Genomic DNA, 116,329 nt, shown 5'->3' on the forward strand with positions numbered 1-116,329 from the left:
GCTATTTCCCCCTGTCCTGTCTGTTGTTCCCTGGGAGCAGAGCCCGACCCTCCTGGCTGTCCCCTCCTGTCAGGGAGTTGTGCAGAGCCAGAAGATCCCCTGAGCCTTCTTTTCTCCAGCCTGAGCCCTTTTCCAGCTCCCTCCGCTGCTTTATTTTCCACTCCCAGAGAGCTGATGGTCTCCAAGGGTTTAGCCATGCCAAGAACCCCCAAACAGGGATTTAAGGACATGAATAAGGGATGTCCCTGGAAGCTGCTTTTGTTGTTCGGTGATATTCCTCTCCCAGTCCCTCAGAAAAGGAATCACTGGGGGCTCTCTGTGGGTGTGTGGGCAGTGAGGGGACACCCTCTGAGGGGACAGCACCGTGTGTGTGGTGCTGCTGGAGCCCCCATGGCCCCTCTCCACTGCGACCTGTTGACACCGGGGATGGGGATGGGACCAGTCCGTGAGGGGAGGATGAGGTGAGGATTCAAGTGAGGGTGAGTGTGAAGATGACGGCAAAGGTGAGGTGAGGATGAGGGTGAGGATGACAGTGGGGGTGAAGTGGCGGGAAGGCTGAGGAAGAGGGTGAGCCTGAGGGTGCGGATGAGGTGACGGTGAGGGTGGGGGTGAGGCTGAGCGCGGAGCTGCCGCGGGGGCAGCGGCGGTGTGCGGGGCCCGGCCCGGCCCGGCCCGCGGAGCCGAGCCGAGCCGAGCGGAGCTGTCCTTCAGCACCTCGGCAGCGCGGGCCGGGCCGCGGCCGTGCCGGTGCCGGCGGAGCGGAGGCAGCGCGCAGGCGCAGCGCTCGCGGCTCCTCAAGGTGTTGGCGGCGCGGCCGAAGATGGCGACAGACTGAGGGCGATGGGGCCGGGCGGCGGCGGCGGCGGGCGCGGCGCGGCCCCGGCACCGCGCCGGGGCAAGCGGAAAGCCGAGTGAGGGCGGCCGGGGCATGCCTGGGGCCGGGAGCGGGGCCGGGGCGGGCGGCGGCGGCGGGGCGCGGCGGGGGCGGCGCGGGCATGGCGGCGGCGGCGGCGCGGGGCAGGTGACAGCGGCGGCAGCGCGGCGCTGCCCGCCCGCCGCCCGCGCGCCCCCGGCATGATCCGCGGCGCCTGGATGTCCCCCCGCGGGGGCGCCGCCGGCGGGGCCGTGTGCTGCGCGCCGCGCCGCAGCGACAAGCCGGTGGCCGACCCCGAGCGGGCGCAGAAATGGCGCCTGTCGCTCGCCTCGCTCCTCTTCTTCACCGTGCTCCTCTCCGACCATCTGTGGCTCTGCGCCGGGGCCAAGCTGCGGGCGCGGGAGCGGCCGCGGGGCCGCGGGCCGCGGGCGCTGCTGGCGGCCGAGCCGGCGGGCGGCGGCGGCGGCGGTGGCGGCGGCAGCTGCGAGGCCCTGCTGGGCAACCTGAGCCGCGGCCCCGGCGGGCCCTGCCCCGCCGCCCGCGGGGACCTGGACTCGGCGTGCGCCCGGCTGCTCGCCCCGCAGCGCCCGCGGGCCCCCGGAGCGCCGCTGCGCTCGCCCCCCGCCGCCGCCGCTGCCGCCGCCGCCGCGCCCTTCTTCGCCTCGCCCTCCTCCAAAAGGACCTTCCTGCAGGCTTACTTCAGGAACTTCAACCTCTCCTTTTGTGATACTTACACGATCTGGGACCTGCTGCGGGAGATGGCCGGCCCCGACGGCCTGGACTGCAGCCTGGACAACCTGATGGTGGACCTGGTGGTGGCGGCGGCCGGGGCGCTGGGAGGGGAGGCCTGTAGCAGCTGCGTCCAGGCGTACCAGCGGCTGGACCAACACGCTCAGGAAAAATACGAGGAGTTCGACCTCTTGCTGGAGAAGTACTTGCAGTCGGAAGAGTACTCGGTCAGATCCTGCCTGACGGACTGCAAGGTACGAGGGGGCGTCCCGGGTGAGCTGGGCCACCGAGGGCTTGGTGCTGTAAGGGTACCATGGTCCCCCTGCTCTCACACCTGCCTGTCTCTCTCTGCTCCCCAGACCTCTCCTGGCAGTGGTGGTGGGACAGGTCTGGAGCCCTTGGGAAGGTTGGGACAGGGTGGTGGGATAGAGAAGGCAAAGCAGGACTTGGCCTGAATGAGCACTTTCACATCCCTTCACACTTGTGCACACCCAGGCGGCTCCTGACATCCCATTCCCAGCACCCTGCTCCCAACAACTCAGTCTGAGCACCCAGCTCATGAAACCCCACTCCCAACACCCCAATTCTGACACTGCATCCCCAACACCCCTCTCCTGACACCCAGTCCTGACATGCCACCTCAGTCCACTCGACGCCCCAATCCCTGCCAGCCTCACCCAGACCACTTTCCATATGCACCCCTGAGGTGGAGTCCCTCACCTTTGTCTCAGACCTACTGCTGCTCCTGGGACAGCCCAGGCTTCTGCCTGGCTGTCATTAGACCAGTGGTGACCTGAGATGAACCATGGTGCCAGGGTCCCTTCCCTGTATGCAGCAGCAGTTTTCCAGCTCTTACACCCTTTCTGCCCAGAGAGCTGGCCCAGGGGTGCTGGGATGTGCCTCCCACTTTGGTGTTCCCCCTAGTGTCACTGACTGCCCCCAGCCCTGGGGCACAGTCCCTGTTCTGAAAGCTGATGGGTTGGTTGTGTCTCTCAGCATCAATGGGATCAAGGCTTAGGTTGGAGCCATCTCCTCTCCCAGATGAGAGTTGTGGTTGGATCTCCATTGCACCCCAGTGTGGTTCTGCTGGGTGCTCTGTTCTTACAAACCCGTGGTGCCTCCAGTTTCCACCTGCTCCAGGCTGCCTGGCTCACCTGTGCACCCTCCAGACATCACCTCTGGGAAGTGCAATGGTCTCCAGAATTAAACCTGCTTCCCTTTCCTGGAGCTGTGTCTTGGGGTGTGTGACAGCATTGTCCCCACAGGGATGGTGGCAGAGCTTCCTCCCTGGGTTGGCTGCTCCTCTTCTGGGACAGGAGTTTTGAGGGACACTTGGAGTTGCAGGGCAGCTCTTGAAGTGATGTTCATGCCCTGGGAAAATGCAGGGGCAGCACCAAGAGCAGCACTGGGACACTGAGGTGTTGTCTTTCACCAAGGGGACATTGATGAGGTCCTGGCCACTACTGCAAGGGTTGCTTTTGTGAGAAGCTGGGTTTGAGCAGGACCTTGTGCTTGTGTTCTGGGCCTAGGCCAAGGCAGCTAATTACAGTCTGCTTCCCAAATTCTCCCTGTGGTTTCCAAGGGATGTAGTATTCTGCCTGCTCTGAGTAGTTTGGTCCTGCTGCTCCACTCCCACAGGGAGTTTGGTGCTGTCCATTGTGCTGCTCCTGCTTCCAGGGGCCCAGCAGGGTCAGGATCTCCCTGTGCCATGTCTGGTGGAGCATAAACATTCTAACTTCAGGTTTAGCTTCCATCTCTGTTTGGAGACCCAGAGAAAAAAGCTAAAGAGGTGAGAAAATAATCATTATGTTGGGACTCCAAAGTATATAGAAACAGAGCTGTGCTTCAATGAGTCTCCATTAAGCATCCCTGGATTTAATGTTCTTTGCTGGGAGAGCAGGAAATGTGCTGGGGAGATGCAGAGCTGGAGGTAGTGGCAGGACGCATCCCTCTGAACTGGTTCTGTCTTGTGTCAGTGCATCCTCAGAGCATCTGTGAGCTCCAGCCTTGCATTCCACAGGCAGCACTTGGGAAGCAACAGGAGGCAGGAGCAGCAGGGACAACCTGTGCACACTCCCCTGGGCCACCCACTGGGAAATTCCCATGGGAGTGCTCCCACCAGAGCCCTCACAGCTCCCATCCTTTTGGTTGCTCCTGAAAATCAGCCTCCTTTGCTTAAGGCCGTTTACTCCATATTTATGTGTCTTACTCCAGCTTTTCACATCCATGAGACCCAGCTTTTCCCTCTCAGTGGCTATTCCCCATCTGTGAATTGAAGCTAATGCCAGACCCTTCCAGCACTGTGGTGATGAGTGAGTTTTGGCCTGATCTCGAGTCCTCTGGACTTGAGCAGGGACTGCAGTTACTCATTGCCTTGGAAAAATGTGGCTGGCGGGATTTTTGAAGCAGGTTGAGTTTGTAAATCCCATCCAGGTGCTGGATAATACCTGTTTGTGAGGCTGGCAGAGCTATTGCTTGGTGGTGATAACATCTGAGAGCAAACAACAGGAAAACAGGAGAGGAGTGGGGGAAAACAGAGTGGAATGTGCAGCTCGGCCAGCGTGAGAGCTCCTGCAGAGCCCTCACAGCAGGATTCTGGCTGCAGGAGCTCTGGAGCTGGAGAAACAGGATTTAAATGATATTTCTGGGACATGGGACTGTGGGAGCAGGGCTGTGCATGGAGCATTAGTGCTGCTTCCCATTCACATCCCTGCCCTGCTGCAACAGCAGCTGGAAAATTGAAGATGAGGAAGCACAGCAGCTCCAGCTCACCTGCACAGCCTCCCTCTGCAGAGCCAGGGATCCCTCTGGAATTTGGTGCCAAAGAAATGTGGCTCAGTAGACAGCTCACAGGGAGCTCTGTGGCAGCCAAACCACTCCAGTGATTTTGGCTCTTTATTTCACCTGATTTCAAACAACAGCAACACCAAATCCAAACTGGAGCTGCCAGTTCCTTCCTGTGGCAGCAGGTTTCACCACCAGCTAAAAATTTGGAAGCTTGTGAGTGTTGTGGATTGGTTTAGGAGGACATATAAGTCTCTGTTAATAAATCATCTGGAGAGCTGCCCTCAGGTTTGGGGAGAAAAGGCAGGTGCTGTCAGGAAGGGAAACAGCATCCTAGGCATCCCAACCCCAGATCTGTCTGTGCCTGAAGACGGGGGAAGACTGGACCAAAGTCTCCCTGGGAGACAGGAATCCCATGAAATGGTGAGGTCTGTGTGTAATTCAGCTGCTGAGATTACTCAGTGCTGTAATACTCTCCCTTTTAATTTTCTGCTTGGGGATCATTCCTGGGCAGATCCCACTTTCTGTACATGTTCTTTTTCCCATGCAGCACCATCAACTTCCAGATCACTCCCTGGAAATGTTTTATCTGTTACTCTTACAACTAACCCCAGAAATCCCTGTGGTTGAGAGACAGTAAATCATGAGAATGCACTTCTGGGATTTATTGTTTGCATTTCCCATTTGGTGGGATTTTGGGGGCTCCCACAGGGATGCTTATGGACAGGGGCACCAGCATCCTGTGGACAGGAGGAAGAGGGAAGTGGGTCCACAAGGTCCATCCATCTTTTCAAATACATTTCACCTCATGCTATGAGGATGTGCCTGCCAGCTGCTGGGTGATGCTGCTAGGCAGGGATAATGTGGATAAAAGGTGGAAAACACTGATTTTTTTCTGAACATAAGAGGGGAAAGTCATTAACTGAGCCAGGAGCAGCTGCTGGCCACCTCCATCTCGCCTGTTGCTGTGTGACTTGTACCCTTTGTTACTGCAAGACACAATGAACTTGGTGCTCTGAGCAGTTGTGGGGACACTTTGGAGCATCTTCCAAAGGGGCTTGAGGAGGTCACAGCCTGGGGATGTGGATATTGGACTCGAATATCCATCAGGAAATGTGGGGTGACAGCAGCATTCAAACTGTGAGCCCAGGCTTTGCAGGACTTAGTGCAGGAGGAAATCACTGTCCCTCCAAAGCAATGCCTTTTGTTTGTGCCTTTTCCCCATCTTTCCAGGCAGGAAAAGAGCAATGTTGCTCCAGCTCAGACACAGATGAGAGCTTTGCTCGTGCCAAGGCTGAGCTCTGCGTGCTGGCTCCCGCCCCAACAGCTCCCAAAAGTGCCCCCTCCCACCAGTCCTGGGGCAAATCAAGATCTATGGGACAAAGCCTGTGGAATTAAGGAGTCATTAGGCTGCAAGAAACAAAGCTGTGCTGAGAGAAGGGCTGACAGGCAGGAGGGGGCTGGCAGCAGAGCTGGGCAGGCTGGGCTGGACAGGACCTGTAGCATCTCAGATGTGATTAGATTATCAGGATTCTCTGCGTGGCTGTGGGATCTGGTTCTGCACCTCTGGTTTCCCTGGCACCCCTGGCAGGGCAGGATTTCACTCCCGAGGTTTTGATGGTGTTTCTGTGTGGCTGGTGTGCAGTGATGTGAGAAATGGAGGCTGTTCCTGCTCTGGCATCACCCCTGGCACAGCCCACATGGAGCAGGGAGCAAATCCCCAGTGCCCAGGTTCAGCATCCTCTGGGGTCCTGTTTTCTGGCTCTTGTTTAGCCAGGAATAGCATCAGCAATCAGCATCCCTCCAGAGCATCCCTCCCTGTGGAACATCCTCTGGAAACCCAAGGCTGCTGGCACCAGCAATTTTGGGAACACTGTATCTTGGGGTTACCCCAGTGGCAGGGACACCTCTTGGGGGAACCAAAGCAGCATTTTACATTCACAAAAGTAGTTAAAGTTGAGGAGGTTTGGGCAAGGCTTATCCAAAATGCTGCTGAACCTCGTGCACTCCGGCTCTGAGCCTGGATGTCTCCTTGCATCGAGGGAGGGTCACTTGGAAACCACAGCAAAAGTGATTTCACCAAAACCTTGTGCTTTTTCTAAGGAGTTATTTTAGCAGTGAGGCTTCCAGAGGATCCATGCATGGGTGACTGCAAAGTTGCACCCTGGACCTGATCCCCTGTGGAGCTTTTGGTGCACAAGTGTCACATTTGTGCACCACACACCTGTGTCAGCTACAGAGCTTCTCCTCCAGAACCAGCCTGGCCAGTGAGGTATTTCATGAGGTGAAAAAAGGTTCCAGAGTGTGAATTCCAAAGCAATTCCAGCAGATCAGTGCAGTCATTTGGCAGCTTGAGCAGGAGCACAGGCATGAGCTTAGCCGAGTGTGTGGCTCCATATTCCCCACCCATTCCATGGGAGCAAAGGGAATTTTTTGCAGCCCCACAAAAATGTGATTCAGTTGTATAAAGCATTTGGGCCAAAGGACCATGGTGGGTTTGGTCTGCAGGTGCTGTGGCTGCAGCCTCTGGCACAGCCCAATTCCAGTGCCTTGTGTCTGGTACCTTGAAAACTGAGGTCAAGGCTTGGAAAACAGGAGAAACAAAAACTGAACTGATGGAAGGAGTTTGCCCTGTGGAATAAAAGATGTAGAGGTGTCAGGAATGCACCAGGTACCCTGAGAACTGGGAGGGCTGCAAGCCAGGCAGGAGTAAGTCCTGAGTTTTGCTTGGGGTTGAGACATCTCAAGCTGCCTGGGAGTGTGTGGTGGGCTGGAGGCTGAACCACACAGGTGCTGTGGGGTGAAGCAGCCTGGGGTGGGGTCAGGGTGTGAATGGGAGGGATTTATGGGGGGATTGGGTGGTGTTTGGCTGCCTCTTTTGTGCTGGTTGCCTGTCAGTCCTTGTCTCCCTGTCCTGTGTCTGTCAGTGGTGCTGTGGGGACAATCCACAGGTTTCCCAAGGCAGCAGCAGGTCTCCATGGAGCAACAGGCAGGCCAGCAAATGGTGCAGGGACAGCAAGGGAGGGTGGCATCTGTCTCCATCAAAGTGTCACCAGTAGCTCCAAGTGCCACAGGCTCCGTGTGTTCCTGGCTGTGCCTGCTGCCGTCAGTGCCAGATGCAAGCCCAGGTTCTCCATGTGTGCCCATCCCTGGGAGCATGGCAGGCACAGGGGCTTCACCAGCAGGGTGGGACGAGCTCCTCAGAGATGTCACCTCAGCAGCTGGAGGTGGAAAGTATCCAGCTGCTCTGTGTGGTGCAGGAAGGCTCTGGGAGTCAGGAGCTCAGCAGCATGTGCAGTGATATCAGCAAAATGAGATCTGGGAAAACAACACAGCCCCCAGCCCCCTTGCTGTGCACATCCATTGTCACAGCCTGCATGTGGTCCTCCAGATCAGGGCTGTCTTGCCACGCTGCTTTTCCTACCAGGCAGTGATCTGTGCTCCCCATGGGCAGAGGGATCTGCTGGTGCCATGCTGACTCCAGCCCTGTGTGCTTCCCAGGGAGAGGAGGCAGCACCTCCCACACCAGCACTGGGAGGTGGGAGAGGATGCACAGGGTGTCTGCTTGAGCCCACCTGGACCTGCCCTCACAGGGGCTTCACCTGCTCCCTGCCTGAGGCCAGGATTCTTTCCCATCAGGAAAGGAGCCGTTCGTGCCCAGCAGGGATCACACATGGCCTGGCCTGACCCCGGTGCTGGGCAGTGCCAAGGATCACACAGAGGGTTTGTCAAAATATCCCACAGCCCCAGGCCTGTCCCTAGGGATGCTCCACGGGCTTTTCCTGTGCTGCAGGCTCCAGAGCTGCCCTCCCTACAGGGTGGGAGGGGCAGGCAGCAGCGGCAGGATGTGCTTGGCTGCCGGGGGCTATTCCTGCTGTCACCGGGATTAGGTGACATTAGGATGCGGCTCATGCCTGGCTCCACGCAGGAGCTCAGCTCTGCTGTCCTTTGAAGGGCAATGACTCAGGGACAGCAAATCTGTGAATGAGACAGGGAGGCTGCCTGGGCAAGAAGTAGCCATCTGTCCACGCTGCTCCAGCCCCGTTCCCGTGGGCAGAGCTGGCAGCTGCCTGCCCAGAATGGCTCAGCTCGCCTTCTTCAGCCTTGTTCCTCTTCCCAGCTCCTGCCTTTTCCCTGGGGCCTCTCTCCCAGCTGTGCACCTGGGGTGTCACAGGAAGAGCAGTGCTGGCAGCATTGGCTCCTCCAGATGCCTCCAACGTGGCCACTGTGTTAAAAAAGCAGCATGAAATGGCCTCACCTGGCAAGGATTTGGTTTTCCAGAGCGCTGCCTGTGCCAGCATCCTGCTGTTCCTGGTCCTGGCTGGAGAAGGAAATGCCACCTGCCCTGCTCATCCTCTTGGGAGTAACAGATACACGTGTTTGGCATCTTGGCTGGAATCTTATCCCTGCACGGCAGCTCTGCAGCGCTGCTGCTGGGTGGAGGCTGCGCATGGACGGGAGAGCCAAGGTAGAGCTGGAGAGGGGGCCTGGAAGTGGCTGGGATGGGGGTTTTCCTGGTGAGGGCTGTGCCAGCACCTGGGTTGGCTCAGATCAGGGAGCCTGGAGCACCCTGTGCCTGCAGGCACCAGTCCCAAGCGTTCCCCACTGCTGGTGGTTACAGAGGGAGAGGAGGCAAGTGTATTTTCTTAGAATTTTCTGAACAGACACAGTTTGGAAAGCACTGGCAGGACAGGAGCTGCATTTCTGCCTTTAGTGTAATGAGTTCTACCTGCTTCAGACCTGGGCATCTCTCTGACCTGCTGTTGATCTTCATTGTTGTATTCCTTGGAGCTGGTTGTCTTCGGTGTCATTTTCCATGGAGCTGGATGTGGAGAGGAGGAATCCACAGGGGTCTCTGCCTGTGTGTGCAGGGAGCAGTGTTTTTCTGGCATGCTGTCATCATTCCTTGCTCTCCCATTCAAATGAGACTGTCAGGAAGCACCAGGAGCTCTGGGGTGGCAGCGTGGCTGGAGCATGGTCCTGGGACTGCTCTCCAGACACCCTTTGCTCATGGGAATGCAGGGAAGCATTTTCACTCTGCAGAGCATAAAGAGGGACAGGGACAGCCCCAGTCTGTCCTAGGCTTGCTCCAGGGGAGAGCAGCAGGACTGGGGCTTCCCTGCAGTAGAGCATCCCTTGGGATTCGCTGCCTGAGGAGTGATGCCAGCCAGGAGCTGCCTGCTGCTCACCATGGAGACTCAGAGTTATCCTGGGGCTTTCCTCCCCTGGAAGGGAGAGGGAGATTTCTGCAAGTGGTGTTCAGCCAGAGGCTGCAGCTCTCAGGTCTGACATGAGCCATGGCCTGTTGTGTGTCTCCAGCAGCAGGAGCTGCCAGGAATGCTGATAAGCATCTCAAAAACATCTTTGCTTGTATTTAAGGGACCTGTGGGCACAAGCTGAGGTGGCTGCAAGGCCCAGCATGAGCATGGAAAACTGTGCACTTCCCTGTGACCATGGAAGGTGCTCAGGAGCCAGGATGCTCCTGTCTCCCTGCTGTTTGCTGCATGAGGGAGCAGGGATGGGCCAGATCCTGCTTGCCCATCTCCATGGAGTGCACAAGGATGACATGAGGGACCAGGTTCCTCCTGCTGCCTTTTACCCTGTCCCATGGCCCTGTCCCATTCCCACTCAGGCCAAGGGGGACCTCACAGGATACTCTGCAAGGGAGTCCTGGCACAGTACAGGATTGGGCCCTTCCATAGTCACAGGGAAGTGCACAGTTTTCCACTCACACCACCCTGAGAACAATGTTCCAACCTCACCACTTCCTTGGAAGGGGGATGAGCAGAGAAACTTCTCCCTCACCCCCATCCCTGGTGGGTAATTTATGGCTCGTGGCACTGAAGTGTCTCGCCTTTATTTTTTTATATCCTATCTAATATAACAGGATGTTCTCATTAGCTGTATAAATGTTTAATCCATTTTTGAATCCTGCTAAGCCCCTGGCTGCAGCAGGATCTAATGGGAGTGAATTCCTCAAGCCATCCTAATGGATTGCAAGGACCTCACTTTCCCTCTGTCCCCAACTTCATCGTGTTCAGCTTTAGTTTTGCAGAGGTCTTTAATTACTTTTTAAGTCATTGGGCTGGTAGGATGGGCTGGTGTCTGACCCACTGGGGGCTGGCAGGTGAGGGACTGTACAGGATGGAGCTGCTGGAGTGAGTCCTGAGGAGGCCAGGGAGCTGCTCCAAGGGCTGGAGCCCCTCTGGAGCCAGGCTGAGGGTGCTGGGGGTGTTCACCTGGAGAAGAGGAGGCTCCAGGGAGACCTTAGAGCCTCTTCTAGTTCTTAAAGGGGCTCCAGGAGAGCTGTAGAGGGACTTGGGACAAGGGCCTGGAGGGACAGAACCCAGGGAATTGCTTCCCACTGCCAGAGGATAGATGGGAAACTGGGAAGAACTTTCCTCAGAGTGGGGTCCTGAAACTGGAGGCTTGGTCTCCCCTCTTCCACCTTGGGGCCATGTGGTGTCCCAAGGACAGAGCCCTCCAGATGCCAATGAGAGCTGCTGTCTCCCTGGCCACCAGCTGTTTGTCCCTGTCTCCTGGTGTCCACACTCTTCCTACACAAACCTCCACACTCCATCTGGCCTTGCCTTCCTGACAAGCTGCTCTTCTCTTCTCTTCTCTTCTCTTCTCTTCTCTTCTCTTCTCTTCTCTTCTCTTCTCTTCTCTTCTCTTCTCTTCTCTTCTCTTCTCTTCTCTTCTCTTCTCTTCTCTTCTCTTCTCTTCTCTTCTCTTCTCTTCTCTTCTCTTCTCTTCTCTTCTCTTCTCTTCTCTTCTCTTCTCTTCTCTTCTCTTCTCTTCTCTTCTCTTCTCTTCTCTTCTCTTCTCTTCTCTTCTCTTCTCTTCTCTTCTCTTCTCTTCTCTTCTCTTCTCTTCTCTTCTCCCCAGCCAAGACCCTTTTTGAAAGGGGAGAACAGAGCAGCAGTGTGGATTAACTGCAGCCTGGGAATGCTGGTCCCTCACAGTGCTCCAGGCTGGGATTTTGGGACAAGGACTGACTGGGGTCTGGCAGCAGTGCCCACGGGCAGCCCACCATGGCTGGGCCACCCTGTCCCAGACACTGCCAGGGGACACAGCCAGGATGTGAGGAGGGGGCACTGAACAGGGGGGTGACAGGAGGAATGTCAGTGAGCAGAGCACTGTGATCCTGTGCTCACCCCCTTGGAGGGAGGATGCAGCTCCCCTGAGGTGGAGTTTGATAATGAAATGGAAATATTCCATGGGGATTGGGATGTTTTGTAGCAGTGATCTGGGATCAGGAGCCTCCTGCAAGGGGCTGGGGGCTGTAGGAGTGGTGGGGAAGGGCTGGGTGGCAAACAGAGGGTAACCTCCAGTCAGATCCCAGCCTGCACTGGGAAAAGTGGGAGCTGTGGTGGGGGGGAAGGGCTGCAGACAGTGCTGGGCAGGGACATGGAGCAACCTGTGACATGCATGGAGACAGGCACTGGCTGTGGGAAGCAGGAGGGCCTGGCAGTGGTCACTGCCTTCCTGTTCATCCAGCTGTGCCATTAATTACTGTGATTAATCAATAGGCACAGGCACATGGCCATGTTGGGGTGCCATGTGCTCTGTCCCCTCAGCACAGGAGCTGCCAGAGGTGTCCAAAACAGCTCCACGAGCTCTGCTCTTCCAGGGAATGTTCCTGCTTTGGTACAACCACGAGCACAGGCTCTTCCTCCTGGGCTGGTTCAAGGGCAGTGTGGCATCTGCTGGGATGGGACCAGCCTTTTCCCTGGGCTGTGCACACAGCAGCCCTCGGGCCATGAGCACATGAGCAAAGCCAGGAGGCTGTGACTGTGTGTCTGTCCCCTGAGAGCATTCCCAGGGCTGGCAGCTGGCACTGCCACCTCCCAGCCATCACCTGTGGGTGCTGGGGGGTGTGTGTGTCATTGCAGAATCAGTTTAGGATGCTGGTTCTCCCATCCTTTCCCACTCCAGTCCTTCCCAGGGCATGTGTTGAGCTGCCTGATATCGTGACAGAGTGGGACAGTTGTTACCTGAGCCCTAAGTTTGTCAGGCGTGTGGGGATCACACCTTAAAGCTATTTGCTCTTAGTTTTGACCAATGAGCATCTGGGGTGTTGTGTGTCTCAGACTGGGTTTGAATGGCTTGGAGGTGAAAATTTGGGGCTTTTTCCTCTAAAAGGAGGAGTGTTTAGACTGTCTCTTTAATCCAAGAACTGGGAATTAAAGCTAAAATGCTTTACTTTTAAAATGAAAACTAAAAGTTTTAAACTTTAAAACTATCAGCTGCTTCATGAGGTGATTGAGTGGTGAGTGAGTAGCTCTTCCAGGTAATTTGGGAGTGACTTCATCACTCAGGTCAAAGGGATATGGACTGGTCCTGTGGGATGTAGGTGGGAAGCCACAGTTTGGGAGCACAGGGGACATTCCACTGCCCAGGACCTTCCCTGAGGATGAGCCTGCTCAGTGCCAGACCTGGACCTCCATGTGCCCAGAATGACACACAACAAGCAGAATGCAAACTGATGTCATGGTTGGGATGGCTGGGGGAGAACTTCTGGGAAAACCAACCCTGGAGAGGGGTGGGCTGCAGGAGAGCCTGGAATGGACACATGCCAGCCAGCTCAGCAGCTCCATGTGGAATTCCAGTGGTGTTGGAGGAGCACCCACACCATTGGGGTTCCCAGCAGTGCTGTTCCTGCAGCCTGTGTGCATCCATCCCCATTCCATCCCCATCCATGTCCCAGGCATTCCTGCTGGCAGCCCCATCCCTCTGTGCCCTCTGGAGCTGGGTACAATGGGCACAGGCTCCCCTGGTTGGGAAACGGAGGAGCTGTGGCTCCAGGGCTGTCATCACCAGGAAAAAGGCAACTTTATATTAAAAATGAAGGAAAAACAATACAAATCTTATAATCCTGTCCAGTTGTTGGGGTTTAGGGTTGGGTTGGTGTTTTTCTCCCCCCTCTCCTAACCCAGAGCATGTGAATGTGTCAAGGCAGGGATAACAGCTCCAGAACTATCAAAGGAACCAAAAATCAGCTGTTGCAGAGATGATGTTGGAACAGCCCATAGCAAGGATAATTTTTTAAAAAGTCTAAAAAAAGCTGGTTTAAAGCTCCACATTGTTACTGTCTGAGTTAATTGAATACAGGGGTAATTGGACATTGCAGATGTGTTTGTGACTCCTCCTGACTGGCCCTGGACTTCAGTATTCCCTTAATCCTCTGCCATCCAAGGGGGCTTTTCTCTCCCCCCCAGCCTGTCCTGCTTCCCTCACTGCATCCTGATGTGCCAGAGCTTGGAGAGCTGCCTGAGCAGCTCATTAGCAGTGCTCATTTCCCTGTGTCCAAGATTAATGAGGCACAGCCACTCCAGATGCTCCTCTCAGGCCAGGATGGAAATGTGAGTCCCAGGAGCTGCTCTGAGAGAGGAGGGGGCTGCTCCAGGCTGGCAGGGACAGGCAGGGATTTTTCTTCCTATCCCTGCAGGGAGCTGGGTGTGCCCAGTGAGAAGAGGGAAAAGAGGGGAGTCATGATGGCAGAGCCCAACTTCCAGAGTGATCCTCACCTCTGGTCCAAGCACACTCCTAGGTTTCCTTCTGGGGTCATTTTGTAGGGGAAAGCTCCTTATTTCCCTCTCTGCCTTCCAGCCTTCATCTCCCCCTTCCAGAGAAGTAGATTTTGGGCTGGGGATGCTGCCCCAACCCCTGCCTCTAATTAAGGAGAAGGGTTTGCTACATTTGTGCCATTAGTAGGATTTTCCTTGGGGAAACTTCCTGAGCATTGATTCCTGTTCAAATGGGAAAACACCACTTGTGTGAATTACAGCTGGCATTCCCAGTGGGCATCCAAAGTATCCCAAGCACTGCATCCTCTGCAGTGGTGGTGCATGCTCAGAATTCTGCTCCATTCCTGCTCCTGGGTTCTCCCAAAGTGTAGCTGGGATCGTTCCACAGGCAATGACAATGTTTCCAACCTACTGGACTGGCCTTGAAGTGGCCAAATTTGTGCAGAAATCCTAAGGGCACAGAAAGACTTTGGAAAAGCTGTTTGGTGGGGAATGCTGTCCTGACAGGAGACAGAGGGAATAGTGCAGGCAGGGAAGAGCTCCCATTTGGCACAGAATTCCCTGTGAAAGCACCATCCCTCTGACTGCTGCTTCCAGATCCCACTGGAAGTGTGAGCAGACAGGGAGCTGAATTCACTATTGGAAATCCAATTCATTTTGGGCTTTTTTAATGTCTTTTATGATGAGGTTTTTCATCCCACCTGCAGAATTCCAATGTGGACAGATAGCCTGTCTTCCTCCTTCCATATAAATTGGATGTCTGAAGTTGGCTCCTTTCCTAGGCAGCCAAATTCCATGTGCTTTCTCAGAGCCACACAGCCAGTCCTCCAGAGCTAAAAATGCAGGAAGAGGGCACCAAACTGAGCTATTTTGGAGTTGAGGTCACTTATATTTACTTGGCCAGGCTGGAGATCTGCCAAAAGCCAAACCAGAAAGGCAGGAACACTGATTGCAACCCAACCCGCTTCCTGAAGAATCCAGAGAGGGCAAGGATGGAAACCAGGCAGCTTTCCTAGCTGATCTAAGCAGGGAATAAATTTCTTCCTGTCCTAAATTCTGACATGTCCATTTTAACAGCAGAACTAAGGAAGGGTGGGGGGTAAGTTTGGAGATACCAAAACCTTGAGCATCTCAGGGAATTTGCTCCTTGTCTGTGACATGGATCTCTGTGGGTGAGTGACAGGAGGACACTGGAATCTCCTGGAGATGCTCCTGTGTCTCAGCTTGCTCCCAGTGGGGTGGGAGAGCTCTGTTGGACAGGTCTTGCATGTCTCTGTTTTTGAGTACACACAGGAGTTTCCATCCTGCAGAGCTGCAGGAATTCCTGCTGCAGCACCTGGAGGATCTGTCCCAAGGGAATGGCAAGGGCTGGCTGGGGTCAGTGCTTTCCTCAGGGAAGGCAGGTACTTTGGAAAGGGAAGGAAGAATGGAAGGCAGCCAGGGAATCTTGATTCAGGTTCTGGATGAGTGCTCCAGCTCTGCCCTCCCTGGTGGTATCACCAACTCTTTGCAGTGTCTCCTTCCATAATTTCATTAAATTCATGGAATGTCCCTGTGTGTGACCCCAACCCTCTGCCAGACTTCCCTGATGGGAATCATCACAAACATTTTAGGGGGAACGTGTGGATCCATGCAGAGCCAGCTCTGTTTCCACATGGAAGCAGAATGAATGCAAATTCCTGTAGATTTCAAATTCCTGTAGAATTCCTACAAAGCTCTGGGAAATCTGTTCTGGCTGCCTTTCCCTCCCAAATCTGGAGCTGGGACAGCTCAGGTGACACCCACAATCGTGTGCTGGAGCACTCAGTGTACTCTCCATGCCAGGCTGCATGTGAGCCCAGGTGGGAGCTGGGATGTGACTGGGATCTGGGAAGCAGCGTGGGAGACAGTCAGAGCTGGGAAGAAGATTGGCAGGAAATGGGAGTGAGTAAATCAGCCGAGCTTGCCTGAGTTGTGACTAAAGGGGGAGCGTGAGACATCTGCAAATATTAGAGATGTGTAAACACAGAGCAGGGAGAGGGAATGGTAGAGGGAATGATTGAAGGGAGTGAACTTTTGGATGGAAAAATATAGGTCAAGTATGAAGGAAAACTTGTAGGCAGCGAAATAAGTGCTGTAAAACAACCTCCTTGGGAAACACGAGGAAGTCCCACTGATGGAGATGTTTATCCTAAGGCAGAGGAGGGCTGAAATAGAGGCTGAGCTGGAGGGATGGATTCAGAGTGTCCATCCCACATGGGGCTGGGCACACCAGTGATGTCCATCCAGCTCTTTGGATGTTCATAATTCCCCTTTAAACTACAGGCTGGTTGTGGTTTACTTAATCCATCTGGATTTTAATCCTGAAAACTTCATGGCTTTGGGGGGAACTCACCCACCTGACTTCAGCCAGTTCAAATTCAAGCAGATCATTCACACCAAAATGTGTCCAAAATCCTGGATGGTCATCAGGGGAAGGAGAAGCTTGTCCAGCCCCTCGCTGCCAGATGCTCCAAGGATCGGGGTGTTCTCAGGAAACCCTCTCCTTGTTGTTCTAAAAGCAGCCCAAATAATTAAGGTAATTAATAAGGCCTCTCTCTGTTTTGCTCTAGATTACACTGGAGTGTGTCTGGAGTGTATGGAAACAACAGCATCATGTCCAGGCAGGGATTTGTTGAGTCCTCAGGCTGGAATAAGGATGTCTGGAATAAGGAAGTCTGGATAAATCCTGGGCAGTCAGTGGGTGCTTTGGAGCCCTGGTGCTGTGTCCTATCAGTGCCAGGTGTCACTGTCCCCTGAGCTCTGTCCTCATCCTTTACATCCTGTTGAGGTTCCATAGCAGCAGTGACAGGTCCTGCTTTCCCAAAGGAGAAAAACACATGGTGCTTGCAGAGGGCCAGAGATGCAAATCCAGACATCAACACTTTCCTGCTTGTGTCCTCACACTCTGGAGCCATTCCACTCTGTCCCAGTAATTAATATCCAGCAGGACAAGGAGAACAACACCTGCATTCCCATATCCCAGGGGAAAGCCCTGGCCTGAGTACTAGGGACTGCTCCAAAACATTCACTCCATAAATTGTGTCCTGGTGCCCATTGAACTTTCTGGGATAAAAGTTGCACCAAAGCTAACACAATTCTGTGAAAATTCTGGATTTCATGATTTGGCATTTTCCAGGAAAAAAAAAACAAACTAAAGTAACTTGCCAAGAATTTCCCAACCAACTTTAATCCTAAGACACCACCGTGGTCCAAACAAAGGAAACATGGTGAAACAAAGAAGTGATGGGTTTAAAGCTTCCAAAAAATGAAAATGCAGCTGGAAGGAGGAGCACAGGGTTTCTCTAAGCATGCTGAGGAGGGAAACTCATTCCCTTTGAATCACAGGGAGCCCTTTCTAGCTGGTTTCAAAGGAAATTGGATGTGGTCATGGAATGACCATGGTGCTGTCACTTGTACCCACATGAATTCATGGATGAGCTGGAAGTGCCACGGGTTCCTTGCAGCCTGAGGAATGATGCACACCAGGAGAAATGGGAGCTCTACTTCCCTCTGCTACAGCCAGTGGAGACAAACATCTTCCCCTGTGCCCGATGCTGGGGAGATAAGGGAAATTTGGGAATATGGTTGTAAGTGAGGCCATATGCCCAGCTGTGGGCACATGGAGGCTGGAAGGGAAGAGGGAATCCCAGGACTGGACAGGCTGGAGAGGCAGGGAATGTGGCACAGGCTGCAATCACAGCTGAGCCCCCAGGGTGCTCTTCCTTCTGGAAATGTTGCCAAGCACAGCCTGAAGTATCAGAAAGGTGAACAGAGCACATGAAGACATCTGTATTACTGGTACATCCCAGTGCCAGAACATCCATGAAAAATGAACAAGTTTGCCCTAGACCAAAAGAAATGGCACAGCAGAAGTTCCAGATGTCAGGGAATTGGGAATCTCTCCAGGACCTATTGGGAAGATGAAGAAAGTGTTATTTGGTGGCAGAGAGGGACAGGCTTCTGTCCAGCAGCTTTTCCAGTAGGAAATGTCCAGTTAAGATCAGCCCGTGATGTGTTTTGCTGTGCCATGTCCAGAGCTGATGGAGGCCAAGGTGAGAGCAGTGGGATGTCTTGGGGGCGAGGAGGATGCTCTGGGACAGGTGATAAGCAGCATTTGGATTTTTGTGTGACTGAGCTCTTGGGTCACTGATGTTGGCAGAATCTGTCACAGTGCCTGTGTCTGTAGGGGACATTATTCCATGTGGTAGTTAGCTTTATTTTTGTGGTGGATTTAGCTGGATAGACGAGTTCCACCATTGTTCCACTCCAGCGGGTTGTTTGAATCCATCAGCTGTTCAACAAATGACTCCAGCACACATTTCCCACAAGAGCTGGGAGCTCTCCCATCCCCTTTCACACTGCCATGCTCCAGCTCTCCCAGTGCTTGGGAGTGACGTGTCCCTCTCCATGCTTTCCCCCAGGCTGTCTACAAGGCGTGGCTGTGCTCCGAGTACTTCAACGTGACCCAGCAGCAGTGCCGGCAGCGGATCCCATGCAAGCAATACTGCCTGGAGGTGCAGACCAGGTGCCCCTTTGTGTTACCGGACAATGACGAGCTGATCTATGGAGGTTTGCCTGGCTTCATCTGTACGGGTAAGGAGGGCCGGGCTCACAGCGGGCACGGGGGTGGTGGTGAGCCCTGGGGAGTTTCCAAGCCACTTCCCGGGTTTGGGAGGCTGGTCGGGGCGGAGTGGGTGTGGAAACGTTGCTTGATGCCGAAATGTGGCCATCCCAAGGGTATGGGATAAGGAGTAAATGGGGATACAGCAACGTCTCAGCCCAGGAGGTGTGAGTCCTACCTCTGACTGAAAGCATGGAAGGAGCTGCAGGTGATGGATTAAAGCAGGTGGGGATGTTGAACCGCTGTGAGCAGGATTTGGGGAGCGCTGAGCTCGCCTTGCTGGTGTGTGCAGGCTCACAGATGCACTGGGGCCAGTCCCAGGGGGTGTCTGGGGGTCCTGGTTCTCAGGTGTGCCAGTCCCACAGCTGGTGGGCACCAGGGCTCATCCTCAGTGTCCCGCTGACCCCTCCTCCTGCTTCCTTCCTTCCCGCAGGGCTGCTGGAGAACCAGCTGCCCAATGAGGAGGCCAAGTGCTGCGAGGTGCAATGGGACTCCTGCGAGCACCCCCCAGACAGCAACGAGGACACATCCCCCAAATCCACGGCCTCAGAGTCGCTCCATTTCCACCGCCACGACCCCCACCTCCATCACCAGAGGCAGAACCACTACCACCTCTACCACCACCACCACCACCAGTACCACCAGTACCACCAGCCCCGCTCCCCGTCCTTGCTGCCGGTCTCTGCGGGGTCTCGCCTCAGCAGCAGCAGGATCAGACTGTGCGTGCTGGTCCTGATGCTCCTCCACACCATGGTGTCCTTCTCGAGCGTGCACGGCGGCGGCGCCGGGGGGCTCGGCCTGGAGACCCCGCCCGCCCTGGAGGAGAGCGTGGCACGGGACGAGTGACACAGAGGGCAGAGCCGACCTCCAAGGAGAACGCCAGATCTTTTTCCATAAGGGGGGCACATGCTATTCCTCCAATGGGAGGCACGGGATTGGGGGTGGCTCACACGCACCCCCGCACATCCCCCAAGAGCTGCTCGCGCGGGGCATCCCCGTGGTGAAGAGTCTCTAACGCGCACAGGGCTGCGGCACCCGGCGCCAGAAGGGTTCGGGCAGGGGCAGCATTCCCGGCCCCGCAGGAACGGCACGGGGGCGGGGGGACCGAGGGGAGGGGTCCCTTGGGTGGAAGGGTGTCCCCATGGGACTGCTGACTGTCCCCCGGCTGCTGCCGCGAGTGCCTTGGGCGCCCGCGCCTCCCCCGCCCGCGCCCTGCCGAGGTTTGACGGTCGGCCCAGCCCAGCCCAGCCCAGCCCAGCCCTCGTTCCTTTTCTCCTGGCTCTGTGAATCCCGAGGGAGCAGTTGGAGGGGCAGCAGCTCCCGGCACAGCCGGGCCCACTCCTGTCCCAGGGAAAAGCCACCGGCTCGGGTGGGGCGCAGTGTCCCCAGCGCGGCGCTGCCTCGCTGCTGGCGTTTGGGGACAGGAGTGGCACGGCTGTGACACTGCACTGTGGTACCACTCGGGGTTGGTCTCACTGCATCCCAACCTGCTCCTCCAGCCTGGCCTTTCCTGCTCCTCTATGCGAGGAGGAGGAGAGGGAGGAGGCACGGAGCAGGAGGGATGTCCCCAGCATTCCCACATCCCACTCTGCCAAGTGTCCTGATGATTTGGTGTAACCTTTTTCGTTGTCCTCCCTGGCTGGTGGGACTGGTCTCAGTGAGGAGCTGGGGAGATGTGACTCCAGCAGCACACAGGCTGTGAGGGAGAGGGTTCCCACGTGGCAGCAGTTGGATGCAGGGAATCCCAAAGGCATCCTTCCATGCTTCCCAGCTACAAATCATTGACTGCATGGCAGGAGGACTGGGCAAACAGGCTGGAGAAATCTGGCTTGAAGGGAGAGTCTCCCACACAAAGAGGCACTAATAAAGCCCAGCTAGGGAGGAGCATTTTTGTGAATAGTTTCAATCCATGGATGCCCCCAGATCCGGAAATTTCTGGGAGCCCAGCTGGACTTGGCCGGGCAAGGTGCTGGCTGGTGCAGCCTCATTTGGCTCACTTGGGGTGGTTTTTTAACCTGAGCTCAGCATATCCAGGGATTCAGCCCCAAATAAACATCAGATCCCTAGGATCTGATCCCCAGGTCATTTCCTAGGAAACTCCAAATTCTCCACACCCACCCACCAGAACTGTTCCCAGCATGGACACTGTGAGGTGGTGCCTCCAGGCTGGGCACCAGGGGCTGTAATTTGTCCTGGGTGTGGGCAGGGAAGGAGGAGAGGGTGTTTTAGCACAAGGTCACGAGTTGGGTGTGAATCCACTCCCTGCTCCCAGAGGGACTGGGATGGTCCCTCTGTTTCCAGGCTGTGTCTTGACAGGAACCTACAGGAGAGCCCTGCGTGGGTCACTGCAGGAGATGGGGATGGAGCAGGAGGAGTGTCCTGCTGCATCCCAGATTGATCCCAGATCCCTGTGAGGGTGCAAGAAGTCCCAGAGTTGACCTGTAGGAGTTTTGTGTTTTCTGGTCTGTTGAGGTGAAGCAAAACCAAGCAGAGCCCCATGAGTAGAGCCCCATGAGCAAAGCTACTTCCTGCCCGGCTGGAAGAAGGAAGTACTGGGCATCTCGTGGGAAGCACAGGTTTCCTGACATTTCCAGCCCATTTCCAGACCAAAGAGGCTCTGAGAAGCAGCTGAATGTTTGATTCCTGCTTTGACTTGAATCTCAGAGCTTTGGGATGATGTTTACACACAAAGTCCTGCAGAGATGAGGCCTGTGATCCCATTGTCCCGTGGTTTTCGGGGTGAGAGAGGTGGTGCTCATGGAAGATGGAGAGCGTTTCCTGAGCAATTCCCTTGCTGCTGCCACCCAAAAAGTAGGATGTCTTTCATTTGACCATTCCTCATGATATCCATATAATTTCAGCCTAGTTTACACCAGTCAGAACAGTTGGGCATGGAGCAGTTCTGCAGAGCAGGATCCAATCCCATGGTTTTCTGTGAGCAGTGGGTTGTGGAGCTGCTCTGACCAGGAGCAAAAGCTCCCAGGCAGGCCAGGGGAGGGAGCACAGCCCCATCCCTGCCTCCAGACAGCTGGATACTGAAGGAAATTAGATTTCTCCTGTACTGCCAAGAGTTAAGCTAATTCCAGGCGCCTATCTCAGAGATAGACTGTGTCCAATCTTGGAGCGACTCATCAGGAGAGAGAAGAGTGTCCCAAGGTCAGCAAGTGGCTCTGAGTCATTGGCCCTGTTCATTGTGTCATGTGTGACACTGAGCAGTGTTGGTGGGCATGGGTTGGCCCAGCCTCAGTCTCTGCAGCACATCCAGATCCAGCACCATCCTGAGGGATGTGTGTCCTTCTCCCTGTCCCAAAACATCATCTCCCTGTGCCCTGGCATCAGGCCAGGCTTGGGGGTGGTGATGGGTGGTGTGGGATTCCCAGAGAAGTTGTGGAAGCATCCCAAGGCCAGGTTGTACAGGGCTTGCAGCAAGCTGGTCCAGTAGGAGGTATCCCTGCCCATGGCAGAGGGTGAAACAGAATGAACTTTAAGATCCCTTTAACCTAAACCATTCCATGATTTCCACAGAGCAGCAGGAGTGATATCCACCAACCCAAGTCATCAGGGGGTGCTGGCAGGGATTTGCGGTGAGAAACAGTTTCACCTTCCCTATCACCAGCTGGAAGCTTCCCTGGGGAGGTCAGGAGTGCATGTTACATCCCAGTGAATCGGGAAGTGAAGCCAGTTCAGAACTGGGCTGGTTTGGGTGGCTTCTGGGGAGGTTTGAGCCCCATCCTCTGGGAGTGAGGAGGCCCCCAGGGCAGGAGACCCCTGCATTTTCCAGGCCATGGCTCCCAGGGGCTGTTCCCAGGGGGATGAGGTGGCAGAAGGAGCACATGGGATGCGGATCTGCTCTGGGAGCGTGGGATAGGCTTTACCTGCTGCAAGTGGGAAGAAAGTGCTGAGTCTTCCCAGAGCAAGGCTTTGGAAGGAGATCTTTCCTTTAGCAAGTCTGGGCTGCTGTCAATAAGTTCTGTGGTTTTAGGGCACCATATGCTGCATTCAACACTTTGCCAATCTCCTTAAACGGATCCAGACAGGGCTGTTCCCAGAGCAGGAGCAGCTGGAAGCGGTGTATGGAGCAGTCCATCACCAGGAGTTGGATAAAATTCCTGCCTTTGGTCTGACATTACAACCTCCTAATCCTCCATCCCCAAGTGCTCTGGATTTGCTCTCTGAGAGAACAGCCCTACAAGCAGACGGTGACATTGTCTCAACACCACTGGCATTATTTTTATTACAAAGTGGAGGGAATGTGCCTGGAAAAGGAGAGAGTGTGCTTGGATAAAGAAGGAATGTGCCTGGATAAGGAGGGGAAGGACTTCCTTACCTGTGTGCCCAAGGATGCTTTACCCCAAGCCAGAGCAGGGCCCTTTGCAATCCCAAATGCTTTCCACATTCCCAAAGCCACCTTGGAAGACACAAGCTCTAAATGATTTATCCTACCAGGACTTAAACCCAAGGGGCTTTGTCCTTTTTATCCAAAGATCTTATCTCTTCTCCTTAAAGAAGATGCCCCATGTTGAGATTAATATGTAAAACTCAACTTTTCCTTCAGTGGACAAACTTCTTTTTGCTCTGAGAAAGTTCCCAGTGAGAAGCAGTGATTCCTCCCTGGTCAGGGGGTTTCTCATCCCCAGGGAAGTGAGGGATGATGATGTCTCCACAAGCTCCAGGTGTGGGCAAGAGAGAAGGAGCAAAGGGAGCCGGGTCCAGCGTTATTCCCGGGTTTTGCACTTTCATGTAGCTGCCAGTTGTACAAATTAATTAAAAATAACTGAAGAAAAATCCCAAAGAAAGGCCCCGCTTCCTCTGGGGAACATTAATCATTAGCTGAGTCTTTTTCTTATGAAAATACAGATCCATGGTAGCCCCAGGCAGAAGATTCCCAGGGAGAGCCCTCACCATTCGTGCTCAGAGTTAGGGAAATCGCTTTGAAAGCATCTGACAACTAAAGCAGAACATGTTGAGTAACTTGGCAACACTGGGAAAACATCTGGAACTGGTTTTTCTTCAACACATTTTGCTTTGCTTCAAGAGGAGATGTCAGGGCAGTTCATTCACTGCCACTCAGGGCCGCAGGCGGGGCCAGGAGATGCTCGGATGCCGCCTGGAGGAAGGCAATAAAGGGAAAATCCCTGGTATCTGCTGCTCCTGGGCAGGATCCTGTGAGGCCAGGCCATGGAGTGCTGAGTCTGCAGGTGCCTCCTGGTCTCTGGTGGCACCAAACTTGCTGGTTTGGGATGGGTTGTTGAGTTTGCCTGGAAATGCTGTGGCTGCCCCATTCCTGGGAGTGTCCAAGGCCAGGTTGGACAGGGCTTGGAGCAACCTGGGCTAGTGGAAAGTGTCCCTGCCTGTGCCAGGGGATAGAAGTGGATAGTCTTGAAGGCCCCTTCCAACCCAAACCACTCTGGCATTCCATGATTTCCACAGAGCCAAAGCGAGTGAGGTCCCATTGCCCAGGTTACTCTCATCTTGTGTCTAATCCCAATCCCATTCCTGCTGCCATCTGGGAAAAGAGTGCCTGTAGGGCTTGGTGGAGACAAAGTAAGGACAGAAACATTCCTTATTCTGCCAGAAAATGACGAGGCAGTGTACTAGTTTGAAAGCAAACCAGCAGGAGATTCCAGTCAGAACTACAATTTAATAGGAAAATTCAAGGCAGTAGGACAGAAACACTGGCTTAGACTGACAGAGAATACAACCTGCCACCCTGGTGGTCAGGGTGGTGGTAGCAGTGCCATTAAACAGGGGCTGCAGTCCTGTTGGAGTGAGGGATGTGGTTCTGTTGAAGCAGTGATGCTGTAGAAAGATCTGGTTCTTCTCTGGAGGTCCAGTGGTGGTTTTGGAGCTCTGAGAACCTGGTGGTGCTCCTGTGGTGTTCCAAGCCCAATTATATCCAGGTAGAATTGTTCAGTTCCTGTCCTCAGGACAGGGGAGCTCACAATGAGATGATGTAATTTTCTGAGTCATTCTATGAGACCCTTCCTGAACACACGTCCCTTGCTCCTCCTCCTCTTCCTCTGGGCATCTCCCACACTAGTGCTGGATGCCTTGGTGGTTGTGGAAGCAGCACTTGTTGTTGTACCTTTTTTAGTGCCAGTCACAAACTCAATCTTTGTACATTCTTTCTTGGCCTTCTTCCATTTGTTCATTTCAATCTTCTGGGCTTTAGCTAGTGCCTCATAATATGAATCCTCTGACCAGCTATGAGGATCAAACATGTCCTTTGGGTAATTTGTACCAAATTCATCAATGGAACAAAACTGGATCAGCTTTTTGTAGATGCTGGGGTTGCGAAATGCCTTTTTCTTCTGGATGATGCTGTTCATATCCATGCCCTCTTTCATTTTCCTCTCATACAGCTTCTCAATTTTATCCTGCAGTTGGTTAGAACATCTGCCAGGAGGTTCAGGAGGGATTTTGATCTCATCTGGAGACATATTCTGCACTCTGTCTGAAAAAGAGGCAACCAGTTCCTGAGGATCTCTTTCCTCCACTTCTCGGGATTCCTTTAGGTCACCAGCCTCAGGTTTTTCAGTCTGTGAACCTCCATCTGACTGCCTGCTGTTCCCACCACCCTCCTCTTCCTCATCCCCATCCAGGCAGGCAAAGCCACCCTCCTCTCCAGGTGACACCAGGCCCCCTTTCTGCCCCGTGGCTGCCCCAGGGGACACTTTGTCCTCGCTGTCCGACTCCAGCTCCGAGTCCTGGCCGTAAGCCGCCAGCAAGGAGAGAGCGCTGCTGTGCTGCACCCCTGCCATCTTCACCTGCAGTGCCCTGCTCCCAGCACCAAAAGTGGCCTGGCCTGAGGGCCAAACAGCAGGAGGTTCCAGTCAGAGCTGCAATATAATAGGAAAATTCAAGGCAGTAGGACGGAGAGTGAGAATACAACCTGATGCCCTGTCAGGGTGGTGGTAGCAGTGCCACTAGATGCAGTCCTGTTGGAGTGAGGGATGTGGTTCTGTCGAAGCAGTGATGCTGTAGAAAGATCTGGTTCTTCTCCGGAGGTCCAGTGGTGGTTTTGTAGCTCTACTCCTCTTGGAATCCAGTGGTGTTCCTGTGGTGTTCCAAGCCTGGTTATATCCAGGTAGGACTGTTCGGTTCCTCCCCGGGGTGGAGCATCTCACAATGGGGTGCTGAGCCATTGTGGGGGGCGCTGATGGCCCTTTAGTGCAGATGGCTCCCACGGAGTGGCTGCTGCTTCCCCGGAGGAGTTATCAGGGCTGAGTCATGGAGAAGATAAAGAACCCTGCCCCACCTACCTTTTGTTTACTTCTTACATTGTAACCCAGGACAAGCAGGGAATTCTGTGTATCAGCTTTTTGTGCTTCCCTGAGGTTTTCCATCCCTGGGGCTTAAATCTCCCTTAAAATAGGCTGGAAAAGTTGGGAAGGGCCATGTCTGGTGTTCAGCTTGGATGTTAAGGGTCTCCTTCACCCCAAAGTTAGTTCCTGGGCATCCCAGCTGGAGGTACCACCATCATACAACCCCAAAATCATCCCCTCTCCCACAGAAGGAACCTCCTGGATCACAGCAGCCCTGGAGCTGCCCAGCTCCCCCTCCATGAGTCCATTTTATTCCAGGAATGGAAAGATTTTCGCAGCTCCTTTTGGGTGTTCTTGGTCCAGCTGGCTCTTTGGGTAACCTCCCAGCCCTGAATGTCTCTGTGAGGAAGGAGGAAGGAAGCAGAGGGAATGCTGTGATGGGGGATGGACCATTTTTAATTTAGGATCATAAAAAAATAAGGAATAATTAATTTTTAAAGTTGTTGGGGTTTTATCAAAGCTCTCAGCCCCTTTCAGCCTGGGCAGGAGATGGGTGAGTTCCTGAGCCCAGTCCCTCCACCCTTTCCTGCTCCACATCTCCAGGACTTGTGTTCCAGGCAGGCCAGGAGTGGTTTCCAGCTTTTTTAGCACTTCAGGATGATCCTTTTTCAGCCCAGAAAGTCGACAACTCTGCTTGTTGTAAACTGAAAAAAAAACCCAAGAATTAAGTTTGGCTTATGAAATTTGGGGTTGGTTTTACCATTTTTAAATGTATTTGGGAACTGGACATGCCTGAGTTGCAAAACAAAAAGACAAAAAGAGCCAGACAGTGATTTTTTTTAATTTTGAAACTTGTCAAAACAAGCCAGATTGATCATTATGACCAATTTTTTAATTTTTTTTTTTTCCAAATTGAGAAATGCATCCAGAACAGTCCTTTCCCACAAAAACCTTTCATTTTCCAAAAAGAAAATGAGGCTGTAAGGAAAATTAATCCACAAACAACAGAGGTTTATGTCCAAAAAGGAGACAGAGGAGTCCTTTTTGCTTTATTCGAATAAAGGGAGAGGCCATGGGGCATTCCCCTGGGATCTCTCGAATTTTTGGAGGACGAAGCCTCCCTTTTTATCCTAATTTCCCGGCCGCTTTTCCCTCTCTCTTTCCCCATTGGCTGAGGTACTCGAGAGGCACAGACTTCCCGGAACGCCTGACACCTGACATTCCCCTCTAATGTATAACCCTCCCTTTTAATTTTTAATTCTTGTAGAATTCATAGTTTCCCCCCCTGTTGCTTCTTTCATCTTCTGTTACCCAATTTCACTTACCAGCAAACCTGCAGTTTGTAAAGGCAAATCTCTTTTTCCATTCACCAATCAGTGTAATCCCTCCCATTGTTTCTTTTATCTCTAGGTGCTAACTTTATCTACCAACAGATTTACAATTTATTTGTAAAGACAAATGTAACATTCCTCTCAATCCCTCCTCTTTTATTTTTAGTAATTGTCTTTACAAACTTTAGCTATCATTGTCTTAATTTCTTGTTTTTGTGTCTTTTTTGGTTTTGCAATGACATCATTTTCTGTCCTTTCATAGCCATCTCTGGAAAGGACGTACAGCCCAAGGCCTCCCTCCCCTGGCAAGTTTCTTTGTAATTTTGTTATTGGTTTTAGCACAAGTCAAACAACCCTCAATAGCTCCTTTTGCCAAGGCAAAAAGACCCACAGCAGCATACATTTTTAGGAAGACTTCTGCCAGCCCTCGAGAGCCCCAATGACTCCATGAAGTTGTTTTAACAATTGCAAGGCCAGAGCTTTTGGGATCCACTGCCTCTCATCCCTTGTAAACCAATTATTTCCTCTTTCTTCTGCCCACTTTTTAAATTATCTTAAGTTCCTCAGGTGGGAAAGACAGTTTGTCCGACAGCGGTGCAGTTACTGGGAGTAAGGGGAGGATTTTGGAGATTTCTGGCAACAATGCGGCTTTCCGAGCTTCTTTATCAGCCAATCGGTTTCTTATTGCCGCCTCTGAGTACCCTGCCTGATGCCCCTTAATGTGGATTATTGCCACCCTTTTTGGTAAATTCACCACCTCTAATAGGTGAGAGACTAAGTTCTCATGGGCTAACATCTTTTCCCTACAATTTAATAAACCTCGTTCTTCCCACAGTTTCCCAAATGCGTGTATCACTCCATATGCATATTTAGAATTAGTAAAAACATTCACTGTCTTATCCCGGTGTAACTCACAGCTCTGATCAGCGCATACAGCTCAGCTGTCTGGGCTGACCAGGTGGGGGTAACCTCCCCCCTTCCTTTAATTGTTTCCCATTCACGATAGAGTATCCTGTAAAACGCTTCCCATTTATCACTCTTGACCCATCAATGAACACATTCTCTCCCTCAGGCCAGGGAGTTTCTCTCAAATCTTCCCTAGCTCTAGTTTGAAGATCTATAACCTGGATACAATCATGGCTTTCCTCCTGTCTCCCCCTTTCTACAGGGCCATTTAAACAGGAGGCTGGATTAAAATTTTCCCCATTTTTAAATTCTAAATCTTCCTGTTCCATTAAACAAGATTCATACTGTAATAATCGAGCGCTCGTCATCCACTTAGAGGCTCTCTCAGTTAACAAAGCTTTAATCTGATGTGAAACCTTTACGATCAGATACCCTCCCCTTGTCAGCTTTCTTGCCTCAGCCACCATCAGAGCTGTGGCTGCACAGTTCTGCAGACAACGGGACCAGCCTCTGGCCACTGGGTCTAACAACTTAGAGAAATAGGCGACAGGTCTTCGTGTCCCTCCATGTTCTTGTACCAAAATTCCTTTAGCATGTCCCAGTTTAACATCCACATGTAGTTGAAATTCTTTTTCTGCATCTGGAAGAGCTAAGACTGGGGCATTAACTAATTTGTCTTTTAATTTTCTGAAGCTTTGCTCTGCTTCCGGTGTCCATACCACGACATTAGGATTGTTTTGGGTTAAGAAGTTATATAAAGGTCTAGCTACAACAGAAAAATACTGATCCAGGCTCTACAGTACCCCACCAACCCTAAAAATTGCCGTAGCTCCTTTTCAGTTTGGGGAAATGGCATTTGCAAAATCCCTTTTATTCTTTCTGGATCAATACACCGTAACCCCTCAGTCAGAATGTGTCCCAAATATTTGACCTTTTTTCTGCTAACTGAGCTTTCTTTCTGGGCACCTAAGCCTTTTTATTTTTTTTTTTTTTTTTAAGGAAATTAAGCAGTTTTACAGTAGCCTCTTTAACCACCTTTTCTTGCTCTCCCGATAACAGCAAATTATCTACATATTGCAACAGCTTAACTCCTGAGGGTGGAGTAAACTCTCTTAACATTTTCTGCAAAGCTTGTCCAAACAAAACCGGTGACTCTGTATTTCCCTGGGGAAGGACTGTCCATATCAACTGTTGTTTTATCATCTTCCCTCCTTCCTCCTGTTCCCATTTAAAGGCAAAATACTGTTTACTATCTTCTGTAATCGGACACCTCCAGAAAGCATCCTTCAAATCCAGTACAGAATAATACCGATGTGAAGAAGGGATCTGATTTAGGATTGTATATGGATCCGGAACTGTGGGATGCCTGGGTTTGACAATTTCAGTTATTATTCTTAAATTTTGCACCATTTTATATGTTCCATCTGGTTTCTTAACCGGCAGGATAGGGGTATTATAAGGAGACATACATGGCTCCAAAAGACCTGCTTTTAGCAGGGACTCAATAACAGGCTGTAACCCCTTCTTTCCCTCCCTTGAAATAGGATATTGCTTTTTAGACACCACTTGTCCCGGTTGTTTTAAAGTAATTTGGAGAGGTTCTATATCTAGTTTTCCATATTTCCCTGGGGCTGCCCACACTTCCGGATTTATTTCAGTATAAGCTTTCTCAGATATTTTACACAAAAATACTACAGTTTTGGACTCCGTGTCACTTCTTACACTACTAATTTGCATTCCCATTCTAGCCATCTGATCTCTTCCCAGTAAATTACAATCACAATTAAGAACAGGAATTCATGCAGTTCAAACCTGTCCCCCACATCGATTAACAGTGGTTGAATAAAATACACTCGCTCATCCTTTCCGCTCACTTCTTGAATAACGACAGATCTTTTTTGACAATTTTCTCCCCCTGGGTATAAAATTTAAGGTGGATCGAGAGGCCCCTGCGTCTACCAAAAAAAACCCACACCTCCTCTTTATTCGGACTCACCTTGAAAGTTATCAAGGGCTCCTGAATGGTGGGTCCTTGATATAACAGGAGCGCCTGACACCCCTAACAATCCATTTCCATTATCCTCTGGACTTCCTCCTCCTGAGGGTCCAGCTGTTTCTGCGGACACTCATTTTTCCAATGCCCTTCTGTCCTGCAGATAGCACACTGGTTCCTTCCCAGCCGCGGTTTGGGTTGGCTTTCCCCTGCCGAAGAGGGGATGCCTCTGCCACTTCCCTGTGGCCGACCCCGTCCCCTCTGTCCCGGGGGACCCCTTGGACCCTGCGGTTTATTCCTCCGGGGCTGCAAAAACTCTGCCATTATCTTTGCCTTAGCCTTTGCCTTTTCCTCATCCCTTCTCACATATATCTGCTGTGCTTTTCTAACCAATTCTTCCAGAGGCTTATTTTGCCACTTTTCATCTTTTTGTACTCCTTTTCTTATATTAGGCCAAGCCTTAGTAACAAATTGCACTTTCAGCAATGTGTCAAAGGCTGGCCCCTCAGGATCCATCCCCCCATGTTTCCTCAAGGCATCCCTAATCCTCTCCAACCAATGAGAGGGACTTTCCTGTTTCTCCTGTTCTAACGACATAGCCTTAGCTACGTTGTTAGTTTTGGGAGCAGCTGACTTGATTGCCCTGATTAGATAAGCACGGTAATCACGGAGGCGAGCCAGACTAGCCTGGTTATTTGGGTCCCACTGGGGGTCGGCACCATCCACCGTAGGTGCATTGGGTACAGCCCCCCACAAAACCATTCGTCTCTCCGATGACCCAAACAAAACTCTCAAAAGAAAATCCCAATCCTTCCATGTATAATCCGCATTTCCCAAATATTCCTTTATTTTTGTTCTCCTTTTCTTTATCACACACCGTATACCAGAGCCTGTGCCTGTCCTGTCGCAGTCCAAACACTTCTCCCCCACCGGTGCTCCCAGCGAGCACAGCCGGCAGCATCACGGGGGCCAGCGGACACTGCCGGCCCTCCCCGGGGGTGGCGGGGTCAGGCACAGCCCGGCACAGAGCCCCGGCTGCCCCACAGCCCCCAGCCCGTGTTCTCGGTCCCGCAGCTCCGTGCCCGGCCCTGCCGCTCATTGCCTCACCCATATCTATCACACACTCATCTTCAATCCTGTTCTAACGCACAAACACTCTCCATCCACCCGCCGCTGTCGAGACCCTCTCTCGACTCCCGTTTTTGCCCCTCAGGCCATGGACTATCGAGTCCCCTTCTCGATTTCCCTTATTGCCCCCCCAGGGCATCTATATAACATGGCCTTAATAAGCCCCTTTGACAACTTATACTCTGGCCACACAAAATAACAATATTTTACCATAATTTTCATAGTTACCTCTGAGTGAATACACAATCTGTCCCAAGACCCCAGCACTTTCCCCAAGGGACTCTCCGGGGACCCTTTCCCGCCTTCACCCTTCCAACCCTCCATGGGTGTCCTGTTTCACCTGTGCTGCCCTCCATGGGCGCCCTCCCAGGTTTGCTCCCCGAGGATCCCATTTTACTCACCGGTGAGATTTTCACTGGTCCTTCCCTGCGGACTCTTCACAGACCCCTGGTCCGCCACTCGTCTGTCTCCTGGACAGTCTCGGGAACCCAATCGATCGCCCGGGGCCAGCCGGCACCCAGGGGAGCTGATCACCGAACTGGGTGAGGCGCCTTCAGCTCCACCGCTGCCTGCTGCCCCCGACGGTGGAAATATCCCAGATAGAGCCCCCAAATTGTAAGGAAAATTAATCCACAAACAACAGAGGTTTATGTCCAAAAAGGAGACAGAGGAGTCCTTTTTGCTTTATTCGAATAAAGGGAGAGGCCATGGGGCATTCCCCTGGGATCTCTCCAATTTTTGGAGGACGCAGCCTCCCTTTTTATCCCGATTTCCCGGCCGCTTTTCCCTCTCCCTTTCCCCATTGGCTGAGGTACTCGAGAGGCACAGACTTCCCGGAACGCCTGACACCTGACATTCTCCTCTAATGGACAGCCCTCCCTTTTAAGTTTTAATTCTTGTAGAATTCATAGTTTCCCCCCATGTTGCTTCTTTCATCTTCTGTTACCCAATTACATTTACCAGCAAACCTGCAGTTTGTAAAGGCAAATCTCTTTTTCCACTCACCAATCAGTGTAATCCCTCCCATTGTTTCTTTTATCTCTAGGTGCTAACTTTATCTACCAACAGATTTACAATTTATTTGTAAAGACAAATGTAACATTCCTCTCAATGCAAAAAAAGATAAAATAAAATAAAATACCAATCACACTTTTTCTGCTCGCACAGTTGGAACGGGCAGCAGTGGATTGGGAGAGAATAGCAATTTGTAAGGAATTCCAACCAGCTCTCCTTAAAATAGCATCCAGCCAGTTTCTCCAGGGCAGGAGGCTGGGTGGCTCCGTGGTGGGAACAGGCTGGAGTGAATCCTGTAACACCTTGGGAATGCAGGGACACCTTCCCCGTGGGAATCAGAGATGCTGATGCCTGGGAGGAATTCCTGGGGATCCCCAGCCAGCGCTCTGATGGAGGTTTGAGTTGGTTTTTTCTTCCAGCCCAAACTGAATGCAGCTCCTCTGAGCCTCCTGTTTGGACACAGCCTCAGGATGCCTTCAAAAGGGAAACGTCTGAGCACGGGGGTGGAAATTGGAGCAAATTCCATGTGCTGGTCCTTGAGGGAGCCAACGCTGTGTTCAGGAGGAGACCCAACCCCTCGTGTCCGAGCTGGGGCTCCCTGCCTTGTGCTGGTGTCCCAGGGCTTTGGGGACCTGTGGGGACCTCGGGGGGACCCGACCCCTGCAGTGCCCAGGCTGCTGCTGCCCGAACCCTTCTCAAGTGCTTGTGCCGTGTGGATGTGACAGAGCCCGACCCCACCGAGGTCCTTGAACAGTGCGTGGTGGTGAAACACAAACCAACATTGCTGAAGTCAAAGTATCCTTTCTAATCCCCCGGCCCGGTTTCTCTTTCTTTCCAGCTTTTCCTCCTCCGCCTCCTGGACCCTCCCTCTGTTCCCACCCCCCTTCTGTTTCTCTTTCTCCCTTCTGTCATAAGAAAGTGACTGTGTCCTCGAGGGGACAGTTTTCTTATGCCATTTTATACACTGTGCTTCATGTTTAGAACTTTTTTGCACTAGTTCCTATTACATTTATTTTCCAAACTGGTTTGACAAAAAACAAACAAAAAAAACCCAACAAAAACACAATCCCATGCTATAATTCAGTTGTATTAAAATATTATCCTACTACTCTCTGTGTTCAATAGTCTCTGTACCTGTAATGCTTTCAGTTCTGTTGTATTTTGGGGCCGAGGTTTTCTCTGCTCCTTGTTTAACCCAGTAAAGAAATAAAATGTTAAGAATTGATGATAACTCCTCCCTGTCTCTGCTGTGTCATTGGGGCCACCCGGGTCCCACAGGGACGGGCTCCCCCCAGAACCTGCTCTAAACCCCAGCCACTGTCCCATGGGGGTTGTTTTCCTGCCAAATCCAATCCCAACTGGAGGCCAGAGAGGCGGGATGGAGGGACAATAACCCTGCCTTAACTGAATTTGATTTCGTAACCTTTCTTTATATTCTTTTGTTTCTTGCTTTCACATTTCTTGCCACGGGGCTCACCTCAGAACAATAGGGGCGAAGGCTGTCACCAAGAGATTCATCAGACAATAATGACTCAACCAGGGTATCCAAATTTTGCCCAGCTGAAGTCCACACCCACACATAATCTGGAATTAATTCCTCTGGACAACAGAGCTCGGCATGGAACAGAGCGAGGACACCGCGCTCCAAATTGGGCGCTGCGTGCCAGGCTGGGAAAGGCCACGGGATAAACTCTGCAGTTCCACTCTGGCCATCCCCATCCCGAGCTGGAAACACTCTCTTTGGAAAGAAAACCAGGGAAAGGGGAAGAAATTGCATGGGGGTGGAAATAAATGTTTAAAAAAAACAGATTGGTGCAGGAGGCAAATGGGAGAGGCACCGGCTGTGCTGGAGAGCCAAGGCACAGAGTGGGGGGTGCAGGAGGGGGAATTTGGGGGGCTGGTGGGTCACAGTGAGAGGGGCTGGGGTGATAGTGAGGGGCTGCACATCCCCAGTGTGGGCAGCAGGAAGGGGGGATTCTGTCCCTCTGCCTGCTCAGGTGAGACCCCACCTGCAGAGCTGCCTCAGACTCTGGAACCCCAAAATCAGAAGGACCTGGAGCTGCTGGGGTGAGTCCCAGGGAGGCCACAGAGCTGCTCTGAGGGCTGGAGCCCCTCTGGGGCCAGGCTGGGAGAGCTGAGGGTGCTCATCTGGAGAAGAGGAGGCTCCAGGGAGTTCTCAGAGCCCCTTCCAGTGCCCAGAGGGGCTCCAGGAGAGCTGGAGAGGGATTTGGGACAAGGGATGGAGGGACAGGACACAGGGAATGGCTTCCCACTGCCAGAGGGCAGGGTGAGATGGGAAATTGGGAAGGAATTCCTGGCTGTGAGAGTGAGGAGACCCTGGCAGAGATTGCCCAGAGATGATGGAAGAGGTGTTTGACCCTCCAGACAGCAAAGCACCCACTGGAGCCTGTCCCCAGCGAGCCTCAGGTGTCCCAGGGTGTCCTGATGACCAATTCCAGAGTGATTCCTCCTGGGTGTGCCCTAAACTGCCCCAGTTTGAGAGCTCTGGGCTTTAGGAACTGCACAAAAGGGTCCTGAAAGTGTCTAGGCTGGTGAGCAGTGCTGGGATGCAGCATCACCCTTTTCAGGAGAGTGTTTGGTTGGTTTTTTTTTCCTTTGGGATTGCTGCTGGTAGGATGTGTCCTGGCAATCCTGGTGCCACCTCTCATTCCCACCAACCTCCTGGCTGCCTGTGGAGCTGTGGTGCCACTCCTGAGCTCCCAGGGAAGAGTTTTTTTGGTGGCCACGTGGTGCCCAAACTGCTGCAGCAGCTGCAAATCCACCCAGGAACGTGCTGATTCCCCAGGATTTGATTAGCAGGGGTTTGAGTTAAGTGGATGTGAATTTTCATGGCTATAGGGCTGTGCACATCAAAGCTGGGAGGCTGCATGGGGCCAGGGAGAAGTTTCTCAGCTGTAAATTTGCCTCGTGACTCCATAAAAACTGTGATGGGCAGCATGGAAAGAATTCTGCTGGAAAGAGCCTGGAAAATGCTGCACCCCCCAGAAAAAAAACACAAAGGGCTTTTTGCAGCCCCAAATCAAAGTCCAGGCCTGGGAATGTTCTGAGGTGTGAGATTGGACTCTCCAGATGCTGAAATCCTGGGTGGGGTCTGGGTTTTGAACCTCAGCCCTTCTGCATGTGGATTAGGAATTCCTCTTTTATGTCTTTATTTATAGTTTAATAGATGGCACACCAGCTCCTGCTTTCTGGGTTATCAGGAAGGAAAAAAATCATTTTCAAATGGGTATTTCTGAACCATTTCAGAGCTCCTGCAGCTTCTCCATCCTCCCTGAGCATAGGAGAACTTGGGATTCATGGAAATCAAGAAACAGGGTTCTAAAACATGCTTGTTTTTCACACCAACACTTGACTGTGAGGCATTAAGAACTCTGAAGAGAGGATTCCTGTTCTCAGAAATGCAGATTCAGGGTGTTTTCCACCTACCTGGAAACCCCAGGATGATTTTAGGCCTTTCCAAGTCTGGACATTCTGGATGCATTCCAGCTGGAGCTCCTGATGTTGGTGAGTTCAGCATTTATTTTTCTGGGATCAATCAGGTTTTTTTGGGTGTGTTTATGGCTTTTGTGACTTGACAATGTGATGCCACCTCAGCCAACTGATGAAAATCCTGGAGTGAGGAGTTGATGTTATTAATGATCATCATTTTCCACATTTTTTGCCTGAAGGACTCCTTTGTTCTCTTCTTTTTGTCTCAAAATCTGTGTTAAGTAACAGCTTACAATTAATTTTTCATTCCAGCCCCCTTTGCCCCAGCAGAGCCTGGAGGGGCTGGGGAAGGTGGGTCTATATGGATTTCCATGGATGCTGTGAGCCAGATGGGTTTTACTGGGTGATTTCTTTCTCCCTTGTCCTGCTTTTCCTGGTTTCTCCTTTGGATCATGGCCTTGCATCTGCTTTGGTACCTGAGGAAGATCAAGGTTTCACTGATGTGTTTTCCCCACTGAAAAATCCTTGTCTTTATTAATTCAACTTTAATTGCAGTGAAGAGAAGCCCTTGATGGGAAAGAGCTGGGGAGGATTGGGTTTGGTGCCTCCACCTCCCTCTGGTTTCCTGCTCACCCTTCTCACTCAAACTCTCACCTTTCCAAGGGCTCTGCTCTCTGTGGCCAGGAACAGGACCCAAAGAACAGCTGGAGCTGTCAGGGCAGGCTCAGGTTGGATTTTGGGGAAAGGTTTTTCCCCCAGAGAGTTCTGGGCACTGAAAGGGCTCCCCAGGGAATGGGTACAGCCCCAAGGCTGCCAGAGCTCCAGGAGTGTTTGGAAACCCTCCCAGGAACAAGGTGGGATTGTTGGGGTGTCTGTGCAGGGCCAGGGCTTGGTCTGGATGATCCTGTGGGTCCCTTCCAGCTCAGGAAATCCTGGGATTCTGTGACTCTTCTTCCAGTCTCAGCATCTTCCTACTACCCTCTTCCCTCCCTCAGCTGTGTTGCTTGACTGTTTCTCCAAAACTTGTTGAGTTTGGGTTTTGTTTTGATAGAATTACTTGGATTGGGGTCTCTGGGTCATTTCTACCTCACTCCTGTTCCTTTCAGAATGGGTTCTGCCTCCCCCAAACCCTTCTCCCACAGCTTGGAGCCCAGCCCAGGTGAACAGCCAGCCCCAGGTAAAACCCAGCACAGGCTTGGAGCAAAGCCTCGCTGCCAGGAGATCCCCTGACATGTTTGCACTCATAAACTTGTCAACATTTGGCTTTTTTTTGTCCCTCTTGGGGGCAATTGCTGCTGTTGCTCACCCCACGTCAGCTCCCGAGCGGTGCTAAAACCCCTGCTGGGGGCCAGGCTCCGGTGGGAGCTGTCACTTCCTCGGGGTCAGGGAGCCAAAGGAACCTCTGCTCCACAAACTGTGAGTTTTTCATAAAAGCCTTTCTAATTTGTACCAAAGAGACTCCAGCACACCCTTGGGACTGGTAAAAATAATAATAGTTTGAGTGGTGGAAGACTGTGAATTTGAAACAGAAGGTTGTGAGATCGACGAGAATTACCCGAAACATCAATGTTGGACATCAATTAATGTAATTTAGATATACAATGAGATAGCAGAGATTCCCACAAAGAACTGTCAGCTCTTACCTCTTCAGATCTCGGTGAGACAAAGCAGATGTTTCCATCCATTGATCCAGGGGAATCAGCCCTTCCATCCGACAGAGCGTTGCCTCCAATCGCACGGGAACGATTCCTCACCAAAATTACAGGGTTTGCTATTTTTCAATCGTTTTTTTTTATTCATTCTGAGATGAAATGCACATGTTCCTATCAGCAGGTTTAGCTTAGGAATGCTGCATTCCCAAAGCCAGGAGTCTTCTCATAGAGGTGAAGGCAAATGGTACTCGGAGCTGGAGTGGAAAGGTCCCTCTGTAACACCCAATTTAATCTTCACTATTCCATCCCCAACAAATGGCTCCTGCCCCTTCCCAAATCCCCTCAGCCAGGCTCACATGGAGTGCTTTATCCTGCCTTGATCTCACATGGGCTCTGCAGAGGAAATTGCTGCTTTAGGGCTGTGTTCTGGAGGATATTCTGTCTGAGCCTTGTGATCTTTCTCCTCACTTAAATCCACAAGTGCTGGCACGCTGGGAAGAACAAACACGTGGGGTTTTCCTTGCCTGGTTATTGCTGTCATCTCACATTAACAATCCCAAGGCTGGAAATCGCTGAAATCCCGGGTCACCTGGAAACTAAGCCCTGGATGTGGGGTCCTGTAGCTGGATCAGGGCCTGGGCTTGCAGTTTCCAATCACTGTGAGCAGAAAAAGACACTTCCATATGTTCTCCTTATGAGTGTTCCTGCTTTGATATGAATTCCTAGGATTTACCCTTTTTAAAGCCAGGGCTCCAGTTCTTAATGCTGGGCTCGCCCTGCCTTACACGAAATACTTGAAAGTTTGAGTTCAGGCCAGAGCTGAGCTTTGGAAAAGGGCCTGGAGTGATGGGAAAAGGGGGAATGGCTTCAACCTGACAGAGGGCAGAGTTAGATCAAATTTTGGGAAGAAATTCTTCCCTGGCACAGGGTGCCCAGAGAAGCTGTGGCTGTCCCTGGGTCCCTGGCAGTGTCCAAGGCCAGGTTGGATGGGGTTTGGAACAACCTGGACTGGTGGAAGGTGTCCCTGCCCATGGGATGGGGTAAGTTTTAAGGTCCCTTCCCACCCAAATCATCCTGGGATTCTAAACTGGGATTGGAACTGAGGCCCTGCTCCATCTGCAAAGGATTTGGGGCACTTTGTATTCATCTCTCTTAAGGCAAAAATTGCATCTTTAGGCTCAAATCATTATCTGCAGAATTTACATCCCTAAGGAGAGAGAAACAAAATCCAAAGAGGCTGAAATGGGCACATGAGCCACAAGCCTGGGGCAGGGTATTTCCAGGAGCTCTCCTGTCAGAATTCCCCCTGCCTGGAGAAGACACAAATGGTGACACTAAGGTTCCAGTTTCCTATGCCCACAATCTGGTGTTAATCCCATTTACTTCTGGCAGTGGGAAGCCATTCCCTGTGTCCTTGTTCCTCTCCATTTCTCCTGGAGCCCCTTTAGGCACTGGAAGGGGCTCTCAGGGTGTGGCAAAGCTGCTGCAAACCCTTGTGCTGTGACAGCAGTCGTGGTTTAGGTGGGGAGGGCTCTGCTTGGTGGGATCCCACCTGGACAGGGTGTGGATTTGTGGGGTGGCACCTTTTCCCCAAGTAGCCCCAAATCCAGAGCTGTGCTCCTGGAAAAGCACAGAATAAAGTTGAGATCATTGAGCCCAACTTAGGACCCAACAAGACCATGGCACCAGGAAGGCTGGAGAAATTGGAGAGAAAAAAAAACCCCAAGGGGCAGGGAGAGGAATCCCCTCCCTGTGGGGCTCAGCATTAGGGTGCAGCTCCCTCCTTCCCCTCTCCTCCTTTCCCCTGCCTTTTGGTGAGTGATCCAAGGGGCAGAGCAGGCTGTGGGCTCCCTGGCAGAGCATCTTTCATGTATCACGTCTGCTCCTCCAGGCACAGATCGTATCCTCTTTCCCTGGCACCAGCACAGCCCAGAAGTGGCACCCCCAGGACAATGCCTTGGCCAGCTCCAGCCCTGACCCGGGATGTGGGAGCCAAAGGGTCGGGATGAGGGGGCCAGGAGGCACTGGGGAGGTTGAATAAAGTGGTGTGGAATATCATTGTTCCAGCCAGGATGAGTAAGAGCACAGCTGAGCCTGGTGACCGACGGCACTGCCACCATGCCGGGGGAGCCAGGGGCTCGGAGACGGCTGCACAGTCGAAAATCGAGACAATGAGTCTATAAAAGTTTAAGAACTGAATAGATCCCGAGCATTTGGTTCTCATTATCACCAAATAACATATAAATAAACATACAACAGAACCAAGAGCAGCATCTTCCTCACCCCCCCTGCAAGAAGTTGTGTTTAGGCTGAGCTTGGCTTCCTTGGCCAAACCTCCTCCCTCGTGCTCTGGGATGGAATCACAGGGCTGCCAGGCCTCATCTTCCTCCAAAACAGAGCAAAGCCTGACCCATGCAGGAAAATGAGGTGTCAGTGTGCTGCTGGTCCTTAAAAGTCAGCAGTGCAGGGGGAAATGTGAAAATAAGCCCAGCAAGAGTCAGTACAGCTGGGTTTTTTCCTTGTTATAAAAAGTTCATCCCACCTTCCACTAGCCCAGGTTGCTCCAAGCTCCATCCATCCTGGCCTTGGACACTTCCAGGGATGGGGCAGCCACAGCTTCTCTGAGCAACTTAATTTGAGAATTCATGGAGTGAGATAAGAGGAGGAGATGAATGATCAGACACCACGATGTCCTGACAGGGAAAATCTTGGAAGGATTGGCAGAATTAGGAAAAAAACCATGGATGTAATTCCTCAGTACATCTTGCTCTTCTAAGATGAACAAATTGCTGAATCCCTGCCCCTATGGGAGCAGCTGGACACAAATAATTACCTTTCCTGCATGGGCAGAGCTCACAGTTACTGAAAAAACAGCCTTAGGCAAAGAAAATTTTGTGGAACATCTTAGATGTCACTGAGGAAGAGGAATTGAGATTGCAGTGCTGGATGGAGGCTCCATAAAATCAGGATTCTCCTTCCTAAGGGCTTGTAAACGCCCGTGGATGTGCTGTTGGAGTGCCAGGATTTCAGGTTTTAGGAGACTTTATTGTGCTCATGTTGTTGAGAACATCACTGAGAGAGCAAGGGATGGCTTTCCTCAAAAGAAAAGTCAGGAATTCCAAAGCTTTTAGGTCACACATGTTAAACTCGACTCTGCAGCCGCTGCAGGAATTGCAGCTGCTGCCAAAATGTAAATGGGAAATGGGCTCAAAGCTGCTTTACATGGCTCAAAGGTTCCCTGATGTGTGGAATTCACATGGAGAGGGGCACTCAGACCTGCCACAGAGTGCTCTGTGCTGGGCAGAGCTGTCCCCACTCCAAAGGGAAGGGAGTTCTCCTAAGCTGCAGCAGCTTCCTCCCACCTGTGGTTAAATCCTGCTGAGATGGGAAGGCGGTGCTGGAAAAAACCCAGAGAGTTTGGGAAGCAAGAGAAAAAGTCATTCCAGACATGTCATCTGTCCTCCTGCTCTTTATTTTCCAGAGCATCAGGGATCCCTGTCCCTTCTGCACCTTCCCCACCCTCTGGCCCCTTCTTCTCCTGGACCAGGACCTTGGAGCACAAAAAACAACTTAAACCTGTGAGGTTCTTCATCCATGTAATGAAGTTTTTTAGGGGTGGCAGAGGAAGGGGAGGGAATGCTCAGAACAAGAGGAGTTAAAATAAAATCCTGGGGAAACTGCAGCCATGGGCTGTGGGGCTTGACTGGTCCAGGTATGAGGATCCCACTTATTAGTTATGTTTTAATTCCATCATCACATGGGATTCTTTTTTAATTAGTGGGATGCTGGTCAGCTCTGGGAGGCAGAAATCCCTCAGTCTGAGGATTTGGCCTAAATCCCTGATGAGATCTAGGCAGGAATAGAGAGCTCACATCTTGCCCCTGACCCAGCCCCAGGCTGGCCTGACTCTAAAATTCTCCTTCAAAGTAACCTAAACGACTGTGGAAAATGGGATGAGGCTGCTGCAGGTGTGAGTAGGTGCATGTAGGATTGGGGTTGGGATTTTCATCTTGAAAAACAGGATTTTGGTAGTGCAGGAGTTGGTCTTGATGATCCTTCCAACTCAGGATATTCTGTGATTCTATGAGAACCAGTAACAACACTAAGCACTCAAATAATTATAAATGTTCCTAAAATAATTGCAGAGTTTTGAACAGAGGGTTTATTTGTGTTTATTTGCTTTTTGCTCCTCAATTGTTGGGGTTGGCAGCGCTTGATGCTTCCAGTTTTGCTCTTCCCAAATATTAGGGAAACATTTCTTTCTTAAATGAAAACAGAGACTCTCATGGAATTTCATGTCTATGACACAGGACATATAGGAAAAAAACTCTACTGCAGGAAAACAAGGCCAGGAAGGGCTGGAAAAGGTTGTGCCCCTCCCCAAAGGCAGGACAAGGCCACCATGGGATTCTTTATGGCTGTGATCTATGGGATGAAGACCCCACAAATTCTCAGACTATGTGTTCCAGGACTTGCTGGGGTTTCTCCTGGAAGGGACAGCCTCGTGGGAAACTCAGCCTCCCCCAAGGTCTGGGAGCACAGACCTGGCTCGGGACCACCCAGCTCTGGGAGCCCACCCAGGATTCTCAGCAGGATCATCCAGGGATGGACCCTTGGTTCTGGCCCTTCTGCAGATCTGGGATGGCTCTGACATCTCCCAGCACTGCTGACCTGCTCTGCTTTTTGTGATCCCCCAAACCCAGCTGGAATCCTCCTCTGCAGTGCCACCACCTCTGCTGCCACTATTTAATCCCTGTTTTCCTTTCAATTTTCTAAATCACATCCTGTTCTCTACAGGCCACCTCTCGAGTTTGTTCAGAACATTTCTAATTTCTCAGTTCACTTTTTCTGGCAGCCTGTGAGCATCACAGCACCTTATTAATCTCATTATCCCTCTTGTTACCAATTAAACCCCCTGATTGGGAATAGAACCAGCAAAGGCTTTGCCAGCTCCTTTCAGTGAGCTTTAAGGTCCTTCCAAACCAAACCAGGTGTGATTCGATTCCATGGCTCCCTCTCCCTGGTTCACCCTTTCCCAGGCTGTTTTCCAGCTTCCATCAGTTCCCAGCAGTGACAATCAGCCTTTAAAAAGCCGGAGAAGGCAGCGACAGCTCCCCCAAAACACTCACACCCCCCGGGCACCCCGTGTCCCCGGCAGGGCGGTGACAACGCTGCCCACGCCCGGGGATCGGTGGCATTTGGTGGCTGCTCCCAGGAATCCTCCACGGGCTGCGGGGACAGTGACTGGCGGGACTGGGACACCGGGAGCGGGAACATCCATACCGGGATTGGGACCGGGATGGGGCTGCCGAGTGGGACTGGGACTGGGACGGGAAGCAGGACTGGGGTCTCCTGCACCGAACTGGGCATGGCCCCATGCAACACCGTGCCTGCCTGCACCGGGACAGGGATCAGGACTGGGACTGGGACTATCCATACTGGGACTAGGGTAGGGATGGGGGTGTCAGTCGGGACTGGGACTGGGATGGGAAGCAGGACTGGGCCCTTTCACCGCGCCTGCCTGTGCGGAGACAGGGACAGGGACTGGGACAGGGACCAGGGCTGGGACCATTAATACCGGGATTGGGATAGGGATGGGGATATCGACCGGGACTGGGCCCTCCTGTACCGCACTGGGCGCGGCCCCACACATCACTGCATCTGCCCGTATCGGGACAGGGACCGGGACAGGGAGAGGGACAGGGATCGGGATCGGGATCGGGATGGGGATCGGGCCCTTAACAGGGCGCGGCTCTAACCCTTCTGACCCCCCGCCCATTAATTTGCATATCCCCGCCCATCACCCGCCGCCGCCCAGGCCCCGCCCCTCCCCGCCAGGCCCCGCCCCCGGCGGACGCTGAGGCGGCGCTGTCGCGGCCGAGCCCCGCCCCTCCCCGCCCGGCCCCGCCCCTCAGCGGCGCGGCCCCGCCCCCCGGGCTGGGCCCCGCCCCCTGGCGGGGCGCTGGCGGCCCGGCCGCGCAGCCCGCGGTGCCCGGCGCGCCCCGGGAGCAGCAGCGCTGGGGCCGCTCCGCGCCGCTCCGCCCGAGCGCACCATGGGCGCGGAGCGCAGGGCGGCGGCGCCGGCTCCCCGCGGCTGCGCCTGCGGCGGCGGCGGCGGCAGCTGGCGGCTCTTCCTCGGTTTCTTCGCGCTGTCGCTGGCGCTGCACGTCCTGACGCTGGGCTGTTACCTGGAGCTGCGCTCCGAGCTCCGCCGCGACCGCGGCCCGCAGCCCGCGGCCCCGCCGCGCCGGGACGGGACGGCGGCGGCGCCCGGAGCGCCGGGCGGGGGCCGCCCGCAGCGCGCGGCCGAGGGCGCGGAGCGGCGCCAGCAGGTGGGTCCGGCCGGGGGCGGGGGCTCCGCGGGGGCTCCGCGCCGCTCGGGGCCGTCCCCGCTCCATCCCCGCGCTCGGTGCCGCGCCCCGGAACGGCCCCTCCGGGAGTTTGCTGGGAAGAGGGGGGAAAGCCCCGAACTCGCGGTGCGGGGATGAAGTGCGGGGGGAGCTCGTCTGGGCTGGGGGTGACGGGCTGCGGGGCCGCCTGTGTTCCACCTGCTGCTCGCCGTCTCCGTGTCGCGACAGACCCGCCGTGTGTCCCGACAGCACAGCCTTGGCTGGGAGCAGCGGCTCTGCCCCGGCCCTTGCGGGGTCCCCCCGGGAGCGGGGTGCTGCTGCCGGGGAGCCCCGCACGGCTCGGTCCCGGTCCCGGTCCCGCACGGCCTCCCCTCGCTCCCCTCCCTCCTCCTGCGCTGCCTTCGTGATTCCACTTCTCCCCCAGCCCAGGTGCATCATCCTTTGGGTGATGCCTCGCTGTGCCCCCCGCAGCAGCTCCTCAGCCCGTGCGGGACAGGTGGGCAGCAGGGTTGTCCCCGCCGCTGTCCCCAGCCCCTGGCGGGGGTCGCCTGTCCCGAGAGCTTGTGGGAGAGCCGGAGCGGAGCTGGGGCCTCCGCTCGCAAACTTAGCTCATATTTTCCAGGCACGAAATTTCGCTGCGAGCAGGATAAGCTGGAGGAAGGAGTTTCCTCCCCTCCGAGCCTCCCGAGCGGATGGCCCGCTCCCCCGAGGTGCCGGGCGGCTTTGCCGCGGAGTCGCAGCGGGGTTTCGGGGGAGATGCCAAGCCCTGCCTCGGCACCCCGGCGGCCCTCAGTGCTGCTTATCAGTGTGTGGGGGGGAGAAGGACAGAAATAGCTTTGATAAAGCGGCGAGTTTGGAACTCTTCCTGCCACTTGGCAGCGGGAGCCGTTCCGCCGCGCCGGCCTCGGCTGCCCCCGGGAAAGCCGGGCTTGCGCTTCCTCCGCTGCCTGGATCCCGCTGCTTCCCGTCAGAAATGCGAGCCCAGCGTTGAGCCGGAGGGAAGCCGAGCCCTCCCGGGTCACCGCTCTGCGCTCTCCCCTCCAGCAGTGTCAACACAGAGCGGTTTGATGTCGTGCTGGGATTCCTGGGTTGCCCTGGAATAGCGCGCGGCTGGAGTGCCTGTCGTGTTATCCTGCTGGATCTGTTTAGTCTTTCGAGCTCTTCTTTCCAGCGAGCGTATAATGAAATACCAGGGCAAATACTTGAGGCATTCATAAATTACAGCGTTAGATAATTTGTCTCTGGATGCGGACGGAGCTCCGAGCGTCGCTCGCTGCAGCTGACGGACTCCAGATAAGGTAACGCTAATTATTTATTTCTTTATTCTCCATCTGGCCTGTCAGGCTCGAGATGAAATATTCTTTGGGGCACACTGAAGCGGTTGGGTTGGAGAGAAGGGTTGCTGGTAGTGGGGACGTGAGGAAGGAAGGCTGAGTGTCCCGAGCTGCTCCGCTTGGGAACGGTGACAACGCGAGATTAATGGGATTTGTCGTGGTGCTGCTCACCCGTTTGTCACTGATTTTTCCTCCTTGAGTCGATGTGCAGCTTAAAACAAGCACTTTGGGTGTGCTGGGATGCTGTGAGTGCATCCCTTCAGCGATTAAAGCAGCGAAATGAGGGGTTTGCAAACAGCTTTATTTAGAAAGTTGTTGTCCAGCTTTGGGGTACATATGGGGTTCCCGGCAGCTCTTCCAAACTGTGCTGCTGGTAAACCGAAAGTGTGATCCCATATGTGTGATGCTTGCATAAATTAGGCTGGAATGACTAAATAATTAATTAAGGAGATGTGATCAATGACATTGCTCTCCTGAGGACCATGGTCAGAGTCCAGGCTCATTTCAGGGGGACCACAGTGCTGTGAGCCCCCAGATCTTCGGCTGCTGAGGTGTCCTCAGTGAAGAGGCCGAGTGCTGCGTGTCTTGTGATTGTACAAATCCATTTAAACCCAAAAGATACTCCCCTTTCTGACCCTTATTTATTTATTTTTAAATTATTTTATTTCCCCCGCGTCCTGACCTGAGGCAGGAGGAAGAGGAGTGCAGGGGGAAGGATGGGGAGTGATGGTCAGCGCCGAGATTTTGGCTAAAACCTTACCTGGCTGCATGCCAGAAATGACCTCATGACAGGAGAGAGATTTGGCAGCTCGATAACACCCTGCTTCTCTATCTCACAGGGTATCCAAATATGTAACTCATTTGGGATAGAAGGGCAGATTTTCATGGCAGAGGTTGAGGCATTGTAGTTGCACATCTTTGTCCCAGAACCCGCCGGGTGTTGCATCACCACGCTGGCTGCGAGATGAGTTTGTTAGAGCTGCTTTAATTCATTGACTCTTCAGTGGCTCCGAGGTGTGAGGGAGGGTTTGGGGAGCACTGGAGCCTTGGCTGGTGGTATAAAATCCAAATAATCCCTCTGGATGGGTGTGCTGTGCAATGGGAGGGGGGGTTCTGCCAGGTGGGCTCTGCTTGCTGAAATCCACATCAGGGCAGTGTGCCCCTTTAGAGGATTTTGTGCCTAAATTAAATCGTATTTTGCTGTCAAAATATCATGCTCACAATATTTGAGCTGTGCCTTTTTCTCCAACCAAATCCGTGTCATGCCACTTTTCTGCCAAAACTCGTTTTTAGTCTGATGCTGGATGAAATGTGTGCCCTGAGAATGTCCCAAGATGGGGATAAAAGCTTCCAAAGCCTGGCAATAGGGATCAAATGGCATCAGTTTTGTCAAACTGATTGTGGAGATGCTTGCAGCTGGTGGGGGGAGGGAGGGGAGGTGCTGAGTCATCAAAAAAAAATGTGCTGAGCAGCAGTTTGCTTCCTGGCATTTCACCTTCCGGGTGCCAAGGTGTCTGATCTCAGTCTTCACTTCTCACCTTTCCAACAAGGGATGTTCCCACTTTGGAGCAGTGCCCACATTGGCATTCCTGGCCTTGGCATTGCTTTGATAGAATCATGGAATAGTTTGGGCTGGACTGGACCTTGAAGCTCATTCAGTGCCATGGGCAGGGACACCTTCCACTACTGCAGGTGCTCCAAGCTCTGTCCAGCCTGGCCTTGGACACTTCCAGGGATCCAGGGACACCCTGTGCCATGGCCTCACCACCCTCAAAGAGAGGAATTTCTTCCTTTCTTTCCCTTACCAGTGTGAAATTTGTTATTTTCCCCTTTTTTGGTCATTTCTGGCTCTGGAGTGAGAGGCAGCTCTTGGTGTGATTGGCACAAAGGCTCTAAAGGTGTCAGAGCTGCTCCAGAGGCTTCTCCCCCCTGAGCATACCTGTAGCTCATCCATGCATCTTCATCCCCATCCCAGCTGAAACCTGCCCAGCGTGCTGAAAGCTTTGGGCAGAGCTCCTGCTGGAAATGCTTCAGCAGCCTCAGCACAGATTCTCTGGGCTCAGAAAATCCCTGCTCAGGGCCTGTGTGTTGGGATTTCACAGCTCTGATCCCAGGCTGGGGAAAGTGCAGAGGGAAGATGTGCCCCCACTGTGGGTTTTCCCTCAAATGCAAATTTGTGGTGCTGGCTGTGGCTGGAAGAAGCTCTCAGAGGGTAATAAAGGGAGCCCACAGAGCTCTGTGGCAAATGTCAGGCTCTGGTTACCTTCATTCACAACTCAAATCTCATATTCCTGCTGCTGTGCCTATGGATATTCCATACAAAATCTGGCCTGAGTCCAGAACTCCTCCTGCTGAGATGCTGCAGAGTGGCAGGAGCGTGGCAGTGGCTGCAGGATGTGTTGCATCCTTTGGGGAATTAAATACAGGGCTGGAGGTGCATCCCTGCATGTCCTGTGGGGTGAATTCCTGCTGTGAGGAGAAACCTCTGGCTGTGTGGGAACAGCCCAGCTGCTCCTGGGAAATCACAGAAGGGTTTGGGGTGGCCATCAAGTCCAATCTCTCTCCCACAGGCAGGGACACCTTCAGCTCAACCAGGACCTTCCCAAAGTCCTTATTCCCAGATTTATGGTGCTGCAAGGGTGCCTTTTCCACAGCTGAGCTGGGGTTTCATTTCTATTTTCTGCTCATTTCATAAAGGAGAAAAGCTGTGACTTTGTGTGAGGACCAGGATGTTTTATCAGCATTTACTGCGTTCCTTGATGGAGAATATTGTTGCCAGATTAAGTGTTTGACTGACCCATGACCAAATTTCAGGGTTTTTCCACAATTTTTCGATGAGTTCTCTGGCAAATCCTTCAACTTGAGTTTTTAACAAATTCAGTGGCATTCTAAAGTTATCTTCCTCTTAACCCCAGAGTAAATAGTGCTGTATCAGCCCCATATTATTTTAACCTTTTAACATTATTTTTCTTACCACATAATAACATAAATCTTCCCTGCTCTCCCATACACATGTAGTGTCTTGTAATGCTAATTAAACTGCACACCAGCCTAATTTTGCTCTCAGACTAATCTAATATATTTTTCTTGACTGGAAGCCAAACCCTGAGAGCTTCAGAGCATGCGGAGCTCTCATTCCAGTCTTATTATATGTTAATGGCTTTATATTTTAATATCTTTCAACACTTGGGGAGGGTGTTATTTTTAGAGGTGTCTGGCTGCAGAAGGTAGGGTCTGTGAGGAGTTTGGGGGATGTGAAGCACTGAGTAAACTCCCTGCAAGAGGTGTAATCTGTCAGGACCCATTGTGGAATCACAGGGAGGTTGGATGTGATTTTTTTACCGTGGTTAAGTGGGGAGATTTGGCTGCAGTTTCACCGTGGTTAAGTGGGAGATTTGGCTGCAGTTTCACCGTGGTTAAGTGCCTTTATGGGGCGGTTGCAGTGGTAAGTGCTCCCTCGTTAAACTCTGGGTTTGTGTGCTAATGGTGCTGATGCCAGTCGGGCCTGGATGCTACTACAGCAGGGATAATCACTCCCAGATGGGTGTGGATGGAAACGAGCTCTTTCCCTAAGCCCAAGTGAAACGCTGTTGTAAGTGCAAAGTCCTAATGATGCCGGACCCCATTGATGGGGTGCCAGCCCTGTGACACCTCCCAGATGGAATTGCCAGCATCCTCCTGCAGGGATGCAGCTGGGATGCACTCCTTGGGGATTTTTTGCAGAAAAATCCCTGGATCTGCAGAGTTGTAGGGATCCCATCAGGACTGGGGTTCAGTGCATGGAGCAGGGTTGAGTTGTGTTTGCAGCTGAGGGCTTTGAGTGACACGAGGTGACATTGTGTGGTGAGGGTTTGTGTCCCTGTGTGAGGGTCTGTGGTCTATGAGGATGGTCTGTGTTCCATGGAGTGAGGATCCATGTGCGTGGGGAGGGTCTGTGGTCCATGGTGTGAGGGTCCCTGTCCATCATGTGTGGGTTTATGTCCATGTGGAGGGTCTGTGTTCCATGGAGTGAGGATCCATGTGCATGGGGAGGGTCTGTGTTCCATGGTGTGAGGGTTTATGTCTATGGGGATGGTCTGTGGTCCATGGAATGAGGATCCATGTCCATGTGGAGGGTCTTTGTTCCATGGTGTGAGGATCCATGTCCTGGTGTGCAGGTCTATGTCCATGGGAAGGGTCTGAGTTCCATGGTTTGAGAACCCATGTCCATGGGGATGGTCTGTATTCCATGGGGAGGGTCTCTGTTCTGTTTTGTGAGGATCCTTGTCCATGGGGGGGGTGTGTGTTCTGTTTTGTGAGGATTCCTGTCCATGGGGAGGGTGTGTGTTCTGTTTTGTGAGGATCCCTGTCCATGGGGAGGGTGTGTGTTCTGTTTTGTGAGGATCCCTGTCCATGGGGAGGGTGTGTGTTCTGTTTTGTGAGGATCCCTGTCCATGGGGAGGGTGTGTGTTCTGTTTTGTGAGGATCCCTGTCCATGGGGGGGGTGTGTGTTCTGTTTTGTGAGGATCCCTGTCCATGGGGAGGGTGTGTGTTCTGTTTTGTGAGGATCCCTGTCCCTGGGGAGGGTGTGTGTTCTGTTTTGTGAGGATCCCTGTCCATGGGGAGGGTGTGTGTTCTGTTTTGTGAGGATCCCTGTCCATGGGGGGTGTGTGTGCCATGGCTGTGCCCTGGTGGCAGCTGCTGGCTCCCTGGCTCCCTGGCAGTGGCTGTTGTGTCCCCGTGCTGGGCAGGGCAGGGTTGTTTGTGCTGCCCAGGGCTGTGCTCACTGTGTGACAGCACAGTGGCCACGATGGCTGGGAGCTGCTGGACCCTCCCAGGAGGGAGGACTGGGGAAGAGTTCCCTCCTGCCAGAGCTGCCCCTGGGAGCTCAGACCCCTCCTGGGCAGTGCTGGTGCCCCAGGGGTTAAATCCCATCTCAAATCCCATCCCTGTGTGACAACAGGGTTAAATCCCTGCCAGGCCAGCGGGGTGCTGTCCCTGAGTGCTGCCTTTGTCCTTTAATCCCTCTTTGCAATTCCTGTCACCTCTCAGCCTCTCCTGAGGCACAGACAGAGGGGGCAGGCAGGGAAGGTGTTCCTGAGCTGGGCTGGAAGTCAGATCCACCTGGGAGCAGGTACAGGCTGTGTGTTGTAAATTATCTGCAGGTGGGAGGGCTGGGGAGATGCTGTGTGGGACAGACCCCATTGTGCTGCTTAATCCCAGAATCCCAGCGTGGTTTGGCTGGGAAAGGACCTTAAAGCTCATCCCATTCCATTCCCTGCCATGGCAGGGACTCCTTTCACTATCCCAAATTGCTCCAGCTTGGTCTTGGACACTTCCAGGGATGGGTCAGGCACAGCTTCCCAGTTTTCTCTTCTCCCTTTTCCATTAGTTGTTTTAACTGGCATTCCTTCCCAGAGAGTTGAGAATATCAGAGTGCCCTGGCCAGAAAAAAAAATAAAAAAATTAAATACAAATATTTGAATCTCATTCTGATTTGATAATAATATTTATATTTTCTAAAAATAACTAAATATTTGAATTCTTCCTTGTATTTTCTGATACAGCTTTCCCCAGGTTTCCCAGGGAAGTGTGGGGCCAGGGATGTGGGGCAGGCACTAATGGCCTAAACAGACCTTTGTGATCCTTCCAGCCTTCCCCACGTGCCAGGCTCAGTGAAATTAATCCAGGAAATCATTTCAGAGCAATTATTTCCTTCAACTTTGCAAACAAGTTGCTGAGTACTGGTTCCCTTAACCAGCATTTTATTCTAATTTTCCCATGGGATAGGAAAATAGGATAAGGCATTTAAAGCTGGCAGCTGGAACTGTTGCCAACCCAAGAGGATGGAACAGTTCAGACTCAAAAATGAGGGGTTTATTTTAATTTTTTACTGCAGTTGCTGCTGTTCCTGGGGCTGCAGAAAGGCTCTGCCTGGAAAACTTGAATTCTCATGCTTTCCCATAAAACATAACCTATGGCAGAAAAATGGGATCAGGCAAGGAATTGCTGGATGTGCAGCTGATGGGGTGCATTTGGAGAGCAGGATGAAGAAAAGAATTGGGTTTTCTACTGCAGCTGTTTGTATATTTGAGTGATAATGAACTCAATGAGTAGTTGGCTGCCTTGGGGCTGTGGATGGGCTTGTTGGTGCTTGCTCTGTCTGTCTGGGCTGTTAACTCTTGCTGGGAAGGGGGAGATGCCATCCAAAGGTGAGGGAAGCCCATCAGGAATTACCTCCACATGCCTCTGAATAAATTCTGGCAGATTTCTAAGGTCAAACAGAGTTTTTTGATTGTTTTTTTTTACTGGGGCAGGAAGGCAAAGTTTAAAGCTGGTATGTATCCATTTTAAAGGAATATTTAATCTTCTTTTGAGCAATATCTTTATTGCCAGCTTGAAGTTTTCTCCTGTTGTTGATAAGAGTTGTTTTTGCTCAGAGAATGGCTCCTGCAGAGATTCCTGGGCTGTGCAGGACTTGATGGTGAAGGGACAAAGGGTGATGGGTTTAAACTAAGAAGGTTAATTTAGACTGGATATTAGGAAGGAATTCTTCCTGGTGAGTCCCTGGCACAGATTCTGTGGCTGTTCCATCCCTGGAAGTGTCCAAGACCAGGTAGGATGGGCTTGGAGCAACCTGGGATAGTGGAAGGTGTCCCTGGCCATGGCAGGGGGTGGAATGGGATGGGCTTTAAGGTCCCTTCCCACCCAGTCCAGTCTGTTCTTCATTCTCTGGAAAGGAAATGTGTGCAGGAAAAGTCTGAAGGCTTCAGCTGAGCTGAGCACTAATCTTGGCTCAGCTGAGCTTGGCCTCTGTGTCTGGTGAGATGCTGAAACCAAGGGAAAAACTCAACTTTTTGCTGGCAGTGTGGATTTTGCTTAGGAGCTGGGAGAGCCTCCATGCTCAGCACCTGCAGGAATGCTGTCTGGAGTAACCCTGGATCCCTTGGATGGAATCCAGCACTCCAGAGCATCTCCCCCACGTCCCCAGGGGCTGGTTCTTATTTTGGGCTCAGCAGCAGAGGGGCAGGAGAATCTCAGTGCCACTTGCAGGGATGTGGCAGCCAGCACATTCCTGATAAAAGCAGGATTTAACTCCAAACACAGGTGCTGAGCACTCCTTCACACTGCCCTGAGTGGCTGCAGGGCTGGGACAGTTCCAGGTGTGCCACGGGACAGTTCCAGGTGTGGCATGGGAAAATTCCAGGTGTGCCATGGGAAAATTCCAGGTGTGCCATGGGACAGTTCCAGGTGTGGCATGGGAAAATTCCAGGTGTGCCATGGGAAAATTCCAGGTGTGCCATGGGACAGTTCCAGGTGTGCCATGGGACAGTTCCAGGTGTGGCATGGGAAAATTCCAGGTGTGCCATGGGACAGTTCCAGGTGTGCCATGGGACAGTTCCAGGTGTGGCATGGGAAAATTCCAGGTGTGCCATGGGAAAATTCCAGGTGTGCCATGGGACAGTTCCAGGTGTGCCATGGGACAGTTCCAGGTGTGCCATGGGACAGTTCCAGGTGTGCCATGGGAAAGTTCCAGGTGTGCCATGGGACAGTTCCAGGTGTGCCACGGGAAAATTCCAGGTGTGCCACGGGACGGTTCCAGGTGTGCCACGGGACGGTTCCAGGTGTGCCACGGGACAGTTCCAGGTGTGCCACGGGACGGTTCCAGGTGTGCCACGGGACGGTTCCAGGTGTGCCACGGGAAAATTCCAGGTGTGCCACGGGACGGTTCCAGGTGTGCCACGGGACGGTTCCAGGTGTGCCACGGGACGGTTCCAGGTGTGCCACGGGACGGTTCCAGGTGTGCCACGGGACGGTTCCAGGTGTGCCACGGGACGGTTCCAGGTGTGCCACGGGAAAATTCCAGGTGTGCCATGGGACGGTTCCAGGTGTGCCACAGGACGGTTCCAGGTGTGCCACGGGAAAATTCCAGGTGTGCCACGGGATGGTTCCAGGTGTGCCACGGGACGGTTCCAGGTGTGCCACGGGAAAATTCCAGGTGTGCCACGGGACGGTTCCAGGTGTGCCACGGGACAGTTCCAGGTGTGCCATGGGAAAATTCCAGGTGTGCCATGGGAAAATTCCAGGTGTGCCATGGGACAGTTCCAGGTGTGCCATGGGAAAATTCCAGGTGTGCCATGGGAAAATTCCAGGTGTGCCACGGGACGGTTCCAGGTGTGCCACGGGACGGTTCCAGGTGTGCCATGGGACGGTTCCAGGTGTGCCATGCCCTTGTCCTGGCTGGGATGGAGCTGCAGGAGGAGCTCTGGGGAGCTGAGGTTTTCAAGTGTTAAATCCCAGGCGCTGCTCCTGCAGGCTCAGCTCCCATCCCGCGTCTGGCCGCGTTTCCAGCAACAGCCTGGATGTGCCAAGGAGGATGACGCTGGGTGCAGCAAAGAGCTGTCAACTCTTTCCTCCCTACCCTGCAGGGCAGCTTTTCTCCTGCTTTCTGGAATAGCTGGGCTGTTGGGAAGTGATGTGGATCCTGGGGTTCTCTCTCATCCCTCCCCTCCGTCCTCGCCCCACTCCAGACAGCAGCACCTCACACGAGGGCTGAGGGTCACATTAAGCTGAGAATAACTCAAGTTCTTCTCCTCTGGTTGGATAAGGGGGATTTTGGCTGGAAGATTGAAGAACTTGTTCCTAAAAATGGCTTTCTGAGCTTGGTCTTGTGCCTGTGGGCTCAGGAGAAGACCCCCAGGGACCCCTGGACTTGTGTCCTCCCCACTCGCTGACCATGAGCTTCTCTGTTGGGTCCTTCTGACTCAAAACTCTTTTTTTCCTTTCTCTGAAGATGCTGAAACCCCAATTTATAAATGATAATTCTGCTAATGAGGCTTCATGGGGTGTTTGGGGCAGCCACCCTTCAGCTGGATCCCTGTGAAGATCCCATATGGCTTCAAGCTGGGTCAGGCACTGAAGGAGTTAAAAATTCCTGCTGCTGGTGCACACGAGCAGCGCCAGGTATCTCCTAGGGGATCCAAGTTTGCTTTCTGAAATCTGGCAAATAGCAAAAAATTTTGATGTCTGTGAACAGCAATCACACCCCGAGGCGATGACGGCTGACAGGGAAGGGCTCCTGACATATTTACCCAACAATTTTCTTATCATGAGGTGCTCAAAAAGCCCAAACCTGGAGAACAATAGCAACAAAAGCCCCACTGCAGGGTTTGTCAGCAGATGCAGCTTGGAGATAACAAATGATTTTTGCTTTTTGTTTGACTGCTTGGCATTTAGGGGTTAATTGGAGCGAGGCCAAGAGTGGTGAGATAGTGCCTGAATCAGAGTTTTAAAAACACTGGGATTGGAAGGGTTTTAACTTTTAACTTCTATGAGGCTTTTAGAGGCTGGTGAAGAGGTGGGTTAGAAACAACTAAAGGAAAAAAAGATTTGTGTTGGGCAGTAAAAATTGAGCCCTTCTGAGACCCCCAAAAATCATCTCAGCCCTCACCCCAGTTGGGCTTCCCCTTGTGCTGGGGCTGGACTGGTCTGAAGTATTATTAAGTGGTAATTAATGGGAATTAAACAAGAGTAAGTGTTTCTGTCAGGGTGTTGTGTCACGTGGTCATCCCCCAGTCCCTCTGTCCTGGTTGTTGTGTGTGTTTGGGGAATGAAGCAAAACTGCATTTGTGAGAAACAGAGGGACACAATAAATCAGGAATAAAGTTGTAGCGTTGGTCCTGATCCAGCTGCTCCCTTTGATTTCACTCTGATATAAAAAGGCACTGGCCTGAAACTGGTCCAGAGGGTGTCCAGGATGCTCTGTGAACTCTGGCATGAGGAATTCTGAGCAATAAAACTTTGGAAGTGTGGCCTTCGAGGGCTATTGTGGAAGGAAGGGCATAAGAAACATGACACTGGGATTGTGATTCCTGGCAGGAACGCTTTGCAATGGGGAAATTTCAGTTTGGTTTGTGTTGCTTACATGCCTTTCTTCTCCCTGAAGGGCAAATGACAGTGTCAGCATTAAATGTGAGGAGCTGACATCTTCCCATGAAATATCCCCAGAACAGAGCTGGAATTGCTGCTCCACAAATCCGCCTTCCCTGGATTTTTGGTCTTACCCCGAAAGGGACCTGGCTGAAATGTTGCTGCTGGTGAAGAGGTTGGTTGTGGAGGGAGTTGTGCTCTGGGGAGAGCTCTGAGAGCAGGAGGATGGGCTGGATGTCCCCGTGTCCCTTTTGGCCCCCGGGACGTGTCAGCCTGACGGGCGCCTGAGATGGAACAAAACCCAGGGCAATGCCTTGGATGTTTGGGGTTTGTTGGGTTTTTTTTTTTTTTTTGTTGTTTTTTAAGGCCACTTCTCTGGGTTTGAAGATGTTGAACTTCTGTGGGGAGGATTTATGGCGGTTGAGAGATGGAGGAGATTGGCCACGCTCTCTGTGATGCCCTGTTGGTCCCGTGGCCCCGGCAGCTTCTGTTGTGGTGGATTTTGGGTCAGCTGGTTCAGCTGGGCTTGGTGTGGCCAGGGCTTCCCCCCACAGGGTGAGTGATTTAGGGAGCTCTGCTGACTGGGAGCTGCAGGAGGATGAGGAGTCACTCCATTTATCTTTGCATCCAGAGGATCGTGCCGCTCGTTTCGGAGATCAGGGATTGCTCACTGAGCTGGGCTGAGTGGGTTTTTCCAGCCACATCTGCCTGAGTTTGTGTCCATGGGGAAGAGGAACCTGTCAGGCTGCTCAGGAGGTGCCAGTGAAGCATCTGCAGAGGATCAGCAGGGTTGGGCTTTGTTGGGTCACCCAGCCCTGCAGAGGAGTCCCCATCCCTGCAGCTGGAGGTGGCACTTGGGGACATGGTCAGTGGTGGCCTTGGCAGTGCTGGGAGAATGCTTGGACTCCAATCTCAGAGGGCTTTTCCAACCTCAGTAATTCCATGACTTTTCCCATTGCTCAGTGCTGACATGCTCAGGTTGGAAGAACTTGGATTATTTCATCCTTGTTTTCTGCTTTCTCTCTGAAATCTCCACAGCAGAACCATTTGCACATAAATGAAGCAGAATTTTTGGCCAGCTCTTGTGCACACCTGTGCACTCCCATCACCCACCAGGAAATTCTGCTGCCCTGAAATGCTGCTCCTAAAATGTTTGCTGAGGAATGATTTGGGAAAGCTAAAAATTATTCTTTTGAGACCTTTCACATGGTCAGTTGTGAATTAAGGCTGCACAAAAAGATGTTGTTCAAGCAAATGAACTGTTCTTAGAAGCAGTGGGGTCAAGATGGGACCACCCCTTTCCCGTGGGCAGGAACACCTTCCACTATCCCAGATTGCTCCAGCCTGGCGTTGGACCTTTCCAGAGTTGGGGCAACCACAGCTTCTTCCATAAAATGATGGAAAACACTGGCCTGGAGGGTGTCTGGTGAATATAGGATTATTTCATATAGAGGATGATTTAATTTCTGTCTCAGTAGCTCTGTTTGCCATTGGGGGCTGGGGTCAGCTGGGGTGAGGGAGGAGGATGGAGGGGATGAGGCAGCGAGTCCCTGCTCCACAAGGCAGGATTTCCAGTAGGAGAATGCCCTTGGAAGAGTGTGTGTTTGTGCCCACAGCCATTAAGCTCCATAATCTTGGTGTCTGTATCGACTTACAAATGAAAGCTTGCAGTAATTTGGAGCAGCATTTGAATTGTGAGTGGTAGTGATGATGCTGAGCTTGTCTTTTAATGCTGAGTTTAGAGGCTTTGAGGTTTGGATTAAAAAAAACTTCAATGAAACCACAAAAAAGACATTGGAAGCATAGCTGAACAGGTGGAACAAATTTGTTAAATCTGTTATTGGGAAAACAGCAACTTGCTTTTAAGAAATAAATCAATCTGCAGCTCAGTGTTTCATAATGAGGAGTGGGATAGGAAAATCTAAAAATATCTCCAAATGAGAGCTAATGCTCCGAAGGAACAGATCCAAACTAGAATATAATATTGCCCATTGTGGTGACAATAAGGATTTTAAAGTTCATTGAGATCCTTGCTGGGATGCAGATGGGACTTGAAGAGCCAGCATATTTCCCTTGGCCGGGTCCAGTTTTTATTTGCATAATAACTTATTATATGTATTGCCAGTAGCTCGCAGAGCCCCTGGTCAGGATTGGGAAACCACGATGAGTTCATCCCCCTCTGCCTGCTGAGACAATATATTCCCCAAGAACTGGGAGGGAGGCGTCTCTAGCAACTAAAGCAAGTGATTATGTGCTTGAGAAGGCAGGAAAAAGCAGAGTTTTAACCCTCTGAACCTTTGTGTACCTCGGATCTTCTCACCAAAACCCATTTCAAGGGTCTTTGTCCTTTGGCTGCTTTTGTCCCTCCTCCTGTGGCTGAGCTTTAGCAGCTGATTGTAATGAAGTCAAGGAGCTTTTCCAGGTGGAAAATGTGTTCTGGGCTTTTGGGAGATGGGGCATCTGTGCTGTGCTCTGTTATTGTGGAATCATGGAATGGTTTGGGTCAAAAGGGGTCTTAATGATCATCTCCTTCCACCCCCTTTTCTGCTGCTTTCCTCCATTTCCCCTGCACTGTTCAGGCAGCAGAGCCAGCTCTGCTTCCATTTTTCTTGGAAAGCGATTCCACAGGCTCATCCCTCTCTCAGCAGGTTCTTCCAAGAGTTATTCCAGAGTTCCCAGGCTCTGTCACACCCAGCCAGGCTGGCCTGGGCGCTGCCATCACCTTGCACGCTCCATGGTCCCTGTCCTTTGGGACTTGCTGAGGGCTCCTGGGCACAGAGGGCTTCTTGCAGTGCTGCTGTGGAGTAGCTGCTCCCAACTAACCAGATCCACATGGCCAGCTGTTGCTCAGAGGGGAGTGGGTAAGTGCATCCGTGGAGTTTGGGATTTGTGCCGGAGGGAGCGCAGCTGGTGCGTGGCCATCGCTCCCTGGGAGCCCTTAAACCCAGGGAAACAAACCCCAGACCCTCTCCAGCTTCAGATTCTGGTTGTGGGATTAGTCAGGGTGTTGTGGAGCTGTAAGTGAAAATGCCAGTTTTTCACTGCTGGGTGTTTCTGTGCCCTGGGACTGGGACTGCTCAGGATTGTGTGTGATGGCACAGCTTTGTTGTGGGGGCAGAGAAAGTTTACCTGAAACTGCTTTAGGCTGGATTTGAGGAAAAGGTTCTTTCCCAGAGAGTGTTTTGGCACTGCCCAGGCTCCCAGGGCATGGGCACAGCCCCGAGGCTGCCAGAGCTCCGGGAGGGTTTGGACACCAGGGATGCACAGGTGGGATTGCTGGGGAGTGTGTGCAGGGCCAGGAGCAGGACTGGTGGTCCTGTGTGTCCCTTCCAGCTCAGGACATTCCATGATGCTGATTTTGGTGATGGGCAGGTTGCAGTGGCAGTGCCACTGTCCTTTTCTGTGCCAGGCTGAGGTGTCCTTGGGGTGACAAAGACTTGGTACCTTTGCCACGGTCAGTGCTGGCTCCAACCAAACCACAGGGGCTGCCATTTTCCTTTGGAACATTTCTGAGTTTTCCATGCTGGGATTCCCTAAATATGTTATAACATCACTTTCTGCCCCAAACCTCAGCTCAGACTTCAAGGATTTATTTCTCACCTCACCACTGTCCCCATCCCCAGGCTGGTGACTGGATGGATCCATGGCTTTGGAAACTCCTGCTGCTGATTTGGGAAGCCCTGCTCTCCATCTGCTGTGGGGGATCCCCACTCTGACCACAACAGCCAGGAGCCACCCAGAGCAGCCATGGGCAGGGGTTTGGCACCCATGGGTGCTGCTGGAGCTGCCAAAGCTTTTGGGAGGTGCCAGGACTCGCTCTGGCCACGCCACCAGAGATTTTTCAAGGCTGAGGGGTTGGTGGAGCCTTTGTGTTCCTGCTTTGAAGCCCCGGCCTGAAAGTGTTGTAATGAGATTTTATGATGTATTCTGGCAAGGCCTGGTTATTTTGTGTGTGGATTTATTGTCTAATGAATTGAGTGATTTTGAAATGTTTTGTGCAACGCTTTTTTGGAAAGGACATTGTATTTTGTTTATGGGACGTGTGAGTTTTTATGAAACTTTATTTAGCTTTTAGCAAGAATAATCTTTATTCAACAAATAGTGCAAATAAATCTTTAATTGAACAAATATGTGCCAACTTTCAAACACAGTAACAAACAATGACATGAAACAAGGAAACTTTGGAACAATATACAACTTTAAACATAGTATTAAAAAAAAAACAAAAAACCCTCAACCCAAAACCCTTAACAAAGCAAATTTTGGGCTGTGTAGAGGAGCATGGATATGTGGGACCTGCCAAGCTGGAGGGAGCAGAGCAGGGAATGTGGTGCCTGGTGGCTTTCCAGGGGTGCCCAGGGATTGGGGTGCCCCTATACTGGGGTTTGGAGGGGTGGGAGCAGATGTGGGAACTCTCCTTGTGTATCCCAGGGAGGAATGGGGGGCACCAGGGGTTCAGGATTTGCCTTGTCCAGCCCCACGTTGTCTTGAGGCTCTTGGAGGGCACCCCTGGGGCTCTGAGCTCTGTGTTGTGCAATGTCCTGTGTCAGCTGCCTGGCAAATGGGATGAGCATTCCCTGCTCCTCTTTATTCCTGCCCAGCTTTGGCTGCTGCCACTTTGGTTGGAAATGGAGATTCCCATCCCCTGCACTGCATGTAGCTGGAAATCCCTGAAAAACTCTCAAATGCAGTATGAAAGGGTTTGAAATGAAACCCTCAGCATTTGTTTCATTTCACTTTTTGGAGTGTTGGTCTTTAGGGAAGATGGGCAGAGTCACCTTATTTCCTTATTTCCTTATTAATCTTGCTTTGTTCCAAGTCTGGAATGTTCCTTTTATATCCCTGGAAGTGTCTCAGGCCAGGTTGGACAAGGATTGGAACAATCTGGTCTGGTAGAAGGTATCCTGCCCATGACAAGGGGTAGAACTGGATGAACTTTAAGGTCCCTTCCACCCCAGACCATTCCAGGATTTTTGCAAATAATTATCCTAAAGTTTGGAAGGAGTTTAATAATGAAGATGCTCATGCAGCCACTGCTTTTCCCTGGAATTTCCTATATTGATGACAGAATTAGTTGGCCAAGCTCTGCATTTAGTGACTTCCCTTCATCTTCAAACCCCAGGAATATGAACCCTGATGTTTCTTCTTTCTCTGGGAAGAGCATTTTCAGCCCTTCATTGCCCTTTTCAGCCCCTGGAATGGGAACAAAAGAGCTTTTCTTCTAGAAGTGAGCCGTGGAATTGGGTGTTAATGGAAACTAATTAATGCTGAATGGAAAATTCCTTCTCAGCTATGTTTTGCCATTCCCTTTTATAGCTCCAACCTACCAGACCTCTCTTTTCCAGGAAGGATAAATGAGGCTTATGTTTCCAGAATGGGAGCTGGAGGCATCTCACCCCTCCATGCACCCTTGGCTCGATCTGACCCAACCTTCTGCAGACCTTTGAGTGGTCCTGGGAGTGCATCCACCTCACCTTCAGACCCCCTTTGTCCTTGGATTTGGCCTCATTTTCTGTTTCAGACAATCACAGGATCATTCAGGTTGGAGAAGCCCTCTGGAATCATTGAGTCCAACCCTTCCCCAGCACTGCCAAGTCCACATCCCCAAGTGCCACATCCATGTGGCTTTTAAACCCCTGCAGGGATGGAGACTGCAGGGCTGGACAACACTTCCATAAGAAATTTTCATCCAACTAAACCTGCCCTGGCCCAGCCTGAGGCTGTTCTTTTCCTGTCCTGTTCCTGGAGCAGAGCCTGACTCCCCCAGCTGTCCCTTCCTTCAGGGAGTTGTGCAGAGCCAGAAGAGCCCCCCCTGATCCCCTTTTTCTCCAGGCTGAGCTCCCGGTGCTCCAGATCCTTTCCCAGCTCTGTTCTCTCCTCTGCACACAAGAAAATCCCTGAAGATCAGCAGGAGATGGTTGGGTTGGGGAGTTTCACCCCATTCATAAATGGTGCTGAGGAGCCTCTGTGGCCAAAGTGGCAGAGTTGGCTGAGCCAACATTTTCCATTTGGACTCCTGAGCACAACCCTGAGCCACCAGCTCCAGCCAGAGCTCTGCCTGGAGCCCTCTGAGCTCTCCTGGCCTTTCAAACAGAGCCAAGAGCCCAACTGTGGAGGGAAACACCTGCCTGTGCTTTGTTTTGAAATCCATATTAAATCAGGAGATCAAGGAGTGGCTGTCCATGCAGAGGGATGGAGGGAAGCCATTGATGTGCCAGATGTGTGGTTGGAACATCTGTGGCTGGAGGTGCTCTGCCCAGGATTTCTCTGCTGAGGAAAGCAGGGAGGTGGTGCCTGAGGGGGCTGGGAGTGGTGGTCTCCTCTCTGTGGTGAATCCATCTTTTTCCTGAGGCTCAAATCCATAGGACAGCTGGGGGTGGTGTTAAGGATAAAATCATTGGATTCATGATTGGTGTTTTTAGCTTCAGCTCCCAGTTAGTGAGGGGGGATAACTCCCTGCAGGAGCAGACTGAGCACTGGAGCTGTTTGTCCTTGCTGAGCTGGGCTCCAGCCACACCCAGCAGAAAGTGGGATGGGGGCTGTGATGCTGGGAGCTGTCAGTGTGGGGACATTCCACATCCTCATCTCTTGATGAGCCCAGGGGGAAGGGACATTCCTCAGGCTGAGGCTGCATCCCATGAGGATCAGGGCACACTTGCACATGGCTTTGGGACTGGTGTCCCTCCAGAAGGCAGGAGGGATGGAGCAGTGGCAGCATCTTGGTGCTTGGCCAGTTTGGTGACGGATCCCAGTTCAGGATGGTGAGGTGCAGAGCACAGACTGAGCTGTTCACATTCCCTGTGAGGAAAAGCTTTTCCTTGCTCTTCCATTCCTTTCCAGATGCCCAAATCCCTCCCTGGCTGTGGCTGCTGCCATCCCCCTGCAGGGTGAGGGCTCAGAGCTGCCCCTGGGCTGGGAGGACATTCCCACACCCCTGTGGGATGTGCTGCTGAGATTTTTTCCCTGGGATACATCAGGAACCTGTGAAGCCTTGGCTGCTGCAATTCCTGTCAGCAGATCACCTGCTCCTGGTTGGAAGTGATAAGTCCTCTCTGTCTCAGTGTCAGCAGCCTGTCAGACCCACAGGTGTGTTGGCAAACCTTCCTCTCTCCCAGGCCCTTGGATCAGGAGGGAAGGATCAACCAGATGTCCTCAAAATCCTGCATATCCTGAGGCTGACCTGCAGCTGGCAGGGAAAACTTCACTCTGTGTCCGTGGAATCTCTCCCAGGTTTTGTAAAGACAGAACCATTTCAGATCTCTCCATCTCTCCTGCCTCTCCTTGGTCTGTGCTGGGCTCCAACCTCCTCTGGGGTGGTCAAAATGGAATTTTGTGGAAGACCAGAAAGGTGCTGAGCTTCTCCTGCAGGGAATGTGTCTGACACTTGTTTTTCCCTGTGGATTCAAGGATGGGGGTCAGGGCAGCAGGACTTGCAGGATATCAATGATTCAACCAAAGAATAATTTATTTGCACCAAGCTTGGCATTTAAATGCTCATGGATGAGCAGGAATAATGCACAGGATTCATGGTACCTGTTTAAAATAGCTCTCTTGGAGCCCCAAACCAGACATGGAGGGTTTGGATTTCAGACCATCCTCTTGCTCCAGGATCTTCCTTTGGAAAGAATGCAATATTCTGTGCCAGCTGCTTGTGCTGCCCCAAAGATCCTCCTGGTTTTGGGATGCAGATTTTGATCTCAACCTGGGAGTCAGAGCACGCACTTGAACAGCATCTTAATGAGCTTATGGTTGAGAGCTATTTATTATCTGTTAGAACAGGCCTTTTATTCCACTGGCAGCCTAATTTGCATGGTTTGTTGTAATTAACACCATAAAATGTTTAAACAAAAGTACAGATAGAAATTAAATTTACAGGCATCAAATTCAATAGCATCAGAATAAACCTTTGATTTTTGGTTTTTTTCCTTTGGCAAGAAAGTGATTCACTCAAATTAAATTTAGGAAAAGCTCTCAACTTGGAAGGAGGGATTTAATGAAAAAAAGGCATCCCAGACTGCTGAGCAGCTCAGGGGAAAGCCAGGATTTCACTTGGACAAGGCTGCTGAAGGGAGACTCAACTGTTTTGGGTGGGAGAGGCATCCTGAAATCCCAAAATCCCGTGTCAGCCACTGCTGGCAGCACGTGTGCAGGCAGGATGGTGCCTTTGCTGTCCATCTGTTCCATTTTTTCATGCTCTGGCAACTTTTTTGGAGGTAGTGAGGGGTTGGGATGGAGGCAGGTTGGTGGGAGTGTTCCCTGGAATTGTCCAAGTGTGGGCTGGACAAGGTTTTGGAGCAACCTGGGGCAGTGAAAGGTGGGGAAGGAATAGAACAAGATGAGCTCTAAGGTCCCTTCCAATCCAAACCATTCCAGGATTATTCTGTCATAGTTGGAAAATCAACTTGAGACTGATCTGTGAATGAAAGGGTTGGGAATTGTGCTGTCCCCAGACATTCCTGAGGGGCTGGGGGGATTTTCCAGGGGTTCCTGTGGCAGTACATCCCCTCCTGCAGAGCACAAAAGGTGGCTCTGGAAAAAGTCTTTCATGGCACTAAAAGAGGCATCAGCATGTCCACCCCCAAATGATGTCATCAAACCCACTTCTGCTCTGATTTATGCAGCAAACATTATAAAAAAATTACATTGTGAGCAGCAAATGGTCTCTGGGTGAGCTTTGGATTCCCTTCTATTGTTTGGAATTTTGGGTTTAGTGTTATGGCTGGGATTTGTGTAGTCAGAACTAATTTGTAGTGTCTGGGAGCAAGGCTTGGAGTGGTGCAGGAGTTGGGATTGAGACATTATTGGGGGAGCACATGTTCCCTGGGGTCAGGGCTGCTGGGATTTACAGCCTGTGTGATCTCAGAGCTGATCCAGAAGGAATTCTGATAGTCAGGAAACAAACAGGGAAGAGTTCAGCACGTCTGGGGTTTGGGGGGTCATCCACAGGTTCATGCTCTGCATCCCAATTTGTCCAAAATTTCCTCTGTGAGATGTTGCTGTAGAGAATATTCCCCAACAAAATGGGTTTTGAAGCTTGGAAAGGTCTGTCCCAAAGGTTTGTAGCATGAGGGTTGGGGTGATGATGGAGCAGATTGAAAGCTTCAGGTCTTTGCCAGCTCCTGGGCAGTTTGATAAACTTCTGCTGGCTTCTCCTCCTTGATTTCCTCCTGAAATCCCTCCTGGATCAGGGTGAAAACCACCACCAAGGACCTGTGTCTGTAGGGGACATGGAAAAAAACTGAGATAAGTGAACTAAAAGCAGCTTTTGAAAAGAAATAAAACTGGCATGCATGGACACCTTGAGGAGCAGTGCTGGAAATCAGTTTCTTGGCCAGGTCATTCACAAACCAAGATTAATTAATTAATTTCTGTTGCTGCAGCAGGGAGTTCTCCATGTTGGCTTATTCTCTCTTTTGAAGCATTTTTATTTTTACCTCTGGCTCCTATTGCTCTGCTGGTTGCTTTTCACTCTTTCCCAACTAAACCTCTAAAAGTTCAAGGATCCATGAGGTTTGTGTCTTGTTTAGGTCTGTTTTTATTCTCTATATGATTATTTGGATTGGTTTGCCAGGAGAAATCCAGCCCTTCACCCACTGGGTGCTGCAGGTTCTGAGCATTGGCTGTACAGTAAATAAGAATTAATTTTTCATGGGTTATTTGACTTTGGGATAAATTGGGAAGAAGCAGCAAATTGCTGTTCCAGCACCTGCTAAGAGCACACTTTGCTGGTTTAGGAGGGATTTGTCATGCCCAAACTGGACATTCTGAAGCAGGAATAAAGCTTTTTCCCCTCTTTTCTCAGTTGCTTTGTAGTGTAAAGGGCCAGGTAGGGCCCTCTGCTGGGGTTTGCAGTATTAATCAGTGATTAACAAAGGAAAGCTGTGAAATTAGGGAAGACACAGAATTTAATGCCTGCAGTTTGATAATTGTGTGGTTTAGGGTTTTTTCACTTCAAATTAGGTGGTTTTGGAAACATGATAAGCTGCTGTGACATGTCAGAGGCACAGGACTTGAATTTGAAATTTGTTTTTTCTAGCAGTGTTTTTTATGAACAGATTCTCCTGACAGTATTTACTGTCAGTTCCTCTTCTCTTTTTCTATGGAAATGACACATTGGGGATGATGTAGTTGGAATTTGGGGAGGCTGGAGTGAGGATTTTTGGCTCAGGCAATAGAGACTGAATTTTTGGCTTGCTATCCATGGCCAGGTGATGTGCCCTGTGACAAAGGTGACCCCAAAAGGGTCCTTTTCACCCCAAACCAGGCTGTGAGTGTGGGATTCTGTGTCTCCACATCAGAGCCTGGGAGAGCAGCTCAGCCTGGAGCATGTCTGGGCAGGGGCAGGAGGGAAATGGGGAGCAGAGCTGCTATTAAAGGGATTATTCCCAACATTATTCATCAGGCAGACTTGAGTGATGGCCTCAGATCTGGCTGTGTTTGTGCTGGGAGCTTGTGTGTGCTGCTGATGGGAAAGTAGAGCCTTGCTCTGGCTGGTTTTAGACTGGTTTTGTACCAGCTGGTGAAGAGGCTGCTGTTTATATTTACATTTATATTTCTATATTGTGTACATACACTGGGTTTTTGGGGTGGGGCACTGTCCATCCTTAGCCCATGGACACAGAGCCACAGAGGCTGTGGCTGCCCCATCCCTGGAAGTGTCCAAGGATAAAGTTTGGAGCAACCTGGGCTAGTGGGAGGTGTCCCTGCCCATGGCAGGGGGTGGAACTGGATGAACCTTAATTTCCCTCCCAACCCAAACCAGTCTGGGATTCTGAGATTCTTCACAGCCCTCCTGGGGAGATGAACTTGTGCTCTGAGCTTTGAGTGTTTGTGGCCCAGGTTGTGCCAGTACATTTTCCTTTTTCCTGGTCTGGGTGTGATGGGAAGAGCTGACTGCCCTCAATGTTGGTGGAAAAACTCCAATGCCATGTGGGATGTGTCTCAAAATCTGCTTGTCAGTGAAAAACTGCTGCTAAAAGGTATGAGCTGGCTTTGGTGTCAAGAGGAGATGCTGGAACGTGGATGGAGCTTTAGCTGAGGGTTCAGGAAAGGAGCTGGAGGTGCTGAACAAGGCAAGAGGTGGAGGAGCAGCTTCCACTGCTGCCTGCTCACACATTCCCTGCTGGAATGTTCTGCTTGCAGTGAGTGCTGCTTTTTCACTTCACAGCATCACACAGAATCCCTGAGGTTGGAACAGCCCCCCAGGATCATCCAGCCCAACCTGGGACCACACTGTCACCCAGTGCTGAGTGCCACATCCAGGAATCCCTTGGACACCTGCAGGGATGGGCATCCAAACCCCTTCCAATGCCTGACCACCCTTTCCATGCAGAAATTCCTCCTGCTGCCCACCCTGCTCAGGTTCTCCTCATTCCTCTCCTGGAGCGTGGGGTAGCAATGGGTTTGTTGTGGCTGTTGCTGCCTTCCCCTGGGTTTTGTGCCCAGTGCCTGGCTGAGGAATTATCCTGATGGGTGCACACAGCAGGCACAGCTCCTGGCTAGAGGGATGAGAGCAGCTAATCCACAGGAGCACAGCCCAGCCTGTTGTTGCTTCCCGTGGTGGGGAGTTGTGCAGAGGAGGATTTGTCAGCACTCAGAGCCCCTGGCAGGCTGTGGGTGAGGCAGAAAGCAGAGCCCCAGGGGAAGGTGTTGGGACTTGCTGCTGGAGCTGTGTCTGCACACACAGCTGCTTCAGAAATCCCTGCTCTCCCCTGGCAAGGCAGAGCTGACAGCTCTTTTGGCATCCCACAAGGAAGCGGGTTTGGGAGGTGCAGGCACACTCTGGCCACAGGGAGTTGTTTTTTTAGCAGTGAGGTGAATTTTTGGGGGGTTGCACCTTGTGCTTGTGGGGCTTCATCCTTTTCAGATGTTCTTTCTCCCTTTTTTTTTTTTTTTTTTTTTTTTCTCTGACTCTAAAAGTTGAAAGAGGCTTTGGGTGGCTTCTCCTTTTGAAAGGTGACCTTGCTGCATAAAGTTGTCTGAGTGTGCTGTCTGTGCCCAGTGATATATGGGAGCATCTGGGAATGAGGGGGGGACTGCTCATCAATTCCCTGAATTTCTCTAGGATCACACATGTACCTCAGGACCCCTCCCCAGCACTGGTGAAATGTTCCCCCTTAAATCCCAGCCCTGTGTGAGGAGCTGCCCTGAGCAGGCAGAGCAAAGAGAAGTGAGGAATGGGTTTTTTGGAAGTCTGGCACATTCCAGTAGTGCCAAGTGTGTCTCAGTTAGTCCAGTGTGTGCATCTGTTATTTGACTGTGGTCCAAAGCAATACCTTCTCCTCCTGCCTCCCTGGCCATGCTTTAATTAATTAAATTTAAAAATTCAGCCACAAGTGTAGGTGAAGGTGCTGCTGGGGCAGTGGGAGCTGCTACCAAAACACCATCATTAAATGGTGCTGTCATTCCCAAATAATCCACTTTATGAGGCTGTTTTATTGGTACTTTCTGTGCTTTGCTACTTCCAGAAGATCTTTCACCAGAGGCTGGTTCCTGCTCTGCTCACTTCCCACCTCCACCCTGCACCTCTCCAGGCTAATAATAAAAATCAAATTGTTTTCTCTGCTGGAGGAAAGGAGAGTCAGAACTGAGGCTGATGTGATCCAGACCAAGCATTTCCCTGTCCTTTGGGTGCTGGATGTCCGAGTTCTCTGGGAATTAAAACCACCAGATGCATTTCTGCCCCCTGGGCACCCAGTATCCTTCTCCCCACATGGGATCCTCATTTGGTTTCTCCTGTTGCAACCTTACAAATTTCTGCTGCCCCTGGATTTTATTTGTGGGTTTTTCAGGCTTAGCAGGTAATGGTTATAAATGGAAATTTGACTGCAGCACGTGGTTTCTGGCTGCAGTAAATTCATTCCCTGCGGGCTTGGGGACGGATCCCATGTGTTTTCTCCAGTGCAAATGGTTGTTTCAAACATCCATCTGCTTTATCTGCTGTTGTGTTTACAGTTCCCCTTTGTAGTTCCCAGCAGCATCTCCTCTCTCTCCTCTGCTTTTGTTTATTTAAGGTTATGGTAAAATGCCCCTCTCGTTTGGAGCTGTTTTGTGGGAGCCTTTCCCAGCTTGGCTGATCCCAGGGGTCAGGAAAATAAAATATCATGGACCTGATCACTCCAGGGGAATCCCACAGTGGTGGTTCCAGCTGGTCCCTGGTGTTGTTGCTCCTCAGGAATGGGATTTGAGCCAGATCCTGCCCTTGACCTTCTGGTGCTCTGCAGGCAGCATGGCTGGTCATTATTGAAACATAAAGGGTTTAATCCACTCAATTTGTGGCAAAAGCTGACCAGTGGATTCATCTTTGTTTGGGTATTGAATTGTGTGATGTCCCTGGTTGTTTGTCTGTCCAGGATGATTTAGGAAACCAGTTTCAACTTTAGGGGAAAAAAAAAAAAAAAAAAAAAAAAAAAAAAGAACAAAATAATACAACAAACAAACCCAAACCAAGCTGTCTGAAAAATCCTAGGAGGATATATTTGATACTTTTTCCTGGCAAAAGTTAAACATTTTCCATCCTTCTTCAGTTTCAAGCCTTCAGAAGGTTTGTGGGTCCTTGTCCAGCACGTGGTGATGCCTCTCCATGTCCAGGCAGGAGCCACAGGGAGCACCCTGAGGCTCCACAGCCTTTGGAGTTTCCCTCAGGTTTTGTGTCCCCATCATGGGCAAAAAAATGACCCAGGATGACATTTGGAGAGGTTGCAAAATTCTCTCTGTAAACAATATTTTATTTTTTTTTCTTATGCTGAGCCCCAAGCAATGTCACTGCTTGTCTTGCAGAGAGAAGTAGGAAAATAGTCCCTGGCTGCAGGAGGGGGTTGTTTTCCTAATTTTGCTTCACCACAGCAGCATTTCCTGTTACTGGTGAGGGTGTGGAGTGCCTGGATGAGACTCCCCTGCTCGTGTGTCACCCCAAGTGTGTGCTGGAGTTCTGTGGGACACTGGAGAGTGACTTCGGAGTGGGACCTGGGCTGGGAATGGGTTAGGTGGATACTGGGGAGGAATTTCTGGCTGTGAGGGTGGGGATGCCCTGGTGCAGGTTCCCAGAGAAGCTGTGGCTGCCCCTGGATCCCTGGAAGTGTCCAAGGCCAGGTTGGATGGGGCTTGGAGCAACCTGGTCTGGTGTCCCTGAGCACAAGGAGCTTTAAGGTCCCTCCAGCCCAAACCAATCTGGGATCCTCTGGTCTTGAATTCCCCACCCTCTGCTGCTGGAACTGTTTCATTTCCAGGGTCAAAAGCTGCTGGCCAGCTCCAAACAGTCCAAGCTAGTTGAGCCTCATTTTAACCCCTGGGTATGGACAGAACTGTCCATGAAATTCTTTTTCTGGCTCCTTTTTTTTTTTTTTTAACCTATCAGTTTTTTCAACCTTCTGTTTTTTTTTTTTTTAACCTCCCACTGCCTGAGTTTTACCATACAACAGAGAACCAGCTGCTGCAGAGGCACAAACAGCATCCAGGAGCTGAAATCCTAAATCCTTTACTGCTCTCCTCACTTAAACTCCTCTCACCAAAACAAACTCAGGCAGCACAAAACCTTTTTTCTTTCAGCCTCCCAAAGTCAGAGCACGTCAGAGGGGATGCTGAACTCGCTCCCAAGAGCCGCCCCAGCCTGACAGGAGGCAGCTGTGCAGCAGCTGGAACATCTGGACGGGCTGCCGTGGCTGTTGGAGGGCTCTGCACTTCAAAGCCAGGCTCAGAAAGGCTTGGCTTGCACAAACTCACACCTCTGCCTCTGCTCTGTGCCTCCCACCTGTAGCTGCCTGAGCTAGGCTGGGGTTTGGATAGCTCCAGGAGCCCCCGAGGCAGAACTGAGCTGCTCAGCTAGCCAGGAACGAGACTGGGAGCTTCCCTGGGAGGTTTAACACCCCCCTGGCGGGGTCCCCAAAGACCCTCCAATGAGACCCAAGTGTCTCAGGGGCTGGATTTAGCTCCTTGGAACAATTTACCAACCTTGAGAGAAGAAATGCAAGCTGCAAAAATAAATAGAGTGTAAATTAGACTGTTAGAATGTGAAATTAGTAGATTTCTAGAATGTTTATATTAAGGGGCTTGTGGCAAACATGGAGAATTTGGGGTGTGGATACCTCTTCCTCCTTCTCCGTGTCATCCATGCTGGGTGACATGCTGGCACTTTCAGATTGGATGTGAACAAAGCTGGACCATGTTATAAGACTGAAGTGTATTGGGAGTCAAGTGTAAATACCTAGTACATAATTCAGAATATAAAAGATAAGTCCTGCCTTTCTCAGGCAGATTCTGCCTTGAATGTCTAACGAGCAGACCACTGTTCACTGGACAAAGAATTCCTGAGATAAGGAACAACAAACAACCATGAAAACCTCTAAGAACAGCTCCTGCAGTCTCTCATCAGCAGGCATTGGAAAGAGCTGGGCTCCAAACCACCTGCTTGTCCTCCTGAGGTGATCTCAGGTCTGAGGAGACACCTCAGGTTATGACACGAGACTTGGGGAGTTGCTGTAGAGGTTCCAAAAGTAGCTTTATTTCTGCCAGCAAAATCCCAATGCACAGCACAGCAGGGGGTCTGTATAGATTTTAGAGGGATTGAAATTCTAACCAGTAAAATTATAACCTGAGAACTATCCAATCACTTTAAGATCCTAGGTGAGAAAAGACCAATCATCTAGTAAAGTTCAAGACCATTAGAAATCCTAAATGATAACAGGTTTTGGTAGGGAGGGGGGAATCACTCATGAAAGGTTTCATTGTCTCAGGGCACAAAATCCCAAGGCCTTTTTTCAGGGACAGTTTTATGATCCACAGCCACCCTCAGCCAGGGTCCCAGGGATGCCCAGGCTGAGGTTTATTTTTGGGGAGATGATGGAATTCCTGCCTCAGGATCCTCAGGCTGTGCCAGCTGCTCGCTGGCCGGGCCGTGGGGCTTGGGGATGTTGTTGGGATGGAAAAGGAGCTGTTCCATGTGGGGAATGTTGTTCTGGTTAGGAGCAGTCTGGTGCTTGCAGCAAGTGGAGCTGGGATGAGCACGGAGCTGGGAGATAGCAGCTTGTGGAAAACTCACATTCCTGAGCTCCTCCCAGCTCCTTTCCCCGAGTTCCTACAGCACACCGTGGTGTTTGTGTCCAGCTCATCCCTCCTGGCTCAGGTTGTGCTGTTCCAGGGCACAGGCAGTGATGGGGCAGAGCCAACCCATTTAATCCCATCACTGCAGGCACTGGAGCCATCAGGGATCTCTGTCTCCCTGAGCTGCCCACATATCCCAGAGCACGTTCCAAGGGTGAGGAGATGGCACAGCTGGCTCAGGCTGCCACAGCTTTGCTTCTGGAAGGATCCATCCCAGAACTGCTGGGTGTTGAGTTCCCCTCATGCTGGTGATTTTGGTGGGTGCAGGAGCTGCTCCAGGTATCCTCTTTTCCAGAGGAGAAAATTCCTGCTGCTGAGCTCACACTGGCAGGGGAAGCCAGGCCAAGAGGGGACTAAAGAGCAGCAGAATTTGAGGTTTTTACTACCACTGGCACAGGGTGCCTGGAGAGGAGGTGGATACCCCAACCCTAGAAATACCCTGGCTGGATGAAGCTTGGAACAACCTGGACTAGTGGAAGGTGTCCCTTCCCATGGCAGAGGGATGGGCCAAATGGGCCCTTCCAGCCCAAACCATTCCATGTTTCTATAATCCAGATTTTGGGAAGCAGGATGTTTATCTGGAGCTTCTCCAGTGCCACGTGCTGAGAAGCCCCTTGCTTCTCCCTGGATCCAGGGCTTGAGTGGACATTCCCTCTTCCCCCCATTCCCATGCTGTGTCCTGTTGGCTTCTGAGGAGTCCCTGGAGGATCTGGAATTTTGCAATTCCTGCATGAAGGAGCATCTCTGGCACTGCACCTGGCCCTGCCTTGCGGGGACTTGTTGCTGTGGCTGTGCCCAGAACGGAGCCTTGCAGAGCTCTTAATCCTGTCTGCATGAGGTCATTGGCTCCCTGACGTTAATTGCAGGGGATCTGATTAATTAGGCAACAGAGCATAATTTATTTGAGCAGATTATTGTATAGAATTAACCAGGCAGTCACTGTCTCCCACCACATGCATCCCTGCAGGTGTGGGAATTGCCATTAAAAACTTTGCCCTTGGAGTGGATGGCTGGGTAATAGTTGGATTATTTCCCTGTTGCTGCAGTGGGATGTTTATCCACACTATTTCATGGGTGCATTATTTTGTGGGTGTTACATTTTCAGCAGACTTGTTTTCATTTTAATTCTATTCAGTTTGGACTGCTTGATTCCCTCCTCCTGTTTCCTTCCCTTCCGTTTTTCTTCTTCCAATAAAATGTCATAAAAATTAATCCCCACCCAAAGGCCAAATTGAACATTCAGATTGAAAAAAGAGGATTTTAAAGCCCTTGTGCTGAAAAGGGGAAAAAATGTGCTCGGACAGGAAGTCGTGGGTTTGTTACAGAGCAAGGAAAAATGTTTTTAAAGCTTTATCATAGAATTATGAAATCCCAGAAAGGTTTGGCCTAGAAGGGACCTCAAATCTCATCTCATTCCACCCCTTTTCTATGGGCAGGGACACCTTTCACTAAACCAGAATGCTCCTGGCCCTGGACACTTCCTTAAACAGGTCAATTACTGAAACAGCAGAATAATTTAAAAATTATGAAGTTTTTTGAAGATTTCTCCCCCAAAATCAATAGAAGGGATTGTCTAAGAGCAAGGGCAGAATGAAGTTCATCAGTTCCAGTGTCTGACAGATGTTCTTCTGTAACTTTCTCCCATATGGATCCGTCTCCATGAGTGAATCCAAACCAATTCCTTGCTGCAGCTGGTCCCACTCCAAGCAACAGGATAATGCAGAATGGAGATAAAAAGCCAAATACCAGGGAACTGGAAAATGCCATAAATTTGGATCCTGCAGCCACATTCCCAATGTAAAGCTCCAGAGCAGGATCTGGTTGGTCACCTCCTGCAGGAAGAGGTGGCTTGGTCATCTGGAGTGCTTTGGAGATTGGTTCAAAAAGGGGACTGTGCATTGAATCAGCTCAATTTTCAGATGTTGGGATTTCAGTGCTCCTGTCTCTTGAGAAACACCTGGAATTGGTGGGAATTGAAGGAGTTGGGTGGCAGAGAAGCACCTTCAGTGGAAATGATCCAAAGCATCCTCTGGGAATGGTCCCTGTGCACGTCATGTGTTATGTTGGTTGTGGAAGCTGTTGAGGTCATTGTCCTGCCATGACTAGCAGGACTTCCAGGTGTTCCTAAAAGTGTTTTCAAACCTGGCAGAAGGAGTTTTTCTCCTAGGGAGGAGCCCCAAGGCTGGTTTGAGGCTGGAGAGAGCCCAGTTCTCCATTCTGCAGGGAGCAGAGGTGCTCCAAGGGAAGCAGCAGGGCTGTGAAGCCCTTTGCTGGAGCAGCTCCTGATTTGGGGAATATTTTTAGGAGGGATTCTGGCTTGAGGAGGATTGTGCTGTTGACCTCATGTTGTCCTGGATGTGCTGGAGGAGCTCCAGGTCATGAGGAGCAAGAGAAATGGTGCAGCTGGAGAAAGGAAGAGGAACTATGGCTGAGGGTTGGGTTCCCCCAAATCAAGTGTGTGCTGTGTTTTATAAAATGCACGAATATTTTGGGAGTCTAACTGCTCAAATAAGGAAGGAATTGCTGTTGGAATGCAGGAGAAGAACCCATGACCTCCATCTGGAGGGGGGCGTAGCCCAGCTGGCTGAAAATGGGCCCGAAAAGGGCTACAAAAGCTAATTAAAATGTGAAAAACTGAGAATTCCTGCTAATAGACAGCAGAGCCCATGCCTGGCGCTGCTTCACAGCTAAATTTGATTTCCTTGGGAGGCAAAAGGAACTGATTTAAGTTCCTTACCTTGCTGACATTGATCCCTCTCAGTGTTTAGCCTGTTCCCAGCAAGGAACTTCCCATGGCTCTGCCGTGCCAGACCCGGAGCTGCAGCAGGAATCTCTTACTCCTGCTACCAGTAAAAAATTCACTGCAGGTGTCTTCATGTGCAGTGTTACACTCAGCTTTGACCTTGTTCTGCTCACATCTGGGTTGTGTTTGAGCTCTCCCTTCAGTGCCAGCAGGTGTAAGGATTGGGAAGCCTCAGCTGGAGCCGTGTCTAGCTCTGTGACATTGTCCCCCCATGAAACCCCATCCAGCACAAGGCAGCTCCAGGGGAGGGTGGCTCAGACAATTGCATGGACAAACAGCCTTGTTGAACAAATCATGGTCTTCCTGGCTTGAGGTGGTGCTGGTTTGGGGTCAGATTTGGTGATTGAGTTGCTCCTGCAGTCAAGGAAAGTTGTGGGGTGTGTGGGATTCAGATTGTGGACCTGGTTCCATTTTGTGCTGAAACCAATTTTCTGTGGAGGTTTAGGACAGAAAGTGTTTCTGAGTGTTTCCACATTCTCCCTGTGCTGAAGGAACCTTCCTTTTCCAAAGTTACACTTCACTCCTCCCATGAGGAGCAATCCACCTGCCTGCTGCCTCTGCCAGGTTTACCTGCATTTGCTCCAGCTTCCCTGAGCTGATTGGAAGTAAAAACCAAGTGGTGTGTTCAGTGGTGGAAATATAAATATTTGGGATGTTGCTTATTGAACTGAGTGAAGTGGGGAAGGTTTGGATTAGAGGAAGGAGGAAATTCCAGTTTAGACTTGGAGTTGCAGCATGTGATTGCTGCTGTCACAGGTCTGCTTAAAGCCCAGTTCCACATGGAAAGGAGGAAGGGAGAGGGGAGGTTTTGGGCAGAGTGTGGCTCTGAAGGGAAGTTTATAAAATGTATTAATTGTTCTGATGGTAAATCATTCCCTTGCTTTGGCTTGCACTGAGAACTGGCAGTTGGATTTAGGGTTCTGTCCTGCAAAACACAGTGGCTTTCCTGGGTAATGGAGGTAAAATACCAATAAAAGCTCAGGAAAAACTTCTCCTTCCTCTTTCATTGGTCTCCAGTCTGTGCCTGTTACTGGAGTGCCTGGAAGACCCAGAGTGCCATTCTCCAAACTGGGATTGCACAGTCCTTGGGACAGGCTTATGAGCCAAGGACAGGGGTGCTCAGCACATTGGCAGCATCTCAGATCCCATTCCCAAAAGCACTGGTGGCATGTTCAGGGTGTAGCTGTGCTGAGAAGGGGGTTCCTGCTGGCAGGTGCTGTGCCCCCAGTCCATGGCATTCCATGTCCAAAGTAATTTCTGTTTTCTAGTGGTCAAATTTCTGTTTTCTAGTGGTCAAATACTCCCTTGGCTCCTTGGCTGCCATTTTTGTGAAGTTGAGTTTTGGGAGGGAGGTGGCTCAATCCCTCCTCCCAGCCAAACTTCCCACCTGGATAAACTCCTTGGCATCGCTGCTGTTTCAGGATTATAGAACAGCTTTGGGTGGAAAATGCCTTTGAAGTTCCCTGTTGTGTCTGAAAACCTCAGTGAGGATCCTTGGGTGCAGATTGGAGGGAGAAGGAGTTGGGATTTTGTATCAGCTCCAGGATGAAGGATTGTGCCTTTGGGATCTTGGGCTTCAGGATGGAGAGCTGGACAGAGCAGGAATGTGGCTGGCATTGGGAAGGAGGGATGACAGAGATGAAGCAACAGGCACCAGAGAAGTTCTGGGCATCTTGAAGGTGAGGACCAAACTGGAGCTTCACCCAAAAAAACAAGGAATGGGTTTGTTGTGGTGTGGAACCTGCTGCAGAGGATTCCCAGAGCTGGGAGTGCCAGGTTTGGGAGAAGGTGGCTGGTGGAGCTTGTACCATCTCTGCTCTCTCCATCCCTGCTCCTCCCCCTCATTACTGATCACATCCCCCCAGTTTGGCAGGCAGGGCTGTGGCTTGTCCTGCAGACAAGACACGGTGTCAGAGTTCTGTCATGTTGAAATGGGAATTGTTCCCTCGTTTGCTCCTTGCATTTTTATGAGGAGCAAGAAATGATGACAAAAACAATTCTTAAAATATGTTGAATGGGGTTTCTTTTCAGTAAAGCAAAGCTACTCCCTGAGCTTCTTTCTGGGCTGGTGGAATATAAATTATCTACTTGATCTTTTTTTTTTTCTTTGCACCACGTGTGACCAGAGGCAAAGTTCTGGAGGACAATGGGGCTGATATTCAAGTTGCTGCTCCTCTGAACCACAGGCTGAACTTGAGAGCACCAGAAAAACAACAATATTGCTTGCAGAGAATGCTGCTGCAGAGCCTGGGCTGGTTCTTAGGCTCCTCACACTGCTGATCTCCCAAAACTGCAAAGAAAGAGGGAATTTGACTTTAACAATCCTGTTAAACACTCGTGCAGGGGGCTGAGTTCATGTTTTTTTCTCAGGTGCTTTAAGACATTGAGCTGTGGGTTTCTGGATGAGATCTTTGGCTGGAATTGCTTTGTCAGGAGGAACTGGAAGCAGAGGCAGAAAATCTTTGGGGTTTTTTTCACTTTTCACCCAAAAGTCCTCGTACACCTGAAGGTTTGGGTGCTTTTCCCTTCTCCAGGAGGAAGACACTCGTTCTTCCTACCAACTTAGCCTAACAAAAAATCCACCCTATGTGCATAATTGTATGGGTTGGGTTATATTTTTCCACTTTCCTTCCTTTGAATCTGTTTGACCATTGGAAATACATTCCCTTGGTGTCCAGTGGCTCTTCAAGAGACTTTTGACAAGACATATAATATTTCATTTTTTGAAAAATGATAATACCTTTCTTTACCCCTCCTTGCATAGAGTGTGGAATGTCCATTCTGCAAATGAGTTTGAGAGACCTTGTTATTTTGGGAGTTCCCACTGTGCTCCCTTGACATCCATCCTCCAGCAGCTTTGTCCAGTGCTTCCCAGGCAGGTTCTGCAGGGAAAACCAGCTCTGTGTGCCTTTGTTTTGCTGTATTTTGCCCAGAGAAACCCAGGCAGATCCGATTCCCTCTGCCTGTGCTATTGTTTCCCAGGTTATTTTGAGGAATTCCTTCCCCTGGGGTTTTTCCTGTGTTGGCTTTTTGACCTTTTTTTGCATCCTATAGTGATTCTCTTGATTAAACCTACGGTGTTTTTAAAATTAAAGGTGATTTGAGGGCTTTAGGTTGGAGGAGGAGGGAAATGGGGATTGTTTGGACTGTGCAGGGAAAATACCTGCTCCCAAAAAAGAAGCTGTGTGTGCTTGACTTCTGGAAAGTTCTCTGGCTCTAAAAGTGCACAGGCTGGGAGAATCAGCTCTGTGTGGCTTTGAGGATGGGGAGTTCCAGTGAAATCATGGACTAGGTGAGAATTCCTTTTAGAATTCCACAGAAGGTGGCACAGCCCCATATGGTTGATGCAGGGGAAGGAAGGTGATTTAAAAGATGATTTTCCACTATCCCAGGTTGCTCCAAGCCCTGTCCAGCCTGGCTTTGGACACTTCCAGGGGCAGCCACAGCTTCTCTGTGCCAAGGCTTCACAGGGAGGAATTTCTTCCCAATGTATTGCTGATATCTCAGGGGTTGGTGAATGGAAAAAGCATCCAAGTGGTGCTGGCCACAATTCCCAGGCAGACACAGACAGGCCCTTCATCCCCTGACCCTGGCAGCTGCAGCCCTGGAACAACAGAGCCCTTGAGTCCCCAGAGAGGGGCTTGGCCTTTGGTGGCCCTGATGGCTGCAGGAGGCTTGGTCACCCTTTCCCTGCCCCTGACCTTCACAGGGGTCTGAGCATTCCCCCCATCCCTGACCCTGAGCCCTCTGTGCCAGTCACTGCAGGGTCAGTGCAGTATTTGCATAATTCAGAGACTCTGGAGGGTATACCCTGGGGATAGCCCCTCTCTCTGCTCACATGGGTTGTGTCCCCTCCCAGGCTGTGTCACTGCTGTCCTGGAAAACACAATTTCATGGGAGCTGTCCCAAAGCAGCAGCTGCTGTGTTCACAGTTAGTGTCACAAGCTGCTTTTATGGGTTTGTTTCCTAAGTTAAAGGTGTGGTTCAATCATTCACCCTCACTGTCGTTTCTCTTTCTGACTAGAAATACAGAGTTTAATGGACAGATTACTTTTAGCCAAAATTTAGTGTTTTTCTGAGTGGTCAGTGAGAAGTTACATCAGATTAAAAACTGGAGCAGAGCAGTGGAGTTGAGCTTGTTCAACCTGGAGGAGCAGCCTCTATTTCACCCTGTGCTGTAAAATTCCAATAATGATCCAGGCAGTAACAGCATTCCAAAGCCACACTGAGGATTTCATTGACACTTCAACCTGAATCATAATGCAGGTTGTTCCTTCAATTAGTTCCCAGCGTGTCAATGTGAGTTAAATAAGAGGTTTAAAGAGAAATTCACTTGTTCTCATCCCTGGCCCTGCTCTGGTGTGTCAGGAAAGCTGCTGGTGGTGCTTGCAGGAGCATCCTGCTCCAGTGTTCCACACCTGGGGCACTGCAGTGGGATGTGGGAGCTTTGGGAATTTCTCACCCTTTATTCCTCATTGTAAACAAGAGGAGTTGTCCACCCAACCCTGTAACTGGCCTTTCTCTGGCTGGTAAGTTTTCCTCATCATTGCTTTTTAGGGATGTTTAAAAGCCCAGTAGTGAGGCTTTTAAGCTGATCCCAGGTTATCCCACAGAATTTTGGGGTCCTTTCAGGCACGACATCATTGCAATGACAAACAGCCAGGAATTCTGCACAGACAGAAGGAAATAGCAACAGTTTGGGAATTTGAGAAACGCTTTGGGGGGTTCTTCTTTGGAAACTAAAGGGTTTCCAAACATTTCCGTTTGTGAGACTGCACCCCAGCTTGTTGGAGTACAGCAAAATGCAGATGTAAAAATCTGAGTGAAGGGCTGGGATGCTGAGGTTGGGAGGGGAGCTGTGCTTGGGAAAAACCTTGGGAATTCGAGGGGAGGGGAGGTGAGAGCCCTGGGGCTTGTGAAAAGCCAAGGGCTTTTTGTGATTATTGCTCTTGATAGAGACTTTTATGGGCTGGAGCTTAACGAGCCCGGCAATTCAGGGCAGGTGTTTGTTCTTCTCTGCTCTTTCAAAGATGCTTTTGATGCCCCAGGTTTTGTTCTCAGAACAATGATGAGCTCGATAACCTCTGGGGCTGCTTTTTGAAGCCTCCTGGTTCTTGTCTTGGGCTGTGTTTTTGTTTTGCTGTGTATTTACAGCTTAAATCACCACTGTGGGTTTCTTCAGCAAGAAAACCCCATCGTGGTGGGAGCAGCCCTGGCTGTTGGGTGCAGTAACACACAGAAGATGTTTGGTCCCTAATTGATCTTTGACTTCCCTTTTTTATGAAGTGGAAATAACAGGAAAATGCTGCTGGGGTTAGCTGGGATTCTGGTTTCTAACCCGAATTTCAGTTTCTGGGTCGAGATGCTGATCTGTTAAAGAGCTTTTAAGGCACCAGCGATTTTTTCCTGAATAAGAGGTCGCTACATAAAATTTTTGCCTCTTGGCAAATCTCATGTTACAAATGTTGCTGTAGGTTTAAAGTGTTAATTTATGTGGTATATTGGGTTGGATTTAAAGGTCCCTGAAGACCTTTGAATCTCAGTAGCTAATGAGGCTTGCAGAGAAGAGGTTGAGAGAGGAAAAACTTACTGGCAGTGAGTAATGCTGGAGGAAGAGCTCCAGGATTGAGCAAGTTCTGCAGTGAAGAATTAGGAATTACTGCATTGGCCTTTGAGGTGTTAGATTATTTCCAGCCATAGATCTCCCTTCAGCCCTGCCCTGCAGTCCCCCATCCCTGGGGGGAGGATTCTCCATGCCAAAGCCCCTCAGGTGGAGTTTTCCCAAGTCCTAGACTGCTTCCAGGGGAGCATCTCTCCTTGGAATGAGCTGAGATCCGTGAGCAGCCATCTCAGTCCTCCTCTGCTCATCCCTGATGGAAAGGATTTGGGCTCCAAGCTCTCATCTTGGCTGAATCAGCCTTGCAAAGATGCTTAAATTTGTCCCTCTTCTTCCAGCTGGCCTTGCTGAACTTCTTTCACCCCGAGGAGAAGCTGCACGTTGGAGAAGAAGGGAGACGCGTCCGTCGGAATAAAAGGAGCAAAGGCAGCGAAGGGCCCGATGGTGAGTCCTGCTCAGTTCTCCCTGAATTTGGTTCTCTCCCAGATGAGGAATTCCAGGAGTTCTGATTTCTGCAACTGAAGGTCTTGTGTGAATTAATGCTGCTGAGAAATTCCATCCTTGCCTCCTCGAACTGTGCTCGTTTAAGGCTTTAATTTGTACTTGTTTGCCTTTATTTGTTGTCCTGCACACCTGGCTTTGCTTAAAATCATCGAGGAGCTTTTCACAATCCAGCAGACAGCTGGGAGCACCTGCATCCCAAACTGGTGTCTGCTCTAAAGGGGTTTTGAGCTGCTGTGGAGTCTCAGATAGGGTCAAAGCCTGTGTGAAGGGAAGGCAAAGTTTTACAAAGCTTGGATTAAAAGAGCAGAAAGGTTTCTGATTTCTTTGTGAAGAATTTGTTTTCCAGTCCTGGCTTTCCATGATTGTCATGACACAAAGACAGGAGCATGAATTCCTGGAAGAGCTCCTGTGCTTTCCTACTGCTGGAAAGCACAGATCCCCTTTTATAGGAGCAGAGAAAGGCCTGGCTGCCAGGGAAAGCAGGGCAGAGCTGATGGACTTGTGGTTCTGTGCCTGGCTAAGCCCGAGTCCTAACTCTGTTATCATCATTAGTTTTCCAGTCCAGCTCTGTGAGTTTCCCATCTCCCCTGAAACCTTTGCAGTTTCACAGTGCAGAAGATTTCCCTGTGCAGATTTCCCTGTGGCTGTGCTCCAAGACAGAGCTGGGTGAAACTCCCTGGATTCCTCTTGCCCGGAATGCTGACAAGTCACAGACTCCCTGAGTGATTCCAGCCCAGGGTGGGCCATCAGTTTTGGAGCTGGTGTCGCTCTGGTGTTCAGATGGCTCAGGCAGCATCCCAGTCCTTTTCCCAGTCTCCTTGAAATCTATCCCAGTGTCTTCACCAGTTGCTTGTGTAGTAGCAAGTTCCCACTGGAGGCGAGCGGTGTCGGTGGAGCGCTGCCGACAGATGTTGGGAGGGATTAACTTCATCCCTCAGGCTGCCTCTGCCTTGCCAGATGTGCAGAGAGCTGCTGAGGAGGGATAGGGAGCCTGAAGGTTGGTGTCTAACGGGGGTTTTTCCCATCACCCTTGTTCCCAGTGTTGTCATTCCATGACTGGCATTCCTTTCCCAGATTTCCCTGATGTTCCCTGGATGCTCAGAGTTGAACGTGCCTCCACTTGTCCAGTCCCAGGAGGGGAATGGAGCTAGGGAAAGGTCTGGAGCACCAGGAGGGGCTGAGGGAGTTGGGAAAGGGGCTCAGCCTGGAGAAAAGGGGGATCAGGGGGGACCTTGTGGCTCTGCACAACTCCCTGACAGCAGGGGACAGCCAGGGGATTTGGGATCTGTTCCCAGGGAACAGGGACAGGAGGAGAGGGAACAGCTTCAAGCTGTGGCAGGGGAGAGTCAGGATGGACATCAGCAGGAATTTCTCCATGGAAAGTGTGGTCAAGAATTGGAAGGGGATGCCCAGGAAGGTTTGGAGTGCCCTGGGGGTGTCCAAGGAATTCCCAGCTCTGGCACTCAGTGCTCTGGGCTGGGATCAGTCACAGCTTGGATCTCAGAGACCTTTTCCTCACTGATCCTGTGATTCTTACCTGTGTCTTTTTGAAAATTAGGGATTTAGACCCCACAGGTGGTGGAGAAGGGAAAAACTGCCAGAGTGACAGGTTGTGTCCCTCTGGCTTTGGCAAGTGGTTGCCCTGTGTTTGGCTGTGGTGGATTTAGAGCTGATTTAACAAGTGGGAGCCATCAGGGCAGGGCTTGACCTTGTAACAACCATAAAATCGAGAAACAAACAGAGCCACAGCCTTGGGGAACTCAGGCTGTTTGTTTTAGACCTTTGTGAAGGAATCTTGCTGTCAGAGCAGGGCAATGAATCATTAAAGTAATAAATAAAATCATGTCATGGTCCTGGATAACACCGTTTTCTTCATGAGTTTCGCAAAGGGAAAGTTGATCAAATCTTTGATCTCCAAAGAGCCTCCCAAAGATAAAAGTGGCTGAACTATAAATTCCCAGAAGAAGAGAGATGTGCTTTCCACTTGAGGCCTCGCTAATATTTGTCTGGAATTAATTTTATGAACTTTCAAGTGCTTTTGCACATGCAGGGAAAGACCAAAGTGATCTGAGTGTGGAGGCTGGGTTGGAGGGAGGCTGCTCTGACCCTTCCTGGCTCTTCAGTCCTGCCCATCCTGGTACCAACAACAGGCTCTGATGATCTGTAAACATCAGGGAGAACATGGCTCCTTACCCAAAAGCTTTTTCTTTTTGGAGGATTTGCTTTCAAGCCTTTTGCTTTGAAAGGGGTGATTTTGGGACAGGGCAGAGCTGGTTCTGTGCAGCCAGGGGAGGGTGAGGGCTCTGGCTGGAGCCACAGGGATGGGACATGGGAGCAGCAAAGCTGCTTTGGTGCCTCTTTGGTAAAAAATCCGAGGAAAATTGTGTGCAAAGCCAGCAGCTGGATCCTGTCACTCCCCAACAGGACTCTGGAATTTCAGGGGCTTCTCCTTGGAGCACTCTGGTTTCAGCCCTCTGACCCCTGGCATGTTTCATGGTTGGGTTTGCTTAATTTTGGGTTGTGGCCCTGCACCAACAGTGCCCTGGGGCCACTTAAAGCAGCTGAGGTCGTGTCCTGGCCAAGGTCCCTGTCCTTGTCCCTGCATCCCTCAGGATCCCTGGGGGCTGCTGCCTGTCCTAGTCCTGGCATCATCATCTGGAAGCCCCTTTCCAGTCCATGCCACCAAACCAAACTTTTGCACAGCTTTTAAAATCTGCCACTCATTTTTCCAGCTTCTCAAGGATTATCCCTTTCCACTCTATTTTTCCTGCCTCTTTTCTCCTCAGTGTTCCCATCTCCACCTGTCACTTCATTTCCTTTAATTCTCTGAAACCTTCCCCTCTCCAATGCCTCTTCCCTGTTTTCTCCTTTCCCCCTCCTCCCTTTTGCCCTGGTGTATTTTTGCTGCTGTGGAACTGCTGCTGCTCCCAGATGAACAAATCATTCTGGAGCTGCTAATTAGCAACAGTTGTGCTAAAAGGAACCATCAAGGATGTTAAATTAGTCCACTTTTAAATAAACTGGGTATGAAATGTTAGATCTCTATTCCCAGAGTGCCAGTAAAAATGCTGCTGGCTCTTTGCTAACAAAGCCAAAATCTGGGAGTAGCATGGTTGTAACTCCAGAGACAATTCCATGCTCTGGAGGTTATAAATAATGACAGAGCATTTACAAAGCAGATGTCAATAGGACTCTTTAAAAAACATTGTTTTAAACAAATAAAATAGTTTCTTTTTCTCCTACTTTCATCTCTGTTCCCACTTAGATCCCTGCCGGGCTGCTTTCCTGGTTTTTGGGGTTTTTTTTTGCATTTTGGGTTTGGAGTTGTTGGTTTGTTGTTTTTTTTTTTTTTTTCCCCTTTCCTAGATTTTTTTCATATTGAGCTTGGTGAGAAACATCAGGGATTGTTCTCCAGGCTTTGATTGGGAGCATGGCAGCTGGGAAGAGGCTGAGCAGATGGCTGGCCTTAAGCTGACAACAATTTGGTTCCTACTACTTTGGCAATTCTTCCTGCCGAGGAAAGTCCTGGAGGAGAATTCCAGCACTGGAAATGCCTTTGGGTTGGAAGAAAAATGAAATTCTGGGGGATTTAAATTTCTTCCCCATCCCTGCTCCTACCTGGAGCTTTGGAAATGATGCTCCAGCTAAGTGGGTCCAGTTTCACCCTCTGCTTGGTGGTTTTAGGGTGATCTCAGTGTAGTTTTAAAATGGTTTTAGAGTGGGTTTTGAATGGGTTTAGAATGGTCTTGCAGTGGTTTTGAGGTGAGTTCTGGATAATTTCTGGATGGTTTAGCAGGTAGCTGATGGCAGAGCCTGGCTTTCAGAGTGGTTTTAGGGTGATTTTTAGGATGGTTTTAGGGTAAGTTTAGGGTATAATTTGGATTTTTCTGGATGGTTTAGCAGGGAGCTGATGCCACAGCCTGGCTTTTAGGATGAGTTTAGGATAATTTCTGGATGGTTTAGCAGGGAGCTAATGCCACAGCCTGGCTTTTAGGATGAGTTTAGGATAATTTCTGGATGGTTTAGCAGGTAGCTGATGCCAGAGGCTGTTTTTTTAGAATGAGTTGAGGATAATTTCTGGATGATTTAGAAGGTAGCTGAAGCCAGAGCCTGGCTTTTAATACGAGTTTAGGATGTTTTTGGGACAGTTTAGCAGGTAGCTGATGCCAGCCTGACTTTTAGGGTGGGTTTAGGATGAATTTGGGATGGTTTAGAAGGTAGCTGATGCCAGAGCCTGGCTTTTAGAATGAGTTTAGGATAATTTCTGGATGATTTAGCAGGTAGCTGATGCCAAAGCCTGTTTTTAAGGATGAGTTGAGAATAATTTCTGGATTATTTAGAAGGGAGCTGATGCCAGAGCCTGTGTTTTAGGATGTTTTTGGGACAGTTTAGCAGGTAGCTGGATGCCAGCCTGGCTTTTGGGGTGAGTTTCAGATGGATTTGGGATGTTTTTGGGATGGTTTATCATTTTGCTGATGCCAGCCTGGCTTTTGGGGTGGGTTTAAGATGGTTTTGGGATGGTTTAGCAGGTAGCTGATGCCAGAGCCTGGCTTTTAGAATGAGTTTAGGATAATTTCTGGATGATTTAGCAGGTAGCTGATGCCAAAGCCTGTTTTTAAGGATGAGTTGAGAATAATTTCTGGATTATTTAGAAGGGAGCTGATGCCAGAGCCTGTGTTTTAGGATGTTTTTGGGACAGTTTAGCAGGTAGCTGGATGCCAGCCTGGCTTTTGGGGTGAGTTTAAGATGGATTTGGGATGTTTTTGGGATGGTTTATCATTTTGCTGATGCCAGCCTGGCTTTTGGGGTGGGTTTAGGCTGGATTTTGGATGCCTGCCTCCCCCTGGGCATCCCCCAGTCCCACAGGTGCCCTGCCCCAGCCATCCCCCTTTCCCAACCCAGCAGCACAGACGATGCAATGGGATTTTTTTTTTCCACTTTTTTTTTTTTTTTTTTTTTTTTTTTTTTTTTAAATATCCAGCTCACAATAGCAACTTTTCCTGCTGGCTTCCCCTCCTGTGGAAAGGGCAGGTTTGTCCCTCTGCCTCCAGAACAATGGGTGCCTTTGTGTCAGCCCTGTGCAATTCCCAAAGCCCCAGCATTCCCAGAAACACAGATGGATGCAGGGTGATAGAGCCTTATTGTGCTCTGAAACCATGGTGATGAGCATGCAGTAAATACTGGACATTTCCTGGATCCTGGAGCAGGGGAGAAGCTCCCAGAAGGAAAGGCTCACCACAAAGTGCTTGTTCTTACTGATTTCCCTCAGAATTTCTCTGTGATTTATCCCTAAATGGGAGAAATCAGGAATAATGGGATGTTTTAATCTTTGGGGATAAACTCATCATTTTCCTGGGATGTTGCTGTCAGTATTTGTTATTGCTGTGATAAAATTAAGGCTGCTCTTATTTACATATCCCTATCTCCATGTTATTCCCAGATTTATGATAACAGGGATCTGTTTAAGGATTTGTCCCTAAAAGCCCAGAGTGGTGTTTAGTGCTGGTTCCTGCTCTGTCCCAGCCCTGGCACAGGCTGCTCAGAGAAACTGTGGATGTTCCTGGAAATGTCCAAGGCCAGGGTGGACAGAGCTTGGAACAACCTGGGGTATGGAGGTTATCCCTGCCCATAGCAGGGGGTGGAATGGGAAAAGCTTCAAGATCCCTTCCAATTAAAGCAGTTTATGATTCCATAAATGATTCTCTAACTGCTGAAGTCCAGAATTCCTCCCTGAGCTCGGCTGTGTCTGTCCCAGGTGGATGTTAATGGGGAAAGCTGGGAGAGGCCCAAGCCCAGCTGTGTGGTGTCCAGGGTGAGGAATTTCCCATCTCACAGGGATCACAGTGGGATGGATGATGGTCAGTGTGTCCTGACCCATCCACAGCCTCCCTTTGCCCCCTGGCTCCTTCAGCAGCTCTTCCAGTTGGGATCTGGGTTGTTCCAGAAGGAACTCTGCTTCATTTTTGGGCAGTTTACAGAGCTGTGATGAGGTGCTGCTGCTCTGCTCCATCCCTGGAGCTGTTCATCCTTCCCTGCTGGGGATGAGCCCATGGGGTGAGAAGGAATTCTCTGATCATTGTCACCTCAGTGGCACTTTCAGACACTTGTCCTGACTACATTTGTGGATTCTGAGCTCCCAGAGCTGTGCTCAGACCTGACCAGAGCTGAGCTCCTTTTCCAGCTGTGCTCTGAGCAGTGAGGGATGTTACTGGACCTGACAGTGATTCCGCCTCAATTCCACTCCTGGGGCTTTTCAGAGCTGAGCTTCAGGAGTCTCCCAGAGCTGCTTGTGTCACAAACAGGGCCAGCAGTAATGAGAGGAGAGCAGATGTTGCAGAGGGGCAGGGATGTGGCTGCAGCTGGGCTGTGAGTGCAGCTGAGCAGCTGGAAATGCCGGGCTCCTCTGGAAGCTGCTGCTCCTGCTCGCAGCAAGAGAGGCTCCATTGTCTCCCTGCTGGAGGCTTTGCAGCTGAGCTTTGGTTCTGCTGAATAAACCCTCAGCCAGGGAGGTTCTGCAGGCTCAGCACGTGCTCCAGGCCTGTCTGCTCTCTCCAAGTGGTGGAACCTGAGCCCCTCCTCAGGTCCTGCCCCTGCCACCAACAATCCTGCAGATTTTGGGGTGGGTAAGCTTGTTTTTCTGTCTGGGGGTTGTGGCAAAGCTGAACAGATCTCTTAATCCATACAAATATCTCCAAAGGGTGTCAGAGGATAGTGGCAGGCTCCAGGATAAGGAGCAATGCCCATAAACTACAACACAAGGAGTTCCACCCCAACTTCCTTCCATGGAGGGGGCAGAGCCCTGGAACAGCTTCCCAGGGAAGGTGTTTCCTTTCCAGGGAGGGTGTGGAATCCCTCTGGAGACACCCCAAACCCACATGGACGTGTTCCTGTGTCACCTGCTCCAAAGGGTGACCCTGCCTAGGGCTGGGTGATCTCCAGAGGTTTTTTCCAGCTATTCTGGGATTCTGTGACCAGCCAAAGCTGGAGCTGCTGCTGTGGTGGCAGGAGTTGTGCTTGTCCTCACTGTGCCCTCCCTGGAACCCTCTGGTCTGTCACAGAGCAGCTGCACCAGCCCAGAGCTGCAGTGAGGAATTCCCTGGGGCAGAAGCTGTGAATGAGGCTGGGGCTGAATGTTTTCATGAGGGCTTTGTTGGCTGTGATGTATGGAGACATTGTTGGAGTCCTATCTGATCCCACTAATTCCTGCAGGATTTGGGGAAGTGCCTTAATTGCTTTCAATGGATGAATGCAAGGGGTGGCTGAGCCAGGCAGCATTCCCTTCACTTGAGCTTCCCAAGAGTGGTGGAATCTCTCCTGGCTTTCCTTTTTTCCCCACTTTTCCCCCTTTTTTTTCCCCCCTTATCAAATTCATCCAATCCTCACAAGAGTGATGGTGTCTCTCTTGTGTTTCCCACTTTTTTCCCCCTCTTTTCTCCCTGATTTTAGGTTCATCCAGCTGTGTATGTACACAGGTAGATCCTTGGATACAGAGCCTGCATTTTTCCATGTCATTAATCCATCAGTTCTCAGGCAGCTGCTCAATGGAGGTTTTCCATCCAATTAGGCAGGATTATGGATGGGAGGAGGAAAAACACTTCCAGATCTGCAGGGATGAGACAGTCACAGAGGTTTCCTCCCACCTGCCCTCCATCCTTATGGATAACCACGGCAAGAGCTCATTTCAAACATCCAGCAAACAATTCAGGAGAGTCTCTCGTACTCCCACTTCAAACCTTGCTGCTGCCCCACTTGGGAATCATTTCTGCTGGAATTCATGACATATGTTGGTTGTTTATCTTAGTGGGATGTGACTGAAAATGTCAGAGTGTTTTGTGTTAGGCAACAACCGAATAAAACAAACAAAATAAAAACACAGCTGTAACGCTGCGCTGCAGATTGTTGGATTTAAATATGTGGGGTTGATAAAGGAAACAAGAGGGTGCAGTGGTGGATAGAAAATCAGCCTGGTGACTCCAGCCAGCAGCCAAAAAAAGCCTTGGGATCCTCGAATTAGAACTGGGAGTGCTGTTTGTCAGCTCAGAGCTTGGAATCCAACCGGAATGCCTGAAGGGAAACAAAAGGCACATCACATCCTCCTTCCAGAGCCAGCCAGAGGGCTGAAAATGAAATGTGATGGCCACAGGTTCTGGTGTGAACCCCAGGAACTTGGCTGGGACTGGTGATGTGGGAGCAGAGCTGAGGAGGGTGGAGATTTCTGTTTGATTGGCTTTGTGTGTTCCTCAGGAGGCAGTGCAGGAGGATTCTGCCAGCAACAGTGGCTCTGGAGTTAATTGGGAGCAGCATTTTGTCTTTGCTCGTGACCACATTTGTGCTGTGGTGTTCTTGCACCTACTCAGAGACTGGAGCTGGTTTTTTAGAGCCTGTCCTGGTGCCTTGCCATTGATCCTGCAGGATCTGGGTGGGGTGGAGCAGGTAAATCACCTTGGTTGTTCTTTGTGTGCTGTAAAACCTTGGAAATTCCCATTTCAGTGAGCAGGGACACATCTGCCTTGCTCAAGGAAGTGAGGAGGGATTTTCAGCAGAGCAGAGTTGAGGCTGTGGGGTGGAGAGAGCCCCAGGAGGTGACTGGGTCCAGCCTCTCCTCCTAAATGGGACCAGCACAGTGACAGAGGTGACAGCAGCAGAGGTGACAGGTGAAGGGCAGGTGCTGCTCCACCCTGCTTCTCCTACAATCCTGCACCTGCATTTTTCCTCATGCCAAAAATCCCTTAGGAAGGAGATGCACAGGGCTGGTGGGGCTCTACCTGCTCCAGCACCTCCCTTCTGACAGCACCTGCTGCCCTTTGAGCCCCATCCTCCTTCTCAAGGTGGAAAAACCTGTGGAATGCATGAGCACACCCAATTCATCCTGCTCCTTTTGTCCTTTCCAGACCTTTACCTGGAGCAAAAATCAGGTTGATGAGAGGTTGTCTCTTAGGTCTGTCTCCTGTTCTCACTTTGGTTCTGGGCATCTGCAGTAATCAGATTTTTTTCCTTTGAATATGATTAAACATCAGGATAAACTACATCACAACCTACTGCTTTAACTGTTTGAATTATCTGTAAATTTGAGTTTAACTGTCCTTGTACCCCCAAGGAGTCCTGGGTTTTGTCAAGCCAAGCAAAAATCTCTGAGTCCTGGCAGGAGAAAAAAAAAAACCAAAACTTTCTCAACAGCAAAAAAATCTCTGTTCCTGATGAGATCTTAGGAGAAGAGAGATTGTGGCTCTCTGGCATCTCGTGTCTCTCCAGGGATTCCAGGGATGAGCTGTGACTTCCCTCTGTTTGTTTTCAGCCCCATGGGCTGGGGCTGGGGGCTGGTGTTTGGGATCAGAGGGATGGGGAGGGAGCAGGCTACTGATCCATGGAGCTCCTGGAGCAGCATCTGCTCATCTGGATGACACATGGATGGAGGTTTGTCCTTTGGTGGAATGTGAGGAGAGGAGCAGGGAGGCAGCAAAGGCCACTGTCACACATGAGGGATGATTCCCAGCTCCTGGTGCCAGGGCATGAGCTCTGCTCACACCCTGTGGCCAGGCAGCCCCAGGAGTGACCCCAGTGCAGGACATTGCCCCTGGAGAGACATGAAAAGTCCATCAAAGAGATGCAGAATTGCCTCAAAAACTGGGAGTGTCTCAGAAGTGCCCAAAATGAGCTGCAAACTGTCCTTGATCTCCCAGGCTGGAGGAGACCAGCTTTGGGCTGGGGCAGTCCAGCCCTGGGCTGGCAGGTCACCAGTGTCACTGTCCCCAGGCCATTTCTGGGGACTCAGCAGCCTCTCCCTCCACAGGGGACAGGGGGACACTTAGCAAAGGCTCCTGAAATTCAGGTGTGTGTTGTGCAGGTGGAGCAGGCTGGGATGGCTCTTTGGGAATGGCACAGGACCAGGATCCCTCTTGGAGAGAATGCTGGTTTGTGGGTGCTGTTGTGCTCTTGATTTGAGGTGTAACCAGGCAAAGACCATTAAGGGTGGCTGTGTTCACATGTGAATTCTGAGGAGTTTTAAAGCAGGGTCAAAACAAAAAAAAAAGAGAAAGAAAAGTGGTGGTTGAGAAAGCTGGAGTGCCCTGGGCTTTGCCCTATGGACTCACACATCCCACAGTGCTGTTTCATCCTTCCCCTACTTTGTGTCATTAATTCCTTCCCCATTCCCTTACAAAACAGATTCTCTGTATTCACATTTGTTGAAATTAGTTCTAGTTCACACCCCTGGCTTGGGTTTCTGTGAGTGTGGGCAGCACTTTTCCTTCACTCTCAGCAGAAGATCCCCCTTCCTCATCAAAAAGCCACCCTGGGAAGGCACAGCAGAATTCTGGAGTAACACAGGAGGAGATTTATTTCTAGGATGTTCTCCTGGATTTTTCATTTATCATATTCTTTAAATATTCTGCAGTAATCTCTTCAGCAGTTCTCTCTGGAGTTGGTAAAGAAGCACTTTCTTTTTCAGGGAAAAGGGAAAATATTCCTCTTGTTTTAGTGTTTGTATCACTGACTGATAGTTCAGTAGGGTCCAAGAAGCTTTCATCTGGATAGACCAAATTTCCTGAAAATGTTGAAAACATATTGGTTCCAAACCTCCCCTGAAACCACATGTTCTAGATTAGGCATGTGTTTGGGAGCTAACATCCCTCTTTCCCCAATCCACTGGAATCTGGCATTAATAACCCCACATTTAAAAATATTTGAAAAGCTTTACATTTCTCCTAGCCATGGGAATGAAGTGAATGTCACTGCATCAGTGCTGGAAAGGCAACTGCTGAATTTTGGAGGTTTCTTGTTCATTTTTTGTCAGGAAAAACTGACATCCAGGATGGCAGGAGGTTCATCTTCACCTGGAATCTCAAGGAACATCCAAGCTGCCCTTTCCACTTTTGGAATTGGTCAAATAGGGATAGAGGGGTTGGTTGATGGGTTGGAATTACCCCAAAGTCCTTGAGGTTGGAAAAACCCTCCAAGATCATCCAGCCCAGGCTGTGATCCCCAGCCCAGAGCACTGAGTGCAATGTTTGAAAAGACCTACAGGGAATCCAGAGAGGGATTCCTCATCAGGAGCAGTAGTGACAGGACAGGACAGGACAGGAGAAATGGCTGCAGACTGAAAGAGGGGCAGTTTAGGTTGAACATATGGAAGGGATTCTTCTCTGTGAGGTTGGTGAGGGGCTGGAATGGATTTTTCAGTGAAGCTGGGGCTGCCCCTGGATCCCTGGAAGTGTCCAAGGCCAGGCTGGACAGGGCTTGTGTCCCTGCCCATGGCAGAGCTTTAAGGTCCCTTCCAACCCAAACCATTCCATGATTCTATGACTTAAGTGATTTAATGTTTATTTTATGGGACAGTGAGAAGTGGTGTGGTGTTTCTGGATGACACCAACATCTCCTTAATCACCAGGATTTTGTCTCTACCCTGTAACCTGGGATGGAAACAGAGGTGCCTCAGTTGAATTATCTGGTCTTACATGTCCCCAAACCAGTGTCACACTTAGGGAAGAAGATTGAGAGTGTTCCATAGTAACTCAGTGCTGGGAAACAGGAGAAGGATCAATAATTCCCAGTGAATGCTGAAAACAGGTTGGCACAGTCACCAAAGGATGGATGGATGGATGGATGGATGGATGGATGGATGGATGGATGGATGGATGAATGAATGATGGATGGTGGATGAATGGATGGATGGATAGTGGATGGATGGATAGATGGATGGATGGATGGATGGATGGATGGATGGATGGATGGATACCCAAAACTGGTGGCTGCTGCCATGTACCTTTCCCAAACTGGGTGAACACCTTAAAAACATCACTTGGTGTCATCTCCTGTATCAAATGATGCTGCTAAAACATGGTTGTGGCATTCCATGGCCTTTTCCTGCTCTTGGCAATTCCAGCATGTTCAGCACCTCCTTAGGTGTATCCTTTGTTTGGCTGATTCCTATAATGGTCAACCTTTTATAGGTTTGATATAAAATCAGCATAATTATAAAGATCTGTTCCCGTCCATAAAACCAGTTGGAACTGTTTGGCAGGAATTTAAACTATTTCTTGTTAATCCACACACACAGCTAATAAGGGAAGGCAGGGGTTTTTTAATATCCTATTTATATCAGCAGATGTCCTAAAGAAGTTTGGGATATTTGTGTATTTATAGTAAATCATAGCAGTGTGTAGCGTGCAGAAAGAGAGATTGGAGGGGGGGCAAAGTCAACTCTATTAATCTTGCTAAGAGCAAACATGTCACATGTAATATCCTTGAGTTGCATCACCATCTGGGATTTTTCTGAAGGCCTTGGAGTTGATCCAGCAGATGGTAGGGCTGCAGGGGCTGGGGCTGGAACCTGCTCCCTGATCATGGGGAGATGTCTTCTGCTGCTGGCTGGGTTTGCACACCAAAAATTCATCTCTTGCACGTGTTTCCCTCAGCTTCAAGTGAGATGTTTGCATCTGAAGCCCAAGTGCTTCTGCTAAAAGGGAATTGGAATTGTTTGGAGTGGCATGGAGTGGTTTGGAGCTTTCCAGCTCTGGTGTTTGGGTTGAGGTGTTTTGTCATCAAATAGAGATGTCTTTCCTGCTTGTGCCTTTCCCTCTAGGTTTAGCTCTCCTGCAGGATTGACATTCCCTCTTTTTCTGATATTTCCTTGTATTTTCCCAGCAGCTGTGGAAAATCAGCTTTTGGAGGGGTGAAGCTCTGGAGTGCTGCTCACAGCCAGGGTGTCCAGAGCTCAGCATGCAGCAATCTGCTCTCATCTTTCTTGGGGAATCCCATCCTGTGATGAGAAATCCAGCTGGTTCAGTTCCTGCAGCAGAGTCAGGGGCTTTTCCTACAGGAAAAGGGAATATCAGAGGTAGGAGTAGACCAGGTAGCTGCAATGTTTCCAGCAGCACTTCAGTAGCAATGGCTTCAGTGGTTAGGCAAAAATAATCCCAAAAGTAACATTCCAAAGGGAATTTAGGCTTTACAGAGACTTTCCACACCCTGTGACACAGGAGGGCTCACTCTGAGCCAGAAGATCCCCCCAGACCTGTGCTTCTCCTTGGAAGCATTCTCATTCCCAGCTCAGAGGTCTTAGGGAGCAATTTGGTGTTCTTGAAGCCCTCCAGGTTTTCTCCTTCTTTAACTTTTCCCAGTGGTGCTCTCACCCCTTTCCCAGTGCTGGTGGCCACCAAGGTGGGGCTCACTTGCCCACTTCTTGCCCTTCCTAGGAGCCTTTCTGTGGAATTCTTCTCATTTCATCTTTCTGTATCAGATAATCAAGATTGACTTCACTCTTCCCAGGATTTCCTCAACCCTTCACTAAGTGGCAGCAGGATCTCCCCATGTTTTCCAGAGTTATTCCCATTTTAGGATTGTGTTTCTGCCTTGCCTGGCTGAGCAGCAGCAGCTGCAGGTGTCCTCCAGCATCCACCAGAACACTTTATTATTTCCCATGAATATATATTTTATAGGACTGTATATTTTGTATGGCTGAATCTCATTCCACGCTTATTATCCTTCAAAGCCATCCTGCTCACAACCCTTTTCTGTATTAACAGTTCTGGCCAAATTCCCTCCCCCTAAACAAGGGGGTGAACAGAGCTGACAACTCCTTCAAGGGTGGATCAAAGTTTAAACATATATTTAATTCCAGTTGAAAGATGGGAGAAGTAGAAGGGGATGGACTTTGGTTTGACCTCAAAGGAGAGCAGACAAGATGTGGAAAGGGAGGGGTGGGATTAGTGGGAAAAAGGACAGAAGTTGGGAAGAATAACTGTGTTTGGGTGGCTGTCACATTCAGGGCTGGCAGCTGGGACCACCTGGATCTCTGGGACACTCCTGATGGATAATGGAAAGGGATTCATGAGGAGCAGAAAGGTTCACACTTCTAAAGAAGGGAAAAGAGGTGCCAGGGACCACTGAGAGGTTGGGTTGCTCTTAGATCCTATCAGGACTGGAATAAATCCTCAACTGCAGCATGGTAAAATCCCTAAAATCTGGTATGGGAGACACTGATCAGTCAGAAATTCTTCAAGTCAAACCAGTTTCCTTCTCCATGAAAGAAGGGGCAGGTCAGTAGACTCTGGAGCAGCAGAAGATACCCTGAATTTGGTTTTTATACTCCTGTACAGTGGAGGAGCATGGTGGATGCACCTGTGATCCACATCATGGAGTGGAAAAAATCAGTTTTCCCTTGGGCCATCCTTGGAATCAAGGCCTGCATGAAACTACAGTGAATAAACTGTATTAGTAAATAAACTGTGTTAGTAAATAAACTGTGTGGGTTGGGTAACAGGCTTTGAGTCCTGGAGCCTCTCCATGGGAGGAATGGGATTGGCAGTGTGGGAATGATTTAAGTTTGAATAACTTGTAGGTATTTAACCATCAATTAAGAGATAACCAGTGGGTCACATAAATCATGGAATCCCAGACTGGTTTGGGTGGGAAGGGCCTTAAAGCTCAAATCATTCCCCTGCCATTGCCAGGGACACCTTCCCCTATCCCAGGTTGCTCCAAGCCCTGTCCAACTTTGGACACTTCCAGGGATGGAGGACCCATTATATTATAATGACATTATCTGTATGTTCAACCACTGCATTTAAGTTTGAAACTTAAATGTACATTAAGTCATAAACTGCAAGTTTAAATAATTCAAGAAGTATTTTAAAATATTTTAGCAAGTTTAAATATTGGGTTGTGGCCTCTGAAAACCCTGGCAGAAAGAATTTTTATTACCATTTTTCTCCTCTGCACATCAATGCTGGGACAACATCCATCAAGCCAAGTTTTCAAGCCTAATGCTTCAACACCTCAGCACCTGAGAGGAATATTGATCTGAAATTTTGGTGGCCCTCAGCTTAGACTCAGTAATTTATTACCATTTTAGCCTAAATGGAGCAGTAGCTCCTGAACTTCCCATTTTGAGAGAAATTCTGCTGCATCAGAAGCTTCAGCTCCACGCTCCAATTAAACAATCCCCCCTGCTCTCAAACAGATGCAAACCCCAGAGAGACTCAGAAGCTCCCAAGCTTAATAATCCTGGGGTTTTTTGTTTTTTTTTTTCTCCCCCTCGTGTCAGGAGTATTTTTGTGTCTGTCAAAAGCTCCACTTGCAGATCCATAACATCTCTCTCTGCCGTGCCTGGAACAGATGCGTGTGTTGTAATATAGACTGTGAACATTGACATCCCATGTGGTTCTCATTCCTCCCAGTCATCTTTGAAGCTAATTGGATCCAGCCAGCCCAAATGTGTCTGGCTGGCCACAGCTATTTGTACTTTCACTCTGGTTCTGGTGCTAATGGTGGGATCTATGGAACATGAAATAAACTCTCGTGACTCCGAGGGCTGCCGAGGCACAGCCGCTCGCTGGGCTGGGATGGGCTGGGATCTTTAAATGGGATTTGATTTTTTTTTTTTTTCTCTCTTCTAATGTTTTTCAGTGGCTGGTGGCTACAGTGAGGACTAGGGGGTGCTCAGAAGTGCAGAATCAGGAGCCTGGTTGTCCAGGTTAAAATGTTTTGCTCCTGGTGGGATAGTGGGATGGCATCGTTAGGAATCGCTGTGTTGCCCAACCTGTGAATATTACAAAAAAGTAGTATAAAAATATTAGTAAAAACAAGGAATTAGCAGAAATTATCATTTAGATGGAAGGACCTTAAAGCTCATTTATCCCCATGGGCAGAAGCACCTTCCACTATCCCAGGTTGCTCTGAGCCCTGTCCAGCCTGGCCTGAGATACTCAAGGAATCCAGGGGCAGCCACAGCTGTGGATGACCCTTACAGGGAAGAATTTCTCCCTAAAATTATATATACCCCCATTTATAGAGAATGTCTTTACAGATAATGCCTCTTGTAAATAATGCCATCATTTTCCCATAACCCAACAGCACAATGTAGGAAAACCAATATTTCTGTTGGAAAGGCATCAGTAAGGTTGATGTGTAATTTCTCTGGTCCTTTTCCTGTTTTTTCTCTATTTATCCATGGGAAAAAGGCTCTTCTGTTGGGAATTTACCTTTCCCCACCCCTCAGACTCAAAGCAACCTCATTACCTTTGACTGGTTATAATTTTATCTCAGTTAAAGGTGATTTCAGTCCCTGCTATGCTAAACCCCAGGTTTTAGAGGGATTTCCCTGATGAATTGCAAGGAAATATTTGGGGATTTTTGCAGTTCATTCCCATGCATGATGAATTCTTGAGGAAGCAGTGGAACATGTTTCACACTTCAGCCTCTGCTCACAAAGTCCTGTCATTTCTCAGCTTCACTGTAAATATTTTCTCTCCATGCTCGGGAGGTTTGGGTTCCCATTGTTTCAAACAGCCAGTTCGGAATAATTCTTTGCTTTTGTGGTTTTTTAGTGTTTTATTCTTATTTTTAAACAACTTGGCTCACAAGGAGTCAGCAGGGAGTTAGACCAGATGATCTTTAAAGGTCCCTTCCAGTCCCAGCCACTCTGTGATGCTCTGAAATTTGGGTTATGCTCTCAGCTGAGACCATTCCTGTGCTGCTGCATGATCCACAAATATATCCATTGTCCACGTGGAAAATAAAATGGCAATGGGGATTTTCTCTGATGAAATGATCCCTGAATTTCACTAGTTTTCTTTTTTTTTCCCTTTGTAGGTCCAAGTTCAGTGAAAAACAAGAAAAAGGGTAAGTTTGAGTTTTGACTGAATTTTCCTTTTTGTGCTTTGCACATTCTCATTGACCAACAAGAAGGAGAAACCAATGGCAGCTTCCCTCCCCAGGAAAGGCTGGAACAACACCTACAAGCACCCCTTAATAATTCTTTAAACACTGAAAAAAAGTAATAATGTTGTGCAGAAGTAATCCTGAAGATTCTCCAGCTGAAGAGTTGAGTTGAGTCAGTACCAAACACCAGGAGCTGTTGCTGTTTGCCAGCCTTGGCTTTCACCCCAATCCTGCCATCCTGCAGCTTGGATTCTCCTTCAGACCCACCAAACTCAGCATGAGCACTCTTTGCATCCCATTTTTCCTTGTGTTAACCTCCAAATTATCATTTTATGAGCCCCTTCTGGGTGTTGCTCAGCCCTCAGGGTTTTGTGGATTTGGTGATGCTCCTCAGGCAGTTTGTTGGGATTTGGGATTTTCAGGCAGCCCTGTTTGGGGTATTCCTGATGCCATCCTTGCTTTTATAGGATTGCTGGGAACAGTTAGGGTCCCACACTTAGGGTCCCACATTTATTTCCAGTAGTTTTAGTGAGTCCAAGGATCTGAGCAGTCGAATTTTCCATGTCTTTACTGTAGTAGCACATCAAATGGCTTTAATCCTTAAATGCAAACTCCAGAGCCACAGCTGAGAGGTGGGAGCAGGCCACACTTAGCAACTTCATTTGTATTTACTCTGAGAAGCAGTGTAAAATTTTATGTTGGAGAAGTTTGTCCCAACAAAGCTCAGCCCACGTTCAGTCAGCCCAAAAAATAACAAGTGATGGCTGCAGCCTGCAGAGCAATTCCAGAGGGGCAGGGGGGTCTCTGGAGCTGGATTGCATACAGCTGTATAAAATAGCTTAATTTTATGGTATTGTCACATTTAATTCTTTTTAGAAAAGTTCATTGTATGATGAGTGAGGATTATGGAGAACTCCCTGCTTCTGCCTGCTCTGAGTTTTGGAGGCCCTGGGATGGACATGGGAGACTTGGCAGGCTGGGATTTGGGTGCTGGGACCCTCCTTGGAGACCTGATAAGGGAGCTGTCAGATAATAAATGGAATATCTTTTGTCTTGTGAGGTTTGTTAACGTGAAGGAGCAGTTGAAATGCCTTGAGGGAGGGAAAGGCACAGAAGTGTGTTGATGGGATGAGTGACTGTGTCGCTGCTCCAGCAGCAGCTCCCTGAGCAGCAGAGCAGATTTGGGAGGCAGATGAGTTAAAGCAGCTGTGATGTGCATCCCTCTTGGGAAGGGAAGCCTGGAGTGACAGCAGCAGCAGCATTCCCAACTCCCTGTCTGCAATCCTCCCTTGGGATGGCCTGGACTGGGGGGTGTCAGTGAGAGGAGTTTGGTTCAAGGTGATCATTTCCAAAGCACCATCCCAAGGAGGAGGAGAATTCCTGGGTTAGTGGAGGGCTGGATTGTGGCCAACTCAGGTTGGAAGTCATGGCTGCTGATTTGGAGAGAAATATTGCTGTGGAGATTTGTCCCTTGAAGACTTTTCCCACTTTTTGTAGGACACCAGTGTGGCTTTTCTCACCCCCTGCTTACTTTAACCTCATTTTCTGCACATTTAAGTTATGCCCACAGTTGTCCCACCCTGATGTCCTTGTGCCCTTGCTCCTGGCTAGTGGCCATCCAGAGATTCCCACTCCTGTGCTAAAACAGATGGATTTTTCCTGACACTCCTGCCTATTACAAAGATGAATATTAGTAGAGAAACAAGTACATAAATGTACTCAGAAACTATTCCAACAACTATAATTTCATATCCCAACTGCTGCTGTCATCTAAATACCAGTTTAATTCTGTCCTACTGGGGACCTTGTGGCAGCAATTGAAGTGATTTTGCTCCATTTATGTTCCTTGGCAGAAAAGCTGTTCCAAAGTGGCATTTTAAAAACTACATCAAAAGAACATCAGTTTTGTCAGGAACGTGGAAAGTCAGGAGAGCAGGGACCAGGCTTTCCCTGCAGAGCTTGTTTCATCCCACTCTGTGTATGTAGGAGTCAATCCTGATGTGGTTATGTCATTTCTCTTCCTTGGGATATGTGAAGTGTTTGAGGATCATGGGAGGGAAAAAAATTTTTACCTCGAGGCTGTTAAAATACTGGGACAGGTTTTCCAGGGAAGCTGTGGCTGCCCCATCCCTGGAAGTGCCCAAGGCCAGGTTGGACAGGGCTTGGAGCAACCTGGGATAGTGGAATTTGTCCCTGCCCATGGCCTGGATTTGCCTTAAGGTCCTTTCCAACCCAAACCAGTCTGGGATTCTGTGATTGTAACAGTTCTCCAGTGTTTCCATCCCCTGGATAGGGTCAGTCCTTCCTGAGCCCCTCCCTCCATCCAAAGCCCAAAACACTGAATTATTTTGAGGCACAAGCAGCACAGGGGCTCCTCCAGCAGCGCTGGGGAGGAGCTGGAGCTCAGCTCTGAACTGCCCTCTGGAGGAGACCAAGCCATGGGGATCATCTCCCATTCCTAATGTGCAGCAGGTAGGGAGGATCATCCCTGTTTTCCATGGAAACCCAGCAAACTGAGAAACTGCAGAGTGGTTCATTTACACCACAGCACCCTGTGTTGAACGTGCTGTGGGAGCATCCTGGCTGCATCCAGGGATCATCCCAGCTCTGTAGGGATGTGACTGACCCCGTGCTGTGACTGGGGCTGTGGGGAGAGACCCCTCAGCCTCCATCCCTTGAGCAGCCCCAGAGAGTCCCCGTGCCTTGTTTAGGTGTAATTCCCAACAGGAAGGAGCCATAGGACACACACCCCAGCTCTCCTGAGGTTCCTCCTCATCCCTGCCTGCAGCCAGGAGTGATCCATCCCCAGCTTCCCATTTCCTCCAATATACCCCACAGCCCCAGGTAACTCCTGTCCTTGTGTTTTCCAGGTAAAAAGGCAGGTCCTCCAGGGCCCAATGGTCCCCAGGGGCCACCAGGGCCTCCTGGGCCACAGGGTCCCCCCGGCATTCCCGGCATCCCCGGGATTCCAGGCACAACTGTCATGGGACCACCCGGCCCCCCTGGCCCACCTGGCCCTCAGGGACCTCCTGGAGTGCAGGGCCCCTCAGGTAAGGATCCATCTGTGCCCTCTGCTCCGAGCTGGACAGGTGGGAACACCAGAGGTGTCACCAGAGATGTCACCAGAGCATCCCGATGCCATGCTCAGCCTGAGAGGACTCAGGTGTCCTCAGTGGGACCTGTGGAAATGTCCCTGCCCATGGCAGGGGTGGAGCTCGATGGGCTTGAACCCTTCCAGCCCAAACCATGCTGAATTTCTGGGATTCTGGGATTCCAAGGCTCTAAGTGGGCAGGAGCAGCTGGAGCCCCTCAGCTCCCTGCTGTGCTGCCAAAGGCAGCTCCTCCTTAATTAGGATTTGCCTCCCAGGGAAGGGAGATGCAGTGAGTGACCTGCAGAGGGACACTTGGCATCTTGGCAGCCAAGAGGTTTTATTCCCATTGTGGATCTGGGAATGGGTTGTGCAATTTTCTCTTCTAGTGGAAACCTATTGAATAACAAAATAATTTTGATGATTGGACAGAAATGCCAGGAATAAACTACAGATTTTTTTTTATTTTCCTTCCTTATATGTTTTTTAATAATTTTTAATATTTAATATTTCTGGTTTATATATTTCAATATTACCTGCACCCCGTATCCCTCCTCCTGTTAAAACAGAGGTTTAATGGTTATCATGGAGTAAGAAAATTGATTTATATGGAGCTTCAGGGTTATTTTGGGATAAAAGAAGTGTTATTTATGGGAATTTTCACTTCTGCTTCAATGATGTGGAATTACCTTTTGCAGGTGCCACAGACAAAGCCAGCTCCAGAGACATCCAGGTGGGTTGATCTTTCCATGGAAAAAAATAGCTTTGGGGGGGATTTTTGTGGACTGGCACAGTGCTTCCCATGAATCCTCAATCCCTGTGCTCTCCCTTGCAGCCAGCTGTGGTCCATCTCCAAGGCCAAGGCTCAGCAATCCAAGTGAAGAATGGTAAGGATCTCTTGATAATTGTGGGTACTGGGAAAATCCCCATAGGGTTCCTGAATCCCAGTCCATCCCATAACACAGCTCCAAGATGACCCCTGCCCTCCAATGCCCCTGCCCAGACCCCCCAAGAAGAGTCTTGGGTGGAATCTCCACCCTCATTTCCCCTGAGCTCCTGTTTATCTCCCAGATTATCCCTGTTCTGTGCATCCCAGGAATTCTGTCCCACTAAATCTCCCTTCTCCCTGACCTCCAGGTACACCTTGTGCCTCCCCAGCCCCTCCATGACCATTCCATTTTCTCCTCCCATTCTATTTTAAGCCCTCAGTGGATCCTTGTCCTGTCTCTTCCCCATTTGCCCATTTTCCTCCAGTTTCCCAGGAATTTAAGCCAGGGAAGACCCAGTGGTGAGAGGACACAGAGGTGTCCAGCTACCAGCTCTTCCTGGGATCCCCTGAGCATCTCTGCCCCCACCAACATCCTTTAATCCCAAATCTGGCTGAGCCACTTCCCATCCACAGGCAGCTCCTTTGGATGGGATTCCCAGATCCCCATCCAAATTCTCCTCCAGTTCCTGCTCTCCTTGCCAACAGCTGGGGCTCATTCATCACCTCCTGCCTCCCTGCTCTGGCTGTGCTGGAGAGGAGCTGCCTTGTCCCCTCCCAGGGACCACATCCATCCATCCTTACCCCAATCCCAGGCTGGCTCCCCAGGGTGGGGGCTGCAGCATCCCTGTCCAGGAATTCCTGCCTCCCACGTGGGATGGGGAGGGCTGGCCCCTGCTTCTGTGGGAAGGCAGCTTTCCCTCTCAGCAGTGAGCAGTGGCAGCTGGAATTTCTCAGGATAGGGATTTGTGCTTGCAGCTCCCCAAAATGAAAAGGAAACCGCCCGTTCCCAGCAGCAATGTGAGGGAAAAGTTGCTGTTTGCTTACGTTCAGAAGCAATTATCCCTTCATCACTGGGAGTGCTGAGGGCTTGCAGAGGGAAGGCTGCTCTCTAAGAGTAGGAATGCCCTGAGTGTCCTTCCCTGCTGCTCAGGAACAATCCAGAGCTGGGAGCCAGGAATGCTGTCCAGCTGCCAGCCTGGCGAGCTCCAGCTGGGAGCAGGGAGAGAAGAGGCAGATGGAGACTGGGAGGAAAAGAGTGGGATTTGATAAACTAAGGCACCTACAGAGATTGGCTCAGTTTGGGGCTCATAGCAAAGTCTGTTCCTAGGTTATCCCAGTAATCCCAGTGCCAAAGGACTGGGTGGTGAATCCATAAATCCCTGACAGTGTTGAGGGACCCCAGTTAGGGGTTACTGTGTTGTGATATGATGCAATTTCCTACTTTGTTGTTATTCTGGCTCTTAAAAGCCTTAGGAGTTGTAAAGGCAAAGGTTTTGTTGAAATTATCCCAACTACAAAGTCAGGAGTGGTGAAGTCAAGGAACACCAGAATTAAAATCAGTCGTGTGACCCAAAGCTGGCCTCCCTTTGCCTGGAGAAGAGAAGCTCCAAGAGCCCCTTCCAGTGCCTAAAGGGAGTCCAAGAGAGCTGGAGAGGGATTCTGGACAAGGGCCTGGAGTGACAGGACAAGAAGGAATGGCTTAAGGCTGAAAGAGGATAGATTTAGATGGGAGATTGGGAAGAAATTCTTACTTGTGCTGGTGGAGAGACTGTGTTTGTGTTGTATGACTGTATTTATTTGTGCTGTATGACTGTATGTGAGCTGTGTGACTGTATTTGAGCTGTGTGACTGTATTTGTGCTGTGTGACTGTGTGTTGTGTGACTGTAGTTGTGCTGTGTGACTATGCTGTGTGACTGTTTGAGCTGTGTGACTGTGTTCTGTATGTCTGTATTTTAGCTGTGCGACTGTATTTGTGCTGTGTGACTGTGTTTGAGCTGTGTGACTGCTGTGTGGCTGTATTTGTGCTGTGTGGCTATTTGTGCTGTGTGACTGTGTTGTGTGACTGTGCTGTGTGGCTGTATTTGTGGTGTGTGACTGTTGTGTGTTTGAGCTGTGTGGCTTTGAGCTGTGTGACTGTGTTTGAGCTGTGTGTGTTTTTGCTGACTGTATTTGTGCTGTGTGACTGTATTTGTGGTGTGTGACTGTTGTGTATTTGTGCTGTGTGACTGTATTTGAGCTGTGTGACTGACTGTATTTGAGCTGTGTGACTGTATTTGAGCTGTGTGGCTGTATTTGTGCTGTGTGACTGTATTTGAACTGTGTGACTGTATTTGGGCTGTGTGACTGTGCTGTGTGACTGTATTTGTGCTGTGTGTGTATTTGAGCTGTGTGACTGTGCTTGTGCTGTGTGGCTGTGCTGTGTGACTGTATTTGAGCTGTGTGGCTGTATTTGTGCTATGTGACTATTTGAGCTGTGTGACTGTGCTGTGTGACTGGGCTGTGTGACTGTATTTGAGCTGTGTGACTGTTGTGTGTTTGTGCTGTGTGACTGTGTTTGTGCTGTGTGGCTGTGCTTGTGCTGTGTGACTGTGCTGTGTGGCTGTATTTGAGCTGTGTGACTGTGCTTGGTGACTGTATTTGGGCTGTGTGACTGCTGTGTGACTGTGCTGTGTGGCTGTATTTGAGCTGTGTGACTGTATTTGGGCTGTGTGACTGTGCTGTGTGACTGTATTTGTGCTGTGTGGCTGTGCTGTGTGACTGACTGTATTTGAGCTGTGTGGCTGTGCTGTGTGACTGTATTTGTGCTGTGTGGCTGTGCTGTGTGACTGTATTTGAGCTGTGTGGCTGTATTTGAGCTGTGTAACTGTTTGTGCTGTGTGACTGTGCTCTGTGACTGTGCTGTGTGACTGTATTTGGGCTGTGTGACTGTTTGGGCTGTGTGGCTGCTGTGTGACTGTATTTGAGCTGTGTGGCTGTATTTGGGCTGTGTGGTTGTGCTGTGTGACTGTATTTGAGCTGTGTGGCTGTATTTGTGCTATGTGACTATTTGAGCTGTGTGACTGTGCTGTGTGTGTGCTTTGTGACTGACTGTATTTGAGCTGTGTGACTGTGCTGTGTGACTATGCTGTGTGGCTGTATTTGAGCTGTGTGACTGTATTTGAGCTGTGTGACTGTATTTGGCTGTGTGACTGTATTTTGTTGCTCCTGCCCTTTTCCTCCTGACGGGTACTGAGTGACCGCCGTTTTCTCATACTGAGATCTTTCAGGTGGAGTCCTCAATGACTGGTCTCGCATCACTCTGAACCCCAAGGTGTTTAAGCTGCATGCCCGCAGTGGGGAGCTGGAGGTACTGGTGGACGGCACATACTTCATCTATAGTCAGGTAGAAGTGAGTACGGTCCTAGGCTAACTCCTCCTATTCTTGTGTTCCGGTGGAAGCCTTGCATGAACCACGAGAGGGCTCCAGACAACAACCGAAATGCCAGCAGCTTGTGTGGAGCTGTGTGCGGCTCAGGATGGGTGTGGGGAGGAGTGTCACACCCCTGTCACCGCCAGGACACCGGGGATTAGTCACTGACAGCACAGCCACACCCACCAGCCCCGGGGTTATCCCTCCAGTTATCCGTGTGGTCATTCCCCCACCCTTCCAAACGTCCCTGCAGGCAGGAGGCTGAGCTCAGTGCTGTAAAAGACCTGAACAATTTGTGGCCATTTGTGGTTATTTTGGAGCTGTGTCACTCTGCCAGCCCAGATTCCAGCCCAGGTGACTCTGTTTGCCTCCCCTGCTCCAGAACCAGCTCTGGGGTGAAGTGAGCCACGGATGTCAGGTGCTCCTCCATGGAATTGGTGACACGTGTCCAGTTTGGATGGGGACAGAAAATACAGCTCTACATGGGCCAAAGTGTAGTCGTTACCCAGGTGCTTGTGCTGATGGCTGGCCACAGTGTTGGGCCACTGAAGCCTCATTGTTTGTTGTCCACCAAGAAAAAAAAAAAGGGATTCAGTGTTCAGGCAGCTCCTGCCTCCAAAAGGGCTGGATTTCCTTTCTCAGGAAGAAGCAGCTCCCTGAGACTGACTTCTCCTTGGACAGGTCTTCCTCCTGCAGTTCTTTGCAACCAGAGTGTGGGAGAGGGTTAAATGAGGACAAGTAGAGTCACAGGGCCTTGGAAGTCAGGGAGTTCAATCAGTAGAAACACGGTGAGGTGATTTCCTTCCAAGCTGTGGAGGCTGGGACAGCCTTTTCCCTGTAGTAGCTCGTGCCTGTGCAAGCACCAGGAGGCAGCTCCCAGTCCACCTTAGGGCAGTTCTGATGTCACCACTAAAGGAGGCTCCTGGCAGCAGGAAGCAGGACTGGCCAGGTAAGTGCAAGAGGCCTTCAGTGGAATGTGTGTGTCTGTGTGTGGGATGAGAGGCTGTTGTAGCACACAGGGGGCCCTGCATGGCTCTGTGCAGGTGTGTCACTCCCCTGGAATAAGCAGGATGGTAGCTCAGCCTTAGGCACGTGGATCCAGGGGTTTTTGCATGCTTGGGTCAGCCTGAAGAGGAATAAAAGAGGTTCCTGGTCGGTTTGGGTGCCAGCCCTGTGCGTGCAGGTGTTGGGGCCAGCAGGGGCCAGGACGCTGTGCTTGCTCCCCACACCCCAACCCCATCCCTGACAGCTCTCTCCTCCCTGCTCCACACCAGGTCTACTACATCAACTTCACGGATTTCGCCAGCTACGAGGTGGTGGTGGACGAGAAGCCCTTCCTGCAGTGCACGCGGAGCATCGAGACCGGCAAGACCAACTTCAACACGTGCTACACGGCCGGCGTCTGCCTGCTCAAGGCCAGGCAGAAGATTGCTGTGAAGATGGTCCACGCTGACATCTCCATCAACATGAGCAAGCACACGACTTTCTTTGGGGCCATCCGCCTGGGAGATGCACCTGCATCCTAGAGAGGAACTTGGCGTGGCCAAGGACACCCACGGGACTGCCCAGTGCTGCTGTTCATAAAGCGTATCAGTATTTCAGGGGTTCTGTAATCCGGCCATAAAGGAAACTGATCCAGAGCTATTTATTCCTATATGTGAATGCAGGAAGCACAATCGTCCTCTGTGACTGGCGGGGAGACTCGGATCAAACCAAAAAAAGCTGGTGGGGAGAGCGTTGTGAGGAGGGAAAGGCTGTTGGGTGTGCCTTGTCTCAGTATTTCAAGTATTACTGCACTGATACTCTGCTCTGTGACCTTCACACGAGGCTTGGTGGGAGAGCTGGGGGCTCTGCTCGGATGTTGCACTGGCAGGAGCGTCCCAGGGAGCGGGAGGACAAGGACTCCTGTCCCAAAATCCCAGCCAGGCTCCTGCTTGTGCACGCTAACCACAGCCGGGAGGGGGGTTCTGGCTTCCTGCCTTCCCAGGGGGAGCTGGAAGGGCTGGGGGGCGAGGGGAGCTGGGTGAGACAGGGTCAGTGGTGTTTACATTCATCCTCAGGAGGAGGAGGAGGAAAAGTGCCTCGACCTAGAGCTTGGAAGCAAAAGCAGGAAGTGCGAGAGGAAGAGGAATAACTAGAGCAGGCTTAGCAGATAGGAAACTGCCTCCACATTCCAGAAACCACCAAATCCCAAAGAAAACGCTGATTCCCAGGTCCAGGCCTCTGCTCCTTTCAGCTCCTGCCCTTACCCCAGAGGTAACCTTGCCCCAGCGGGGGCTGCCTTCAAGTACTGCTGCTGTTACAGCAAGTTGAGTTGGGTTGGGGGTAATTTTTTTTTTGTTGTTTTTTTTTGTTTATTTTTTTTTTTTGGTTTTTTTTTTTTTTTTTTTGGAGGGGGGGTTGTTTTGTTCTTTTTAATTAATATTTTGCAAACCAGAACACATTTCTACAGGCTTCACCGAGCCACGTAGAGCAGCCACAAGTACTTGTGACAACACTCGGAGGAAGTTTGTTATGTTTAAGAATAAAATATTCAAACAGGATTTTTTTTTTCTGTTTTAATAGCAACTGTCCTGCTTTTAGATGTGGTTTTTAGCCTTCTTTCCCCCACCCCTTTCCTTTTGGCATCCTCCTACCTAAAATAAGTGGTGATGGAGACTTTAGCAAAGGAAAAAAAATGGGTTTTTAAAATCCGGTCCAGCATGAAGTCACCACTTTTTCTTTTCTCTGAGCCCTGCTGAGTCTAGTCATAACTCGATTTCTGGTGACTAATAGAGGAGCTGGGACACTATTGTTTCTTTTGGCTTCTTGAGCAACTCTGTCCCGTTACCTCCCCTCAGCTGGGGAGACCTAAAGCCATAAGATGCTCTGGAGCTGAGGCAGAGGCACAAATTGCTCTGTTGTCTCAGCCCTTGGCTCACACTTGCTCAGCTTGGTTGGGGTTTTGTTTCCCTGTGTTTCTTTCCAGAGCCTGTTTGTGCTTTCAAGAGGGGAGTGAAGTTGCAGCCTGTGTAGAAATGGGGCAAATCCCAAAGTGACAGCTTCAGCCTGGAGCAGGGGAGGTTTTGGGGACCTCAGGGCCTAAAGGGGCTGTAGGAGAGCTGGAGAGGGACTTGGGGCAAGAGCCTGGAGTGACAGGACAAGGGGAAATGGCTCCCCACTGCCAGAGGGCAGGGTGAGGTGGGAGATTGGGAAGGAATCCTTCCCTGTGATGGTGGGGAGACCCTGGGGAAGCTGTGCCTGCCTCTGGACCGCTGGAAATGTCCAAGGCCAGGTTGGATGGGGCTTGGAGCACCCTGGGTGAGTGGAAGGCATCCCTGCCCATGGCAGGGGTGGCACTCTTTGATCCATGAGCTCCCTCCCAGCCCAGCCTGTGGCTCCATGGTCTCTGTGCAGAGGTGGCTCATTGTCACCTGCAGGGTGTGGGAGTGGCGTGTCCCAGCTCTGTGCTGTGGCCACAGAGAGCCCAGCCCTGCCTGGAGCACTGCTGGCTCCATCCCTAGCGAGTGATGTCCCTTGCCAAGCGTTGCAGTTATTGGGAGACAAAAATTCCTGGGGGCAGCGGCGTTGGCGGCGGCCTCGCTATTCACAGGAGCCGCGCGCTTGGGGAAACAACTGCGTGACAAATGGGCTGCTCTGGCTTTGGAGTGGCTTCTTCTCCCTTCAGCCTCCACATGTGGGATGGGCAGGAGCCTCAGGGGCTCTTCACTGGGCTTTGTGGTTTTCTTTCCTTTCAAACGGATTAAGAGGGACATGTTCCTGTGACAAGAATGGAGCGGGACAACTGTGTACAGCGAGAACATGAAGCAAATCGTTAACAGGATTGCTTTAGAGCAGGCTGAGCAGCAAGGCTGGGGGCAGCCATAAATAACAGGGGGTTGGGAGAGCCAGGGATGGAGTTTGCATTCCTCGTCCCCCACTGGCAGGATCTGGGATGTGCTCCATGGCTGCGGGCAGGGGGAGGCAGAGGGAGAATCCCTTTGCTCTGTAAAAGGCTGGGGTGTTGCTGTCCCCTCTGGTGTTGGATGAGAGCAGGACAGAGCAGCAATTCCTGCATGGAAGTTCTTCCTGATGCGTGCTTGGGATGCAGGAGGAAGGCAGGAGGGAGCAATTCCTTCATGGAATGTGTTTTTCTGGTGCTCACACTAACCAAAGTGTGATTTGGAGACATGGAACTGGAGCTGGCTGCAGGTGGCCTTGGCAGACACAGCTTTTTCCTGCACTTGGTGTTCCTGGTGGGATATCCCACCCCAGGCACACCAGCAGCTCCCATGGAAGGTCTGCATGGCCACAGCAGAGTGGTGGCTTTGGGGACAAAGGAGGGGACAGCTCCATCCTTCAGAGACCCCTCCTTGGGATCAGAGCTGTTCAGGAGTCACCTTCCCAATGCCCTGGGAATGCATGGAAGGAAGGGCAGATCTGGTGGATTTGGATAACCAGGTGCTGCCAAACACCCAGGCTGGAGCCCATCACCCCCAGCACAGTGTGACCTGGGCAGGTGGTTCTGTGCCTGCTCCCTGCACAGCTCAGTCCTGCTGCTCGTTCCTCACATCCTTTGGGGATAAGCCTCGTGGGGAACAGGGAATCTGTGCCACAGATCGTGCTGGAGCCAGCCTGGAGGGCAGGAAGGAGCACAGCATAGCTGGTTTCAGGGCACATCTCCCTGTTCAGGCTGTGTGGTTCACTCTGCCCTTCTCCATCCAAGAAAAGCCTCTCGGTGTTTGCCGGCTCTGATCCACACCCGGTGCTCCCACGGAGGGAGTTCACAGCCTTGGGATGCAGTGCCCAGGGATTCTCTGCAGAAGTCCCTGATCCAAATCAGGGACTTTCACTGCTGGCAGGGGCTGTGTCACCGTGCAGGGCCATGGCCAGCAGGTGGGGTGCAGGGGGACAGGCAGGGCTTCCCCGGGCAGTGCCTGGGGCCGGTTCCGCTTCTGGGAGGGCCACGGGGTCATCCAGAGGTCGGTGTTTGCCTGGCAGGAGCTCACATCTGCACAGATGTGCTGTGTGCTCACAGCTGCCTCCAGCCCCTCATCAGCCCAAAACGCTGTCCCTGGCCTGTCAGCGCTGTCCTGCCTGCCCTGGATGCTGGGGACACTCAAGGCTGAGTCACATCCTGAGGTGACAAAGTGTCCCCCACCACGCCAGCCAGCAGAGGGTGAGGGGTAACTCAGATGTTTTACTGTATATTTGTATAAATATTCTATATTTATTTATTTATGTATTTTATGTCTATATATTATTTTTCCTGCCAGGATTAGAGCATGAGCTCCGTAGCTCAAACTTCACATCCTTGGATAACCCCTCAGCAGCCTGAGTTGCTCTTTCAAATGGAACTGACCACACTGAGCCAAATTGTGCATTTTGGAGAGTGCCCTGTCAAGCATGAGGGGCTTGTCCCCAAGGAGTGTGTCAGCACTGGGTGGCACAAGGACACGGAGATGCCACCACCAAAAAAAAAAAAAAAAATCTTTGTAGTGGGGACAGCTCCGGGTGCACAGATCCCACCTGCAGCTGCTGCAGGGATAATTCCCTTCTGGTTCCTGCCCTGGGCAAGGAGGTGACCCGGGTGGCAGGTGGGGACACGGGGTGTGACAGTGAGGAGGAGGAGGAGGATTCCAGCTCTGTACATCCCGCAGAAGGGGCGGTGAGCCCTGGGAGCTGTTGTTTCCCGGGAGGGGCAGAGTGCCCTCGGCTGGCTGTGCTGGGATGGGGAGGGAATGTCACTGCCTGGGTGTGACATCCCTGCCTCAGGATGGCTGCACTGCCCTCTCCAGCTGTCCCTGGTGTCCCGGGAGCTGGCGCATCGTGTCTCTGGCACAGGAAAACCTCCCCAAACCCTCTCAGCTTTCCTACGTGCCACCTCCGCCTGCTGCACTTGATGTCACAGCGGGTCCAGCCGGTCACCTGAGCTCCCTCCTCCCCATCCTGCCGTTTCTCTTTCCCTTCCCTGTGGCTTTGTGTCGTTTTTCCCCCTCTGCGAGCTGATGTCTTTCTTTTCCCACTTCCGTAGCTGCGAACACCCACATGCCTTATCTCCTTCCCCCATCCCATCCTGGAGCCTATTTATACAGAGCCTGGCTGCTGCCCAGCCTGCCAGCAGGAGCGGCACGGGGCTGGCAGCGCCCGCAGCCCAACATGCTCTGGGCTGCTCGGGGATGTTTCCTGCTCTGCCTGCTCCCGTCCATCCTCGGAGCCCGGGCTGGCCCCGAGACCAAGCCCAGCTCCCCGCTGTGCCAGCAGGTAAGGCTGTTTGCCAAGGAGCACCTGGGCTGGGATGGCTCCAGCATCCCTCTGGGTCTCCTCCCCATGGCTCTCACCTCCCTCCAGCTTCCATCTCTTTAACTTTCCCAGCTTTTCCTCTGTTTTCCTGCCTTGGAGCTGGTCTCCTGTGAGGTGGTCCCTGACATCCAGCTGCTCCCATGTCCCTGCCATGCCTGAGGTGCTCAGAGGATGGAGTGCAGGGATTCCAGTGAGGCAGTTGGGAGCCTGGATGGGAACAGCAAGTTTCTGCTGCCCAAGAAAGAAATCAGCTGCTCCCCATCCAGGATCCCAACTCCAGAGGAAACCAGAGTGAGAGGAAAGGTGGAGCCTGCACAGCGCCCTTCCTCTCCCTAAACAGGGATGCTCCGGACCAGCTGGGCTTGGGAAGGGGGAGCAGTGCTCATTCCCACTTCTCATGCCCATCTTGGACAGCAGCTGGCTTGCCTGGGGCTGTGGTTTGTAGCCCCTCTCATTCACACCTCTGCTCTCTCTACAGAGCCCCACAAAGGTGTCTTGTAAAGGAGTTGGCCTGCGGAAATTTCCCAAGGAGCTCGGCCAAGGAATTAAATACCTTGAACTCTCCAACAACTTCATCCAAAACCTGTCAGGCAGCAACATGCCAGGATTTGGGCAGCTGGAGTACCTGGATGTGTGCTTCAACCAGCTGGAAGCCGTGTCAGCCACCGCCCTGGCTCAGCTGCCTCGGCTGCGCTCGCTCCTCCTGGCATCCAACCACCTGGACCGGAATTACTTGGCTAACGGGGAAGCTTTCCATCTGCTCAGGAATATAGAGGTCCTGGACCTGTCTGTGAATAACCTGGAGAGCCACATGGCCAGCTGGTACATCAGCAACCTCAGCAGCCTGAGGGTGCTGGATCTCTCTGGGAACACGATGACCAAGCTGCTGGCAGGGACCTTCCGGAACTCGCCGCGGCTGCGCCAGCTCGACCTCAGCAACAACTACATCATGGAGATCCAGGAGGGAGCTTTTGAGCCTCTGCAAGAGCTGGAAGTGCTGAACTTGGCTTTGAATTCCCTCCACTGTATCTCTGGCTTCAGCCTCACGCAGCTGCAAGTTCTAAACCTCAGCCACAACGCCCTGGAGCTCTTCTCCTCCAAGGAGGGAACGGAGCCCTACCTGCTCCGAGTGCTCGACTTGAGCCATAACAGACTCCTCTCTTTCCCAGAGCTCCCCAGAGCCCATGATCTCACACACTTAAACCTCTCCAATAACCTCATTTCTTCCCTGCTCCCAGGCTCACCCCATCCCAGGGAGTTTGTCCTGCTTTACAAGGAGATGCAGAGGTTCAACAGGACCGAGCGTCCCGTGGCCGCTCTGACACGTGTGGCTGACCTGGATCTCAGCAATAACCGCCTGGAGCTGTTCCCATTTTCCTTCTTCCACAGCCTGGGCTCCCTGAATAGGCTCAGCCTGGCGAGGAACTGTCTCCAGGACGTGGCCAGGGAGTCTGTCTGCAATGGCACGGAGCTGTCCGTGCGCTCGCTGGACCTCCACAGCAACGCCCTCCGTGCTCTGCCACGCTGGTTCTTCCATTCCCTGCCTCACCTGGAATCCTTGGATCTGGGCTCCAACAGCCTCCAGCCTTGTGAGAGCCAGGGGAGCGAGCAGGAAAAGGATTTGAGAAGGGATTCTCACACATCAGCCCCCGGAGACACCTGCACCCCCTTCTACAACGTGCCTCGCTTGAAGCACCTGAGCCTGGCCAAGAACAGCATCTCCAGGCTGCAGCCCCACGCCTTCAACCAAACCCCGCTGCTCTCCCTGGACCTGTCAGGGAACAGGAACTTATCCATGACCACGGGAGCACTGGGGGGGTTGGAGCAGTCCCTGCAGGAGCTCTCTCTGAGGGACAACCAGATGGACGAGGGCCAGGCAGCGCTGCCCTGCCTGGGCGCGCTCCGAGTGCTGGACCTGGCGGGCAACCAGCTGAGCCTGCTGCCCGCGGGGCTCTCCTGCTCCCCTCTGGAGAGCCTGGACATTCAGAACAACAGGCTGCAGAGCCTGGGGGCAGGCAGGAGCTGGTGGCACAGCCTGAGGGCCGTGGCTGTGGCTGGGAACCCCTGGAGCTGCTGCTCGCTGGGCTGGCTGGACGCGCTGCGCGCCGCCGGCGCGGCCGTGCGGGACCTGCGCCACGCCCGCTGCGTGTTCCAGGAGCGCGGCCGGAATGTCTCGGCCAGGATCACCGGCACTCCCAGCTGGGTCTGCCCCCAGCCCCGGGGCACTGCCTCCCTGCCTCTGCTGGTGGCCCTGATTGGCCTTTCCCTCCTCTGTGCCTGGGCTTTCTGCCTCCTGAGGAAAGGGAAGGCTCCGGGATGTGCAACAGGGAGCAACAGGGTGGGAATCTCCCAGCCCAAAGGAGAGGGGCCAGCTGAGGAGAGGCCACCTGACAGCATCACCAAAGTCTAGCCCAGACCCGCAGCCATCAGTCAGAACTCTAATAATTATTGTTAATAATATTAATAATATTATTGTGGTTTGGATCTCACTGGTTCCTGCGTGGTTTGTGAACACAGTGACAGGAGCGTGGTGGGTGCTGGGCTCTGAGCCACCTCCTCTTCTCCAGAGGGAGATTCCCCCATCCTCTCTGATCCCTGACAGAAATTAAATGTGGAATTTGGGGTGCCATCACACATTCCCATCGCTTGGCACAGGAAACAGAGCCCTGGGCTGGCTGCATTGAGCACCCCCCTTCCTCCACATCACAATGGGAATTGTCTCCATTTGGCCACCTGGGTGTTTCCCAGCTTGCCCAGCAGCCTCTTTAAGAAGCTTTAATAGCTCTAAGGCCCTGCTGCTGCTCCTGAAGCATTCCCTAATCCAGGAAAAAGCAGGAGGGATTGGGAATGGTGCTTGGTGGTGGCTCACAGTGCCAGGGTGGGGAGGGGGTTTCTATGGGACCCTGCCCACCCCTCTGCTGCCTTCCTTTGCTGTGGATGCTGGGTGGAATTCTGTCCTGTCCTCACCCACTGGGATACTGGGAATGGGAGAAGTGGGGGTCTTGTGCTGTCCCTGGCTGGCACAAGGTGTCCCACACTCAGTGCCAGGACCCTCGTGGTGACAGTGGCAGAGGCAGCTGGTGCCAGCACAAGGTAACTGCTGCCCAGGTCATGGTCCTGGATGGATTTGGCACCCTCTGAGCACCCCTCAAAGCCAGGCATGATCCAGGGGCTCAGACCCCAGCTCGGGAAGGCAGCTGGAGGAGGTGTTGAGTGGGATTGTCACTGTGTGGTGGTGTCCATCTCTCCCTTGAGTGACTGTCCAGCTTCCCAGGGCAGAGTGTGAGCACCTGAAGGGCTGGGCCAGCTCCAGGAAGTATAAAACTGAAGCTGCAGTGAAACCTTTAATGTTTCACATCCATTTGATTCCACCTTGGAAGTCCCCAGCTGGGCCCAGTCAGCTCCACACACCTGGTGGGTTGGAGCTGTTGGAACAAAAGGGCTTGGAAGGTACTTAAAATTCCAATTGCTTCATTTTCTTCCTTTTTTTTTTGTTTGGTTTTTTTTTTTTTTTTTTTTTTTTTTTTATTTCAAGCTGATGGTTTTACTGGGAATCACAAAGGGCATTTTTGGTGTAACATATGTCAGGGCTTCAGCTTCCTGTCCTTAGCTGGGCATACAGCAGGACGCCCAGTGACTCTGGTGGCCCCACATTTCCACTCCTGCCTCAGTTTCCCTCTGATGCAGAGCTCTGTGCCCTGCCACAGTGAGTGGCTGTGGCAGGGGAGCCTGGCACTGTGTGTCACCACCCTGCAGGACCTTGGGGACAGGAGGAAACCCAGCCTCCCATGCTGGATCTCCTGCTCCCACACACCCCATTCCCCTTGGAGCTCCTGTTCCCTTGTCCCTCTAGGGTCACAAAAGTCTCTGTGCCACAGTCCTTGTCCTCTCCCATTCCAGTTCTGTCCCCAGCTGATGTCCCTGGGGAGCCACAGCCAGCTGGGCTCTGGGCATGGAGTGTCCCAGGAGCTGCTGTGCCTTCACTGTCCCCTGTTCTTGGGTGACACCTGAGCTCCCTGGGGCAGGGATTTGCTTTCCCAGTGCCCACAGGTGAGCTCAGACTGTCCCTGGGGCTGGGATTTGCTTTCCCAGTGCCCACAGGTGAGTTCAAACTGTCCCTGGGGCAGGGATTTGCTTTCCCAGTGCCCACAGGTGAGCTCAGACTGTCCCTGGGGCAGGGATTTGCTTTCCCAGTGCCCACAGGTGAGCTCAGACTGTCCCTGGGGCAGGGATTTGCTTTCCCAGTGCCCACAGGTGAGCTCAGAGTGTCCCTGGGGCTGGGATTTGCTTTCCCAGTGCCCACAGGTGAGCTCAGACTGTCCCTGGGGCAGGGATTTGCTTTCCCAGTGCCCACAGGTGAGCTCAGAGTGTCCCTGGGGCTGGGATTTGCTTTCCCAGTGCCCACAGGTGAGCTCAGACTGTCCCTGGGGCAGGGATTTGCTTTCCCAGTGCCCACAGGTGAGCTCAGACTGTCCCTGGGGCAGGGATTTGCTTTCCCAGTGCCCACCAAGTGCTGGGCCAGGTGGGTGAGCTCAGCACATCCCCGATGCCACCCTCCTGCCCCAGCACTCGGTGACATTGCAGGGACACTTCAGGGCCCCAAGTGCCTTCACTGGGTGTCTCTGGTGCATTTTTGTGGCCTCTGCTCCTCGTTTAACCCCTCTCCAAGCTGTTCTTCCCACCAGGAGATGTGCTGGGTCTGTGCTGCCGCTCCCACCCGCCCTGGGGACGGGCGGGGACACTGGGGACGGGCGGGGACACCAGTGCCACCGGCTGCTCAGGGACACCATGTGCTGCCGGCACTCGGTGCCAGGCGCTGCCTCGGGCATCCTGAGTGTCCCCAGCCGTGTTTATCCAGCGTCCTGTCCCCGCAGAGCAGCAGCTGGCAGGGCTTGACCCCTTCAGGGCGGTGGCACTTGGGGACAGCGGCTGCTGAGCCTGAAGGTTCTCTGCGGATTGAAGCAGCTGCTGGAAAATGCACTAAAAATACGGGGGGAGAATCCTGGGGCTGGTTTTACCCCACAGAAAAATAACTGGACTTGATCTCCGAGGGTTTTTCCAGCCCTAAGGATTCTGTAAAGCCCAGGGTAAGGGAGGGAAGAGGAAGAACTTCCCAGGCTGAGGAGGGTGTGGGAAATGAGCCAGGGCAGTGCTGACGGGTTATCACATTATTGATGTCCGTGTGCTTTCCTGACTCAAAGAAAATCAGGATTCTGTGTTGTGGTCTCATGGATTTGCCAAGATTGAATCCGTGGGCAATGTCCCCTCCTCCCTGCCCCAGGAACAGCTTGAGGAGCAGGACATGGGGTGAGCCTGTGCTGGCCCAGGGGACAATGAGGTGGCACAAACCACGTTTGTGTCCCCAGAACCAGCACGAGGCCAAGACAAACCCGGAGTCTGTCCTGTCCTGCAATGCTCCTCATCCGGAGCTTCCCGTGCTTTAGGGGAAATGGTTTCCCTATCCCAGGCGTGTCTTGGCATCTCCAGTGTTTCCTTCATCCAAAAGGAGGGCAAAAGATCTGTAGAATATTAAATTTTGAACAAATAAAGCGGCGATGCCAAAAATGTTGCATTTTCGTGTCAGGCTGGAAGGCGGCAGGAGTGTAAATTTTGGTCTGACAAAAAAAGCAGCAGTGATTAAAATGTTGTGACCATTGACAAATTTTCTAGAGAAGTGGTTGAGAAATCCAGCAAAACTCATTCTTTCCAGTGGAAAGCCTTCACATTTCCCTGGACCTGCATTTTCAAAGAAGAATAGATTTTTATCAAAAATTTCCACCGAGCTGTTTCACTAACCCAGGCGGAAATTACCTTCCCTCAGCTCGCTTCAATTGCAGCAGGTTTTCTTTTCCCTTTTTTCTTCTTTTTTTTTTCCCCTTTCCCTCTTTTTCCTGCATCTGCTGCAGGAGCTGAAGGATATCCTGGGAAGAGCCTGGCAGATCCCTCTCTTCAGTCGACCCCATCTGGGCAGAGTAAGGAGAGCATTTCTCCTCCTCTGTGTTCAGACAGAGCCTAAATTAACCTAAATCTCCCCAGTCCTGATAAGATAAGGAAGATAACGAGTCCTTTCACCCAGCTGAAGGTAAATCCCCTTCCAGAGGGCTGCTGGAGGTACCATTTCTTTTCTTTTCCTTGACATTGCTGCAGCACCCATTCCTGAATCCTTTTGCTCTCATCCTTGTCTCGTGTTCTGGCTGCCTGGGATGT

The 116,329-nt window shown here is 51.1% G+C and overlaps 4 protein-coding genes across 6 annotated transcripts; 3 read left to right on the forward strand and 1 right to left on the reverse strand.

Moving 5' to 3' along the window:
* The first annotated feature begins 1,012 nt into the window (after positions 1 to 1,012).
* NALF2 (NALCN channel auxiliary factor 2) lies at positions 1,013 to 20,443 on the forward strand. Its single transcript, XM_056491497.1, has 3 exons — positions 1,013 to 1,857; positions 18,360 to 18,531; positions 18,993 to 20,443. The coding sequence occupies exons 1-3, from the start codon at positions 1,075 to 1,077 to the stop codon at positions 19,403 to 19,405; spliced, it is 1,368 nt and encodes a 455-aa protein (XP_056347472.1). The 5' UTR covers positions 1,013 to 1,074; the 3' UTR covers positions 19,406 to 20,443.
* A 2,898-nt stretch (positions 20,444 to 23,341) lies between these two features.
* On the reverse strand, positions 23,342 to 33,414 carry LOC130253168 (SAP30-binding protein-like). Its single transcript, XM_056491499.1, has one exon. The coding sequence runs from the start codon at positions 25,318 to 25,320 to the stop codon at positions 24,526 to 24,528; it is 795 nt and encodes a 264-aa protein (XP_056347474.1). The 5' UTR covers positions 25,321 to 33,414; the 3' UTR covers positions 23,342 to 24,525.
* A 9,854-nt stretch (positions 33,415 to 43,268) lies between these two features.
* EDA (ectodysplasin A) lies at positions 43,269 to 106,383 on the forward strand. 3 transcript variants are annotated; one of them, XM_056491500.1, is made up of 8 exons: positions 43,269 to 43,630; positions 79,748 to 79,853; positions 96,504 to 96,533; positions 99,443 to 99,622; positions 100,360 to 100,394; positions 100,497 to 100,548; positions 103,689 to 103,819; positions 105,115 to 106,383. In XM_056491500.1, the coding sequence occupies exons 1-8, from the start codon at positions 43,352 to 43,354 to the stop codon at positions 105,364 to 105,366; spliced, it is 1,065 nt and encodes a 354-aa protein (XP_056347475.1). In that variant the 5' UTR covers positions 43,269 to 43,351; the 3' UTR covers positions 105,367 to 106,383. The 3 variants fall into 3 exon arrangements, with proteins under 3 accessions (XP_056347475.1, XP_056347476.1, XP_056347477.1); XM_056491501.1 differs by having other exon boundaries at positions 103,689 to 103,813; XM_056491502.1 differs by having other exon boundaries at positions 103,698 to 103,813.
* Positions 106,384 to 109,595: 3,212 nt separating this feature from the next.
* On the forward strand, positions 109,596 to 112,610 carry LOC130253170 (transforming growth factor beta activator LRRC32-like). The gene is given in 5 exon segments (XM_056491503.1): positions 109,596 to 109,710; positions 109,713 to 109,802; positions 109,805 to 109,937; positions 109,939 to 110,083; positions 110,601 to 112,610. Coding segments are annotated over 5 exon segments (2,415 nt in total). The 3' UTR covers positions 112,533 to 112,610.
* The last annotated feature ends 3,719 nt before the right edge of the window (positions 112,611 to 116,329 follow it).

Source organism: Oenanthe melanoleuca, chromosome 4A (assembly GCF_029582105.1).
Source record: "Oenanthe melanoleuca isolate GR-GAL-2019-014 chromosome 4A, OMel1.0, whole genome shotgun sequence".
NCBI classification, from domain to species: Eukaryota; Metazoa; Chordata; class Aves; order Passeriformes; family Muscicapidae; genus Oenanthe; species Oenanthe melanoleuca.

What these genes read in the sequence shown, in the direction of transcription:
- NALF2 (XM_056491497.1), top strand. Translation starts at nt 1,075, where the DNA reads ATGATCCGCGGCGCCTGGATGTCCCCCCGCGGGGGCGCCGCCGGCGGG. An exon ending in CCTGCCTGACGGACTGCAAG is followed by an intron (nt 1,858 to 18,359) that starts GTACGAGGGGGC and finishes GCTTTCCCCCAG; the next exon opens with GCTGTCTACAAGGCGTGGCT. An exon ending in GCCTGGCTTCATCTGTACGG is followed by an intron (nt 18,532 to 18,992) that starts GTAAGGAGGGCC and finishes TCCTTCCCGCAG; the next exon opens with GGCTGCTGGAGAACCAGCTG.
- LOC130253168 (XM_056491499.1), bottom strand. Translation starts at nt 25,320, where the DNA reads ATGGCAGGGGTGCAGCACAGCAGCGCTCTCTCCTTGCTGGCGGCTTAC.
- EDA (XM_056491500.1), top strand. Translation starts at nt 43,352, where the DNA reads ATGGGCGCGGAGCGCAGGGCGGCGGCGCCGGCTCCCCGCGGCTGCGCC. An exon ending in TGGAGTGCAGGGCCCCTCAG is followed by an intron (nt 99,623 to 100,359) that starts GTAAGGATCCAT and finishes TACCTTTTGCAG; the next exon opens with GTGCCACAGACAAAGCCAGC. An exon ending in CCAGCTCCAGAGACATCCAG is followed by an intron (nt 100,395 to 100,496) that starts GTGGGTTGATCT and finishes TCTCCCTTGCAG; the next exon opens with CCAGCTGTGGTCCATCTCCA.